Raw genomic sequence first — 144,179 nt, forward strand, 5'->3', positions numbered from 1 at the left:
TGCCTTTTCTGACAGCTTTGGTGAAAAATGTGTCTTCTGGGCTTTTCCATGGGGCAAAATTAACTGGAGACACCTTTAGCCTTACATAGTAAATGCATTGCTGTCTGTACGTTTTTCTCACATTCCTCATTCCTTACTTTATCATTTGTTATAGCTATTTATTTATCTATGCTTAGTTCATCTTGGGCTACCCCTTTCTTTGCACATTTAGGAATCATCAAGCAGTGAGTTTGCCCCATCCCCCGAAGTCTTTGCCAAGGTGTCCCAGTACAGTGATGTGAAGTCACTAAGTTGTTCTTATCAGTCTCCTTATTGGCCTCATTGATCAACCACCCTCAAAATTTAGCTCACTGTTACCCCATGGCTCTTGTAAGCTCAGGGTTAATGGGTTTCACAGCTCCCTTGGGATATGCCCCTCCCCCATTAGACCCAGAATATCCTCATCTGAGTGACATTAGAATAAATCCTTTCTACTAACATATATCAGTTGTGCAAAGTACTACATAAGCTCTTAATGGTGGGGAGTAGGCAAACTGCAGATTCTTTGTTCATAGGAGCTCAGAAAGCCAGGCTTCAGCATCACATGTGTCCTGGCCTCATCTTTCAAAGTCCAAGATTTTTCCAGAACTCTGACCTTGGTAGACTACAGTGACTCAACTGAGCCTTTAAACGCCTTTGAAGGACAGTGAATATGACAATTGAATAATGAGTTTTGTTCTCAGATTTTTCCGTCCTCCCACTGAAGAAGGTAAGTGCCATTTTGTAAACTACCAAAGAGGCCTCTGGCCTTCACATTTGCTTTTCAATTGTTCATTAACTACTCCTAGTTTTCATTATCTCTCTAGAGTGTCTTTGAAACATAGTGCAGCCAAGCAATTCCATTGTTCTTCTGTGCATTGTGATTATTCCACCAAAGCCTTTCAAGTCCTTGCACCAGTCAGAACATCCCCCCTCCAGCAGAACTTTCCACTGAACCACCACCAGTGGAAGTTTTAGCCATGACACTAGATCATTAGACCATGGGCCCTTCTACAACCAAGGATGGGGTCCTCATTGCCAGTTACATAGTGGTTAACGTAATCGCAGTTCTTCATCTTTCCTCTTGATTCCTCAGACCACTTTCATTATTATATTAGTTTAGATCTCCTGGGAAGCAAATGGTGAGACAGAATAGGTAGTGCAAAAAATTGAGGGGTTTAGCACCTGTGAGAAAGGACAGGGAGGAAGAATCAGCAGAGAAGGCCTTCAAATAGTGATGCACACCCGGCAGCTCTAAAAGAAAAGAGCAAGGGAAGAAGTAGAATTGGGCAGAGAGCTTCTTCAGACTGCAATACAGATCTCACAATGTTTGCTAACCCAATGGGCAAAGATTGTCTACTGCCTAACACACATTAGGCAGAAATTGCCTTGAAAGAAGAGGGCTTCACAGTTACAATTACATGCTGAGGCAGATCCTAAGGACATTGCAGTTGGAGTTTATCAGCTAACTCTTATCTGTAGCTGGTAAGTAAGTTATTTCTGGAAGAAGGATGCAAGTGGCATTGTTGTCATGTTTTCCACAGCAGGCAAAAACAACAGCTGTCCATCTTTTCTGTCAGTAATATGAATGAATACCTTTTATAGTACTTGTCGTAGGTTCTTTTATTCTGGCCTGGCTCTTTTTTAAAGTAAGCTGCCTCACCTCTAACCTGCACTGAGAGAAAACAAGACAAAAAGGATAATCACCACTACTCTCTTAAGCACCTGTCATCTTTAGATACTAAACAAAGGGCCAACATAAATTATATCTAGATTTTCTACTATAAATTGTCCAGAGTAGCTTCAAGGATATGCCATCACACACTATTGGCAAAGCTGAATAGCACAAAGGCTGTGACAGTCCATGAAAATTATGAAACTCAGATGGGGATTCACTCTTACCTTTTTACTCCATTGCTTCATTTGAGGTCCAGATTTGTGTGAGCCTTTGGCTGAAACATGTTCCTGTATTTATCTCTGGATTTCTTCTCCTTTTGACTCCTGATTACATTTTCTGCCCTTTTTTCACCTGACTTTCCTTCTAGACTTCACATCCTCTAAGTAAAATAACCAGGATGCAGTCCATTTTTTGACCCCGCCCCAACCCAATACCCTCAGGTCTCTAGGACTAGTCATGGATGTCAATTGTACTTAACTCCATCTACTACCAGTCCAAGCATTATTTCTACTTTGTCTCCATTTGTTGAGGAGATGCTGCTGCTGCTGCTGCTGCTGATGATGATGATGATGTCAAGGAATAACCTTTGTCCCATATTTACAGAATATCCAAGAATTAAGATAATTGTTGGAAAGCTAATGTATGGCATAGTAATGTGTCTTGTCTGAGGTTAATATACATTATCTAAAACATAGGAATGAGGGGGATAGTGAGCTATATGTTTTCCAGTACTTCACTATAATGATGACAGGATCACCCAAGCATCATTTAATTATCTAAAGGTGTAGATAGTATGCAACTGTACCATAAACTATTAACTAAGGGCTCAAACTCTGCATTTGTATGGTAGTTTTACTGTCAAGTAAAAAATATAACCCAAAGTAATTTACAGTTTCACTGCCCTTTGGACATTAGCCAGTTTTGTTTCTTACATTGTAAGCTTATTTGAAGTACCATTCTAGGAGTATTATAAATACACTCCTGCTCAAAATTTAGACCACCTTTTCCAGATTGTTGAAATTTTATTTTGTGGGAATTTCAGACATGAGTATAAAGCACTTTGATCATATTTACGACTTCCACCTTTGACTCCAACTCCTCCCATGCCCCCATACCAAATTCATGTCCTCTTCTTCATATATGTATGTATACATATATAACCTACTGAATTCAGTTCGTGTTGCCCATATGCACAAGATTATAAAGCTTACCACTGGGACATGGGCGATCTATCACAGAGCTCATCAACAATAGAAACCAAGTCTTTCTCCTTCAGCAGCTGCCAAGTGCCTGTAGCTCTTCAACTTGGGTTTGAGGCCTTATGAGCCCTTCCCCCATCCATACTGGAATGTTGACTGGTGTAGTCTTGTACAGATCTTGTGCAGGCAGCCATATTGTTTTGAGTTCATGGGTACAACATCACTTTCATAGCAGAAGGCACTCTCTCAGAGCAGTCTTCTTCCCCTGTGTCCTCTTGCTCTTACACTCTTTCTGTCCCCTCTTCTTAGATGTTTCCTGAAACTTGAATGTAGAAATCGTGTTATAGATATCCCATCTGAGGACTGGAACTCCATGGTCATTGCTCTCTGCACTTTGACCAGTTGTGGTTCTCTGCTGGTGGGGGGAAAGAGTTTCTCTGATGCAGAGTGAGAGATGCACTCATCTATGGATATAAGGAAGCCTTTTTCCTGACAGCTAGTTCTTTTAGAGTCAAAAAGTGATGTGCAGTGGATCTCCCTGGGAAGGGGAAAGAGAAGAGATCTCCTGGGTGGATGGGGGGGTCTAGTGAGGATGGGAACTTGGATCAGGTTGAGAGGTGGATGGAGGGGGAGAATACTGAAAGAGATGACTGGAAAGGGGGCATTTGGGGATCAGGTAGAAACCTGATGCAAGGGAATCTCCCATGAATCTACAAGGATGACCCCAGCTAAGAATCCTAGCAATAGGGGATACATAGCCTGAACCGGCCATCTCCTGTGATCAGATTGATGACTACCCCAATTGTCAATGGATCTCTGCATCTGCTTCCATCAGTCACTGGATGAGAGTTCTTTCATGACAGTTAAGGTGTTCGGCCATCCGATCACCAGAATAGGTCAGCTCAGTCACTCTTTTGACCATTGCCAGTAGTCTATAGTGGAGGTATCTTTGTGGATTTCTGGGGACCTCTCTAGCACTCTGCTTCTTCCTATTCCCATGGGGTCTTCATTTATCATGGTATCTCTTTCCTCGTTCTCCCACTCAAGTACCATGCAGGCTTCCAGGGGAGAAAAATTATCAAAGGCTCTGCACTACTGTAAATCTTGCTAGTTATGAAATAACAACTGGCCTGACAAGATAGTCCAACAGTGTACTAATAACTTGGTATAAATAACAGCTGTCTGATTGGACTTAAGGTCTGCTCAATAGGAGGGAACTCATGCTTAGTACTGTAAACCTAGCCAAGAACCCATGACTGGAGACTATGGTGATATTTTATTTGTACTAAAATGTTATTTGTATGTTAATAAATAAAGTTGCCCGGGGGTCAGAGCTATTAGCAAGCCATAGGAAAGCCAGGCGGTGGTGGAGCATGCCTTTAATCCCAGCACTTGGTAGGCAGAGCTAGGTAAGTCTCTGTGTGTTCAGGGATATAGCCAGCATTGGATACACATGCCTTTAATCTCAATACCAACCATAGAAGACCTGGAGGTCTGTACAGACAGGCAGTGAAGGAGGCGGTCATGTGGTTGGGTTTACAACCAATGAGAAGGCAGAACAGGAACTCTATATAAAGACTTTAACACAGGGGTAGCTCTGGTTCGGAGAGGTAGGACCACCGCAGGAGGAAGAGTAAGGTTTTAGCTCTTAGCTCTGACCTCTTGGCTTTCTTCTTTGCATTGGTTCTGTGTTTCTTATTTAATAAGATGGTTGGTTACATCTACAGGAGACCATAGAGGAGAACCTGTTCCTACCATTCTGCTGAACTGATATATTTTCATATTGAACTATCTTCATATTATTGGTATTTCTCATTCATGAATTGAATGATAAATGTGGTAGTATGCATATGCAAAGTTCATATTTCTTCAACTCTTGATAATTATCATTATCTGACAAGGTTCTGGAATCCATTCTATTCTTAACATATGAATGCTAGGTAAGAGATTCAGCTTATGGCTACATTCTTGTTGCCTAGCTCTTGCCTACTGCTCTAACACAAAGCTATATCCTCAACCCTGAAACCATATTTTTAATTCCCAGTTAAGCTAAAGAACAAACCCCCATGTGCCAACAAACAAATAAAAGCCAGTTTTTGGACTACTGGACACAGATACACATCTCCAGGGCTGAGCTAGTGGCATAAAACCATCCCTATGATCCAAGATGAAGAATCAAATCAAGTCCAAAAACTGGACATAGTCCCTTTAAAGAAAGGTAACCACTAGGAAGGGGATTCCTGTCCTTTGTCAAAAAGTGAAAATTGAATGTACAAAATTAGGTTACCACATTGAACCATCAATATAAATAGAACTACCTACCTTTAATAAACTGGAACTCCTAGGTCTGATCTTTCCCTAGGGATGGGAAAAATGTTTCTAGCACATTGGAATATGAACATTCTTTAGTGAGAAACTTACTTAAAACTGATCTTAACCCTGAAATTTACAAGGCCAAATCAGAAGGAAATGTTAAACTCTCTACTTTTAAAATCTACTTGATCTAGGGTATATGGAAGAATCTTATGAAAGATAATGTTCACTGAAGATGAGCTTACAGAATAATAAAGCTAGCATACAGGGGCATTCTGTGCCCTATATGTTTGATGCTATTAATGAAATTATCCATTGCAAAGAACGACAGTGCAATCAAACATGTATATAAGGAACCATCATTTCTCTTCTCTTGCCCTTCCCTTTCCTCTTTTTGAGCTAATTAAAAAATATTTACACCTTAAGTTTTACTTATTTTTATTGTTTGAGAAATTCATACATGCATATGGTATATTTTGATCGAACCCATCTCCCATTTCCTTGCCTCTACCAACTCCCCTCTCCCCACCGTGACCTTTCCTTCACAATCTCATGTGTTCATTTGTCTAACCCACTGAGTCTACTAAGTGCTACTTATATGTGCATGAGCTTAGGCCCATCTACATGGGCAGCCTCTCAGGGACCACATCCCTGAAGAAAACTGACTATCAGCCAGCAACCATTAGTTGCCAATATCTCCTCAGCTGTGGGTGGAACTTCATGAGCCCCTCGTGTAGCTAGAGTTTTCCTGCCTGGCCCACAGTCAGGACAAATCTCTCTCACCTGCCAATCCCACAGATGCTCAGATCCAACCAAGTAAACACAGAGACTTATATTGCTTACAAACTGTATGGCCATGGCAGGCTTCTTGCTAACTGTTCTTACAGCTTAAATTAATCCATTTCTATAAATCTATACCTTGCCACGTGGCTCGTGGCTTACCGGCATCTTCACATGCTGTTTGTCATCATGGAGGCTGGCAGTGACTCCTTCCGCCTTCCTGTTCTCTCAATTCTCCTCTCTGTTAGTCCCGCCTATACTTCCTGCCTGGCCACTAGCCAATCAGTGATTTATTTATTGACTAATCAGCAACACATTTGACATACAGAACATCCCACAGCACTTCCCCTTTTCTCTTTTTTTCAAAAAGGAAGGTTTTAACCTTAACAAAGTAAAATTACATACAATTTGGGAATTTGGGCATACCTTCTCTTACTACTTCCTGCTGGAGGGGGGCACTGTATCTTATGGGGAAACAAAGAAAATTTTAGAATTATGGAATAGTCCATGAGGGTGTATTGTCTGAGCCAGTTGCCTTCAAACCATTCTGGATGTTGGATCATCTGGGCCATGGTGTCATCGGAGACGTTTCGGGGGGTCTTGGCTGGTCAAACCTGATGTATCTTAATCTGGAACAAATCCATAGCCTTTGGCTTTCTGTGGGAACAAAAGCAGAGACTCTTTTCCAAAGCAACATATCCTTATATCCAAATTTTGAAGTCAAGGTACCTTTAAAATATATATTTTGGCATAACTCAACAGCTTTTACATCAAATGTTTTTCTGCAGTTAAAAATCCCAAAGACAACACAATCCAGATTCTCTGTGTAATATTCATCTTCACGTGGCTTATTTTTTATATTAATTTTACTGTCTCTTTAAAGACTTTATTTTTTAAAACTATGTATTTGTTTTTATAACTGTATATATCACCTTTTTTTGTCTCTTTTAAGCCTACGTATATTTTACACACATTGTAAACTATTACATCTGAATCTGTCTTGTGAATCTATTGCTTTAAACTGCAGCAATTGTGACTGCTGGCTCCACCCACCTCAGCTTCCCAACATGGTGGTGTTACCTTCACCACCAGCTCTGGGAGCTATCGTGGGTCTATGCTTTTATCCAAGCAGCGTGTAGCCCAAAAACCTCTTTTTTGTTTTGTACTAGCAAAGGCTAAATCCACCACGCAGCTTAATGTGCCACTTGCAGAGGCCTCATTCCCGCCATACTGCAGATGGAGCATGCACACTAGGAACCCGCCAGTAGCTCAAACCATCAGCTCATTTGAGAGAGACAATTAGGAAGCTGTTTTTAGCTCCATTTTAGAATCTTTTTTCTCAATTTTTAGGTGGAAACTCTTGCCACCATGTTGGACGCCATTTGTAGCTAGAGTTTTCCTGCCTGGTCCACAGTCAGGACAAATCTCTCTCACCTGCCAGTCCCACAGCCGCTCAGACCCAACCAAGTAAACACAGAGACTTATATTGGTTACACACTGTATGGCTGTGGCAGGCTTCTTGCTAACTGTTCTTACAGCTTAAATTAATCCATTTCTATAAATCTATACCTTGCCACATGGCTCGTGGCTTACCGGCATCTTCACATGCTGTTTCTCATCATGGCGGCTGGCAGTGTCTCTCTTCCGCCTTTCTGTTCTCTCAATTCTCTCTGTTAGTCCCGCCTATACTTCCTGCCTGGCCACTGGCCAATCAGTGATTTATTTATTGACCAATCAGCAACACATTTGACATACAGACCATTCCACAGCACCCTTCCTCTCCACCCTGGTATTTTTGTCTAGATTGGTCCACTGCAGGTCTTATGTGTGCAGTCACAGGCACTGTGAGTGGATTTGTACAATTATCTTATCATATCTAGAGGATAGTTTCACTGCAGTTGTCCACTACCTCTGGCTCTTCCCGTCATTTCTCCACTTCTGTAGCAACAATTCCTGAACTTTTGAAATGTCCCATTTAGGGTTAAGCATTTCCTAGTCTTTTATTCTCTACAAATCACCATCTGCTACAAAAAGTTTCTTTGATGAAGGTTGAGTGATGTGCCTATCTGTGTGTATAAAGATAAGAATTTAGCTGGGCATGGTAGCACAAGCCTTTAATCCCAGCACTCATAAGGCAGAGGCAGGTAGATCTCAGTGAGTTCAGTTCACCTGGTCTACAAAGTGAGTTGCAATTCATGACTGTTACACAGAGAAACCCTGTCTCAACCTCCCCACAGGCACACAAAGAATTTAGAGGGCGGTTAATTACTATGTCCATTTAGCAGAATAATAGTATTAGGAGCTCTCCTATGGCCTAGCTATCCACAGGTTTCTGTACTCGTTAACAGTATCACTCATGAGATCTGTCTTGTGGAGCAGGCTTTAAATCCAATCAGTAAGCAATTGGTTATTCCCATAACATTACATCTGTGGGGGTATCTTGCCAGGCCAGCTGTTATTGTAGCTTGCAGAGTTCACAGTTGGGTAAGACTGTTGATTACTTTTCTTCCCCTGTATCATTCACAGAACCTTCCAGTACTATGAAAACTAGCCAGTAGTGATGAAGCTTCCAGATCAATACCAGCTTGATTTCTTCAGGTTCTATGACTCAAGTATGTACCTTTAGTAATAGAGTCTCACCATCAAGTTCTGGAGGGTAATCAAGAATAATGAAAATAACCTGTAATGTTGGGGAGGTCTATGGAACCCCACTAACAAACGACTCAAAAACAGGTAACCATTGTTTGGCACTGGGCTTTTTAGTTGCTAGACTATAGTGTCTGTGGGAGATATGGTCCCCTTATATAGAGTAACTTTCTTTAAAGGCTTTTCATATAAATGCTTATATAAATGTTGCAGGAAGCTTCCACAGTAGTAGGTTTCCATATGGCATGTTCAGAGGTCTTTAGTCTTAGTGATTCCTACCCATACTCCCTGTTTTACCCTGTCCTTCCACTCCTACCCAATTTAAACTTTCTGGTTCCATTGTTCACTTTTCCCCTTTGTATTGACATAACGATGTAAGAACTGTGTGACACAAGCCACTTGTGCTAACCAAAATGACCAACAGTGTGATGGGGTGTGGGGGTTAGAGATTCCATTCAGTTTTATCAAGTCATACTTATATAATACAATCCCAATAGAAATTTTGGTCACCAAAGTTCAGAAAATAGTCTTGAGCTGACAATTGGCACATAATATTATTGGCAATACTCTGATTACTTTTTGACATCAATGTGTGCTGACAACTATGGGAACTTCATGTTTGAAAGTATTTTGGACATTCTCACACTGCCTTATTTGGTTGATTATACTATGTCCTTTTCTTATAACAAATGAGGCTAAATATGATCAATTTCAGTGAGTTCTGTGTATGAGGATGTGTGTTTGATGAATGTGATACAAGTTTAATTGTCATGAACTGAAGCCATACAAACTCTCTGCTTATCATCCTGCCCACTCTTTAGTAAGTGAGAAAAGGTACAATATTTAGCCACCCATTACATGGATACTTGGGGCTTAGCACCATGGGGCAGCTCTGGAGGAAAAGCATAAAACACATATTTCAGAATTATCCCACAAAGGGTACAAAGTTATAGGATTTTAGTAAAGCCATATAATTTCTAATGGGAGTATAATTATAATAAGATTTTCATAAGGCTGATCTCATATTTGATTGCTGGCACGTCTGACCTCTGCATCAGACAGAATTATTGTTGGTGGTGGGGAGGTGGCAGGATCTTAAGATTTGTAGATGAAGGTATAGGACAGTGGAGAGAACACACTGAAAAGATGAAACTTAAAGGTCACAAGAAGTGGTACTGCGAGTCTCAGCTATATAAACACTCTGAACTGCGCCTCTGCCCTTTCATTCTCTTTGCCTATGCGGGGGTAGAGTGTGTTTAGGGACTAGAAATCTGTCTCAGGAACACATTTTTATATTTCATTTTCCCTCTTGACTCTTCTCTTTGCTAGTCCTAGTGAGCCTTTGCTACCTTTAGTCAGCACTGATTGGTCTGTTCTTCTAGATCTTTCTCTGTCTAGGATGAAACTTTCAGGGCTTTGGTTTTGATATCCAAACACCTACTAAAAAAAGAAAATATTTTCTCTCATAAACAACATCTCTACAAAAGGCTTCAGAAGCCTTTTTGTAGCACAGAATAATTCTCATCTGTATTTCTGTTCATTTTAGTAAGGAAAGAGCTGTAGGTTAAAAAGAGGTTACTACTAATGAAAGCATACTGATTTATATTGCAAAATATTGTCCTGATGTTTCATATATTCGAGCATTGTGTTTCACAAATCAATTTTAATTCTGCTTTGAGTCTCCATAACCACTGAAGAGATCATTTCAATCATTACTGCAATAACTCCTTTCTTACTGTTTTATGAGAATCCAGGCACCTTATCAGAAAGTGTAGAAGGGCCCTATGTAGCTAAGAATTTGACTTTTCCAAAGGAGTAGCCTGCTTTTGTCCTGACTTCTAGAGGTAAAATAAATGCTTGGAATTTCTGGAGTGACTGGAGTGTTTTTGTTGTCTATGATGGTCCGTATGGGCTGTAACTGATAATCTGCACTAAGGATATAAGTTCAGAATGTGGCATGCCACATCAGATAGTCTTTCTTTGGAGGCTGACCTAACAGAAATGACCAACAGTGTGATGGGATGTGGGGGTTAGAGATTTCATTCAACTTTATAAAGTCATACTTACATAATACAATCCCAATAGAAATTTTGGTCACCAAAGTTCTGAAAATAGTCTTGAGTTGACAATTGGCACATAATATTATTGGCAATACTCTGTGATTATTTTTTGACACCAGTGTGTGCTGACAACTATGGGAGCTTCATGTTTGAAAGTATTTTGGACATTCTCACACTGCCTTATTTGGTATATTATACTATGTCCTTTTCTTATAACAAATGAGGCTAAATATGATCAATTTCAGTGAGTTCTGTGACTTTTTTTTTAAATTAGTGAATTATGGAACCCAAGGGTGGTTTGGTGAAAAATCTGGAACTTGTAGTTGATACTAGAGTAGAACTTTGGGAAGATTTGGCAATCTGGAAGTCTGTGCCCTTAGCCTCACTGTTTGAGTAACTGTGTGCAACCCTTTGCCTTCAGTTATTCATGGATGATTGGTCTGTTGTTAAAATATGAATTTTCTTTGACATACGACAATTCTTTGCTTTCATCTTCTGCTCGGGTCACAGAATTCAGAGGTGAAACTTCATAACTGGGGTTTATTCTTTCTATATATACTTTGTGCTGACTCCCTTGAATATTTCTGTGTCCTTTAGACTCTGCCAAATACCCACCCCCTCTTTCCTTATCATCAAAAATTATTCATAGAATATGCATATTCAGTAGCACAGTTCACAATAGCCTCAAAATGGAAACAATCCAAATGTCCATCAAAAATAGAATAGATAAATTGTGGTATAGTTATAGAATGGGATATTATACAGCAACATGAATGAACAAACTAAATAATACCAATGACACAGATGAATTTTATAAACATGTTAAATGAAAGAAACTAGAAATAAGAGTATTAATTGTATGGTTTCATACAAGCCAAACTAATCTGAAGTATTCTAAGTCAGGATAATGGTTATTCAAAAGTACAATACATGTAAGGAAGCCTCTGAGATTCAAGAAACATTCTCTTTCTTGATGTAGATATGTCTTATATGTATGTGATCACTTGGAGAAGGTTAATAGAGCTGTAAATGTAGGATTTGTGAATTTTTTTGTATTAGTGTTATACTCAAACAAATATATATAATCATAGCACCCCTCTATCCTTTTGCCTTTAAGGATACTTGTTTTTAGTGAACTCAGAGTTTAGAAAAAATTTCAGGATGAGAGGTATCACGTATGAGTCCTGCCTAAAGTGATCAACATGTCCAGGCTTGCCAGGGAATTTCCTGATTTTATCACTGAGAGTTCCATGTGTTAAGAGCTATTCCCACACTTAAAATACTAAGCAAAGTAGAATAGTTGGTGGTGTGGTTTGAATATGCTCCTCAGAGTTCTTGTGTTAGAAATTTACTCACCAGTTTTCTATATTGACAGTATATAGAAGTGGGCCTTCGGGAGGTTACTACGGTTAGAAGTTATAAGAGTTGGGTCTCCATTACAGAATGAGTGGCCTTATAAGAAGAGGAACAGAGGCTTGAGCTTACCCAGTCTCTTTCACCATGTGATACATTCTCCAATGCTATAACATAGCCAAAAGACCCTCACCAAATGGCTGATCTTGATATCTGACTTTTTATTGTGAATTGTCCAGTTTGTGGTATTTTATGATAACAGCAAAAAGGTGGAGTAAAGCAGTTAGTCAGTCACCTTAGTTGTTTCCACAAATAAACTGTAAGTCTCCTCTGGAAAGGTATGTAAAACAACTGATTAACCTGAAATGGGGATGGGAAAAAATGGAATGGAAGAATATACATGATGATCTCAATATTAACAACTATTTGTAGTTCACTCATCACAAGCAGCAAAATCTCGCTCTGGGAAATTAGAGGCTTAGTGTATCACTTTAAAGAGTCAGAATCCACATTAGCATAAAAGCTTGAGTCACGTGCACACACACACCTACACACATACAGCCATTGTCTGAAGCTAGATCCAGAGGGAGATGTTGAGTCTGAAAGTTTACTTTTAAAAAGGTCAAGTTATTCTCCCTGAAGTTCTTACAGACAAGTGATTTTAGAGATAGAGTTCCCTTGAGCTCTAAAGGAAATGCTGTTATAATACAAATAAACCTTCATGCAACTGAGCTGTGACATTTGATACCAGAGAGAATATGACTGAAAATACATAACACCGTTCTGGCTTTTCTCAAATGAAAAGGGAATTGTCAGAGGCAACTATAACTTGCAAAGACAAAACCCAAATCATGTGAATTTCCACTTATAGTTCAAAATAATGATGATGGTGGTGACAGGATAGTAGCAGTGGGCTGCAGAATAATTGCCACAAACAGAAATATTATGTTTAATTGCCAAACGTTTCCAAAGTGGAAAACTAAAGATAAAAAGGAGAAAGAGGACTCAGTTTAAATTAACTTTAGCTAATGTCTCTTAAAGTGTTATTTCTTTAAAGTCTTCTATTACACAATGATTAAATGTGCTCCCACATAGCTCTGATTAAAAACACTTTGTGGGACTCAGCTTTCCAATTCCAGTTCTATTGCACTTAACGTCCCCTCCAAAATTGCTTTGGGGAAAGCAATCTCGTATCAAGGAAATGAATTCAAAAGTGTTTCCCTACAAGGGCTGAGGGAAATTCTCACCTTCAGTCCACACCTTGGCAAATAGCAGGCTTCAAATTGCTTTGGAAATTTTGCAAAATAAATTCAAGAATCTTGATACTGAATAAGGTAATCTTTAGATAGTTCATATAGATACATAATCTTACAACTATTATTACTAATATTCTTTAGCAAAATACACCTATAACCAAGGAAAACTCTCTGAACAGGGTGCTTTGTGTTTACTTTATTAAAAAAATAGCATTCATTAATTCATTGAGAATTTCATACAATGTATTTTGATCATATTTACTGCCCTCCAAATCCTCTCAGATGCGCCCCCACCTCCCCACCCACTCAACTTTGGATTGTTTCTCTTTTCTTAAGCTTATGGAGTTCAATTTGTGTTGCCCATATACTCCTGGGTGAGGCCCTGCTCTAGAGAGTAGTCAACCTACCAGGGATCACACTCTCAAAGAAAACTGACTGTCCTTCTCCCATCAGCTATCAAACGCCAATAGCTGCCCATCTAGGAGTAGAACTCCACGATTCCCTCCGGGTTATAATTTTGTCTGGCTTGAGTTTACACAGGTTTTGTGCATGCTGTTAGAATCACTGTGAGTTCATATGTTCATATGTGAATCTGTGTCTGAAAACCAGTTTCCTTGAAGTCTTCCACCACCTCTGACTCTTACAATCATTCCATTCCTCTTCCATGATGATCCTTGAGCATTGCTGGGTGAGGTGAGATATAGATGTCCTGTTTATGACTTAGCACTCCGCAGTTTCTTATTCTGCATGTTGACAAGTTGTAAGCATTTTCTTTTATAAAAATACCCCTTTCAGAGGTCATACTTGAAATTTTTGCCTTCAGAACATCTAAATATTGAGCATACATAAGTTAGTATTCAGCCACAGACCAAAAACAATTCTCTAAAAGTTCCTGGATCTTTTCTATCTTGTCCATTCTCCCCCAGTACTTTGGTCATTACGCACAGCACCCTCCACTAGCCAATCTTTCTGGACTTATGGGCAATGATGTGTATTGGTGCAGCTTTCTTGGCTATGTAACTACTGGGGAATAGAACCCACATAACTTCTTTTACAGGTGGCTGCATTATTCTTTTCTCTAAATGGATTGTCTTACAAAAACCATAGTTCAGCATAATTCCATGGAACATGATTCATCTATATGACACAAGAAGTGCTACTCACTTGAGTTGGTTTGGTGTCTGGGTCCTGTCTCACCCTCGATCCTGTTTGCTGAAAGAAAGACCAGCCACCTGTTCATATTTTCCTAAAACCACAGCACCTATGATTTTTTAGGTTTGCCCATCAATAAAAATGGTTTTGGTTCATACCTTGAATGCATCTTTATTTATAGAATGCATATGTATCCATGTACATATACATATACCCCATACACAGACTCAATAACCTTTAAAAGTTTGAGCCAATGAAAGATGCATAGGTTACCACATTGGAAAAAAAGGCTGAAGTTTGCATCAAAAAGAAACTATCTTGAATTTAAATATACAAATAAGATCACACAATTCAAATTTAAGAATACCTCCAAGATTATATATAAGAATGGAAATGTGTTATGCTGCAGATTTTAAATGGAGAAGAATAAAAAAGCATAGACTACATGAATACTAGTCAAAGTGAGGCTGGAGCAATTATTCATTCTAATTTCATAATGTTGTTAGCGACAACTATCATTAAAACAACTTAGGGGAGGAAATAGTATATATCATCTTATAGGTTGCATACAGTTCAGAAATTCAGGGCAGGAGCTCAAGTAGGAACTTAAAGCAGAAACCATGGAGGAATACTGCTTGATGGCTGGGCTTGTGGCAGGCTCATGCTTAGTTAATTTTATTATATACCCAGGACCACGCATCTAGGGAATGGTGTTGCCCGCAGTGGGCTAGGCCCTCCTCCATCAATTAATTATCAAGAAAATCTACTACAGGCGTGCCCAAAAGGCAAACTGATCTACACAATCCCTCAATTGAGACCTCCTTCTCAGGTGATGCTAGGCTGTATCACATTGACAGATAAAGCTAAGTAGGACACTATTAATAACAAAGATTAGTATCAGGGATAAAGAGGGTCATTTTACAATGCTAAAAGTCAATTCTTGAAGTGTAAAATTATCATGAAAGTTTATTAACTTAAAAGAGTTTCAAATTATGTGAAGGAAAAATAAAACCTAATAGAATTGATAGGTAAAATGGATAATTCTCCTGTATGATTAGCAATTTAAATACTACTTTTTCAGTAACAAATAGAATAAATAAGCATAAAACCAGAAAATATATAGGAAATTTGAACACTACTAACATGATCTAATTAATATTCATCAAATTTTTTCATCAACTAAGAACAGAATACATATAGAACATATTATAACATATACAACATTTACCAGGGTTGAACATATTCTGGGCCATAGTCAAGTCTCCATATATTTTAAAAAGTACAAGTTATACGCTATGTTCTATGACCAAAATGGAAATGAGTTAGAAAACAATGAGAAAAAAAAAGACCTCTGAAAAGTCACTAAATAGCATAACTCCAAGTAATACATACATAGATCAAAGAAGTCAAAGGATAAATTGGAAAGTATTTTGGACTCTAAAGTGAAAGTATGGCAAATTAAAATTTATGGCATGCACCTAAAGCCATGCCTGGGAGAAAATAAGTTACAATACAATATCAGAAAAGACATCTCAGATCAATAGCACTAGTTATCTTCCATGGCAGGCTAGAAAGTTATTGACTCTATGTATGACATAGGAATTCTTCTTTGTGTTCACTTCTTGGAGATTCTTGCTCAGATTCTGACTATTGACCTCTTTCTCTAACTGCCAATGAAAAATAGACCATATCCCTTTATTTCTTCATTCCCTCTCAACTATAATGTAAGGTCCTATACCCAAGTAACTTCCTGCTAGAGACTTGAGTAGAAACCAGGTTCAGGCTTAGTAGAAAGGACACACAGAGAAGACCATTGAAACCAGAAAAAACAGTGTTCATTATTTGCTATCCACTAATGACACAATCCACCTCTATTGGGTTCAGATGTCCACTTTGAGGAGGCCAAAGCAGTTTAGAGTACATCTTTATCACTTTATGCTATAATAAAAGTTCCACATATTGAGAGAGTTAACAACAGAGGTATGTTTTTTCACAGTTTCAGGGCTAGAAAGTTGAAGATCAATGTGCCAGCCTTTTTAGTTCCTGGCCAGGACTTTCTCCATGGATTTTAGATAGCCACCTTTTCATCATGTTCTCACATGGGCTTTACTCAGTGTGTGGATGGAAAGGAATGATCTCTTCTTCACCTCCTCCCCCTTCTTCTCTTCATTCTGCTCTTCCTGCTTGCCCAACTTTCTCTTCTTCCTTCTCTTCCTCTTTCCTCTCTTCTTCCTCTTTCTCCTCTTAACACTGTCACCATTATACCCTCACTTTCATGATCTCATCCAAAGCCCCATCATCAAATACCATCATATTGGAAGTTGTGTCTTCAACATATGGCCTCTAGTGGTATACCAATATTTGGTGCACAAGCATTCACTCCTAGTAAATAGCTTTCCCAGAAATTATATGCTGCTGGTGGAAAATTCTGGATTTGGTACCAACATACTAAGGCTAATGCAACAAAACCTAACTACAACTTTCCTTTTTTTTTATTTTTAGTAGTACTTGTGCTCAAAACCAAATCCTTGCTTACAGTAAGCACTATCCACAGAAGATGACTTTCTAAAAACTAAACACATCCTTACTGCTAAATTCTTTCAAGTCTTGCCTTTACGAACCAACAGCTAATGACTTTAGACAAGTTATGTCTCTGAATCTCAGTATCTACATTTGTAAAATGAAAATAACAACAGCATCCTGGTTAGCCCTGGTTGTCAACTTGACACAGTTTAGTGTCATCCTAGAGAGGAAGTGACAATTGAGGAATTGCCTACATTAGTTCCATCTGTGGCCATGTCTGCAAAGAATTGTCTTTATTGTTGATTCATATAGGAGGGTACAACCCATGGTGTCCAGAAACATTCCTCCAACAGGTGGTCCTAAGCAGTCTAAAAGCAGCTGGCTAAGCATGAATAAGTCAGAAAGTGAGCCAGCAAGCAACATTCCTCCACGGGATCTGATTCAAGTTTTTGTTTAAGTTCCTGCTCTGATGTCCCTCAGTGATGGATTGTGACCTAAAAGTATAAGCCAAATAAACACTTTCCTCCCCAGGTTACTTTTGGTCAGAATATTTTATCACAGGAACAGAATGAAACTAGAACAAATAGAAACCACTTATCAAGCTTTTTGTGGAACTAAAAGACTCTGTATCTAAGGAACACTTGAAAATGCTTATTTTGGTACTGTTTCCAGTCATCTGGATCAGTGTCTCCTTGACCATCTTCTATCAGGGACAGCCTATCACATAACTATGCTCTCACAATTTATGCTCTGACTCTTTTCCTCGGTTATGGCTATTTGGAGACACTAAATGGGGTTAAATATCTTTTAATCTAGTATAGAGGCTTTCATGAGTTTAAAGTTCAAATTATATAATCCTATTATGTCTTCTTGTTAGCCTTGAAAAAAATCTAACATTTTTTAAAATTTCTTTTGCTGAATGTTTCTTAGTGCATTTAAGAATTATTAAAAAGAAAATCCAGGCATGATGGTTCATGGCTGTAATCCCAGGGAGCAAGGGTGTGCTTTTGAGGTCACAGTGAAAATTTTTTTCAAAAATCTTGGACTTGCCTCTACTGAATGTACCTCCACATGGGAGGCCTTGCCTTCTTTGGGGGGGAAGGGGTGGGAGTAGATTGGGGAGGGAGAGGCTGGGGGATGGGAGGAGGGAAGAGGGGGATCTTTGATTGGTGTGTAAAATGAATGAAAAATTTTTATTAATAATAATAATAAAAAGAAAACCCACCAACCAAACAACAGTGGCAATACAAAACAAAGAAAAACAAAAACCAATCAAACAATCAAAGAGTGCCAAAGAAAGTAAATTTTAGAAATATAGTAAATATCTATTGAGTCTAGGTACCAGGTATGTAGCAGTGAGCAAAGCAAACAACCTCTCCCTATATTTCATAGTAGTATAGTAACTATATAGTTGTATAGATAACTATATGACATATATGCCTTAAAGTCTGTTGCTTTGTTCCAGGACTTCTGCTTAGGATGGTCCCTGTTTCCCTTCCTAACTACAAATTGCTACTTAGTTTGTATTTTGACAGTGCAGACCAGTGAGGGTATCTTTAGCACTTGAGTCAAGTTAATCTGGAGTACATCTATGAGAAGAAATGAACATCAAGGAAATTACATATAACAAAGCAAAGGAGCATGCTGAGAAGAGAGAAGATAATATTTGTAACAATCATGAATTTTTCATGTTCTTTAAAGGATTTTCTCGTAATGTAATAGTAATAAGAAACATCATGCAGAATTTGGAAAATTATAAACTCCAAATACACATTTAATATATCTAAAAGAAGATAAAATGATTTCAGAAGTATCTTCAATAACCTGCAAGCACACTGGCAAGTCATAACGGTGCATAGGTTTGATCATTTTGTATGTTTTAAAGTAAGCATATGTTTTGCTTGACTTTCAAAAATCAAGTTCTTCATTTGTTTTTTGACAGGACCCATAAATTCAGTTCCATTGCTAGTTACAATATATTCTTTAGGCATCCAAATGAGTCATGCAAAACTAGCAAACATTTAGCTATAATTTTTTCATGTGGAGGAGGCTGTCTGGATTTCCTTTTTACAGTGAGTTCTTTCATACCGTACAATATGGCAATCTGAGGGTGCCAGTTTTCCATTTCACTGGCCCCATGCCTTCTACAAGTTGCTGACTCACTGGATGGAGTAGAATAAAGAATCAGATGATTTGTGGCAGAGACTGCTAGTTTTCCTCCAATATTCATTTTATCCTTTCCCCAAGGAATTAGAAGTTTTCTCTCTGCATAGCGTCAAAAAGTTAGCAATGTCTTCAAAGAAAGCTCACAGATATTGGAAGCCACAGCACTGGGACAAGTTAAATAGATAAAAAATTTGGGGGGAATATATGCTGGATCTTGCCAGTTCCGGCAATATCCTATAGAAGAATATACTCTGCTCCCTTCTAGCCAGACCAACCTCAATGAAAGAGAATATAGCTCGGTCAGGAGTACATCCTTCGCCTGTGGCCTGCAATGTCAGAGCCCCAAGTAATTGCAAAAGCCAACTACTTGCTACTGCTTGCTGTGCCTCCACAGTGAATCAATTTATAAAGGCTTCAAAACAGGGGGCCTTAGCAAATGATAATGGTACTCCTCAAGCCACTTTCCTTCTTGACCAGTAAATGAGAGTAAAGGTTAGAAAAGGCCATCTAGAGATTTGAACTTCTCAGCCAGACTCATTAAGGAAGACCTTCAGGAAGTAGCAATTAAGTTGAAGAAAAGAAAGTAAGTGACACAGAGATGGCGACATAGCAAGAGAATTTGCCTCCGAGAGATCTTGGGTCGGGATTACTTCTATATGAAACTGACAAGCAGCAAATAGACTAGAATTCTATTATGTTAGAAGGGATCCAAAAGGCAAAGAAACCAAAAGTTGGCCTACAAATTTTTGTGATGATTAGAGCCCCCCACAAATATTATTAGCTCCCTATAAGTGCTCAGCAAGAAATAACTTGTCAAAGCTGTGCAATCACCAAAGAAAGCCCAGTGCAGATGTGACCTTAGTAATCAATGGCAGTGAACTATCTGGAGGGCAGAAAACAAAGCAAAGGACTGTCAGAAGAGATGTATAACTAAGGAACTTAACACAATACTAGACAAGGGGCTTTTGTGCTTCCAAGTCAATCAGGCCTTACTAATTATTATAAGTCAATGACTTCTGAGTCATTCTACTTCTCTCTTTTCACCATCATTGTTTTGTTCTTTCTACCTTATTCTTACACCAACATTATGTTGTGGATGGGACATAGGCATGTGTTTGCTTCCTTAAAAAAATTAAAATTCAGTATCACTAAGAAACACATCTGACTATCATATAGGGAATCCTGCCTTACTCAGAGGTCCCGTATTGAGAAGCATGCAGTAACAGGATTGTACTTTGGAGTTCTTCCCCTTAGTGACTCTGTGTGTTCAAGGTATAGGAAGAAGGATATGTATAGCTGTTAGCATGGTCATAACAGCCGAATAGCAGGGGCCAATAGTTCTTTCCAAGTATATGCTTGCCTCTTCCATACCCACTGACTTTTGAGCTGCATATCTATCCACCTAAACTTAAACTTCATTTCCAAGTTTGCTTTGTAATTATAGCTTCTCATCAGGATAAATTCTAGTCAATGGGATATCACAAAGTTACACAAAAACACGTGTAACTTCACTGCTGTATTCCTAGCTTTCGGCATAAGACCACATAGTCACAGAGTCCCCTTATTTATTTTTTTTTTGATTGAAGAAATTAGGAAAGAAGGAAAGTAGATATATTACAATGGCATAACTATAGATAATTTGTTTTAACATCTCAAATACTTATCAACATAATTTTACTATCCATCAATGTTTTATTCACAATTTTCTAACCAATTATGTAGTTTTTATTTGTTTTGAAATAGATCCTCATTATGTAGCCCTGGTTAACCTGGAAATTGCCTGTAGATCAGGCTAGCATCAAATTTGCACGAATTCTTCTGCCTTTGCTTCTGCTTCTAATTCCCAAGATTACAGGTATACACCAGAACTAAATAGGCGGAGTATTATAAACTGGGTTTGCTTAAGCCCTTCTTATAGGATTGAAGGTTGCTTTGACTTTTTAATTTTCTTTAGCTGTAACTGTCCAGTGTAAAACAGGAAAAAGAGATATACTCTATGCTCCCATTTGTTTGATGTTTTGAAACAAAGTTTTTGCTGTGTAGCCCTGGTTGACATAAACCTTGAGGTCTTCCTGCCTCGGTTTCCCAAGTTATGGAATTATAGGTATATGCTGTAGTGACTGGTTTTGATACGCTTTCTAATAAATTGTATTTACTGCCTCTTTTCTTTTAGTGTCCCATAATTTTAAATGAAGGTATGCAAAAGAGGTCACAGAATGAAAACATTTATAAGCTTACCAGAATCTCAATCTGTGTATTTTCATTATTGTTTCCAACTAAAATCTTGGCTTATTTAGGAAAGATAGTGTGTTTGAAATACTTGAAAATGATCGTGATTAAATTCAAATATGCACAACACCCCAAATAAACTATAAACATCCAAAAGATCATATGGCTATGTACCATATAACAAGAAGTATGTTTGCCTGTGAGATGCTCAGAAGTCATCTAAGGGAAGCAGATCTATCAAGACATATGCCCATTTAATAGGAAAAACTCAGAAATATGGCCAAGGTCACAGAGATAGTCAAAGAATTGGGGATAGGTTTACGTATCTGATTCCTGATCCAGTGTGAAACTAATACTTAGCCCCACCATAGTTCAAAAGAACTATGTGTGCAGTTTATTAGTTGTCCCTAAGGAATATAGCTATTCTTGCACACAGGATAAAGTCACAGTCCAAGGAACCCGATTTCAAGTGGAAACTATTATGTCAAAGTATATTTAACTATACCTAATCTCTTACAGCACAGGACCCTATAGAGTATCAGCCTTTTCCACCCTTCATATTATGGCTGGCGGGACTTATATGCATTGCTGCTGCCCAGCATGACTAGAGAACATAAGAACCTATGGTTCTAGTACAGGAAAAAAAATCAACATTCAAACATAAAGTACACATTCTCCTGAACAAATACTGCTTTCACAACATCATTACATCAAAAAATTGTAAATTCATAATTGTAAATTCATAATTCAGGTGTTTTATGTCCTCAAAAACCCACTCTCATGCATGTGATTGTAGCAGGAATCTTAAACAGTCTTATTAATAAAAATCAAACCCGGGGCCAGGTATTGGGGTGAACTCTGGAAGATCAGAGAAGCAGAACAAGCCACAGCCACCTCGCCTTGCCAGTTCCTCAGCTGATCCTGTTTCCTCAGACTGGAAGCCTTTGAGTCCTCATCCAGAATGGGTCTCAGCTGAACTCTGCTAAAAGCCTAAAAGCTTAACCAGCCTAGTTCCTGGTTTTCACTCCTTATATACCTTTCTGCTTTCTGCCATCACTTTCTGGGATTAAAGGCGTGTGTCACCATGCCTGTCTGTTTCCAATGTGGCCTTGAACTCACAGAGATCCAAACGGATTTCTGCCTCTGGAATGCTAGGATTAAAGGCGTGAGTGCCACCATTTTCTAGCCTCTGTATCTAGTGGCTATTCTCTTTTCTGACCCCAGATAAGTTTATTAGGGTGCACAATATCTTGGGGAACACAATACCACCACATGTGATGTGTTATTTCTTAACTGTTCTTTCTCATCTCTCTAGGCTTTAATATGAGTCCAAAGACTAAAATGAAAATTTCAAAATAGTTCTTCTGCCATCATGAGTTTCTGATGAGGAGCACAAGAACTAGTCATCAATATAGGATCTTCGTAAGTGCTAAAAGGGAGTATTACTTTGAATGCTTTATATTGTTTATTTCTTTTTTTATTAAGAGATGTTCTATTTATTCTACTTGTCAACCACAGATTCCCCTGTCCTCCCTCCTCCCACCCCCAGCCCTCCCCCTCCAACCCCCATTCCCACCTCCTCCAAGGCAAGGTCTCCCATGGGGAGTCAGCAGAGCCTGGCACACTCAGCTGAGGCAGGTCCAAGGCCCTCCTCTCTGCACCAAGGCTGAGCAAAGTGTCCCAGCATAGGCCCTAGGTTCCAAAAAGCCAGCTCATGCACTAAGGACAGGTCCCGGTCCTGCTGCCTGGGGGCCCCCCAAACAGTTCAAGCTAATCAACTGTCTCACTTATCCAGAGGGCCTGGTCCAGTACCATGGGGGCTCCTCAGCTATTGGTCCACAGTTGATGTGTCTCCACTAGTTTGGCTAATTGTCTCTGTACTTTTTCCAATAGTGGTCTCGATCTCTCTTACTCATAGAATCCCTCCTCTCTCTCGTCGATTGGACTCTTGGAGCTCCGCCTGGGACCCGGCCACGGATCTCTGCATCTGCCTCTATCAGTCACTGGATGAGGGTTCTATGATGTCAGTTAGGGTATTCAGCCATCTGATCACCAGAGTAGGCCAGCTCCGGCACCCTCTCAACCATTGCCAGTAGTCTTATACTTTTTTCTTGATTAAATTGGAATACTGATAAACTTTAAATTTAAAGAATGAAGTGATTATTGTGACTAATGGTTTGAGAGAGTAGAGTACTCATGGCAGGAAAATCATGGTGGAGTTTATGGCAGGAATGTAGCTGAGACTCCTCTCATCTGGACAGACAAGGAAACAGAAAGCAGGTAATTCTGGAGCTAGCTCACTTTATTTTTTATTCAACTCAGGATTACAACCCAGGGAATGGTCTAATTTTATTATTTTTATTTCTTATTTGTTATTTCATGTATAACAATGTGATTTGCAATCACTCTTTCTTTTAATCTTCTTTTAAGACATGGTCTTACTATGTTGCCTACTTGGTCGCAAACTCCTGATTCTCTTGCCTTGTTACTCATTTGTGTGTGTGTGTGTGTGTGTGTGTGTGTGTGTGTGTGTGTGTGTGTGTGTGTGTGTGTGTGTTTTGGGGGGCAGGGTTTCTCTGTGTAGCCTTGCTGTTCTGAAAGTCACTTTGTAGACCAGGCTGGCTTCAAACTCACAGAGATCTGCCTGCCTCTGCCTCCCAAGTGCTGGAATTAAAGGCGTGTGCCACCACCACTCGGCTCATCATTCATTTTTTTTATCATAACTTTCTTGGGGAAAAACTCCTCAGAGAACTCTATCCATCTTAAAACTTTTTCTAACCTGCACTCTCTCAAACCCATCCTCTAGACTCATAGGTTCTACAACACCAAATGCTTGAACTATAGCTTCATTTTCAACATTCTTTGTGCTTACTTGTTTATGTGACATTTTCCTCTAATAGACTGGAAATACCTTGAAGCCAGGGATTTTGTCCTATTTGTCTGTGTATCCTCAGAGCCTGGCTCATGAATGTTTGTTGAACAATGAATGAATCCCTAAGGCTATGAGTAAATGATTCTCGCTGTTTCTGGTATTCCTGGCAGAGAGCTCATTACACTGGGGGAAGAAAGAGCCAAATTCCCTTCTACGCTGGACCAGTTACCTATTACCTTGGGCAATTCTCTTAACCTCAATTTTCATCTGTCAAATGCCTCTTTGTACTGTTACATGTTTACTATGAAAAGGAAACTGTGCTTCACAAAAGCCTAAAGACCATCTGGAAAAGAAAGCAGCTTAAACAAACCAGTTTTATACATATTAAAGAGTTTAGCCAGAGTCTAGCCCAAAATAAAGAATGTGAGGCTGGGGAGATAGTTTCCTGGGTAAAGTGCGTCCTTTACACATTTATATCTCCATCACGCATATACAAAGTAGGCCCAAGAGTAGTGTGCACCCGTAACCCTTGAACTTGTGGGAGGGGTCAGATAGTCAGATCCCAAGGCTCACTGGCCAGCTAGTCTGGCCAAACCTTTGAGCTTCACCTTTAGTGCGAGGGCCTGTCTCAAATAAAGTAGAGCATGATAGGGGACAAAACCTAATGTGAACAACTGGCCTCTATGTTCACACAGGACCAAGCACATGTGTCACACACACATACACATACACACACACACACACTAACACAGAGAGACAGAGTCAGAGAGACAGAGACAGGGAGCTTTCAGCTACAATATTTTGAAAGCAATACTGATACTTAAATCATTGATTTAAGTGATATTTGAGGGGAGAGGTTCAAATCTTACCTGTGTCAAAATTCACTGTATCCTCTTAGGTTTGTCAATTTTATTTATTTTTGTATAATTACTATTAATTTGATTGAGACTTTTTGAGCTCCGCCATCTTGAGAACTTATTGTATGGTGAGCCTTAAGCTCTAGGCACAAATTGGATTCCTTCTTCAATTTTTTAATATAGTGCCTTATTCAAATTCATGTTCTTCAAAGCTCAATTCATTCATTTTTATATTTATCAATTAGTTTTATATTAGTTTGAACTCTCTTATTTACAAATGGTAGAAGTTTATCCCTTGGTACATAAAAGGGAACTGTATTAGTTCATGTAACTGGAAGGGTCAGGGAGATAAGGCTGGTTTTAGGTGTTTCATCACATGGAAGTTCAAATGTTATCCTCCAAATCTTGTTGGTCTGTTAGTCCTTTGATCTCCATCTTTTCAGTTGACTTGTTTGGGTTGAGTCTTTATACAATGTTCCCATTGTGGTGCTGAAATGATTGCAGCCAGTTCCAAATAAATATTACAACCTTTCAGAAAAATGAGAACAAGCTCTTATATGTCCAAACAGAGGTCTCATTGCAACTGCGTCTAAGTTTTGTGCCCACTCTTGAGCCACTTACAGTAGCCTAAAGGATTGGGAGGCTCTGTGTGACCAGGACTAAGTTGGAAACTACTTCATCACAGATGCACATATACCTAGAGATGGTAGTGGTCTTCTCCAACTCTACTTTAGGGAAATTGCTATACAAATACAAATCTGGGGAAATGGTTAGAAAGGCTAGTATATAATAGACAATAAAACATCTTAGTCTGCAATACAACCTTCTTTAGTCTTTGTCCATTTTGTACTACTTAAACAAAATATCTAAAAATGGTTAATTTATAAAGAATAGAAATTTAGGGCTGGTAGGATGGCTCTGAGGGTAAAGGAGCTTGCTGCCAATCCTGACAAGGCCAGTTTGATTCCAGAGAAACACAGTGGAAGGAGAGAACCAACTCTTGCAAGTTGGCCCCCAATAAATAAGTAAGTGTAATAAAAAGAACAGAATTTTATTTCTTATCACTCTGGATGCTATAAATGCTAACATTGAAGAGCCAGTACCTCATGAGGGTTTCTTGCATCCTTACCATGTACAGGAAGTTGTGAAAAGGGGGAGAAATTAGGTCCCACCCTTTTTTGAGACAGAACCTCGATATGCTTTCTAGGCTGGCAGTGAACTCAATATATAGACAAGGCTGCCCTCAAATTTGGGGTGACTCTTTTGCTTTTGCCTCCCAAGTGCTGGGATTAAAGACATGTACCAGGATGTTCCATTTCCAGCTGCCCTTTGTCAAACGAACTATTCCCACATTAGTGACATAAAGGTGAAGCTTTCATGGCCTCATCTCTTAAAGATCCAATCTCTTAATACTGTTAAGATGATAAAGCTCCACATGAGTTTGGCAGGGCATTTTAAAATCATAGCATTCACTGTAAGTATATTTTAGATTGAATTCTCTGGTAGTAGATTTGAGATATAAGAATGCACCCTAGATGCCACTCAACAGAAAAATGGATAAAGAAAATGTGGTACATATACACAATGGATATTACTCAGCTGTAAAAAAACAATGACATCATGAAATATGCAGGCAAATGGATGGAACTAGAAAATACAATCCTGAATGAGGTAACCCAGACTCAGAAACACAAACATGGTATGTACCCACTCATAAGTGGCTTCTAGAAGTAAAGCAAGTGATAATCAGACTATAACCCACAACTCCAGAGAAGCTAGGAAACAAGGAGGACCCCAAGAGTGATGTATGGATCACCTTGGGAAGGGGAAACAGAGGAGATCCTGATGAGCAAACTGGGGATAAGGGGGGCAATAGAGGGTAGGGGATGGGGGATGAGAACATGAGGGAATTGGATGGTTGAGCTGGGGGAGCGATGGAGTGAGAGAGCAATGAAAGATATCTTGATAGAGGGAGACATTATGGGGTTAAGGAGAAACCTGGTACTAGGGAAATTCCCAAGAATCCACAAGGACGACCCCAGATTAGACTACAAGCAATAGTGGAGAGGGTGTCTGACCTAGCCTACCCCAGTAATCAGATGGGTGAATAACCTAACTGTCATCATAGAGCCTTCATTCAGTAACTGATGGAAGCAGATACAGAGATCCACAACCAAGCACCAGGCCGAGCTCTGAGAGTCCAGTCGAAAAGAGGGAAGAGGGATTACATGAGCAAGGGGTGTCAAGATCATGATGGGTAAATCTACAGTGTAGCTGGAGTTTTCTCCAGTCCCACTCAGACCCGCAGCCACTCAGACCCAAATAAACACACAGACGCTTATATTATTTAAACTGTTTGGCCTAATGGCTCAGGCTTCTTGCTATCTAGTTTTTATATCTTAAATTAACCCATTTCTATTAATCTATAAGTTGCCACATGGCTTGTGGCTTACTGGCACTTCACATCTTGCTTCTCATGGTGGCGGCAGTGGCTGGCAGCATCTCCTGACTCAGCCTTCCACCTCCCAGAATTCTCCTCTCTCTTTTTCCTGCCTACACTATACTTCCTGCCTGGCTACTGGCCAATCAGCATTCTATTTATCAATCAATCAGAGCAACACATTCACAGCATCCCTAGCACTACAGAGACAACTGAACCAAGCTCAAAAGAACTCATGAGCTTTAGACTGACAGCTGTGGAACCTGCATGGGACCAGACTAGACCTTCTACATAAGGGAGACAGTTGTCTATTTGATGGGCCCCTGGCAGCGTGATCAGGATCTATCCCTCATGCATAGGCTGGCTTTCTGGACCCCATAACCTATGGTGGGACACCTTGATCACCCCTGATAAAGGGGGAGGGACTTGGTCCTACCTCAACTGAATGTACAGGGCTTAGTTGTACCCCATGGGAGAAAGGGAAGGAGGGGTGGGGGAAACGGGGGGGGGGGAGGAGTCAGTGGAAGGATGAGAGGGGGATCTGTGGTTGGCATGTAAAATAAATTAATAAAAGAATGCAGAGGGTTTATTGAGATATTTTCTTGGGAAATGTACCTGTAAAGTGGTAGGGAAGACATGATTGGACAAAAGACTAAGCCATGATGTGGTTGCAAACAGAAACAATGGACTCTACTGCATCGAGCTTGAAGATGAATGGCACTTCAGAGCTATCCCACATTAAGGCAAAGGTTCCTGGATTTTTTTTTTATTTCCACATCAGCTAGTCATTGGCCATGGGCCACCCACTGTGACAGTGCATATCCATTGTGAGGAAGTTCCTTGAAGGCAAAAGCATTTCTTAGTGAGAGACAAAGATGTAAACTTTCAGGAACCAGTTGTTAAGGACAGTGGCATTGCCCAGAGGCAAGGATTCTGGAAGAGCACCACAGTGTACACTGCACATGTCATTTAGTGTTAGATATAGATGTAGTGAGTTACTCCACAGGAACCCTTTCTAATTCACCTACCTAATCATTAGCTCTTTCTTGCCTTGCCCAAACCAGTGTTTTTTTTTCCTAATCCCATTATTCACCCACTGACTCAAAAGCAAGTCTACCTTGCTGTCCCATTAGAGTAAAACTTGCCTTAAGAAATTTGTGAATCTTTCATCTTAGAAATTAAAGAAAGTAGAAAACTGTTGGCCTATGTATGAAGATTAGTCTAGAACACTGTTGAACTTATCTAGCATTAAGGAGAAAAACAGCACTGCAATGAATGTATTTAAAAGAGATTGAGATGTGTTCTATCTGAAATGTGTGTTTAGAAAAAGAAATTAGGGCTTCAACCTGCCTCAACTGAATGTACCAGGCTTTGCTGACTCCTCATGGGAGGCCTTACTGTTTTGGAAGAGGGGATGGGGCTCGGTTGGGGGGGAAAGCTGGGAGGGTGAGCGGGAGGAGAGATGAGAGGGGGATCTGTGGTTGGTATGTAATATGAATAAAAAATTTCCTAACAAAGAAAAATTTAAAAAAATAGACAATGCTCCTGTTCAAAGCAGTAAGTGGGACATTCTTACCATGCCATATGAAGTACCAACATGGGTTAAACATTTAGGGATGGCATGCCTAGGAACTGCAATTAAAAAAGAAGCATTTTTATGATTTTAAAAATGGCCTTATAGCTATTATCTGATTATTTCCAAGTTCACAATGTTACGATTCAAAGTGGAATGGTAATTCTCAAAGCCCGACATCTTCTTTCACACCTCCCAATGTGAATATTAATGCGGTGTTCAATAAACAGATTGTCTTGTCAAAAAAAAAAAAAAGAAAGAAATCAGGAACTACTTTGTTCTGTTGAAGAGAACTGCCCCTCAAATGGTTTTGTTCCTAATACTAGTTAAACTTTGAATTCATACAAGAAAAAGAAGTTGAACCAACTTAAACAAGAAAAGGAATTTGAACTTTAGTCAAACTTTTCTCAGAGATGGATTCCCACTTCTGATGTGATGGCTTTGATATCAATAAGACAGTGTGGGAACTGATCTTTACCCCATGAATGGGAACATATATAGCTAGAGTGATAGTTGTAGCATTGACAGGGAGGGATGTCAAAGGTGTTATCATGTTTTATAACTGGAATTACTGAAATCTGTGTCTTTTGTCCATCCAGTTTGGGCAGGGGCCTGAAACTATCTCAACTTTTTGGCTTATTCCAAAAACAGCCATTGTAAATGTAAGTGATTTCATATGTCAAGAGGAACATTAATCCATTACCTATCAACAGGTATATGACTCCTAAGTCAGAGAATGAAATGTGATATAATGTTTGTATCCTACTATGAGCCCCCAAGTGAAAAGGGTAGAGTGATACAAAATTGCTGTTTCTCCCTTATCTATCCTTTTTATCTATTTACTAATAATATATTCCTTCCTTTAGTGTCGTAGGCAGATCTACTTTCATGATTTCAGTCAGTTCAGATATAGCCTATTCTAATATGTTCTATTTCATTTTTCTATCAAGCTGAGAAGAAATTTTGATTCTCTCTTTCTCTCCCTCCCATCTTTCATTTGTTAGTTTTTATGGGTTTGTTTTTTGTTTTATTGAGGTATATTCTCACTACGTAACACAGGCTGGCCTTGATCTCATTATCCTCCTGCATCTGCCTGCCAAATCCTGTTGTTACAGGTCTGTACCACAATTATTTCTGCTAAGATGTACTAGGTGAATGTTAGGTGGGAAGCAAAGTAGTTCATTGAATATGTGCAAAGCTTTGTACTATGGGGGTCTCTGTTCTCTTTTGAACATTACTAAATCACAGAGTAAAGATCTATCAATTAAATTGTGCATGTAATATAAAGTTAACATAATAAAACAGGATATTTTAACATAAAGAAATCTATCTGAATGAGACCCTGAGAACTTAAGCTGGGTTGCAGGCAAAAAACAAATAACAAACAAACAAAAAAAACAAACTTGCTAGAAAGAAGATTCGGCCTTCTCTTAGAAAAAGGGGATATACACCCAAGTTCACCTTCCCATGGGCTTTTCTCCTTACAGAGGTTTACAATATCCTACAAACCCTAAAGTCTCAGAAGAGACCTATTAACAACTGTCGTCACAAATTCAAATTTGTAACATCAAACAGCCTGACAAGGACAGGCATCATGACAAGGCTCCTTTTAGGCTTACACAAGATGATCACAGAATAAATGGCTAAGTGATCTTTTAAATGGGATCCAGTCATTCGGTGGGTCCAGGATGGGTTCATTCTCACCAAGGTTCAGTGAAGTGCTTACTAGCATCAGAGACCAATAGTGAGTCTACAACCTAGCACCATTCTCAGGGAGACAAGCCATCCAGTTTGGCAAAGTCATTACTTTGGATCCCTTCCACAGGGTGTGTATGTCTATTGGACAGCAATTCATTCTTTCCAGAACTGATTCATAATGTCAATAAGGGTTGTCCTTCTATATCCACAGTTTCCCCACCATCGAAATAGTTCAAAAGTTTACAATACAGTCACATATTGACATGATATGCTGCACACTGTTGCCTAAAATGAAGGGATTTGTTAGACTACAGAATTGCACGTGACAATGAGAACCACAGCTCTTACCACATACCTCATCACTAAGAAGCAGACAGCTTAATGAAATGGCCCATTCAAAAGACACAGCTATATTTTTTATCTTTTATATAATATCTCATAGAGTTGTTGAGGACACCAAATATTGTGGGCCTCATAAATAGACTTCATTCTTGTCACCATGTGAAATCCTAACTGAGACCAGAAAGATAAATGCTAAGCTGAATCCACTCCAAGTTGCTGCCCACTGCATAATCGACAAATGAAATGATTATTTTAAAGTATTATGTCTTGAAGTGGTTTGTTACATAAGAATAGGTTCTCAATACAACAGGTGTGGCAAACAGTACCCCAAAATAAGATGTGTCTGATATAGACAAAGAAAATACACCATAAATTCTTTCCTATTTTAAAGAGGGATTCTAGGCACTTTTTCACAGGACTCGGGGAGAGGTGGCAAAACCGGTTGTGTGACTGTCACTCATACACTTCCTCCAGCCTAAATAAGAGAAGGCTACAAGGGAAATATTTGTTAACTCTCACATTTGAAGGACTGTTCCAGATTTTCTTTGTGGGGAAGGGAAGGCCACACAAGGTGGCCTCTGAGCTGAATTAGAGCTGTCTTCAAGATGTATCACCCACCAGCTGCTTCATTACTGAACTATAGATATCTGTAGGTCATACCTGATGGGCTTTAGGGAGACCTTGCCACATGTCTTTGGAATTTGGAGGCCTGAACCAATATAGACACAGCTGTTTGCATCATGAGAATCATGAAGGTAGGAATCTTAATGGAACAACAACAGGGCAACCATGGATCAGAGGAGTGTTTTAGAAGGAAAACAAATAAAAATCTTAAGGCTTTGGCTTGTGTCATGCTTTAGGACCTATTAATGGCTAAGGGCTTCCTGGCAGCAGGAAGCTGTAGATATTCTATAGGAAATGGGGGCAGCGGCAGAACTAGAAGCCCAAGTGAGTTCATGTCTAAGAACTGTGTGGTGACAAGGGTCCTGAAGAGCTATGCTTGTCAGCGAGAGCACCAGCACTTGCCTTACAGTTACACCCAAAGCACTGCCGATTAGGAGAGGACTCCGAGCAGCAGAGGAAAGTCCAGGAGACTAGGAGCTGAGAAGAGAGGCCTGGCAGAGAACAAAAGCACCACTTGTGTCCTGGGAAGCGCCAATGAAGCTTCCTAGTGAAAGGCTATGAAGAAATAAAAAGAAATAAATCAGAAAGAAAGGACATGTTTTAAGCATCTTCCATGTCCAGAGGACAAGGCCATCTTAAGACAGTATCAGTGAAGTGAGAACTTGGTCAACTCCATTCTCACCCTCTTTGCTCCTGAAGAAGCAGCTACAATTAGCAAGATTGGGGGAATGAAATAGAAACACAAGGGACAGAAAGAAAGAAAGAAACAAAGAAAGAAAAAAAGAAAGAAAGAAACAAAGAAAGAAAGAAAGAAAGAAAGAAAGAAAGAAAGAAAGAAAGAAAGAAAGAAAGAAAGAGAAAGAAAAGAAAGAAAGAAAGAAAGGGTTTCCCCTGTTTTCTTGAGTTCAAGCTTCTCATTGGTGGCAAGATCCCACTGGGAAAGTGGGTAAGATACAACTTTAAAGATTTAGTTTGTCATCAATGTGTGTGTGTGTGTGTGTGTGTGTGTGTGTGTGTGTGTGTGTGTGTGTGTGTGTGTAAATATATGTCATGTGTGTGGCGTGTCCATGGAGGCCAGAAGAGGATCTCCTGGAGTTAAAGCCATAGTTGATTCTGTAATGCCTGATGTGGATGGTGGGAATTAAACTTGGGGTCCTCTGCGATAGCAGCAGAAGTATCTCGAACAAGCCATCTCTCTTGTTTCAAGATACAACTTTAAATCACCTTCTGGGTTGATTGTTTTAGGTAGATGACAGCTATTTCTCCCTCCCCCCACCACACTTTCTGACATCACACAAGTTTTAGTTAAGTACAGGATTACTTGGTAGAGTTTAGTCCCCTTGTCTCTTGCAGCTAGATGTAGCAATATGAGTAAATTCTGAGCTGTGGATGTAAATGGTGTTCACAACTTCTCGGTCATGTTTTTAACAGAAACGAGTAGTTTTCACATTCCTGGTGACTAAACTGTAATATAGTGCCGAGCTGGTTTTGATAACACTCTAGGGATGGTAGAGCAAGAAGATAGAGAGGCACCCCTCAGTTTCCATTGGAGCAGAGCTGCTGTATTAGTACACCCTTGATATGCAAAAGGAAAAGTCTTAGTACCATACCACTGTAAACATTTATTTCTCACCCAGTGGTGGTGGTGCACACCTTTAATCTCAGCACTTGGGAGGCAGAGGCAGGCGGATCTCTGTGACTTCGAGGACAGCCTGGTCTACAGAGCGAGATCCAGGACAGGCACCAAAACAACAGAGAAACCCTGTCTTGAAAATACAAAACAAAAACACAAAAAAAACCCATTTATTTCTCACTCACAGATTTGTAAGTTGTCATGAAACTCAAATCTTGAAGCAGGTTTTCTACACATGTATTTAGCATGGCAGTCTTCTCTACGTGCACTATGTGATAGAGGTGTATGACTCCTTCCTTTTCTGAACACATAGCTTCCAAAACAAGTGGCTCTGGATGCTGGAAGCTATGGATCAAGTTCAGCTATAGTCCACACCTCGTTTTCATCAGCCTGAAGGGAACTTGGAAGCTCTTAGCAGGACAGAAAGAGTTGTGCTTCCTTTCCCTAGCAGCAGTTGGATCTAGTTTGCAGTTTTCAGCACATGCAAATCCAGTGTCAGATGTTTTCCTCAGAGGCTGCATCACCAAGGAAAGCTGTCCTCCCCTCAAAGCTTTGCATTTTGCTTCTACAAGCCTTCTTCTAAATGTCTAAACTGGACGATCTCCTTTTCCCTTTCTCCCGATTCACTCTATACACTGGAGCCACTTCCTGCAGTTCCTACCCATGTTAGGTAGTTTTCTTGGAACTGCGACAACATATCTTGACAAAAGCAACTTAAAATAGGCAGGGTTTGTTGTAGCTCACAGTTTCAGGGCACAGTCCGTCACCATCAGGAAGGCATGGTATCAAGAGCAATTTTAGTTGTGGGAGTATGAATGTGAGGTAGTTAGTATTGTTACATCCACAGACAGGAAGCAAAGAGAGAAATGCTGATGCTTACCTTGTTTTGTACTGGAAATGTTTAAATAATATATTTTTATTAATTCTTTGAGAATTTCACACAATGTTTATCTTCTTGTATCATATTCACTGTCTCCTACTCCTCAACACTCTTCCCAGACTGACCCCTTCTCCAACCCTCCCCCCAACTTTGTGCCCCCTTTTTAGAAGATGCTATCTTCCAACAGATGTCCTTCCAATAGATGTCCTGATCCTCTGGCTTCTTACAATATTTTCACCCCTTCTTCCTGGATGTTGATGTTTCCTGAGCCTTAAGTGTAGGGGTGTGTTGTAAAGGTATTAATTAGGGATGGGCAGCCCACAGTCAGTTGACTTCTGCATTTGGACCAGTCATTTTCTACTTTTTATTCTGTCCAGGAGCCCTGTCCATGGAATGGTGCCATCTACATTCAGGGTGACTCTCCCCTCTTCAGTTAAACCATTCTGTAATATTCCACTCAGATGTGCTTATAGATTTGTTAGATAGGTAATGCTAAGTCCTATCAAGATAGGAATCAAGATTGACTATCATACTACTTTGTGGAACACTGAGTCCCACTGCCTTTTCAGCTGCCTAATAATAACTTCGTATATTAAAGCTTTGGTTGAAATAACCAGGATGGTTTGTTTCTTGATATCACCACAACTAGTTCCCTGGACTAACTTCTATATAATGACCCTGAAGAATTTCCTGCATGAGATTATTTTCTTGTAACTTTATTAATTTTTTAGTGAGCATGAAACAGTGGGGTTTTAATGATATTTTATATATGTAAACCATTGTTCTTTATTGATATCTGCCCCCTTCTTCCAAATGAATAGCTCTCCTTTTGCTTTCATGTCATATACATATAGACACATACGTCTACATATATAGATGTATGTATAAAATTGAATATTGGTTCTGTATATGAGATGGAAAACATATTTGTCTTTATTTTTTCTTTACAATTATCTTCTCCCTCATTGTTCCCTTAGACCCCTTTCTCACCTCACATAGTCCTTCATCTATTGTCATGTCATATATAGATATATAATGTATGTACATTATACACACACACACACACATATATATATATACTTAAATCTAGCTTCTGTATATGAGAACATGTAATATTCATCTTTCTTTTTCCTTACAATTATCTTCCACCTCCTGCTCCCTTTAGAATTAGACCCCCTTCACCTTATAGTTTTTCTATTTTCATGTTATGTACAGTATGCACATATACACCCTGTAAAATCTGGATTCTGCATATGAGAGAAAATACACCCTGTCGTCTTTCTGAACTGCTCATTTCAATTAACATGATCTCCAGTTTTATCCATTTTCCTGAAAATTACATAATTAATTTTTTTCTTTGTAGCAGAATAAAATTCCACATTTCTACATGCCACACTTTTATCCATTCATCTGTCAATGGACATCTTGGTTGATACCACATCTTGGCTATTGTGAATAGTACTCCAGTAAATGTTAATGTGTAAGTATGTCTCTGGTATGCTTAGAGTCCTTGGGTATATACTCAAGAGGGATATATCTAGGTCATATGGAAGTTCTATTTCTAGTTCTTTTTTTCTTAGATATATAACAAGTCTCCATATCTATGAATCCTATGTCTGCTTATTTATAACACAAAACTTTTCCCCCTGTTCTCAATCTCAGACCAAGGTTTTTTTGTTTTTGTTTTTGTTTTTTAATTTTTTCCGTGGTCAGACCATTTTGTTTCCTCAGTAGTGGGTGTATAGAAAACCAAACAATACTTATTTGACTAAATGAAAGACAAGAAAAAATAAAACTAGAAAAAGGAGTTATTTGGGTGGAAAACCCGACAACAGTTGTTACCTGGAAGCGCATAGTAATGTGACCCAACACAGTGAAGGAGCATCTGCGAATTTATAAAGAACGCTGTCGCAGCAGAGATGGGGAGGAGCAAAGGGCTGGGGGACTCCTGGGAGCGTCTGTGTTTAACCTTGGGAGCTTAGGTGGGATGCCAAGCCTTAAGAGATAGATGTCACTTTGGCAACTGATTGTGCCAAGCCTTTTACCGGGTTTCACTCCCACTAACTCCGCCCCACACCTCTAGAGAAAACAGGTAAAACTCAGACTGGATCTCACTTCAGGGGCAGTTCTGGGAAGCGTCAGCCCACGGTCTCGCGCAGGCGCAGTCAATTTTCCACGTAACATACGGCCCATTTCCGACGTGGGCGAGCATTCGCTGGGGCTCATTTATCACCTTTCCTGTGGGGGACCCCGCCCTCCCTCCGGTTCTTGTGGGGAAAGCCTCGCGAGATCGCTTAGGGCCGGCCTCCCCAGCGGTGCCATCTTTGTGCCTGGCGAGCGAAGGCGCCCGACGGAAGCCCTGAAGCCCGCAGCTCTCCTGGCAAGCTCTCCCCGAGACCGGATCCAGGAAATACAAGGCGGGCCTCAGTGGGAGGGACTCCGTGAGGGAGGAGGGAGGCAAGGGGGCGGCGGCAGCGGCGGCTCACACCGGATCTGCCCTCGGCGCAGCGCGCACCGGAGGGGGTTCGGCCGGGGAAGCAGTGCCGCCCGGACCCCCCGTGAAAGTCGGCCAAGGGTGTGCGTGCCAGGCGGTGGGGCTTGGAGCGACTGCTGGGGTTCGGTGAGTGGTGGCGAGAGGCCCGGCACCTGCCCGAGGCCAGGACTTTGGGGGTGCCCGGGGTCGTCCTAGTGACCCCACGCCCACGACGTTGGGCGTGGGCGAGACTGCGGGTGTCCAGGGGGTTTGGCTCGGCCTCTGGCAGTTAGCAGGCACGGGGAATTACGGGGCTGCGGGAGGTCTGCGCAGGGCCTGTCGTGGCGGCTGCGCCCGCCTGGACGCCCCAAACGCCCCGAGGCCGAGGGGAGAGGGAGTGGCTGCGGAGGGGGGGGGGGCGGAGCGGGGGCTTGATTGCCATCAGCCCTCGGGTGAAGGGGGCTGATGCTCTTCCTTTTGCGTTCCTGGACATCATGCAGAGTGAACCTCCGTGTACAGGTTTCAAGTCTCAGTAAGGTGTTTGCGGATTGGGGCTCGGAGAACTGAGGCTGGTTCTCTGGAAGGTGTTGGGACATGTGCACAAGGTTAGTAGTAATAGTAATGATTGTTGTGGAGGAGGTTTGCAAATAATTGTAGAGGAAAGCGACCGCATTGCCTGTTTTTGAAGATGACATTAAACAGCCCTCTGAGATCCAACAACGGATTAGAGTTGTTCCTACTTGGAGTTTTATACTTTAGTACTGTGTATCTGCTTATAAAGTGCACTAAGTAGGATGGGTGTAGGTGAGATACAGACAAGGTGAAGTAGAAAGTAAGCTGCACGATAAGGAACCAAAAGTTTAGATGAGTCGGAATATAAAGCATTGTCTGTACTGAACATAACATTTAGATTTTTTTTTTCTTTTGAGAAAAATTCCTGACAAGGCAAGGCTCTTCAGTTGTGTTCTTTAGCAACATTTGTCAATTTTTACCGTCTAATATATTTACTTATGAATTCGTAAAAGGAAAGGAATGAGCAGTATAAAAGAACAGCTTGATGACCTGAGCTGGCTGTGTACTCTTTCAGGGGGTGAGGAAGGGGGAGAAAGTTTCCTTTTTGCTTTAAGAATGATTTGTAGGACTATAAAAGAACATGCATAAAAAGAAAACACGATCAAGAAGATTTGTTTTTTTTTTTAAATGCAAGGTTAACTGTATAATGTTGAATTACAAAGTACATCATCTCTTACGGTAATTCCCCCCCACTTCCCTGCAGTGGACACTGGAGAAATGCAAGTACTCCCTAAATTCTACACATACATAGTTTTAAATCAGTGTATTATATGAATTTTTACAAATCTAAAAGTCTCCCTCCCCTTTGGCCTAGAACTGGCTTAATCAAGGCAAAGTTGACTTTGGTGAAGGTAGATATTAAATATACAATTACCATGGTTACATCTGACAGCATAGTGAATGTTCAATCACCCTGAATTTTCTTCTGTTTATTTGACACATTCTTTTCTTTAACTGTAGACCACCCTGTACAGTTTGTGTTGGAGCACACTGAGTGAGCATTGAGTATATACAGTTACTGGACTTGGTGGGCAGTGTGCATTTTAATTTAATCCTTACAGTTTCTCTATGCTAAAGAAAGTGTCCAGCCGGGCGGTGGTGGTGCACGCCTTTAATCCCAGCACTTGGGAGGCAGAGCCAATCGAATCTCTGTGAGTTCGGGGCCAGCCTGGGCTACCAAGTGAGTTCCAGGAAAGGCGCAAAGCTACACAGAGAAACCCTGCCTCGAAAACCCCCCCCAAAAAAATAAATAAATGAATAAATAAATAAGTAAAGTGTCCCTATTACACAGATAACGACATACACTTCCAGTATTCTTCTGTAGTGTACATATCTGAGATCACATAGTGAGTGAACTGCAAAGCTGGAACTCAGATTCATGTGTGTCTGATTTTAGAGACTGTGTTCTTTCTATACTTTCTGTATGTGTTTATGTGCAGACACAAATTTATTAAAAATGGAAACTTTTGTTTTAAAGAAACCATTCAATTCTCTTGAAGACCCTCATGTGTCCTTAATACAAGATAATCTCAGGTATTTTTTTCATTTGAGATGTATTCATTTGCTAGACAGAGGTATGGTTTGAGCTGATATGTAAAGATTCCAAATAGCTAGTAGTGACCTATACCTGAAATACATGGTAACTCCGCCTTCTGTTTCAGCATACCCAGGATACTTCAAGGAGTAAATGTTTTATTTACTCTGATCTTGAATCATATTTAAAATTGCAGGACTAAAGTAAAATAGGAGCTATTTATAGGGGCCTCAATTTGCCTTACAGGAGTTTTATGGTAATATGCACACACAGTTACTTTCTTAGACCTCAGTACAGTACTTGTTAGGCAGTTTTGCTTTTCTTCTTTTCATGTAGTTTGAAAGTTTTAGAGTTAGATCATGTTTTGCAGAAAATAGGACCACTAATTAAGGCAAGCAACATCATCTGTTATGGGCCTAGGGGTGGACAGATTTTAGATGTTCCGGAGCAGTGAGTGTCCGAGCTGTTGGTGGAATCACGGGGCCATTTTGCAGAGATGTCAGGTCAGTGAAGGCATTACTTTTGGCTCCTACTGGTCTCCGCTGTTGGGTGGCTGATGTGCTGTTGAGCTCGTCGTCCTAGCTCTTATCTCTGTTCGAGAGAGAGAGGCCCCACGTCTGGGTAGAGTTGAACTGGAAGAACAGCCAGGCAAGTTGGGGGGTGGGGTAGGGAGGAAGATGACACCTAAGTGGTGCTCATCCTCCAGCAGGTCAGTTGGTCAGAGTTCAGTGTGTAGTTAGTTATCTTTGACTGGAAATTCTAGCAGTGGTATGCAGTTCAGGGTTTGCCGCTCCGTTTTTCAAGATGTGAATTGTTTTAAGAGTGGAACAGCACTGTCTCATGGATACGGAAACAGGATTTCTGTGTTACTCAGTATATATCTGGATGTGTGTTCTATGGAGTGTGGGGCTGTTGTAAATAACACCTTGCAATCCGGATGGATAATCTTTGGGCTGAAGGAGCAAGTTTTTAATTATAGTTGTACTCTCAAGAAAGAGTTAAATATACTTTACTTGGGGAGGGACTACTGGTATTTGGCCTATTAGAGTGGAAAATATTGATAAATGATAAAACCTACCAAATAAACAGAAAGCCGTCCTGACATGATTTATATGGTCACTATGTTAAAAAGTACACCAAGAAATTGTTTGTACCTGGAAGGTGATTTTCATACCTTTGGCATAGCCTCATGTTAATATCATAACCATAACATAAACATTTGTTTGTCTAAAAGTGAAATAGATGGAATGAAATACTTGGAACTGTCAAATTGAGTCCTAAATATTTAAGAGCATTTTTATAGTTTGAGACCTCTATTAGCTTCCTATTCAGCTCCCCAAAATTTCACTTTTCTCCCTGCTTAAAATCTCTCAGCTTACATTCCTTGATGCTGTTCCTGCCCCAAGCTGGATCTTTCCTTTAGTTCTCAGTTGGCCCTGGAGTCTTTTGCTGGGTGTGTGAAGAGTGAAGAGGGCTTCAGAGCCTTTAAGTCCATCCCCCTGCTCTCGGTTCTTTTGCCCTAGCAGATGAAGAGGAATGCAGTAAAGACCCCATGGCCCACCAGATTGTGTCTTCAAAAGGAGAATGAGGATCAGAGGGAGGGAGGCCTTGTCCAGATTCTTGCTATGGTTTCTCCTCTCCCTCTTATGAGTCAAGAAGGGAAGTTTGTAGAAGCCAGTGTGCTGTAGAAGTCGGCACTGTTCCCTCATCCTCTTCATTAGCCACCCCACTCTGACACATCACCGTCCTTCCTCTCAGCTGGCGTCTCAACTTCTTCATCTCTGATCTCTCCTCTGCCCCCCAGTTCTGACTTCTGTCCCTTTTCATGCCCTTTCTCCTGCTCTGCTTTGATCACATCTTAAGGAAGCTCAGACTCTTTTCTTAGTGAGGGAAGATTTTCTTCTACTTCCAGAACTTAATAGGGCAGTGTTAGTTGGTTTGGTACTGAGTTGGAATGCTAAATGGTTTTCCCATAGAACCATTGCCCACAGAGCTTGGTGTTTTGTGTACTTCTATTACCTTATGGATGTTTAGGCTTTCATGGATTGGTAGAAATGTAGCATATTAATCTTTGTTTCCTGGGAAGCCCATGTCTGAAGTTCAGATAGGTGATTTTAAAAACACAGCAAGGCAGCTGTTCATATGAACTTACAGTGGTTGTGACAGCATGTGCAAGACTTGTACAAGCCCAAGACAGATCAAATCCCAGTTTAGGAGGGAAATTGGGCATCAAAGTTATTGGCAGCTAGTAGCTGTTTGGGAAAGGAGAGTTAGTTTTCTCTAACAGTGTGGACCCTGGTAAGATGATCACACCAGTGGAAAGCCACACAGCCAAGAATATTTGTTTTATTTTTTATTTTTTTGGTTTTTCTGAGACAGGGCTTCTCTCTGTACTTTTGGTGCCTGTCCTAGGTCTTGCTCTGTAGACCAGGCTGGCCTCGAACTCACAGAGATCCACTTGGCTCTGCCTCCCAAGTACTGGGATTAAAGGCGTGTGCCTCCACCACCTGGCCTTTTTTTAAAATTAATTAATGTATGTATGTATGTATGTATGTATATATGTATGTATGTATGTATGTATGTATTTTGGTCGGCCAAGAATATTTGAGCAGCACTAATTTGTTCTGATTTTTTTTTTAAGAACATGAAGTTGGGAAGGATGGGAAATCTGGGAAGAGTTGGTGAAAGGAAAACGAATATGATTCAAACACATTGTATGAAAATCTTGAAAAACTAATAAAACTTTAGTTCCGGAAACTGATGGAGGCTACCTGATTTTTGTTACTTAGTGAGAATAGTAGGTAGCCCACCTTTGGCTGTCCAGGTTATTCTAGGTATGCAGATGAGGTGGCCCTTCCAGGAAATAAACTGATCAAGAGGTTTTTGAACTTTTATTATGTGGATTGGTGTTTTGCCTGCCTATATCTGTGCATCACATGCATGAGTTACAGATACCATGTGGATGCTAGGAATTAGACCTGGGTCCTCTGGAAGACCCAGCAGTCAGTGCTCTCAACCATCAGGCAGATAGTTCAGCCATGGAAGGATTTTTTAATTCTGTAGTCTTTAAAAATACTCATTTATGCATGAGTGTTTTGCCAGCATGTATGTTTGTTCACCACCTGCCCAAGTTGACAGGAAGAGGACATCAGATCCCCTGGGACTGGAGTTACAGAAAGTTACGTGCCATGTAGGTGCTAGGGATTGAACTTGGGTCCCTGGAAGAGCAGCTTAAGCACGGAGCCATCTTTCTAGCCTCTTGATAGGGTCTTTTAGGTTGTCAATGAAAATTTGCTGAATTTTGGTACACATTTTGAAATAGAATGTATATTTGTTCCACCTCAGGTTAATTGTCATTAAAGCAGATCTTATGGCCGGGCGGCGGTGGCGCACACCTTTAATCCCAGCACTCAGGAGGCAGAGCCAGGTGAATCTCTGAGTTCGAGGCCAGTCTGGTCTACAGAGCAAGATCCAGGACAGGCACAAAAGCTACACAGAGAAACCCTGTCTTGAAAAACCAAAAAAAAAAAAAAAAAGCAGATTTTATGGTGGTGTAAGAACAACAGAGTTCTAGTTTATCATGAAAAGAATATCTTGTTCACGCTATTTCTTGCTGATGTTTTGAAACTGTCTGAAGGTACTGGCTATCTTGCAGTTTTTTACTCTAGTTTACTTAGTGGTAAATGTGGGCAGGGTGTTTTACCTGAAGATTTAAAATAAAAGTTTACTAATCTGTTGTTATATATGCTATAATTGGTTGTGATATTCAGATAATTCAGTGAGAGCGTTCAAAGTAAGAAAAGCAAAGCCAAATTTATTTTGTACTTGTTCTCCATAATTGTATTTAATCTTAGCTTGCTTGAAGGAAATAGTCCCAATAAATGGCAAGATAAGGCTTTAAGGGTTGCTTCAGGCCATTCTTGTTTGAAAACTGAATTTCAGTTTGTACCCTCTGTTCATTTTAAGTTTACCACATTCTCTAATTACATAGAGCATGATAGTTTGGAAAAAATAGCTGCTCTACAGGCAAATTTCTCAAACAGCTAGATCTTTTGACACAGGCTAGCTCAGTGTTTTGGGGCAAATTGCTTAATCTCTGACCTGTTTTCTTCAATTTTGAAATGAGGATGATGTGGTATTTACCTCGTGAGGATTAAATGGGCCAGAGGATATATTATATTTAAAGCACGACTAGCAATGGTAAATGCACAAAAGAATTGTTTTTGTTACTAATATTATCATGGCCGTTAATACTTGAGCTTCCTTCTGAGATGATAACCTTTTTATTACGGTGGGAGTAGCTGTAAAAGGTGTCTTCACTTCCTTGATAGTAACATTTAAAGCCAAAGCATATTGAGGGGGCCCAGGCTAGATGTATAATAACTGCCAGATCCACCCACAATTGGTCGTAGTTCAGAAAACCCATAGAATATTAAGATTTTTTTTTCCTGTAGCTCTGTTTCTATCATGGTAAGTATAAAGAACTAGGCCTCCTTGATGTATGAGTAAAATAGGATTGAGTCACTGTAGTTTGTTTATTAAAATTTAGTGATATTGGCATCTACAAAGCTAGAGTCTGTAGAGAGGGAGCCTAAATTTCTATAAGATCTATAAAGACTTTTTTTAAAAATTGAAACATACACCACTTTCCCACAGGAAAAAACTGTGTATGGTGTTCTGCTTCTCAGAGCAGTTCAGTGTATCTGAATTTGAGTATTGGTAGTACTGTAAAAAGTAACTTTGTCTGTGACAGTGTATCAGTAAAACCATGCAGGCAGAACAGCGTGTACTGAACGGTTATGGATATAGCCTTGCTGGAGAGATAGTGGGCTACTCCTTCTGCATGAGCAGCAGAGACTCCCCATGCCCTGAGGAAAAGCTTGCTTTTCTGGTGCAGCTTGGAGATAGGGTAAGTAGTGGCAAGAGCCATTTTTGTGGCTTGTGTTCTCTAAAGACTGTACTGCCTAGTGAAGTGTTTATGACCGTGGTCTGTGCATCCAGAGTGCCTGCCTTCAAATCTCTGTTCCTCTACTACCAGAGCTTCTCATCTGTACAGTAGACGTAAAGGAACTCTCATAAGGTTTGTGGAAAGATGAAGTGCATTGGTAATGGGTGAATGCACGAAGCCTTACCTTGCTTGAAGGTGGCTTTGTAAGAAATGTTATATACTCATCTTTATTAAGCTTTACTGTTTTATGATATCTAGAATACCCTGCTCTACTTGGTTGTCTGTTACCTATCTCTGGGGTATCTTAAATAGGATTCTTCTCTCCCACCTAAAAAGGATTCTTTTCTCTCACCTAAAAGTAGGATTCTTGTCTTCTTTCCATGGAGGAATAGTTTTAGAGTTTTTATTTTTATTTCTATCCAATTGGGATGAGTTTTGTTTTGCTATGGCCTTTTGGGTTTGATTGTACAATGTTAGGAAAATAACTAGCATTTTAATAGTCCTTTCTGGGAGCTTGCTGTTCGTTCGATTTCCACCTTATTGCCACCCCACCCCATTGCCCGTGACTGGTTTTATACAGGACCAGATCGCCTCAACTGCATCTCAGCACCTGTCTATAGCAAAGCAGTGCTTTATATATCCTTTGCCGTCCTTATCTAATAGCCAGGAATCTCATGGCAATATTTTAAATGTTTTAGGGTACACATGGAAAGGTATGGCTTTCCCTATTGCACAAATAAAAAAGAGATTCTCTTTGAGTCCCAGGCCAGCCTGGACTAGAGGGAGATTCTGTTTAAAACAAAAACAAACAAACAGTATGGACTGGAAAGGTGGCCCAGTAAGTGAAGCATTTGCCATGCCAGTGTGAGTTCAGATTTCAAAGGCACATGAAACTGGGTCCCAAACTAACAAGGTGGCCCAGTTGGTAAAAGCTCTTGCCGTGCAAGCCTGACCATCAGAGTTCGGTCCTTCAGACCCATAAAAGGTGGAAGGAAAGAACCAGTTACACAAAGTGGTTTTCTAACCTTCACAAGTATGCTCCGGCATGCACACTCCCCCAATGATAGATAAATAAATGGAAATATTTTTAAAAGTCTGTGTTCACCCTCTGTTGAAGCCTCAAGTGAATGTGGAAAGCTGCTTGTGTCAATTGAAGTATATGTTTCTCAGTTTCTAGTACCTTTTACAACGCCATTTTTTGCTTTGAAACAACTTTAGACTTAAAATTGCAGAAATAATGGATAACCAGACTACAGTCCACAGCTGGGTAACAAGGAAGACACTAAGAGGGACAATGGATTTCCCTGGGAAGGGGAAATAGATGAGATCTCCTGGATAAAATGGGGTTGGGGGTGGAGGGTAGGGGACAGGGGATGGGAACATGAGGGATCTGGTTGGTTAAAAGAAACATACAAAGTTTAATTTTTATCATTTATTCCCTGCTACCACCCTTTTTCTCTTCCAAGATATGTTGTATTTAGTCATTAAATCGGTTAATTTTTTTTACATGCATTTATTTCTTTCGGTTTTTTTTTTTTGTGTGTGTGTGTGTGTGTGTGTGTGTGTGTGTGTGTGTGTGCCCACGCGCGCCAGCCACAGCATTTGTGTAGAGATTGAGAACAACAAATGGGACTTCTTACTCTCCTTCCATATGTGAGTCCCTGGAATGGAATTCATATCATCAGGCATAGTGGAAGAAGTACTTTTATCCACTGAACCATTTCACTGGCCCCATTTTTAATTATTTGCATTTATATCATTGGTATCTTCATTTTGTTAGTTAAAAAAATTCTGTTGCCATAAAACCGTTTTCTGATTGATTCTTCAGTTTTTTGCAGGTCCTGAAAGGTCAGGTGTTTCCTCTCTGGCTAGCAGAGCCAGAGAGTCATCTTGGCACTGAACTTTATGGTTTGAAATAAAAGGTGAGGGTCCTGTGATAGTGAAAAGAACCTCTTTGGGTTTGTAGTTGAAAATAAGCACTTTTATAATTTAAAATTATTTCCACAAGATCAATAGGGCTATTTATATTGTTGATATTTGATCATTGTAGCTTCAGAGTGACAAGACATTATTTTAAAATCATAAGCATGCTTAGTTGTAAACATAGGTGCAAATTGAGATGAACTGGAGAATTTAGCTTTTTAGAAGTCATGATTTAATAAGAACTAGTATAATCATTTAATGTCGGAAAGGTAACACATTTGATTGTTTATATGAACTTAGAGAAAACTCTTGGTTTCAATTTGTGGCCATTGTAGTTGGTTGTTTTTGCTCTTTGGTCTTTGGTCTTTTAAGGGCCCACCACCCAGCTCCCAAATAAATCACACATGGAGGCTTATTCTTAATTATTAATGTTTGGCCTTAGCTTAGCTTGTTTCTAGCCAGCTTTTCTTAACTTTAAATTATCCCGTCTATCTTTTGCCCCTGGGCTTTTATCTTTCTCTATTTCTGTGTATCTTACTTTTACTATTACTCCGTGGTGGCTAGCTGTGTGGCTGGCCCCTAGCATCCCCCTTGCCTTGTTTTCTTACTCTTTCTTCTTTTGCTCTTTTTCTCCTTCTGTTTATTCTCTCTGCCTGCCAGCCCTACCTATCATTTCTCCTGCCTCGCTATTGACCATTCAGCTCTTTATTAGACCATCAGATGTTTTAGACAGGCAAGTAACAGCTTCACAGAGTTAAACAAATGCAACATAAAAGAATGCAGCACATCCTTGCAACATTAAACAAATATTCCACAGCACAAACTAGTGTAACAATTAGGTGGGCAAGGTGGCTCACACCTTTAATCCCAGCACTCGGAGGCAGAGCCAGGTGGATCTCTGTGAGTACGAGGCCAGCCTGGTCTACAGAGAGTTCCAGAACAGGCACCAAAACTACAACAGAGAGCCGGGCGGTGGTGGCGCACGCCTTTAATCCCAGCACTCGGGAGGCAGAACCAGGCGGATCGCTGTGAGTTCGAGGCCAACCTGGGCTACCAAGTGAGTTCCAGGAAAGGCGCAAAGCTGCACAGAGAAACCCTGTCTCGAAAAAACCAAAAAAAAAAAAAAAAAAAAAAAAAAAAAAACTACAACAGAGAAACCCTGTCTCAAAAAAACAAAACAAAAAAAATGTAACACATCTTAAAATAATATTCTACAGGCCATGATTGATTTTTTTTTTTAACTTTTATTTTCAAGGATGTGATATGTGGAGATTCCATTATTCTGAATTTTCATACATGCTTTAAGCTTGATGTCAAAGTCGTCATAGTGTAAACAGAAAGTTATCTGGTAGGCTGCACATCACGGACTTTACTTTAGAAAGTCTTATCTTTTCTGCCACAGAAATAACTTTTGGCTGTTAGTCATGGATGGCAATGAAAGTAATTTTGGGTTGGTTGGATGAAATTGTTTCCAGTGAGTATGGTTTATATTGAGAGATACTCCTGGTATATCCTCTTAGTATGTACAAATCCCATAAACCATAGCTAATTGGGTAGGGGGTGAATGTAATTCAGTAATTTCAGTTTTATACTTACTCAGATCTTTTCATCGCCTTGGACAAATTATCTAACTTTAAATGACCTTGGTTTCTTTATTTGTAAAATTAGGGGATTTAGCTAGCTGTGTCAATCTATAAAGTTCCAAGATTTAAAAAAATGCTCTTAACAGAAAACTACAAGGTAGTTCTAGATCTTTATGAGTCAATACTTGTCACTGTAACTAGAAAGAAGTCAGTTTATCCGATTGGATTCCAGCTAACACCAAGAGTCCCTAATTTTGACACCTGTGTAAATATTTTTGGTTATTAGCATATTACTCTTGAAATGATAGTTATTAGAATTTTGTACTTTGATCTGAAGCACTCGACTTCAAGATTTTTTGCTTTCATGATTTTTGAATAATTTTGAAAAATGTATTCCTTCAGCACTTAAAAAGAATTAAAAGACTTTTTACCCAGCTTTAATAGAAAGTACACACTATCCATAGTGAACAACTCAGTGAATTTCCATCAGCTAAACACACGTTTGTGTATCAGCCCCTATCTAGTATCATAAACAACTGTGAAGTCTTGCCTTGCCTACCTTAGCATACCACCTGCCATTTTCTTGACTGTCACCACTACAGACCAGTTTTGCCGACTTTTGTACTTTATATGAATGGAATCAGGTTGTACTCTTTCTGATGGCTTTGGTGTAAAATAGTAAATGTAAAAGGAATCCGTGTATAGTTGTAGACTAGTCTCATTACTGTATATTTCCTTGTATGAATATATCACTATTTATTACTGATGGAGATTGTTGAAGTACCAGTGTTTGAGAGTCTTGACATAGGCAGGTTTCTTAAAGTAGATTGTTTCTTTAAGATCATCATTGATGATGGTTTCTCTTAGTGCTAAGATTACAGGAGGAGTGAGAGCTGTTTTCTTGAACTATGAGCATTTAATTATTTTGTTGCTTTTGAGACAGGGTCTTCCTTTGTAGCTCTGGCTGGCCAGGAACTCAGAGATCCACTTCGCTCTGTCTCCCCAGTACTGGGATTATAGGTGAGCACCACCACTCCCAGCTTAACACACTTTTAAAAGATATTAAAAAGCTTTTTATTACGCAATCACAGGGAGAGTATCAGTGTTTTAGTTAAATGTTCTAGTTAGAGGTTTATACTTTTATAACTCTCGGGTAGAATTCCTTCCAAAAGTGTCATATACACCTTGTCTCTTGTCACTTGCTCATTTGTAGGAGTTCATTACATGTTGGAAAGGAGCCCTTGCTGTTTACAAATACATTCTGCCACTGTGTGATATGCACTTCCATTTTTCATGGGTCTTTTCAGAAATGAAAGTTCTCATTTGTAATATAACAAGTATTTCCCCTTATGTTTAAAGTAGACACAGATTTCAGTTTAAACCATCTTTTCCTATCCCATGATTAAAAGGATATTTTCTCTCATCTGGAAGCTTTGCAGCTTTGGTGTTCACACAAAGATCCAGTGATTACGTGAAATTGATTGTTGTCTGTCCTTTTCTCCATATGGATAGCAAGATGTCCTAGCACAGGGATTTCCATACTACTGAGAAGTATTAAATGTGCATCTGTATTATGGTTCGGTTTCTATGCTCTGTTCTGTTTGTATCACCCTGTTCTGGCACCACATTGTCTTGTTTATGATAACTTCATAGTAAGTCTCAATAGTCAGTAGAACAAGTTCTTCCACCTTGTCCTCAGAACATCTTGGCTGTTCTCAGCCCTTTGCACATTTATATGAATTTTAGTATCATGTTACATAGACACACATATGCATACACAGTCTGCTAGTGCTTTGATTGTGATTGTGTGGACCCTAAAGAACATTTTGTAGAGAAATGACATCTTGGTTTTTAACTACATGAACATAGAACATTACTCAATTCTTTTTTCTCCGTGGTATTTATAATATTCTACAAAACCTTTTATTCTTAGATATTTGATATTTTTATGTTACTGTGTGTAAGTCCTTGTAGACTTTTTTGTTTATATATTTATGTTGACCTTATATATAACCATTGTGTTAAACTTTCATCACCTTTGGTACTTAGCTTTGGAATCTTTTACTAGGTAGTTAATCATCTCCCAATAAAGAAAATTTTCTTTCTTTCTTTCTTTCAAATTGTTTTATAAGATTTTTGTGTTACTGCACTGGCTAGTTCTCTAATATTAAACAGAAGTAGTATTAGTGGGTACTGGTTTGGTTTCATTTCTTAAAGAAAAGCATTTACCATTTCTACACTAAGATACTTGCTTTTAGTGTTTTCCTAGCTTTTTTAAGAATAAGGAAGTTTTGGTCTGTTCTTAGATCGGTAAGCATTTATTTTATGAGTGATTGGATCTTATCAGGTGTTCTTCATAGTAAAATAACCGTATCATTTTGTTCTTCAAATCAAGTTTATTGATTACCAGTGGCTAAATCAGCTTTACAATGCAGCCAGGTCAACAAAACATTTTTCTTTTATATTACTTGGAAATTTTAGACCTTTGTTCATGAGCAAGATTGCCTTGAATTAACAAGGTTTCTTTTTTTTGTATTCTGGTCAGATTTTGATACTTTTATAAGATGAATTAAGGAGTACACTTTTTAAAAATTCTCCATAAGAGTCTTACAATTGGTTCTACTTATTTATTTGTTTGTTTGTTTATTAGTGCATGCTAAATTCAATAGTCAAGCCATTTAGATAATGGAGTTTTCTTTATGGGAAACTTTAGTCACAGGTTCAGCTTTTAAAAACTATATTGGTGGGAATTGGGAACCTTGCTTGGTAGAGTGCTTGAGTAATATGCATGAAGTCCTCCATTCAGTCTCCAGTAGTACATAACTAAGAATGGTACTTCATGCCTGGAATCCCTCATTTAGGAAGTGGAGGCAGGGGGATTGCTGGAATTTAAGGCCATTCTGGCTACATAATGAGTGAGTGCCAAGTGAGCCAGGGCTACATATCACAATTCTTTTTGAAAGAAAAGAAAGAATGAATAAATATAACTTTTAATAATTTTAGTATTCTTCAGGCTCATTTCTTACCACTGTTTTGGCAAATTATTTTGATAAGCTTTTCAATTTCATCTGGATTTGCATATGTATTGGCATTACATTTAATTTGTAAAAAAGAACAACAATCTTTTTAAAAGATGTATTATGTGAGTATTTGCTTACTTAGATATGCACTTACCATTTCCATGCCTGATACCCATCGAGTGTAGCTGGCAATTTCTTTAGGGTTGCCAACCAGCTCCCAAATAAAGATACAGAGACTTATTAATTATGAATGCATGGCCTTAACTTAGGCTTGTCCCACTAGTTCTTTTAGTTTAATTTAACCTGTTTCTATTCATCTACATTTTGCTTCGGAGATTGTTACCTTTCTTTCATTCTGTATGTCCTACTTTCCTGATTCGTGTGTCTGGCTAGCTGGCCCCTGGCATCTCCCTGTATGTAGTCTCTTTTTCTTTCTTTCTGAGCCTAAATTCCTCCTCCTCCTTACTCTCCCTGCCCAGAAGTTCTGCCTATACCTCCTACCTCGCTGTTGGCCATTCACTTTTTTATTAGACCAGGCAGGTGCCTTAGGCAGGCAAGGTAAAACCGCAACACATCTTTACATAATTAAACAAATGCAACATATCTTTGCAAATATTCTGCAACAACAGAGGCCAAAAGATGTTGACTTCCCTGGAACTGGAGTTACAGATATGCCAAGTGGGTGCTAGAAATTAAACCAGGGTTCTCTGCAAAAGCAGCAAGTGCTCTTAACCACCGAGCAGTCTCTCAAGCCCCTTGCATTGTATTTAGAACCTCATTGGGAAGCTGATCTGGAGGTTGAAACAAATGCACTGGTAATTCAAAAGCAGCCTGGGCTATATAGGTAGATTCTGTCCTCAGAAAGTAAAAAGATATCCCTCCTCAGAAAATTTCATGTAAATGATGTTCAGTAATGTGTAGCCTTTCATTACTGGCCTCTCACTAAGTGATATCAGGTCACATGTAGTCTTTTGTTACTGGCCTCTTTGACTTAGCATAATGTCCTCAAGGTTCACTCACATTATAACGTGTGTCAACATTTCATTTGTTTTTATTGCCAAGTAATTACCATTATATACATACACTATGTTTTATTTATTCACCAGTTAATAGACATGGGATATTTTCCTTTTAGACTTTTATGAATAATCTTGCTGTGAACTGCACACTTCTATTTAAACATTTATTTCTCTTGGGTCTTCATTCTTGAAACTGGGTATATGTTTTTTCAATATTTTTATTTAAAAATAGTATTATTTGTGTTGGGGGGTGTTGGGGGATGGCTGTGCATGTGCCATGATATATGTGTGTCAGGACAACTTGAAGGAGTTGGATTTTTCCTTCTACTCTGTGGATCTTGGGATTGAACTCAGGTTAGCAGGTATGGCAGCAAGGCGAGCCATCTCAATCAACCACATTCTTTTTACTAATTTTTGAACTTAGCATACAAAGTAATGGATTTTATTGTGACTTTTTAGTAACGGTATGCCACCATACTTTATTCTTAGCCCTCTTCCCCACTGCCCTTCCTACCCCTCTTCTGCACCTTTCCTGTTGGCTCCTTTCCTCCCCTCTTGTCACATGTAGTCCATTATTATCTTTTCTTGTCTTACTTTCCGTTCCTCCTCCTATACAGTCTTTTCTGTGCTTTTTCTGAAAAGCACTCTATGTATGCCCATTGATAAGTTCACTAATTGTGCGGTATTATTACTAATTTCTTTAGTTTTTTTCTTTCAACCACTGAGAAACATACCTGATAATCTGCCAATGTGATGTTATATAACTGTTTGACCTAGTCAACTTTGTTCTTTTTGTATGTGACTTGAAACCTTATTATTGTAAGGTTTCTGTAAATTTAGTTTGTTATATTTTGATTAATTAGCTGGACGTGGTGGCACACAGTTTAAGCCCAGCACTTGGTAGGCATAAGCAGGTGGATCCCTGTGAGTTCAAGGCCTCCCTGGTCTACAGAGTGAGCTCCAGAACAGCTAAGGCTACACAGAGACACCTTCCTTTGAAAAAAAAACAAAGAAAAGTATTGTATGAATATATGGGCTGTGGGTGCGTGCACACACATGCACTTCATAACTTTCTGGTTCTTTCCTTTCACCGATGGGTGGGCTTCAGGAATCAAAGCAAACCCAGACTGTCAGGCTTATACTGTAAGCACTTTTGCCCAGTTGAACCACCTGTGCACTGGCTCTGAAATCCATTCTTTTTTTTAAATTTCATATGTGAGTACTGTATGTACAACCACTGAGATTCATTCTTTTTAATTTTTTAAAAATTCGACATATGGATACTGTATTTACAGTCCGAGAGTTTATTCCTGATGGGTATTTTATTCAGAGTAGAATTCTAAGCTTGTAGTTACTGTCTGCTCTTTGGAGATAAGTTTTTAAGGTGCTTTTTTTTCCCTCCAGAACAAAGCCTTCGTTTGGCATACCATTGGTTTCTTTGAAAGCAGCCTCTTACCCTTAAGGATGCTTTTAAAATTTCTTTGTGGGTTTTTCAACCAACCAGTACTTTATTGAAATTATTAATTATGAGGTTTGACGTCTTTCATCGTTTTTGGAAACTTCTCAGTCATGCACATAATGCTTCTACTTCATTCTGTCCTTTCTGGGATTTTAGTGAACTCTAGCCTACTAGATCATTTTATTTATTACTCACCTTTTTTCATTCTGATACCCTTCCCTGAGTCTTTTAATTCACACTTATATAGTATCCATCACCCATTAAATGGTTTCATGAGTTCATTTCAATTTTTTTTTCAAGACAGGGTTTCTCTGTGTAGCTTTGTGCCTTTCCTGGAACTCACTCTGTAGCCCAGGCTGGCCTCAAACTCAGAGATCCACCTGCCTCTGCTTCCCGAGTGCTGGGATTATAAAGGCGTGTGCCACCACCGCCGCTCGGCTTAATTTCAGTTTTTTCATGCTTAGTAACAGTTGCTTTTCTTTTAAAAATCTATAGTCATTTGGTGCATATTATTGTTTGTGGAAACCATGCTCTATCCGTGTATACAGTGGGTATCCTCTAAAATTATGTTTATAGTAATGCCATAGACTTGTTACCTTCTCAATATGATGTCTGCACAGTGATTCCATTCTTAAAACCTCTGTGTCTTTAGGTGTAACATAAAGGCCATACTTTGCTACTTTTTATGGCTCCAGATTTGTTGCTGAGATTTTTTTTCTTGAACATAGCAAGCATATTTTAAAACCTGTAGCCCGATATTGCTAATAACTGTATCCCCTGTGAATATGTTCTAGACTGTTTTTGTTGTTGCAGTGGTGGTGATAGTAGTTGGTATTTCTGTGGTTTTGGCCATTTCCTATGCTTGGTTTTCTTTAAATTTATTTTGGACATTGTATTTGAAAATTATTGGAGAAATCATTTGAAACCAAAGGTGATATATTTCAGAAAAGCTTGCATGCGTGCCTGTGTGCATGCATGTCTGTATGTGAATTTGCTTTATCAAATCCAGATACTGCTTAATCAAATTTCAGGTGGTGGTGTTTCTTTTTTGTTTGATGGTAGTGGTAGTATTAGGGGTTGAAACCAAGGCCTATACATTCTAGGCAAGCATTCTAGTGCTGTATCAGTCAGATGGCTCAAGACCACATTATAGTCAGTGTGGGGCATTTACCCACCAACCCCACAGCTCCCCAGAGTTTTCTTGAGTGCGAGCAGCAGGAAATATTAGATAGAAGGATTTAGATTGCGGAGATAAACAGATAGAAAATAAAGGATAGCCTCGAGAGGGCCTGGAACCTTTTCCAAAGGGCCCTGACTGTCTCTGTTCCAGGGTACTTATAGAGACACCAATTGGTGGAGCAAAAGACCTCCTCCCCCAGCACAGCCAAGTGCAGACCATCTCAGACACCTGCACTCAGGCCTGATCATCCTCTCCATATGGACCTGCTGGGTAAAGCCACGAGGAACCTGAAAACGGGCTCCCACAGGTCCCCCTTTCTTAATATATATATAAAAAAAATAACTCATTATTAATGGCTTACAGCAATCTCCATAGCTGTTACAACTCCCAGTATGGGAGTAGAGGATGATATAGATGGCATTTCTTTTTTGACTTAGGTCCAAGGTGACTCCAGCAGTCTTTAGCTGCATCAAGCCCTCTTTAAACCAAAAACTCTTAAGGCGACTACAAACTTAAAGAATCCCTTAGATTTATTATTACCATTAACAGGTTAACATAAATATTGCTATACACAGTACAACTTTAACTCTTAATAGAATCATTTGAATTTTCTTGCTAACAGAACATAGGAAAAACTTCTGATATACTCACAAACTTAAATATTTCCTTAACTCCACAAAACTAGGGTGCATTAATACCAATAGGTTAAACATAATTTCTGCAAACATACATTCAACCTTAATTCACTCATAACTCCTTTTCTTTATGATTTTTTAAACAAAATCTCAAACCTAGTTAGAGGAACCCAAACTTACACAATTCCTATAAACCCATATTGAAATGCAGTATTGTCAATCTAACCATTAACACTTTGAAAACTTAGCAAAACATCCAAAAGCAGTTTCTTAATAAAACTCTTTACACTTTAAAAGTAGTCTCTTAGTATACCCCATGTGCATTTCTAACTAACAAAACATGACATTAATCCACTCAAACAACAATTTTTTAAATTAAGTAGACTAAGGAATATTAACTCTCCCTTTTCTTTATAATTTTTTAAACAAAATCTCAAGCCTAGTTAGAAAACCCAAACTTTTCCATTTAAACAGTTCCATTTGTAACACAAATCCAGTTCTCTACGTGATTCCATTTTTACATAAACAGTTCCACAAAACAATTGCATTTTTAACACAGAATACATGAACCACCAGCATATATGCATACACAAACTGCATCTTTAGTCAAGGTAGAAACAATAAATTTCTTCATTTAACAGTTCCATTTTTAACCCAATTCCAGAAAACAGTTCCTAGGTCATTACTATAAGTAAACTCAAAATTGTCCCATTGCATTGAAATCTCTATTGTTTATTTCATTTCTTAAGTCCCAAAATTCAAATGATAAATTCTGGTACTAGCCTTCCAAATATGAAGAAATCCATAACCAAAATCTTTCTGTAGTTTTATCTCATTTTAAGTTCAAAAAGTTCAAACAAGAAATAAATTCTGGTATTAGGCTTTCACTTCCAAATATGAAGAGACATTTTACAACCAAAACTTTTTGCAGTTAAGAATTTTAGTTCAAACAAGCGTCTCTGCAACTTTTATTCTCAAGCCAGAGACCTTTTTAAGTACAGTAGTATTCTAAACCGCACCGTTTTTGATGTTAGCTCAGGTTTTTCTGTGTTGCGTTGATTTTCCACGGATCTCAGCTGCGGATGCCTTGTTGTGGTTCTGGTGTCCGCCATTCTTAGCGGCTTCTGGAGCTTTTGAAACCGCTCAGACTGCCTACTTTGCAGTCTACTAGGACACTACCTCTGTGTCTCGGGTTCTTTCACCATATACATTAAGAATAGACTCACACTTAACATTTACACTTTTTTTTTTTTACAAACTCACATACAATGTATTAACATCTACTTATTTATACTCCTTAAGGAAACTATAGAACTACTTTAGCAAATATATTTCTTACTAATTCTTATATACTTCTTATATTCATTCCATCTTATTCTTATTTAAACTTACATTTACAACTAGCATCTTTACTTCTTACAAGCTTATTACTACATGTCTTAAGACTACCTTAGATACTTCTTGCAAGCTTATATTCTTTTTTTTTTTGTTTTTTTTTTTTTTTGTTTTTTTGTTTTTCGAGACAGGGTTTCTCTGTGTAGCTTTGCGCCTTTTCCTGGAACTCACTTGGTAGCCCAGGCTGGCCTCGAACTCACAGAGATCCGCCTGGCTCTGCCTCCCGAGTGCTGGGATTAAAGGCGTGCGCCAGCAAGCTTATATTCTTAAAGGAACTCTATGGATCTATTTTACAAACTTATATAGGGCTACCATTAGCATATATTTAACTTAGCAAACACCTAAAGATTTCTTAACACAGATCTAACAAGACAGAATTTTTACAAACTCACATATCTTATTTTCATCTTTTTCTACTTCTTACTCTTAGTTATCATCACCATCTCTATTAGAAAGATTCTCTTAACTGGACAGGAAGTACGTACATTATTTCTAAAGTTTAGAGTTTATAGTCAGCTTTGCTATACAACACTGGGATTTAAGTGTTGTCGTTATAGAGTTGTGATACTTGTTGCTAGGGGACTGTAACATCTTCAGGATGAAGCCACACTCCAAAGTTGCCAGTTCTCTCAGCCCTTGGGGAACTGGCAGAGATGCACTGTCAGCGGTAGACGGTGTTTAACTAGAGGCTGTCCCTTCACCCAAATTCATAATAGCTCCCCTAAGTGCTTCAGTTCAGACAAACGTTTCTATTACAGCAGTACTTTTGGTTTGTTCTTCTGGAAAACTTCACTTCACACTGAGGGTGAAATTATCGTATTTAGCTGCTGTAAAGCTCTTCACCAAATACTGCACAGCTATTAGGTGATACAAAGTATTTTTCTAAAGGAGCTAGTAAAGCCAAAAGCTGCACAGCACCGAACTCTATTTCCTCACTGTTTGCGTTAACCAGTGACAAAACCTCAGAAACACTAATCGAGCCACTTTCATTCTGGTTCCTTTATAGGAACGTCATTGGAGCTGACCTTTAGTTCCACGCTCCTTACCAAACACTCAGGTAACCACCGAGCTTCATTCTCCTCTTGTGAAAAAACGCAAACATATCCTCGACCCCATATTAACACAGGATCAGGACCCTTCCATAATCCCGAGCAGGGATCTTTCCATTTCAAGCAAAAGTCGCTTGGGTGCCACTGTGCCAAAATCTATCTGCGGCAGACTGCTCACGGACATCCATATTCAAAAAGTTCAGGGGAAAAAAAAAGAGCATGATTTAATGCATTATGTGGTGCCTGAGGGTAAATTTTTTTCTTTTTATTTTTTGAAGTTGTATTTTAAGACTGCTATGAGCCCTTTCTACAATACCTTGTCCCTGAGGATTATAAGGAATAGTTGTTTTATGTACGATTTCCCATTGGGTACAAAATTGTTGAAATGCCTTACTACTATATCCAGAACCATTATCAGTTTTAATAATTTTTTGGTATACCCATATATGAAGGACACTTCAAGCAGTGCATAATTACATGTTTTGTAGCTTCCCCAGGTTGTGCACTGGCCATTAAAAATCCTGAATAAGTGTCAATGGTCACATGTACATATTTTAATTTGCCAAATTCTGCAATATTCGTAACATCCATTTGCCATAGATGATTAGGAAGAAGACCTTGAGGGTTTACCCCTAAGTGGGTAACAGGAAAATATTTTGGACATACCCCACATCGTTTAACTATTTTGATGAGGAGCGTGTGACCGTTGAGCCATTTCCACTTGGGATAATGCTACTATCTTTGTTAACTTATCAGCCATTGCATTACCCTCAGCTAAAGGACCAGGAAGATTGGAGTGGGCTCTAATATGGCCCACAAAGCATGGCAGCTTTCTTTTGTGAATAGCGTCTTGGATTTCTTGAAACATTTTGACTTGATTGTTGTTAGTTCCAATATTTCCAAAACTGTTACTATTCAAAGGAGTCAAGAACATAGATGTTCTTTCATGAAACATATTCTTCATTAGCTTATTCTGAGAAAAAACATTTTCAGGATTTAGTATTTTCACTTCATTAGCTTTTAACTCCTGATATTATTAGCACCTATAATATTTAGCATTATTTCTTATAAGGAACTTTCAGGTGAAGCTTTTTAAAAGATATTTTTCTGAAGTTTGTTTCCCATCTGTAAAGCAGTCGTTTCTTTTTGAATGCCTGTTTCCTTGTCTCCTTATTAGATTTGCAAAGGAATTACTCATTGCAGGCAGTTTGTTCAAAAGGCAAAGAACTTTAATTTCAACATAAGTTTTTTCATATCTAAGACAACGTTCAGTGTATAAACTGCTTTCTCTTGTAAGGATTTTAAAGTGGCTTGTTTGCTCTTATAGGTAGCTTTTTGTCATCCAACTACCGTAAAAACTTTGCACAGCTATTAGGGTAAATAAGGCATTTTACCAATGGAGCCCCAAACTGCGAAGTACCTAGTTCCCTGTCCTTTCAATTTTTCATTGGAACTGACACTTAAACTCTTAGACGATTTTCCTCCTTATTCTTTTAAAAGTTGTATTTTAAGTTTACCATGAACGTATTTTTGAGCTGACAAAAGTGTTTCAGGGCAATTTCGCCATCTTTAGCGGAAAAACTACCTTTCCCAGGATGCATTTCCCTTATATCAGCCCCTTATTGCAAGCTAGCTTTTGGACTTCATTTCCCATAGTTCTTTTCGGGTCTGGGAGTCAACTGGTTCTCTTTTACCAGACTTGCTTACAAATTCTTGCCCTGGAGGTTTGAACAAAGTTTTTTGCTTTTGCAACGGGAGATTTGAACAAGCATTTTACATTTTCAGCTATGGCACATTGGGAGATTTCTATTCTCTCGTCAACTGGCTTTAACAGGTGTCTCTCCTCCATTTGCCACTGGCCCCAGTTCAGAACTGCACCTGCCTCCTTAGCGCGCATTGAGGTGGGCAATTTCTGATAGCAACTTTCCTCGGGGCTTGTGTTTGCCTTAGCCAGTCAGTGAAAAACAAAAGCATTTACAACAGCTTTTCCATAGCTCCTTCAGAGACATTTTCTCCCACTGATTTTATTCTCATTTTGCTTGTTCCTTTCCCCCCAGATGCAGAGCTTCAGATATCCCAGGCTGCTCTGTTCCTCTGCTAGCTGCCTTTGGAGGTAGGGGCTTTTTTCTCCCCCCTGATTCTGCCACAAATTCTAGCAGCTTTTTCAGGTCATGTATTTTCTGTGGAGGATTATGTCCCTTCTGTTTCTTCAGAGTCTTTTTCCCAGACTGTACCCAGTTTGGTCTCAGTTTATTCCCTCTACCCCAGAAACAATTTCCGACACTACAGTGGCGGCTTTCCCTTCTACTGAAGATAGGGGTTTTTTGTCTGTTTCTGTTTTCGGGGTCTGTGTGGTTTGCGTACAGACTGAAAATCTAACAAGGGAGGTTTTTGCCATTTCTAAACTCCCATTTAGGACAGGTGTTTTGCCTCATCAGGCCTTCACCTGGCCCAGTCCCCCAGTGGGTTGTGTTTGCTTGTCTGGGTGCTAAAGGACAGAGCTTATGCCAGAGGCAATCACCCCTTAGGGTTATACTCCCTCATCTCACCGGGAGGCAGTTAAGACAAAGCTTTTCTCAAAAAGATGCTTTCTCTGATAGAAAAGAAAGCTTTACTCCTGGATAGTTCTGTTCTGCCCTGGCTGGGCTCTTTCCCCAGACAGCGTTCTGACTCAGCAGCACAACTGCTACAGACACAGTTCAGCTTTACTGTTTTCCCAGAAAGGTCCTTTCTCTGATAGGAAAGCTTTTCTCAGATTTCTTTTTGCAGCTGTGGACCTATCAACCCGGGACTTGTAGGAAAGTGGACAACTGTGCTGTTCCCACCAGCTTTAGTTTTGTTTGTTCATTAGCAATCTTCCCCTGGGTCCTGCACCTTCCTGCCTCAGCTCTGTGCTCCAGGAAGTTTACAACTGCAGGAACCCTAGTATCCCTGAAATGCATTCCAACTCAGAGACGCTGGCCAGTGGCCTCTGGGTTTTTGCTCAGAAGAGAGGATACAATGCTAACAGTTTGCATTGCTTCAGGGGATCTTTGCATTAGGACGATTAAGAGCACCTTTTCATTCTGAAACGCTCACTCAGAAACAAAACCCTTGATGCCTCAGCTCGGCTGTAACCAAAAAGCTTGGCTTTTTTGCTTTTCTTAGGTAAAGTTTCCTGCCCTTTTGGACTCTCTGTAGCTCTTTACCCACACTCTCCCAAGCGTTTCCCTCAGGGTACTCTGACCCACTGTCTTTTACTAGCTTGAAGAGACAGAGCTTAGAAGAGGTTTTTAGGAACTTGTCCCTACCTCCTGCATTGCAGGGAGGATTTTTAAAGCTTGAAAGAGAAGTTAGAGAGGTTTTGCAGTCTTAAGAGGTTTGTTGTTTTCCCTTAGAACTAATCACAGGTGGTCCCCATACTATTATCTTCAGGTGATTCTAATTTGTCCTTCTGAGAAAGTTCTGAAAGGCTTGAGTTTTTAAGTTTGAGAGCTTTTGAGAAAGATTAAAGCTTTTCAGAGAGTTTTCCCAAGAGAGAAATACCAACTTTTCCCAAAACTTCCCAACTTTAAACTTTTTGGCTTTTTACACCCCCATTGTTGCCTCGGAGAAAACACTTTCTCCTGCCACTTGGACTTAGCATTTCAGGTGTCCCCAGGTCAAAAGTTTCCATAGGAAACTTTTTCCCCATAAGTTCAGAGAAGAGCTTTTTTACTACCCATAAAACCCAAAGAAAGATTTTTTTCCCCAGTTTGTGTTCATAACCCCCAAAGTTAGAAAATTGAAGAGTTTGTCTAGTTGCCTTATCTTTTTCTACATGATCTTACACTTCTAAGTTTTTCCTACACTATATTACTATGCTATACCTTATACTTATTTTTCACAGATAGAAATTGAGAAAGGGATAGAAGATAGAAAATTTTGACAGAAGAGAATTGCGCTGCAGCATCGGACATCCTTCTAGTCCGTTTTCCTTTTTCTCTTGAGGATAAAACCCCTGCCCCTCATATATATATCTATATATATAGATCTATTTTATATATATATATATCATAAATAAAACACACTGGCATGCCACTTTCCACTGGCAGCGCTCACTCAGCACTTTCACCAAAAACTCTGTAATAAAACTACTGTTTTCCTTTTTCTTTAGCCCCTATTACTTTGTCTTTAGTCCCCCCTTTTTTGTCTTTAGTCTCCTTTTTTTAGTCCCCCCTCCTTTTTTTTCTTTAGTCCCTTTTTTTCTTTTTTCTTTAGTCCCTGTTTATAGCGCCATTCTGTGGGGCGTTTACCCACCAACCCCACAGCTCCCCAGAGTTTTCTTGAGTGCGAGCAGCAGGAAATATTAGATAGAAGGATTTAGATTGTGGAGATAAACAGAAAATAAAAGGATAGCCTCGAGAGGGCCTGGAACCTTTTCCAAAGGGCCCTGACTGTCTCGGTCCCAGGGTTTTTATAGAGACGCCAAGGAGTGGAGCAAAAGACCTCCTCCCCCAGCACAGCCAAGTGCAGACCATCTCAGACACCTGCACTCAGGCCCGTGGTCTAATCATCCTCTATGCGGACCTGCTGGGTAAAGCCACGAGGAACCTGAGAACGGGCTCCTACAGGTCAGTGATTAACTTCTGATTCACACTTATTTCTAGAGTACTGGTTGCAAGCTGAAGGTGAGGAAAGAGCACCTACCACTTTCGTGCATGTGGCCTTATGTGACAATAAGTTTATTTTCAGGCTGTCAGGTAAAGTTTAACTTCTAACTTTATCTTCTGTATTTTCCTAGTTCTCAAAGTACTCTCCTGATAGGTCTTTGAACCTTTAAAAAAGCCATTTTTAAATGTGTTGTCTAACTCTGTTACTTGTCTGTGGTGGGAGGGTTGATTGAAATAACCCGGTATCTTATAGATGAAAGGCTTTGGTTGGGTCTTCATGGGCACAGTTTACTTATGAATAGCAATGACTTTCTCTTCTCCAAGACCTCAGGCTATTTTACTAGTAGTGTGTAAGCTTTGTTTTAAATAGCTGTAATTCACATATATAATTATGTAATTTTTTATTCAAAGATTACCGTATTCTACCTATGTATAAATAGAAATATAATTATTTCCTGACCAGCAGCAGTTTTAAGTCCTTTTAACCCTGGCAGTTCCTAGTCCCTGGCAATAGATGAGTTTATTGTATTAACATTTTAGCTAAACATAGTATCTGGAATGATTATCAGAATGTGAAATTCCTCTTGATTGCTATTGAAATTGGGATCCTAATAGCAACTAATTTTCATTACTCTCATGGAAAAGAATACTATCCTAGTTTCCCTTTTCCCATGACTTGTTAGTGTACCTGTATGTGGGCATAGTATACATCTGCTTGGGAGATACAAAAAGAGAAGGAAGTTCTGGGAGTCTTAGGTTTGCTACCATATGAGCACTCAACACAGTGAATAAATGTGGCACATTACCAGTGACAACCCCTTTTCTTTTATGTATATTAATTCCCACAGTAGCTTTTGAGGTTAGTTGTAGCAGGAATCTTAAAAGTTCTTATTAATAAAATCAAACCTAGAGCCAGATATTGGGGTGAACGCTGAGGATCAGAGAAGCAGAACAAGCCACAGCTACCTCACCTTGCCAATTCCTCAGCTGATCCTGTTTCCTCAGACTGGAAGCCTCTGAGTCCTCATTCCAAATGGATCTCAGCTGAACTGCTGCTAAAAGCCTAAAAGCTTAACTCGCTCTAGTTCATGGTTTTCACGCCTTATATACCTTTCTGCTTTCTGCCATCACTTCCTGGGATTAAAGGCGTGAGTCACCATGCCTGGCTGTTTCCAGTGTGGCCTTGAACTCACAGAAATCCAGATGGATCTCTGCCTTTGGAATGCAAGATTAAAGGTGTGTGTGCCACAATTTTCTGGCCTCTGTATCTAGTGGCTGTTCTGTTCTCTGACCCCAGATAAGTTTATTAGTATGCACAATATATTGGGGAACACAATATCACCACAGTTAGTATCTAATTCGGTGTGGTATTAAGTAAAAGATTGGGAAACTGCTGCCTGAGAGAGCTTAAGGTAACTTGTCTGTGGCCCTACACCTGGAAAATGATGCATGTTGTCTTTTTTTAGTACACATTTTATTTCAACTATTATGGCCTAGAGATGCACATTGACTTCAAAGTTTTATCATTTTATGCTTTTTTCCTGTAAACCCTAAAATCAAGACCCTGTGACTCATGTCCTAAACTAGAGATAGTCAAGAGATAACTCTGCTATCCTGTCCTCACTGACCCTCATACTTCCCTATTTCTAGAACATCATTTTACTAGTTCTGAGATTTACCAGTCTTTGTGCTCTGTTAGAAAGCTTGCTATAGTACTCTTCTTCTCTCATCCTGCCTACAGCACCCCCTTCCCTTGTCCAGTTCTAAAGAAGCTTCTCGGCTTTCAGTTAGTTACATTTGTCACCTTTATTGTTAAACTCAGACTTCCCTACTAACTGTCTTCATGAACATCTTCTGTGAGGCTAACTTGTTTGCTTCTTCAGTTACTCTTGATGGAATCTTAGTCAAAATCCTGTTGCTCTATCCTTCTGAATGTTAACAGCCAAAAGCTGACCTGCTTCAGCGCTCTATCCTAGCAGTAGTCAGTACTGCTCTCTCTATTTGTGGTGCTTCTTCCACTTCTGAGTGCCCCTCACATCTCATTTTCGCCTCCTGTGCTATGATAGCCTTGAAAAGCTATCATTATTACCCCTGTGAACATCGAGTGCTTTTATTTATTTGTAGCCTATTCAACCACATGACTTTCAGTCCCTGCAGCTTGGAGTATGCTTTCTCCTCCAATTCTGTGTTTTGCTTTTCTTTCATGAAACATTTTTTCTCTGTCCCTGTTAAGGGATTCTCTTTGGGGGGGGGGGATTCCCATTCATTAGTTTTCTCCCATGTTCCACTTACAAGTAACATGTTTAAAAGTATTGGAAGAACTCTGACTTGTACCAAATCCCTTTGAATATACTGCTTCAGTGCTTTTACATGTCCTCCTTTTTTTCTTTTAATCGTGCATGTTTTCTGTGATCTAGTTTGGTTATTTTTCTTCAGCAAACTTACTTTACTGAATTTATTTCTCTCTTCTATAAACTTCTTTCTCAGTGGCATACAAAGTGTACGCATTTCACCAGCTCAAGAGAATCAGGGTATGGAGTTTGTACTTGGGTGGCTCATTGCTTACTGCAAGTTTGAGACTTTCATGCATGAGTATACTGTACTTGTATCATTCCCACCCTTCCTTCTGCCCCTCCAACTCCTCCATCAAATTCATGACCTCTTTTATAAATATTGTTGTGTTTTATACACACACATATGCACACATATCTAAATACTTGAATGTGAATGAGTTTGGGGCTGAACACTTAGGATTGGGTGCTCATTCCTGAAGAAATCTCATTAATTTCATTCTTCTTTCAGCAGCCATGGACTGCCTGTAGCACTTCATCTAGGGGTGGTGCTTCATGGAATTTTCCTCTATCCATTTTTGTATGTCACCTGGTGTGGTCTTTGCAGATTTATCTAGGCAACCGTATTGCTGAGAGTTTGTAGGTGCCAGCACAACCCTGTCCTGTCCAAAAGACACTTACCTTACAGCAGTCCTTCTGGTCCCCAGACTCTTACAGTCTCCCCCCCCCCCACCCCTTGTCAATGTTCTCTGAGGTGTAGGGATTGTTATCAGTGTCCCATTTGAGGCTGGGTGTCCCATGATCACTTACTCTTGTCATTTTGATCAGTTGTAGATCACTGTCATAGCCTCTGCCTGCTTTAAAAAAGAAAAAAAAAAGATTGTTTGGTGGGTTACCAATGAGAGCTGTACTTACCTAGGAGTAAGGAGAAATATTTAGAAGACAGTTAAAAACTATATTACTTAAGTAGCATGGTAGTAGTAGGTTCTCCTCTAGGGCCTGCAAACTATCCAGCCACAGATTTGGCTAGGTTAACAATACCATACTTGAGTTTCTTCCAGTTGAGTGGGTTTTAGGTACAATTAGACAGTTGTTAATTACTCCCAAAAGACAAGTGACTTATTGCAGTTTTAATAAATATTTAAATATACTGGTTTGTGTTTTCTACTTTTGCCTTTTTTTCTATATTCTATATGAGATAATTAAAATCATCCTTTTTCTTTCTACATTTTTTCTTTTCTTATATTGAGTCAAGGTCTTTCTATGTGGCTGGCCTTGAGCTTGATATTGTCCCTTCCTTAACTTCCCAAGTCTTCGGTGATAAGTGTGGACCACCATACTCAGTTAAAATCATTATCTTTTAGGTATTACTTGGAATGTGTTACATTTTTTTCTTGAACATCTATAGTGACTCTTAGTCATTTTTAGATTAATGACTATTTCCAAATATACACAAATAAAAAGATCATCAAACTTCTAATTGCTATATCTGACAACATATTACCATATTTGTTTTTTCCCCATTGCTTTTCTTTTTTCTAAGGAAAGCATAAACAAGACATAATTGCACTCCAAAGTTAATGTGCCTCTTAACACATTTTCTTACATAACTGCAATGGCATTATCATGGAACACACCTAATAATAAATAATACCTTAGCAGCATAGGCAGCACTGAGTCCATATGCATATTTCCCCAGTTAAGTCTCTTCATCCGTTTTTGGTGATCTGTATCAACTTTGCTGGTTTTAAAAAGTCCCATTCTGGTGGAGGTTAGTTTGTTCTTTTATCCTTTGTATTTCAAATGGGCTGGAAATTATCTGTCTGCTCAGTTAGATTCGGCTTATTTAAACTTTTGGAGGTAAGGCCAGGAGCACTTGCTGTCATTTCATTGAATATTCTACCTGGGAGTACATAATGTGTAATTTGGTTACTTCTGTCATTATTGGCTATTTCTTCCCTCTGTGGAAGAACACTACCCTCCTTTACTAGTGCTGTTTGCTTAACCTGAAATTTCTTGTCAGTTATGGGGTGCTAAAATCCTAGGTTGAGAACTGAATACTCTGCTTTCATCTTTAATGCTTTGCATTATTTCACTAGAGTTTATTATAAAATAATTTTCTTCCTTCTGACGGAAGTCAAAAGTCCTTCCCAAAATGGTAGGCTAGTGATTTTGTGGGTTACGCAGAAGCATCTAGTCTCCTAGTTCTGAATGAGTTACCCCGTTGTACTGAGATTGAGTGGTAAAATGAAAAAGAGAAAGAAAAGACCTTGTACCTACTTCATGCTGCTGTCTTGCAGTTAGGGTATAGTGCTCACTTGAGCTATGGCAATGCATAAAGTCCTGTCATTTACTGGAGACTAACTCAGGCTCACTATGGAGTCATTTAAATTTTAAAGACCCATGGCCTTAAAAGGGCCCCAGCACAGTTTTGTAATCAAATGCATTAATTTTAATGACTACTTTATCTTGGGAAGCTGCAGGGTTCCCCCGCTGGTTTACTCTTCTTGCTAGCTTTCTCTGAAGCCAGACTCTCAGCAAAGCTTTGTGCCTTTGCTGTTTGGACCTGTGCCTTAGGCCCTAGAGGTGACTGTTGGGAGCAACCTATCTCAGGCAGCCTAGAGAACTTTTTCCTCAGTGTTGATTAAACATAAACTTTATTCAGTGAAATTTCATGTAGTCACATACCCTAAGCAGCTACTACTGCCTGTTTAGCAGTAGAAAGTGTACAATTCATTTAGTGTTAGATACTGATCTGGCCCATGGCTCAGATCTCTATTGGTTGGAGCTAATGGAATATATAAGACCTACCCCAAGCAATAACTAGATATATATGGATATGTAGATCTTCTCGATTCTCACATCATTTTCTATAACAAAATTGAACAAATAATAATGCTAGTATCATTAACAATCAAAGGTATCAATTTTTAGTGGTATTATATCCATAATTCTGGCTTTGAGGCTTACAGGTCTGAATCAAGGTTGTGTAACCATATCAACTTTGATTGCTACATAGCTTATCTTTGTACCTTGGAAAATGTTCCTACTCTTTTTACCATGTTTCCTAATATAATTTATGTATCTGTTGTAAATGAAACACTAGACAAGAAGCTCTGAAGCCTACTTAATTTATCCTGCCTTTTAGCTAGTTTTTAAACCCCTTTTCCCTTTAGTTACTCTGAGTAAACCAAGAGTTTATATTGGGCTTGAGCTCGGGGATTCTCAGTTTCAGTATTATGATATTGAGGTGGATAATTCTTGTTTATCAGGGGTTGTCCTGTGCACTGTGAGATGTTTAGAATCACTCCTGGCTTCTGCCTGACAGATTCTAGTACACTCCTCATTATGACAACTAAAAGTAATTAATTCTAAACATCACATGTCTCTTTTATAGTAAAAGTATTGTGTGTGTGTGTGTGTGTGTGTGTGTGTGTGTGTGTGTGTGTGTGTGTGTGTGTGTGTGAGTCTGTTCTCTCAATCTACCGTGTGGGTCCTAGGGATTGAACTCAGGTCGTCAGGTTTGATGCCAAGCAGCTTTGATCCCTGAACCAATCGCACTGGTCCAAAGAGGTTTTTTAATCAAATAGAAATCTTGTAGTTATTTTTTAAAAAGTAAACAGGGATAGCAGTAAATATTTTTCTTAAGTAACCTGAAGATCTTACCATATTCTAAGTCAGTTATCAAATCCTCTGACAATAAGAAACACAATTATATCTAATATATACACATATACTTGAAACTGAGTTTTCATTTAGTATTTAGCAATATGTGTTGCACTTTGTTATTTTTCTGTTATCTTTGTTGTTGTTTTTTTTTTTAAAGAATAGCCATTGCCTAGTACATATGTCTAATACAGTTATTGGTCATGACCCTATCGTTTGAAAAACAAAGTAATAAAATATGGAGATTATCTGCCCCAAGAGTATGTCGCTCATAAGTTGTCTTTCTTTTGAAATATGTCATTTAGAAAATGAGGCAACAAAGACATTAGGACACCGTAACCAAAGCATATTAAATTTCCAACTATTTTAAAGTCCTATATTTTGACATTTCTACCAAGTATTTAGTATGTATAACCAAAAGAGATTGTCTTGCCCTTGTTCAAGATTTGTATTGATAAAACCTAGAAGGGACTAAACTTTAGTAGATATACCATTTGAGATTCTGAAAGTGTAACAAACACTCAGTGGGACCAGATCTTGTGCTCATTGCATGAGTTGGCTGTTTGAAACCTGGGGCCTATGCAGGATTGTTTGGCTCGGCCTGGGAGGAGGGGACTAGACCTACCTGGACTGAGTCTACCAGGTTGACCTCAGTCTGTGGGGAAGGCTTTGCCCTGGAGGAGATGGGAATGGGGGGGGGGGGGGGTTGGGGGGAAGGTGAGGGGGACGGGAGGGGGGGAGAACAAGGGAATCCGTGGCTGATATGTAGAACTGAATTGTATTGCAAAATAAATTAATAAAAAAAAAAAATGGGAAAAAAGCTGTGTTTATTCAAGTTCATGGTAGAGCAACATGATGTGGGGTGGATTTTATGTTATATCAGAGGTTATTGCACATGATAGAAATAGTAAGTTGGATGATCAGTACTTGTATCTCATACTTAAAGATCATTTTTATTCAAGATAAAGTAAGAAATTTTAAAAATATACTAAATTCTGTAAGCCTGTTATAAACAGGATATGGTATTTCAGTTCTGTGTTTATAAATTAAACACACTCAGGAGATGAGTTACAAACTGTATGTATGATAGCTCTGATCTATAGAGCCTGATATTTACTCTAACATGATGATTAACCTTGAATTACTAGGTTTACCAAGACTGCAGATAATCTCTAAATTGCAGAAAGTGTTCACTGTCAAAATAAGTGAATAAAGTTACTGTTCTTTATATAGATCCTTTTTTTGTGGAACAGAAACATGTAATAGCATTTTAAAATTAAATATTTTATTTATGCAATTAAAAACTCTATCATAGACCCAGGCTTAATCCTTGTCTAAATAGAATGGGAGCTCAAGATGGTATAAGTTGTTACAATCAGGTGCCACAAAACCTCAAGGAAAGAAGCAATAGACTATGCTCTTGTCTTTTTGAAATGCAACTTTCTTCTATGGAATAATGTAGAATTTGATTACTATAGAAAAATGTTTTATCTAGAAAGATGAGTCAGCTTGTGATGATAATTGGCAGAGAGCCACATGCCCTAAAAGAGCAGAGTCTTGTCTGCCATTCCTTTAAGTCACTAGAAGTTTCATAGTTGTCATTGTAAATTTTGAGCGGGGAAATTAGCAAAAGGGTAATGATCTGTACATTTTCTCAGATCCTAGACTACTGAAAAGAAGGTCATTTCAGAGCTGGAGATGTGAATGAAAAACCTCCTGTTCCAGGACTCGTAGACCATATTGAGGTATGTTTTTTTTCTCCAATTTTAAATAGACTCTAATTTTTAAGAATAGATTTATTTTGCAGAAGAATTGAGAATATAGTACAGAGTTTCCATATACCCTGTACTCAGTTTCTCCTGTTACTGACAGCATATATTAGCATGGTGCCTTTGTTATAATTAATGAATCGTTATCAATTATCACCTGTAGTCTGCACTTTATTCCTATTTCCTTACTTTTTAACCAGGTGTGATTTTTTTTCTTTCTATTTTAAGCTTCCATACAGGAAACTATATAATGTTTGGTTGTTATGTCTCCTTGGGTTCTTCTTTCCTATGACACCTTTTCAGACTATCCTTTTTCTTTTTGAGACTCTGACAGTTTTGAAGGGAACGTACTGATCAGGTACTTTGTAGAGCATTCCTCAGATGTTTTGCTAATGGTTAGACAGGGGTTATGGATTATTTTAGAGGAAGGCTATAAAGATAAAGTACCATTTGATGTTCTTTTCTAATCCTATCCAGAGTGTATGCTATCAGTATAGCTTATCACTGCTAATATTGACTTTGATTCTCCTGACTGGGAGAGTGTTTGTCATGTTTCTCTGCTGTAAAACCAACCTTTTGTCTTCACCTGTCAATGTAACCAACCTTCTTATTAAATAAGAAACACAGAACCAATGCAAAGAAGAAAGCCAAGAGGTCAGAGCTAAGAGCTAAAACCTTACCCTTCCTCCTGCGGTGGTCCTACCTCTCCGAACCAGAGCTACCCCTGTGTTAAAGTCTTTATATAGAGTTCCTGTCCTGCCTTCTCATTGGTTGTAAACCCAACCACATGACCGCCTCCTCACGGCCTGTCTGTATAGGCCTCCAGGTTTTCCATGATTGGTATTGAGATTAAAGGCATGTGTATCCAATAATGGCTGTATCCCTGAATACACAGAGACTTACCCAGCTCTGCCTACCAAGTGCTGGGATTACAAGCGTATGCCACCACTGCCCTGCTTTCCTATGGCTTGCTAATAGCTCTGACCCCCGGGCAACTTTTATTTATTAACATACAAATAACATTTTAATACAAATAAAATATCACCATATTCACCTTTTTCTGTATTTTGCTCTTTGGAAAGAAAGCAGTGTACACACCACAATTAAGCTCTTTTTAAGTTATGTTCCATCTACTTTGAAGGTAAATGATCTGTATGAACTATGTGGAATTGTTAGGCATGATAGATCTATTCCCTCCCCCCCCCCCCCAGTTATTTTAGCATGTTCTTTTATCAGTGTGGACTTATACAGATTTAGTTTATACTGTGGGTCATAATCTAATACTAGTTTATTTTGATGTTCTAGTTCTTTTAGCTGTGGTCATTGGGAGTTCTTTCAGTTGTCTCCTGTGTTATTTTGACATGAGCCTATCATCATGGGAGTTTTGTTTGATTTTGAGTGCTTCTTTACTTCCTGGCATTACAAGATGCTTCAAGCTCATCATGTATACTTCCCAACCTAGTTCTAGAATCAGCTATTTCTCCATGGGGTTGTGATTCTTTTTGTTAGAGAATGCTGCTAGAAACTTACCTTGTTGCTAGATATGCTCATTCATTCTAGAGCAGTGGTTCTCAACCTTCGTCATGCTGCAACCTTTTAATACAGTTCCTCATGGTGTGCTGACCCCCACCACTACTTCAGAACTGTCATTTGCTACTGTTATGAACCATAATGTAAATGTCTGTTTTCCAATGGTCTTAAGCAGCCCCTGTGAAAGGGTAATTTGACCCCACCAGAGGGGTCATGACCCACAGGTTGAGAATCACTTTTCAGGATTCTTCTGGCTGGAATATAAGTATATGTGTAAATATTTCAACATACAGGTTACAGATAACAAACACATAATCATGAGACTGTTTTATGATTAAATTTAACATGAGTATGCTTTTATTTGTTTCTAGGGCTATATTTAACTTGAACATGTTTTTGTTGATCATTTTAACGAAAATGTTATTTTGGTTTCATTTATTTTGAGAATACAATGAAAGATGGGCTATGTGCCACAAATCTGTGACTATCTGAAATTTGTTTTCACTAGAATGAAAATCCTATAGGATGCTTATTTGGGAAAATATTGTGGCATCATTTTAGGAGAAGAAACAACAATCGTGTTCCTGTCTCTTTTTACATACATGTGCAAAAAGTCCTGAAATTGGAACTATGACCTTGAAAGAACTATGTCCTTGAAAGGTCTTTTTTGTTGTTAAATCCTCCAGTATTGGACACTTCCTGTTGCCATTTAATGTAAAAAGTTCAGTCTAGTACAAATATTCCTGTTTTCAAAGAAAGATTTGTTTCAAATTTTCCTTAAGAGTTAAGACATCATCAGACACATACCAGATAGCAGGACAGGAAACCAATAGCTAAGAACATAGACTTCAACTTACATCCTTTGTAACTTATTAACACTATGTATTCGCCTCTACACCTCAATTTTCCCCATGTGTAAGGGGTGAATATTATTACCTCCCTCATGAGAGGGAATTAAATGAGGTAAAGGACAGCACAGTATTTGGTGTGTAGATACGATTTAATAACTGTTATTTAAAATCAAAACCTCCAGTGTGGCATGAAAATGGATGAAAGTTCCAAGGCATTATGCTAGTATATGTACTTTGTTTTTATCCAGTAGTTATTACTTGGCCGGCCCATCTGTCAGAAAAATGAAGGAATCTTAGCTGGACTTATTGTACACCTTTGATACCAGGATTTAGGAGATGGAGGCTGGAGCATTAGTTCAAGGCTTGCCAGAGAAGCATAATGAATTCAGCACCAACCTGGGCTACATAAAAACCTGCCTCACCAAAAAAGAAAAAAAAAAAGAAAAATGAGGGATTCATTCATTAAAAAATCTTTAAAGTCCTCTCACAACAAAGCATAGTTTCCTTCAAACCTAGGAAATTCTTGCCTCACCAGTCAAGATTGTCAGCCAGGGTTTTCCGTAGTGGTCATTTGATGCTACTGAGATTTCTGATGGGAATGACCAGTGTGCTGAATAGCTCTCCTGTCCTGGGACAGTCTTGATAGAATGAATTACTGCTTCTCAAATTATTGCATCAATATTACAGTGTACCGTTAGACATGCTAACCTGATTTTGTCTTTGTAATGCATTTCAGGTACCACAAATCCAGACGGTATATAAATAGGTGAAACAAGGACACAACTCTGTATATGTAGCTTCTGGGGAGTAGATCTGGGAGTGGATTTGGTCTTTCTGATTGAGTGCTGGAGTATACTTCAGCTTCGGCCAGTTATCTGCCTATAGTTGCTAGATACTCTGACTTTAAAAAGTTGAATGTTGTCATGCGGCGGTGGTGCACACCTTTAATCCCAGCACCCAGGAGGCAGATGCAGGTCAATCTCTTGAGTTTGAGACCAGCCTGGGCTACAAAGCAAATTCCAGGATAGCCAGGGCTGTTACACAGAGAGGCTCTGTCTTGAAGCAAAAAAGGTTGAATGTTAACCTTTTTTATGTGAAGTCATCCATTTTAAAATGTAGCTCACTTTTTTTAAACACTAAAGGCCGAACCCAGCAGATCTATAGGCTAGATTTGGCTCCCAGATCGTTCATTGGTTTGCAGCCTCTGGTGTAATTATTTTAGGAAGTGAACTAAGGTTCTGGCAGAGGTAGAACACTGAGCCATAATGACACCATCCTGTATCTTTGCTGAGCTTATAAAAGGCTATAGAAACAAAACACTTAGGTATCCACATTATTTTCTAGACTATAGGGAATTGTGGTTCAGCAGAGCTCTGGGAGAGCTTCCTCTGGTTGGGAGGAGGGATTCTTTAAGGAGAAATCCCAGCAGCAGTGGCTTGTTCAGTAACAGAACCCATTGTGCCTTGTGGGGCTGGGCCAGTACTCCTGATTTAGGTAGATAGCTTTGCAATCAAAGGAACTCTCTTTATGATGATGCCACTATTGAGCGTAATTTCTGTGCCTCTAGTCTTTGTCTTGCCATCAAAAACTAGGAATCCCAGTCATGTATTGCATATGCTTCAAATCCCAGCACTTGAGAATTTTAGACAGGGAGACCACTGAAGTCATAGGCCAGCTTGGGCTAAGGTGTGTAATCTGTCTTTAAAGAAAAAGGAGGGCTGAAGAGATGCCTCCATGCCTCAGAAGTGTGATGACAGAAGTTTGGATTTCTAGAACCCATATAAAAGCTGCTTGTAATTCCAACACTGAGGAGACAGAGATGGGATTCGTGAGGCAAGCTAGCAAGTTAGACTAGCTGGAATGGGTGAGTTTGGGTTCAGCAAGAGATCCTGCCAGCAAATAAAGAGAACACAATCAAGGAAGATATCTGAGATGAGATTTAGGCCTCCATACACATGTGTACATGTACACACCACACCCATTTAGGAATACACACAAAGTGACAGGAAATAAGGCCTCAGCCCTCTTCTGGTTCATGTGATCCTATCTGTTGGCTTAACTTTTTAGTGAACTAAAGGAAATTAAAGTGTTTGAACATTATATAGTCTTCAGGAGATATTACATTTGAATGTTTTGTTCTACTATAAAATACTAAACAGCTATCCATATCAGTGCTATGTAAGAGAATGTCTAAGGCAGAAGAGCAAGCATTATTAAGAATACATGAGATAATGGTTGAACAAGACACTTAACCTATGAGTATAACAGAACATTGTTAGGAGTCATTTTATTTCTATGTTTCGTTAGCAGAACAGTAGTATTTGGTTTTCTCTAAGCCCCTGGCCTGTCTAGTCTCAGGTTCTTGGCCACCCGGGCAGTGGCAGACATGGGTTCATCTCATGGAGTGGGCCTAAAATCCAATCAGATAGTGATTGCTTACTCCTACAGCTTTCGTGCCACTATCGCACCAGTGCGTTGTGCAAACAGTTCACCATTGCTGAAGGAAGGGGTTGTCGCTGCTTTGGTGTTTACCTTTCTCCTCTGGAAGCATGCAGAGTACCCTTTAGTACCATGAACACTAATCAGTAGGAGTGAAGGCTCTAGGTAGACACTAGCTCAGCTTTTCTGTAGTCAATGAGTTATGTAGGTTTTGTCTTCAACAATAATGCCTTTTTATAAATTTGTAGAGAGCAACCAATAGCCTTGGTAGTAGCCTGAGTTGTTTGGGGGTTTCCCTTGGGCCTTGGAGGCAGGATTATAAGAGCCAGGGGGGATGGAAGACACCAAGGAAACAAGGCCTTCTGGACACAACAGGGCTGATGCACATATGAAATCACAGAGACTATGCAGCATGCACAGGGCATGTACAAGTAAGCCAGATGGAGTCTCAGCACTGAGGGGACAGAAGCCCCCATCCCTAATGAAGAAACTATCTCCAATTGACAACCACTCACAAAGGAAAAATTTGTTTTCTCCAGCGGAGTCTCATATTTAAGTACAGGCTCAGTGCCCAGCAATAGATGGCCAACATAAAATGAACTCAGTGGAATGCTTGGCATTTTGTTGTTGCTGTTGTTTTGTTTTATTATAATAATTTTTTTCGAGGTATTTTTTTACCCTTACAGGTCTCTTGCTCATATATTATGGTTTCTGATTTTCTGTTTTTATGGAATTGCTATATGTGTAAGTGTATGTGTTTCTTGTCCTTTTTCTTTGGCTCTTTTTTCTTCCTGCTTTTTTTTTCAGTTGCCTGTTTTCTAATGAGGGAGAGAAAGAAAGGGTTGTAGATTTCGTGGGTAAGGAGGTGGGAAGGAGTTGGGTAAAGGGAAACTGATCAGAATATATTGTACAGAAAAGTCTATTTTCAATAGAAAGAAATTGAATAGAATTATTAGTGAAAAATAAAATAAAAATGAAGAGTACATGAATAATTACATTACAAAAGGCATCTTCTCTAGCTCTGCACTTTTGTATACCCTAATTTAACTAATTTGTACAAGAACTCTTTCCTTTGCTCCCAGCTCTCTCTCCATCTCCCCACATACACAGAACTTTCTAGTTAGATAACAAACCACTGAGAGCTCACTTTTTTTTTCCAGCCAGTGAAAGAAAGGAAGTCAGTTATCTTTGAGTATTTATACTGGAATTGTTAATGATACCTACCAGTGACAGTGTGTAAAACCACAGAGAATGCAGGTTTGGGATTTGAGTTACGATTTTGCCATAAGTGTGTTCTCTGAATTCATTTTCTTATTTACAAAATGGAGCTTATTACAGGTACCCTTGAGGACATAGTTGTTTAGTAAATGAGAGCTAATAATAGTGGTAAATTAAATGGAAAGTTTGTGCTGACAGAGCACTCAGAACTACATGGATGGAGCCTTGCTTTAGCACTCGAAACCAATTCTAGTTTACTCTCATCTTTTCTTCTGTCTTGTAGTAACTGTATTGGCTTTGTGTTGTAAAATCTTCTAAGTATGGTCAGGAAATTTTTACAAAGATTTTTTTTTTTTAGTTACTATGAAATCTTGAGCGTTTGAATACTTCAGAGTTCTTCGTTAAAATTTCAGTTAAGTAGTCATGGGTTGTTTTGAATATAGCAGTCCCTCAGTGGTAGGAAAGCTGTTACCATTTATTTCTAATTATTCACTAAAGTATAAACTAACAAAAGAAATTAAATACAAAATTTTGAAGCCTATTTATAATAAAGAAGATTGTGGGATGGCTTAGTGATTCAGTGTGTAGAGGTATTTACTACAGAACCTAAGGATCTGAGTTTGATCCCCAGGACCCATATGGTGAGAGGAAAGAACCATTTCCCTGGAGTTATCATCTGGAGCCTCTCCACATTCACTAGGTCATGTGTGTACACACACACACACACACACACACACACACACACACACACACACACACGCGCGCGCGCGCGCGCACGCACAAATACACGAAAAGAGAGAAAGAGAGCTAGAGAGGTGGCTCAGAGGTTAAGAGTACCTATTGCTCTTGCAGAGGACCTAGATCCAGTTCCCAGCACCTACATAGTAGTTAACAATCATCTGTAACTCCAGTTCTTGGGACTATGTTGTCGTCTTCTCACTTTGGCAGGCACTAGGCACACATGTGGTACATATACATACATACATACATGCAGGCAAAATGTTCAAATTCATAAAAATAAATCTCTAAAAAAAGAAATAGAATATTGATATATGTATGGCTTAGGCCTGTGTCTTAAAGTTTTGGCTTCTACATGTTCTATGCAGATGTTTATTTTCAGTCTTCCTTGACTATCAAGTGGCTGAACACAACAAAAATATGAAATTGTACAGTATCCACTGTGTACTTTTCTAGTTTATAAAAAATGATAATAATATAAAGAAATATGTTGGTTCATTGACCTTTGATGCCACCATTTGATTTAGAAGGCATTTGTTTCAGTAGTTACCTTATTATTAGGTGCTTAATTTGAGTAGTTCTAGGGAAGATTGGGGAACAGTTTGATTTTCCAGACACTAGTCATACAACCTACATCATTAGTACTTGTTTCATTGGTACCACAACTATGCAAAAGCCTCAGCAGTCAGGTCTAGCTAATAATGAGTCTCCACCATCACTTTGAAAGCAAAGTTGATACATTTCTGTTTGTCTGCTCAGTTTGTTTCATTAGATACGAGGTTTCCTTGACATGAATTTCAAATTCAAATCTTTTGTCTTCAGAGTACAGGGAGAATATAAATCATGCAAGTATTCTTAATGGTATGATTGTCAAGTCTTTATGTCTCGATTTCATTATTCTAGGTATCAGAAAAATGACTATGCCTTAGAGGAGTGATATTATAGACCTTGGAAAAACATGAGTGATTGTACATAAGTAGAATTTCTCAAGGTTAAAAAAGTCTTGTTGCATAATAATAGTAATAATAATAATAATAACAATGTAATATACTGTATGCTTTTAGTCTGGCTGCTGCTTTACTTTTTCCAGAATTAAAGTGAAACTCTGTTTTGGTTGTTGTTGTGTTTTTTAAACACTAATTTGATTGGCTGTACTACATCAAAAGAAATAAATTGTATTTGTCCATTTTGTAACATGGGGCCTGGGTATAATTATTTTAGTTTTCTTGATTTTAATAAATTGATGGTGTCTGAATAAAGTAAAATATGGAATTAGACTTAACCAAACTTTTATTTCTTTTAGTAGAAAATGACAGAGGTGTTGGAAGATCTTTACTTTTGGAAGTCCTGTTAATACCCATTTCCTAAGAGACAGTTGACCAACATTTACTCTGGCATGGCGCAAAGCAGTCCACAGCTTGATATTCAGGTTCTCCATGATCTCCGACAACGTTTTCCCGAAATTCCAGAGGGTGTGGTATCTCAGTGCATGTTACAGGTACATTTCCTGCCAATGATGGTACAGTAATGGTACAGTTTTCCTTGTTAGAGTTGGCATTGTGTTGTGGAGTGCTGTTGATATTGTGGGGTAGATAATTCTGTGTTGAGGAGCGGGGCTACCTTGTGACTGATAAGCACTCCTCCATTCAGAAAGGGGCAGGCCTCCCATGGGAGTCAACAAAGCATGGCATATCAAGTAGAGGTAGGACCAAGCTCCTCCCCCTGCATCAAGGTTGGCAAGGCATTCCAGCATGGAGAATAGGTTCCAAAAAGCTGACTTCTGCACCAGGGACAGGTCCTGATCCCACTGTTAGGGCCCCCACAAACAGACCAAGCTACACAATTGTTACCCACATACAGAGGGCCTAGGTCAGTCCCATGCAGGCTTCCTAGCTGTTGGTCCACAGTCCATGAGCTCAGGTCAGCTGTCTCTGTGGATTCCCTGTCTTGATCATGAGCCCCTTTGCTCCCACAGTCCCTCCCCCCTCTCTTCATCTGAACTCCTGGAGCATGGCAGAGTGCTTGGATCCACAGTGTGGATCTCTGCATCTGCTTCCATGAGTTACTGGATGAAGGTTCTCTGATGACAATTAGGGTAGTCACCAATATGATTACAGGAGAAGGCCAGTTCAGGTACCCTCTCCACTGTTGCTAGGAGTCTTAGCTGGAGCTACCCTTGTGGATTCCTGGGAGTTTCCCTGGCACCAGGTTTCTCCCTAACCCCAAACTGGCCCCCACTATCAAGATCATTACTTTCCCCCTCTGTCCCGCCCCCAACTCGACCAACCAGATCCCTCATATTCCTATACCCCACCCCACCCCACCCAGTTTACCCTAGGAGATCTCATCTATTTCTCCTTCCCAGGGTGATCCATGTGTCCCTCTTAGGTTCCTCCTTGATACTTAGCTTCTCTGGGGCTGTGGATTGTAGCCTGGTTATCCTTTGCTTTACATCTAATATCCACTTATAAGTGAGTACATACCATGTTTGTCCTTCTGAGTCTGGGTTACCTCACTCAGGATGATTTTTTTTTTCTAGTTTCATCCATTTGTCTGCAAATTTCATGATGTCATTGTTTTTCTCTGCTGAGTAGTACTCCATTGTGTAAATATACCACATTTTCTTTATCCATTCTTCGGTTGAGGGGCATCTAGGTTGTTTCCAGATTCTGGCTATTATGAATAACGCTGCTATGAACATAGTTGAGCAAGTGTCTTTGTGGTATGATTGAGTATCCTTTGGGTATATGCCCAAGATTGGTATAACTGAGTCTTGAGGTAGATTGACTCCTAATTTTCTGAGAAACTGCCGTACTGATTTCCAGAGTGGCTGTACAAGTTTGCACTCCCACCAACAGTGGAGGAGTGTTCCCCTTTGCTCCACATCCTCTCCAACATAGGCTGTCATTAGCATTTTTTATCTTAGCCATTCTGACAGGTGTAAGATGATATCTCAGAGTTGTTTTGATTTGCATTTCCCTGATAGCTAAGGATGTTGAACAGATCTTTAAGTGTTTCTCAGACATTTGAGATTCTTTTGTTGAGAATTCTGTTTAAATTTGTACCCTGTTTTTTATTTGGATTGTTCAGTATTTTGATGTCTAGTTTCTTGAGTTCTTTATATATTTTAGAGATTAGCCCTCTGTCAGATGTGGGGTTGGTGAAAATCTTTTCCCATTCTGTAGGCTGCCGTTTTGTTTTATTGACAGTGTCCTTTGCCTTACAGAAGCTTTTCAGTTTCAGGTGGTCACATTTATTAATTGTTGATCTCAGTGTCTGTGCTACTGGTGTTATATTCAGGAAGCTGTCTCCTGTGCCAATATGTTCAAGGCTACTTTCCACTTTCTCTTCTATCACGTTCAGTGTAAGTGGATTTATGTTAAGGTCTTTGATCCACTTGGACTTGAGTTTTCAGATTTGATTTAAATAGTAGCTTCTCACTCTTGCTCAGCATGATTTTCAGGCAGGACAAGAAAATAACATTTTGCAGTCTAATTATTCCTAAACTTCAATTAGTACTTCTTTCTGTAGTACTTTTCAAGTACTTTGTATAAGGAAAATAAAGTTACTTACGGTTTTTTTTTTTCAAGGAAGCAAATTCTTTAAATTCCTTAGATTTCATTTTGCAAATGTTTGCTTGACTATGGGTTTGGTGGTTATTAACTTCTTAAAGCTCTAACTTAATAATGTCTTTTGCCCACACATCTTTCCCTGTGAAATGGCTATGTAGAAAGAGCACTGGGACTTGAGACCAGGGACCTGAAAGTGTTGTCCAGTGGACTAGTTCAGTGCCTTTTATGAAGCCATGCCACTTGCCAGTCTTCTTTTTCTGCCTCTGGAAATGTTGGTGGGACTGTAGATGAACTCTAAATTTGTCTCAACACTACCATCACTGCATTGCATGTCCTGTGGTAGACTTAATGTTTTAATTGATTCTCTGAAGAAGTGAAGTATTTCCTTTCATTTTCATGTAAAATGCACTTATGTATAATAACGTGTATTTTTGAGTTACAGAGAAATTCATGTTCCTTAAGAATTTTGTAATTATTTCAAAGGCAATAAATAATGTTTCTTTTATTCTAATCAAATAGTTGAGAGTTCTGTATTTTAATGGAAACTGCTTTACAATATCCCTTAAGATGTTTTAAGCATTTGATTACTGTCTGTTGGAACTTCTCAAGAACAGTTGTTATCTGTGCATAACTAAAAAGCTATTCCAAGTATCTTAAATTGCTGTTCAGCTGGTACAAACTTGGTATAGTGCATGTCATTAATATAATCTGGATATGGTTATTAAATTCTCATTAACTCTGACAAAATCATGAAGGCATGGGTCAAACTATGGAATTTTGCCTGTTCCTCATTTTACTTATTTTGCTTAAATCTTTAAAGGTATTTGGGGATAAATTTGGATAAAAGAAAAGTAAAGGCTGTGGCATTTTTATTGTTTAAAATCTTCAGGAATTTTTTTCCTTTTGTGGTTCTGGTGCTTTTTGAAAACTAAAGAATGGTTATTTTCATTTTTATCAGGTTAAACATTAATGATGGATGTTACAGCAATTGTGATGAATCCGAGAGTAGCACATTTTAAGTTGTTGAGCTGCAACAAGTGTAAAATGAGTCCTGCATTTGGAATGAGAACACTTGGGGTTGAGTCACAGTGTTCATTAGTAGGTGCTTTACATTTCTGTAGTAGTAGTGGTAGTTCTAGTAATGTGAGCTCAATGCTTATAATTTGAATTGTTTAAGATTTCTTTTGTAGGACAGATGACTGTAATGGTTTTGATAATGAAAATACTCCTCTCCTTTGAATCTATGACAGTATTTGTGTCACTGACTTGCACTCTTAAACTTGGTTAATTTTGCCAATGTTGTTTGTACCATTGTCTCCCATAGAATAACAACAATCTAGAAGCCTGTTGCCGAGCCCTTTCACAGGAGAGCAGCAAATACTTGTATATGGAATACCATAGTCCAGAAGACAATAGGATGAATAGAAATCGCCTTTTGCATATTAACCTGGGCATCCATTCTCCTAGTAGCTACCACCCAGGAGATGGAGCTCACCTTAATGGTGGTCGAACACTGGTACATAGCTCAAGTGATGGACATATTGATCCTCAGCATACAGCAGGTAAACAGCTGATATGTTTAGTTCAGGAACCACACTCAGCTCCAGCTGTTGTGGCTGCTACTCCCAACTATAATCCATTTTTTATGAATGAACAGAACAGAAGTGCAGCTACTCCTCCTTCACAGCCACCTCAGCAGCCATCTTCCATGCAAACAGGAATGAATCCATCTGCTATGCAAGGGCCTTCACCACCGCCACCTCCGTCCTACATGCACATACCTCGGTATAGTACAAATCCAATTACTGTTACAGTGTCCCAAAACCTCCCTTCTGGACAGACTGTACCAAGAGCTTTACAGATTCTTCCACAAATTCCAAGCAATCTCTATGGATCTCCTGGCTCTATTTATATTAGACAGACATCTCAGAGTTCATCAGGAAGACAGACGCCTCAGAATTCTCCATGGCAGTCCTCAACACAAGGCCCAGTGCCTCATTACAGCCAACGTCCTTTACCTGTTTATCCACATCAACAGAACTATCAACCTTCTCAGTATTCTCCCAAACAACAGCAGATTCCTCAGTCAGCTTACCATTCACCACCCCCTTCTCAGTGTCCTTCACCCTTTAGCTCTCCACAGCATCAAGTACAGCCCTCGCAGCTGGGCCATCCAAGCTCTCATGTGTTTATGCCACCTAGTCCTTCAACTACTCCACCCCACCTATATCAACAAGGACCTCCTAGTTATCAGACACAGGGGAGTCATTCAGTAGCTTATCTCCCTTACCCAGCATCTAGCTTACCCAAAGGTTCCATGAAGAAGATAGAAATTACAGTTGAACCTTCTCAAAGACATGGGACAGCAATAACTAGGAGTCCTTCGCCCATCAGTAATCAACCATCTCCAAGGAACCAGCACTCACTGTATACAGCCACCACGCCACCTTCCAGTTCCCCTTCAAGAGGGATATCTAGTCAACCAAAACCTCCATTTAGTGTTAATCCTGTGTATATTACATATACACAGCCAACTGGACCCTCATGTGCTCCATCACCATCTCCTCGGGTGATACCAAACCCAACTACAGTTTTTAAAATTACTGTAGGCCGAGCAACAACTGAAAACCTTTTAAATTTAGTGGACCAAGAAGAACGTTCTGCAGCACCAGAACCTATTCAGCCCATTTCAGTGATACCAGGCTCCGGGGGAGAAAAGGGAAACCACAAGTATCAGCGGAGTTCTAGTTCTGGATCAGATGACTATGCCTATACACAAGGTAAACTTTAGACTGATGAAATTGAATGCTTATAGTCAATATGTGGTAATTGATTGGAAATAAAGCACTATTCGCTATTTACTTTCAATTAAATGCTTAGTATGTAGTAAACGTCAAGTAGTAGCATTACCTAGAGTAAAATTACTGTTTCAGAGTCATCTATTGGCTGTTTTAAAATAGGAAACTGCAAGTATGATCATTGTAACCTTGTAACCTAATAAGACTTTATTGGGGATATCATTTTTTGGGGAAAATATAGACAAATACAATGAATATTGTGAAAAAGTTGAATACATCTTTGGACTATGGTTTATCAAATCAGAGAATTTGAGTCTTATAAACAGACTTGGAAAAGGGCATAATGATATTTATAAGTGATGATATAAGAAGTGGAATAATGAAGAAAATGTGTATTGTCTAGGGAAATTGAAGTTAAAAAGTCTATTCAGAGTCTTTCAGATTGTATCAGAATAAATGAGAGTTTAGCTTTCTTTCAATATTTGAGAAGGGAACTCATAATTGTGATTCAGAATGCCTGATATTGAGAGAGAGAGAGAGAGAGAGAGAGAGAGAGAGAGAGAGAGTATGTATGTATGTATGTATATGTGTGTGTGTGTGTGCGCGCGCGCAAGTGCAAGCAAGCAAGCAAATGTGGGCCTGCTGTGTGGAGGTCAGAGGACCATTCTTAGCATTCCGTTCTCTCCTGCCACCTTGTGGAATCTGGAGATGAAACTCATGGCTGCATGAAAGTGTGTTTACCTGCTTAGCCATTTTGCTGGTCCTTAAGCATTTTAACACACATACAAGTATAGATTAAAAGGCTCTCAGGAAAACAAAATGTGACAGAACAAGAGGTATGAACAGATGATGCCATTTTTTGGTGGTAGCTTAGAGCTAAATTAAGCAGAAATGGATATAACACAGGATTACTAAGACCTTAAGAGTAAATGTTGATGCCCAGGTCAAATGAGTCTTCTCTGTCCATTAACAGTGTATTTAGAAATTCTCCTGTTACTTGTTTGGTGTTATTTTCTGCATTGACTTTATCTGTAATGCTATAGCCTTGCTGTTACATCAGCGAGCAAGGATGGAGAGGTTAGCAAAACAATTGAAACTTGAAAAAGAGGAGCTAGACCGGTTGAAGGCTGAAGTTAACAGTATGGAGCATGACCTGATGCAGAGACGGCTCAGAAGGGTCAGTTGTACTACTGCGATCCCCACGGTAAGTGATCTGTTACAATATATAATGATAGGAGGAGAGGGACATTCTCTGTTCAAGCCATTTGTTTCTCTTTCAAGTTCTATTTCTGGCTGAATTAAAAAAACAAAAAAAGACAACAACAAAAAAATGAATGCAAGAGATTTGCCCCCAGCAGCTCTTGTTAGAATAATTAAATGCTTTTTCACACTTGCACTTGCTCATGATTATTTTCAAAGACTAACACTTACAATTAGAGTATAGAATTTATTGCAAGAATATATGATAACAAAAGGATTCATAAATTACTCTTCTCAGCATAGGCAGTCTATTTTTCTAAGTGTTTCAAATGAGTTTAAATAAACACTAATTTTGAGGAAGTATTAGTGTTAGAATATCTGAAGGCATGGTCGTTTCATTGTGTGTAACTGTAGAAACTGAGATGTTCAGTGTGGACCATTAATGGTCTTAATGAAATTAGTAAAGAGTTTTTATATTTTTAGCCTGTTGCATAATGTATTTGAGTTCTAATGACGTTACATAACTTTGAAAACTGAAATATATGTCCTTCATCGTGTCACCTTTTCTGTAATTCAGTTATCTTTTCACTATTCAATATTCATATATTCTGTATATTTTTATGAATATGGTACTATGTTAGGTGCTTCTGTATATATTTATGAGTATGGTACTATGTTAGGCGCTCAGTAATCTTCAAGTGAAAAGAAGTAGACTTCTGTGGTAATTGCTGTATTTGCTCATAGGTAATGAAAGCAATTGCACATTAACTAGTTTATGAATATAATCAGTATATATCTCCACTTTCTTACCTCATCCTAGAATGATCTTCCAAAGCTTCATGTGTGTAAATCCTTTCTCTTCAAGGGTATTCATTTTCTTCCCATCTCTAAACCTGGGGTAATCTGGCTCTTGAATATATATGTGAGGCTTCTTGTCCTCAAGATGGCTGCAACTGCTTTCTTGGAGAGTTTGCCCTGCATTATATAGACAGAGAGGAAAGGGGAAGTTACTCTTGAAGGAAAATAATATAAGGTACTTAAAGCTTGAAGTGAAGACAGTCTTACTTTCAAGACAAAGTAAGTCAAGTTTCCTTGCTTAGGCCTGAAATTTCTAACAAGTTTATGGAAGTTAATGTGTATAAAGGTAGAATGGAGTGGAGAGCTTGAACACTGGGTCAAGGTGCTTGAACTTAATTCTGCTGTTAAGAGGGAACTAGTAGAAGCTTTTTGGGGAAGAAGATTCTTGAGAAAGGCATACTCAATAAATTAATGACTTTCTACTATTAACTACATTCCTCAGTTTAGGCAATGTTAGCAGGGAGAGCTTTAATTACAAAAAGCACTAGAAGAATTGCAAAGCTAACTAAAATGAGTGATGTTAGTGTAAATCAAGTATCTTTCTGATAACCTTTATTTGAAATCTTCTTTGACTCATTTGTTGAGAGAAGGTAGCAAAGAGTAGTTAGGCAACTTGTAATCATTTAGGTATCTGTAGAGTAGTTATTTCTTGTTAAAGCTTTGCTTTGAAACACCTAGTTTTTAACTCCAGCTAAATAAATCCCTGTTTTTAATTGGAAGTAGAAAACTTTTTGGCATGGCATTAATTACTGCTTCAAATAAAAACACCCACATTTTATATTGGATTTTTTTATTGGTGGGTCATTTTTTTTTAGAAAGGAAAAATTGGTAGACCCTCCCTGGGCTGTAGTTTATGGTTTATAATTTAAAACATAAAAATGAAATAAATCAAGTGTAGCCATCTCTCACCTACAGAAATTATAGTTCATTTGAGTGCTTGTATTTCGCCAGCACACTTAGAATAAGTTGGACGACAGTAGGAGTTGGTTGAGGGCTAGTTACTATGTACATGAAGGTTAAGACAGCACACTTAGAATAAGTTGGACGACAGTAGGAGTTGGTTGAGGGCTAGTTACTATGTACATGAAGGTTAAGACAGCAAGTAGGTTTTCAAGTGCAAATTTTCAGATTCCACTACCTGTGTCAGTGACTTCTCCTTGGATAAGTAATGTCTGTCCTTATGTTCTCATCTCTAAAACACATACAGTAGAATACCCATGTTATGAAATTTTCTTTAGAATTATATCAGGTATGTTAATTTATACAATGTTCAACAAATAGCAAGTGTCTTTATAAACTAGCTTGGTAACAAATGCTGAAACATTTTGCTTGAAATAGAGACACACACAAATCTGAAGCATTTTATAGAACCAAGTTTCTTTTAAGATAGCAATAAGGTACAGTTAGGTGGAAAAAGGAATGAAAAAAACCAATCATTTAGTCAGAATTTCCAGTTAGTTCATTGAGTCTCATTTGAAGTAATACTCACATGAGTATTGGGAATCAGAATACCTCTGGCACTTACTGGCTGAATTGACTTCTCATTAAAGGGAGTTATTATAAGAATATTATAATATTGTCCACATAAGGAGACAATGCATGTACTGTGTGCCTTGGGTGGCATTAAGTACTCAGCAAGTTGCTTTCTTTATGATCATCACACTTGTGTATATGGATACCAGAGAACTGACACTTTTGTTAATATGCACACATTGTTACTTTCAGGTTTCCAAACAATTTCTTACCAAGTTGTGCATTAAAAATAGGAGAAAAGTGCTTGGCTAATGAGACTAGAATGTGCATTTCTGACCAGCAATATGTATAGTTGCAGAAATTTTGAGTAGCAGTGAAATAATTTTTCAAATGATAGCAAAAATATACTGATGGTGTCCTTTTTCTTTGGATTGCTGTTTATCATATTTTATTAAATGGTTCATAATATGTCATCTCTCAAAGAGATTCATGTGAAAAAGAAATGTTAGTCTTTTTCTAATAATGTTCATAGAGGAGGCAGAGTTTTAAATTTTACTTTGAAAAATAAATAAGATTTTAATATGGAGAGAGCTGCCAGTTGTCCCCTCCCCCAAAGTCATTTATCCAAATTCATCCTCTTCTAATTTAATTTTGGGGATACTCCATTGCTTTGTGTCTTGGTTATATAATTGGGGCCAAGGAACCAAAAACCCATCAGTGATCTTCAATATTGGTGTCTATGAAACTAAATTTTAAAGTTCCAAAACAATTGACTTAAGAGATTTCTACTACCTTTTCAAAATAGCATTGAATCTTTTATTTGGAAATGTCAGCTACAAACATTCTTTTGGCCTACATGTAAGTCTAAATTATTATAATTTATGGTGAGTCTGAATCTTCCGTGGAAACACTGTACTTTTGATAAATGACCCTTCTCAGAAATAGCTACTCATCTCCCCCTGTTTAATCAGAAGAAAAACAGATAAACCCTAATGAATTCAAATGGTCCTGTGTCTTAGAATTGATGAGAATGATTTTGGTTAAAAGCAAATGTGTAGTAGCCTTTTGACTATAACATGTGTTACTAATATTTTCATGCTAAGTTTACAAAGCGTCACTACTCAGGGCTACTATGGCTAAAAGTTGTTTTTTCCTGTTGCAAAACATATAGGAAGGATAAGCCCAAGGTACTGAACTCACAAAGTAAGGGTTCACTTAAGTGTTCCTAGGAGGAAGAAATCATCCATGTTCATGCTCAAGCATGTGTTTTACACTGTTTTCATATTACTTGGCATAAGCATTTTCCTCATTAATATCACACACTTTGCCCATTGAGATGAAGAAAGAAAAGCAGTTCTTGTTGTTGAATAGCATTCTGAGGTCTTAGAGCTGTTTTTAAGTTAAAACGCAGTTTGATATTTGAGACTAAATAATGATAGTCACAAGGTCATGAGATAAGTAGGCACAAAACATGTGTAAAATTAACAGTCATCAAATGCTCTTAAATAAGTAGGTCATATACAAACAATATCCAGAAATTGCTCGTAAGCCTTTTTACATCACTGCATTGAACTTTTGGTCCCTGCTGGTTTCTGGGCATTCCCACTTACTCTATTGCAATCCCAACAGCACACAGTATCCTTTCTGCTCTTTTTTAGTTTACTATTAACCTGTTTAGTCTTTGACAAAATACACACTTTAACAATAAATTCCTCCCCCCCCCCCCGCTCTCTTTCTCTCTCGCTCTCTCTCTCTGTTAGTAGATAATTTAGCATACTTTATGCAATTGAAATTACTCTAGTAATTGAGCTAATACCTGAGCTGTGTGGAGAAAGCTTCAGTATCCATGCCACTAGAGTCCAAGCACAGAAAGTGTAAAGAAATTAAGAATGGTATGGGAATTGACGGCTTATTAAAAAAGTTTGTTTCAGTGACTGAAAGACCCTCAGGGGTGGAATGAACTGGACAGGCCAAAGAAGAAACAGAGGAGTCCATTGGTACCTGATATTTCTCTGTGTTAAAGTGTTTCTGCTGATCTAGAAAAAAAAGAAATATGTCTGCACATACACACACACATACACACACATTTGTCTAAGTCCTTGCTCTACCAGTTGCTCGCTTTATACTTTTGGGAAACTTAACCTCTCTATACTGTTTTATCATTAGTAATTCCATGTAATGTAACACTACCTACCTCAAAAGCTCCTTTAGCAGAAGAAATGAGAGAATTCTGTGAACCAAGTACCTGAAGCTAAGTAAGCACTATTTTTTTTTACCAGGTTAGACAAGACTAAAATCATGAACATTGCTAATTTAAAAAGTTGTTTGTTGCACTTTCCCTTACTGCAAAAACATAAATAAAATATTTGCTGTGCTCTAGTGTTACAGTGATTGTAGCGGTGTATGGTACTACAGTGTATGGTAGAACATAGTTTAGTTTGTACCTGGCCACAATGCATAGTTTTTGCTAATATGTGGCCATGTTGATGTCCTCAATATACTTTTTACTTTTTAAAAACATAGGCATGCTCTCTTATAGGCAAGGCCATATTCTTGGTAATACCCAATCAGATTAATTAACGTGAAACACAGTTCTTAAATGTTGGGCTTGATAATGACTTTCCCACAATTGCTATTTTGGGTGCTTTCTTACTAGCCTGAGGAAATGACAAGATTGAGAAGCATGAACAGACAACTCCAGATAAATGTTGACTGTACACTGAAAGAAGTTGACCTCCTTCAATCTAGAGGTATAGACTTGATTGTTTGGTAAACCATAAGTCATAGAATGCTATTTTAAACTGCTTAAATGGCAATCATTTGGGTTTCATAGATTTAGGGACAGCTTTTATTCATTATAAGAATGACTGTTTAAAGAGATTCCCACACTCCGTGAATCAGACTCTGTCAAGAACTAATATCACTTCGGCAGCTGCATCATTTGTTCTCATTGTTTTATACTGTTACATTGCATTGCATTGAATTGATCCTTTTAGGCATTTAACATGAGTGTTTCATACATTAATGGATATTATTTCTGATATAGTTTATATAATGTGATAGCCTTCCAAAATATTGTGACAAAAAAAGAGAGCTCAAAGTAAAATATCTGAGTTCTTGATTTTAAAAGAAATTCTGTTACAGTAGAAGCTCTCTTATCTTTGAGTTAGCCAACTCGTCAAGTTAGAGAAGGACTTTCTTTCCCATATACTGCCTCTCCCATTGATTACATGTACTGCTTATACTAGTGAACTATACTGCTGCAGTTAAAATTAATGTTTCATAACTAACAGGAATTCATGAGAATACTTCTCTTTTAAAAACTGTCTTTGGCTTTTATATAGTCAAGCATAAAATTATAGGAACCATTAATTAGATTTAATTAAAAACAAGTGGAAAAGGAAGGAATTTGTAAGAAAGTGTCCTTGGTATATCATGTGCTGGATTCTGAAGAAACAAAAACACAAAATTATAAATGAATGTTCAGCAGATTAGGGCCCTACTGCCTGTTTTTATAAATAGAAGTTTTAGTGAAACAGACATGCTCATTTGTTTATCTAGTGTCTGTGACTTCCTTTGTGTTTCAAGGACAGAGTTGAATACTTGTAACAGATAGTATTGCAAGTCTACAAACTCTAAGTTACTGTCTGGCTTTTGACAGAAAGTTTGCAGACACTTGACTTTAGGTTAGCATGAACATGGTTTATGTAAGACAGTATGAAGTAGTCCTTATTCAGTATTAAAATACTGCTGTATTGAGGATGCAGTGCAGTGATAGAATATTTACATAGCATATACAATCCCTGGGGATTTTAGTCCTCGACACTTCCATAAGAACAATAGAAGAAAACCCTGCTATATTTATGTTACATTAAAGGTGTTGTGTAATTTTTCTTAACAGTCCTTTGTTTGAATCAGCCTTCTCCCAAACCTTGATATTCTTAATTATGGCAGCTAAGAGAGCTTCTACAGTACTTTAAGAGTAGTGTACAAATATGGTGTCAAGCAGTTGAACTAAAGCTATGGAGCCATCTGAACGTGAAAGTTGAGCTATCAAGCCAGGTTCTCATTTTCAAAAGCCTCATTACTCTATGTAGCCTACTAGCTTTAAGCAGTGAAAGAATCACTATGCATAATATGTAGGGTATATCAACCATTGCTATTATGTGATTACATCAACTTTTTTACTGATGTGGTCTTTGGAGCAAAACAAAAATCAATAACATTTGATTAGGATGTTTCTAGTAAGCTTTCTGTGAACTGCATAGTAGATCATCAACTGTAACTTAAGTGACTGAAAAAATGCATATGCAGCAGCAGTTAATATATCAAGTAGTAGTGTGGCTTTCATGAGCTATAGGAATTTTTTAAATTCTCTTTAAAATAGCCTATTTAACTGGATGAAACTTTGATAGTAGGACCTATTAAAGTTTTTTAAGGAAGGAGCTGTGGTTTTGGTATGTATTGACCAAATGAGATCTCTTTTTGTACTTAAGATTTAGAAATGTTTGAGGGGTCCACATATGGTATACTTTCTTCTAAATTGTTTTTGGCAGTGGGGAGGTGCATTTTCAAGCAAATAAATCATTGCATGACTTGATGAAAAGCAGCTTAATATTTGATTTGTAGTAAGGAACTTTTTCACTGGGAAAAAAACCCCAATACTCAAAAACAGCAGGAGACTCGGTACAGTAGACCATCCTGTGTGTCCCAGCTGAGGTGGATTTCAGTACAGTAGTAGGCAGAGTACAGGAGGGAAGGGGAGAGCCAGAACTGACACCTACTGCAATCTGCTCTGGAAGGAGTCAGTCACAATAGGCTACGTCACTGATAGAGACATAGTAAGCCAGTGGACACATCCAAGAAAACTTGGTGTCAGCAAGTCTCGGGGTTAGTTTACTCTGAAATTTGCACAGTATCATCACTAATAAGTCCACAGGGTTATGTAACTTATGCATTTTTCCTTAGATGGCTTTATGATAAATTATGAAAATAAGTGTCAAATCTTCTTTCAAATTTTTTTTCATTAGACCAAACAGGTCCACCATTATTGTTTTTTTTTCTTGCTTTACACTCTTTAAATGTCCCATATGCTGAATTCTGCTTCTTAAAGGTGCTAGCCTTATAAAAATATTCCTTTAGGTAATACATTGTAGACACACACAGTGGTTTACTGGTCTGCTTGGATATTTTCTCACAATCATAAAGAGGATAGGATAATGTAATGACATTTGAAACACTGGAAAACATTTTCTCTTCCCACATGTTTCATTAATATATTTTCTTTTAAAAAGATCAAATGATAAAAGAAAAACTCCTAAACACCTGTGGTTTTCTTCTTTTCTTTGAAGGAAACTTTGATCCAAAAGCCATGAATAATTTTTATGACCACATAGAACCTGGCCCAGTAGTACCACCGAAGCCATCTAAAAAAGGTTAGTAGAATCATAGCATGGATACTGTAGAAGTTAAATAAGTTTCTGGAGAAATTTTTATTTAAACTATTCATTAGAATGTGTTCCTCATAAAAATGTTATCCATATTAATGTGGCAATAATGAAATAGTCCCCAAACTTTATTTTTTACAAAACATTAAAATTGTTGTAAGGCATAATGATGATTTCTTTAGCATAATGAAACTATACTCTTGAATGAAAATTCTGCTAGAACAATAAGGATCTTGGAAAACTTTCAGTAGAGTTTGTACATAAGAATTCTTTTGCTGCTTGATAAACAGAAGGTAAGTCTGATAGGGATATGATTGTTTTTTCATCAAGAACAAAGCAAGTCCTAAATTGTTTTCCGTATCTTACAATAAATGATTAAATGTAGATTGATCACTCATTTTCTATCTTATTCTTAACAGGCTATGTTGTTTTATAGGTCTCAATATACAACTAATATCCAGAGTTCATATTTTAATCCTTTTGGATTAAGCAATTCAAGACAGTTTGATTATGAAGGCATATTGAATAGTAAGAGTGCATAATTTCTAGTTCATTTATGGATTGCATCTTAGGAGCTGGTCTCTTTATTGTTTACTACTACTGTAAATGTTTTATCTGGTCTACATATGAAATAGTGTAGTGATTTCTAAAAATGGCTCAAAATGAATATTAGTGGATGACTGCCAAATACTAAATTTGTCACTGTGGCAACGTTATATGTATGTAGTTTCAAGCTGAAAGCCGTTGGGTTATAAATCATTAATCACTTTAGCCTTTTAGGTTCATAAAATATGCATCTTTAAACTTGATTTTGCCTCAGTACCTTCTAAAGTGTTATCTCTTACAGGTAGGCTAGCAGATGGACTATAGTTAAATGATTCGATGGCTGTCATAGAAGAAATGACCAAAAATCCAAGCAGTCCATCACATTTAAAATGTTGAAATTTCTTGAATATTATCATCTCCAAGGAGCTAGATACAAAGCCATACCTTTCCCTGTGCAAGGCCAGTGAACTATTGTTATTGTCTTGGTGCTAGGCATGAGGTCAGGGCTTCAGATGTACCAAGAAGATCCTTATAACTGAATCTTTCTGCTAGCCCTCAATTGTTAAGTACTTTGAAGGAAATTTGATGTTTGGTTTTTTTGTTTGTTGATTTTTGTGGTTTTTTTGGTTTTGGGTTTTTTTTTTGTTTGTTTGTTTGTTTGTTTTTGTTGTTTTGTTTTGTTTTCCCTGAGACAGGGTTTCTCCGTGTTATTTTGGTGCCTGTCCTGGATCTCGCTCTGTAGACCAGGCTGGCCTCGAACTCACAGAGATTCACCTGGCTCTGCCTCCCAAATGCTGGGATTAAAGGCGTGCACCACCGCCCTGGCTACATTTACTCTTCTTGCTCTGCTAATAGAGTTTTTGCTTTTAGTGTATAACCACCATTCTTAGAATTCTGAGGCGGTACTTTCAAAGGTGAATTGTACTGAGGGATTACATATGGGATCAGGAGTGATTAGAAAATGCAAGGTCTTTATTTGCTCTTAAAGGCAAATAATAGATAGTGTGCTAGTTGGCATTTTAATGCAGCGGTTGCTTACTAATAACTTGTACATTCATAACATATAGGAACAGTATTCTGGCATGAAATTGAAATCCCTGAAATGAGTTGGGAGCCCATGTTTGTCACTACATAGTATTCTTTGGAGTTGCTTCCATTTTTCAAGGATCAGTATTCTCTGTGCATTCCCGTCTGGTCTCTGCCTCCTCAGTGCTCAGATTACAAGAATGAAGCATTACATTTATCATTTAACCTCAGACACAAATGCACGGTGATGTGAAACTGAGTGAGTGCAGGAACAGTCCTTGTGAACCCGTTTACTCTTGCTGAGGAATGATTTCACCCCTCAGTACCTTTGCTTTTTTTTATGCAGACTCCTCAGATCCCTGCACGATTGAGAGAAAAGCCCGAAGAATTAGTGTGACTTCCAAAGTACAGGCAGATGTCCATGAATCCCAGGCAGCAGCTGCAGACGGTTTGTACCCATGTCTCCGGATTATGTTAATTTACATAGAGTATCGTAACTAGAACATGTCTTTAGATTTACCTTTGAAAATTACAGTCCAAATGCAGAATGCTAAATGCTATAGTAGATCCTTGGTGTTTGCTAAAAATGGTTTTAAAAGATACTTTTTTCTTAATTTATGCATGATTTATATGTACATCTCAATTTGGACTGGCCACATTTCACATATTCAGTAGTCACCTATGGATACCTTATTTGACAGGCCAACTCTCTAGAAAGCAAGGCAAAATAATTTTCAAATCTGTTGCAAGTTCTGGGTTTGATATGATTTTCACACAATAGGACTTTTCCTAGAGACTGAAATGATCCATTCTGAAGGGAAGCTGGTTAAGGCAGGAAATACACCACTCAAAAAAGCTTCAAGAAATCCCTGAAACTGACAGGATTCAGGATGCTTTACTGAAACGAACTCACCCAAAATAATGCAACTTAGAACAGGATTTTTCAGACTGGGCTCCCTAAATAGGATGTTCTTTAATCTGTACCTATGCTTACAGGTGTGCAGTGTACTCCAGGTGTCCAATATTCACAAGCTGTATCACATGCTCATTTCAAGTTTGAGGATAGCAACTATCATTCTGTCCCTTGTGCTCTGATAAGCAACTCTCCCCATATTCCTGTAACTCCAATAAAGCTCATTGGTTTAACAAGTAAAAATATTCTCCCACAAATGTCTAATACTTCTTCAGCTTTATGTGCTGACATCCAATTGAAAGCAGGTCTCTAAAAATATTAATATATCTTCGTAGTGGAATACTTACACATTCCACATTATATATGCTAAATCACCTTAATTTGCAAATGAAAAAGTAACGTAAGAAGGAGCAAGATACATTGAAAGTACCTTGTTCATATTTTCCTTTACCATTAGGATATGTTAGGAAAAGTAACTTGTTCATTTCTCATTGAAACACTATTTACTTGTTTTTTGTTTGGTTTGGTTTTGGTTTTTCAAAGCAATGTTTCTCAGTGTAACAGCCCTGGCTGTTCTGGAGCTAGCTTTGTAGACCAGGCTGGCCTGGAACTCAAAGAGAACCCCTGCCTCTGCCTTCTGATGGGATTAAAGGTGTGTGCCATCACTGCCTGACTTCTATTTCCTATTTTTAATTACGTGCCTTTGAGCAATTTGTCTTCTATATTATAAACACTATACAAGCAATATTGATTGAAGTATTTGCGAGGCTCTTCATTTTTATGAAAATATAGACTGTTGTGTAACTCAGAACTTACTCGGGCTCTTTATACAGTTTTTATTGTATGTTGTACAAAATTCTTTCATACATGTCCTTCGATCATACTCTCTGTTCCTCCTTAGTTCTGACTTGTACATAAATATTTTTTAATAAATACTTTCTACAAGGTAGTCTACAAACTGCTTTTAAATATGCCAGAAAGATGATTGTTCATGTAAATCAAATTGAACATTCTAAAATGCTACTTTTTTTAAAATGAATTGTATAGTTTCATAGAACCAAAAATAGCTTTTTTTGGCCAGTTACCTTATAGTGATTCATGATTTCAAATTAAGTTAGCGTGATACTAAACAGGTAAGATAGACTGAGTTGATGAGGTTAAAGAGGCCTTTTGGTTGTTTACATAGTTTTGAATACTATTTTCAAAGGCTGCATTTGGAAATGACATAAAAACAATATAACAACTAAGAATTTGATTTGTTAACCTTTTTTACTCCGTGATACTCATAGAATTAAAAAGTCACCTGTCCTAAGGCTAAATTGGGAATTTTAGAACCTGTCTATAAAAACCTCTATGGCAGTAGTTTATTCCTAGCAAGGCAACTTAAGGTAGCACTGAAACATGCCCAGCTCCTGTTTGTGCTCACGAGAATAGGCTGAAGAGCCCAGTGAATTGATTCTAACAAAAGATCACCTTTCTGATCAAGGCTTAGAGTCTCCTTATAGAACAAAGTTTAGGGTTTAAACCTGCTTATTTGACCTCATGAAGTCACAAAAGAAAGATAATTTGGTAAGCTGGAAGTTACCTACTTGGTTTTCAGTGAAAAATAGGCTTAGCCCAAAACAACTGCCAAAGCCTCACCAAATCTCCATTTCCTGGCCTTTCTAAATGGATATTAAGTATTACCTTAGATCTTAATTTCATTGCCACTTAATAGGAACGGTTTCCAATGTTCTCTAGGTGAGTTCTCTGAGCCTCCCTACCTTGCCTTCAGCTCCTAGGGCTAATCCATCAGCTCTGTGGCTCTCTATCCAGTGATCTCTCAATAGAGGGAGTGTCCAACAAGGCAGACTTGCCAAATGAACTCTAGGAGCACAGCCCTTTTGAGCCTAAGGCCAGAGAAAATCAAGACTTAAAAGGAATACAAGTTTTGAGTTTTTATGAAATCCTAAAGATCAACCTAAATTTACTATCATTTGATATTGCCAGGTATAGACATTTTTCAAAAAGTAATATATGAATAACCTTTTTTTGGCAAAGAGGAACAATTCTGAGAACAAAAGAATCATGTATATAGAATAAATTTTCGTTTTATAAATAGCTGTGAAGGCTTGTTCCCTTTTCACTATTCTGGGAACAACTTTTATTAGGAATTTTACCTGCCATTGATGAAGCATTAATATAAGACACATGTGTATTCCTGGAAGCAAATGTCTCATGAAATAAGGTATCCATTTTCTCAGCCATTTACTGTTCTGTGGACAGTACTTGAAGACAGGAAAGTCATAGAGAAGACAGAATTCACTGAATATGCTGTCAAATATTTCTCAAATTTTCTTTTCATTCAGCTGGAACACAGCTTAATTAATGGGTAACAAACTAGGAAGGCCGTCTTATTGGTGAAATTATTAAGGCCACTCCACGTAGTTAAAGGGAGATTTATTTAATGGCGTAACTTACAAATTAAGGAATAGGTAGGTCGCGGAGTCTGGGGAAGGTGTATCACAGTCCAGCGGTGTTCTCTGGAGCTCTGCTCAGTCCACCTCTCCAGTCCAGGGTCCCGCAACAGAGAGAGCGCCCGCCGATCCAGATCTCGGGTCCCCTGGCGCCTCCCTTGGCCCCGCCTTGTAGGCGTGACAGTTGCCGAAGTCTCAATGGGGGTTGGAACTTCCAGATCAAAGCTGGAATGGCTACCCACTACACCGTCTATTCTGGCCTTCTCCACATCCTTGTCTTAGAGCACAAAAATGAGTGTGTTTAGAACAAAGTGGAACCTGTATCCAGCTTTGTGTACTTTCGGTTTTCCAGTAGTGTGGTTACTGATTAGCTTACACACTGGGTAAGGTAGAAAGTTCTTCCCTTTTGTCTTTGTGGTAGTTTATCATTTTAGTTTGGTCAGTTTGGGTGATGCTTGGAAAAAACAACTTGATCTAGCTCCATTTCTCTTGAATCCCCTTTCCTTAGAACATATAAGTGGCTGCAGACAGAGTCCTCGGACACAACCTCGAGATGAGGATTATGAAGGGGCTCCATGGAATTGTGACAGCTGTACCTTTCTCAACCACCCTGCACTGAACCGCTGTGAACAGTGTGAGATGCCGCGGTACACTTGAGTTCAGAAGAATTGTCACCGAGTTGAGGGTGAAAAGTCACCACTTTGAGCACTCACTGGAAGAAAAGGAAACCTCGGGATTGTGTTCATCTGCCCAGCCTTTTCATTTCTTGATTGCACGGGGGGAGGAGGAGTGTGGCCACTGGGCTCACAAAGGAAAAATGGGGAGGTCTTTCTTTTTTTCCTTTCTTAACTCATTACAGAGTGAGAGGTGGAAGGGGATACTTGAAACTGGGAAAGGATTCACTCCTGAAAGAATGTACACAGAGAAGTTAAGGGCTTCTGCGGAGTCCCATTGTTAAAGTTCCTGCTGAGTGGCTCTTACTTTCTAAAGGGGAATTCTGAATTATGGTAGGACTTGTTACAGTTTATGCAGAAAAACTGTGAATTCCAGGGCAGACTTACTTGGTTACAGCTTTCTGGAAACCAAGGCTCCCTGTGCCTCTTCCTGCTGCTTCCTGTGAAGAGATGAACAGGAAATAGCACCTGGGATATGCTTTATTTTCTTTTTTGCAAAATAATGAGTTTATTTGTAATTGCTGCTTTTTTCAGGGGTAATTTCAAACACACATTCATACGCAAACAGGATACTTTAAAATGTGATTTGTAGTAGTCAGGAATTAGGCATATCATGCCCTTTGTGAGGAAGTACAATCAGAGGTAATAATATCTCTTTTGCTGCGTCGACACTGGTAACTAAGACCTCCTTATGCCACATAAATTATTGTATACTTTTCTTAGGTTATTGATTTTAAAAGTAATGAAGTATGGTTTTATAAAATGACATTCTCAAAAAACCATGCTTTGCCAGTAGCACAGTGAATGTATGCCAAATGAAAGTCACTCAAAAACCCATTTGGAAATCCTGAGCTCAGCTGTGGTTCTTAAGAAATACTTGCAGTATATAGGGTCCCCCACTTCTGGTTTGTGATGAATACATGATGTTTACAGCACTAAAAATACTTTGTACCATAGTCTGATTTAGCTGAAAAAATCAATATGAGCTATTTATTTGCACATGTGTTAACCAGCCAATGAGAGGGAAATTGAAGTTGACCAACATCATAAAGTTGCATTATTTGAGTTGTAAGAGAAGACTACTCACAAAATCTGATTGGGCTGGGGATACAGCTCAGTGGAAGTGCACTAGCCTAGCATACACAAGGTGCTCTAGGTTTGAAAAGAAAAAGAAAAAATACTATCAAAACAATAATGTATACAGGGGGTTTTGAATTTTTTTTTAAGTTGAATAGACATCATACTGAATTCTGGCAGTTCAGGGAATACTAAAGCACTACTTATGAGACAGAATGCAGGTGTGGATACACTGAAGAAGATAATAAGTCAGGCCACTTGCCATGATGTATCATGAGAAAATTAATAATATTATATTTAAGTAAGTTCTCTGCCTTAAATTTTATTCTTGGCTCAGAATTGAATTTTGGAATCTCTCCCCATTTTGGTGAAGATAGACAGCAATAAAGTTGGTAGGTTTCTCCATCCTGAAGAATTGTACCTGAAGAACTACTAGGTCCGCCCCCCTGCTCCTGTTACACACTTTGTACTGTCACTGTATTCTAATTTAGCATTAGTCTCTGGCAGACCTGGAGAAACAAGCTGCGCTCCCAGCATAATGAAACCAAAGGCATAACTCACTGTAGTTTTCTATCAGAACCATGATTTTGCACACTGCATATAGCCTTCATCTGTGGAGAATGCCCCAAGTACATCCATTTGTCTCACGAAGAGCATGATTCTGTAATTACTAGTAAATCTCTCTCCGCCAACTGTGGCAAAACTGTGAAAATAGCAATGATGGAAAAGCAGACAGGCGCAGAACCATGGATTTGGAAAGGGTGAAGGACTTGTAACATGGCTAGTCTCTTCTTGTCAATCCCCAATACCAGTCTAGCAGTCCTACTGTTCTTTAAGGTGCCCTTGCCGTTGTATGGTTTCTTGTCTCCCTTAGTGATGGACAACTCCACTTGCTGTTAACCAAACAAGTTAGGGGAACATATATACTACTTGGTATTCTACCTAAAAGATGTACAAGTATCCATAGTGAGATGCTGAAATACCAACAGTTAGTGTGGCACTTGTTAGTTGAAAATGAAAGTAGCATGTGTGAAAAGTCTGATGCTTTATTAAAACCATGTAGATGATATTAAAACTATTGCATGAAAACACGCCAAGGTCAATAAGCTGTTAACATACAGTAGATGCATGGTTTCAGTCCTTTGATGATATATCTAGTCAGTCATAGCTTTCACCTGACAAAAAAAATGAGGCAACAGTTGATTTGCTTGGTTTAAAAGGTGGTTATGAGACATCAGAAGGACTTTAAGAAAGTTTTGTACATGTTAAGTTTTAGTTGTTCACAAGTTTCATATGCCTACATAGGCTGTATTCAGTTCCTAAAAATGAACAGAATAACTTGACACTGGTTAATTTGATACATTTAACTGTTCCATATATAGACTGCTCCTTACCTATGACCAGTTCGAATAAGAATTCATTGAACCTTCCAGTTCTTTTTTTTTCCAGAATGTTCTCCTGGTCAGATTGGTATGCATAAGTGGGTGGAATATAGTGGTAAGGTAGAACTTGGGTGATAACCGGCTGCTGAGTTGTCCGTGCCCTTTGGATCAGTTGGTGCACTCTTGTTTCGTGTGAGAGGCTTGCTTTCATAAAATACTAGTTTAATGTATCTGGTAACACAGACCTGACTCTACAGTTTTCATTATTTCACTGTTGTTGTAAACTGGGTTTTTAGGAAGCATGGTTGCCATTGTGTTAAAAGAGCATTGCCCCCTTCAGTTTTGGAGTTCTTCAAGTTTAAAGTGAAAATAGAAGAGCCAGAAACCTGTAAGCACTGTAAAATGTTTTGAATTGATACTGAGCTAGTTTGGGAGAAAGTAGAGGCAGGGGATATTAAAGAAACAAAAGAAATGTGTTGTACAGATTTGTAGTTTTAGAACAGATTAATGATGGTGGAGGAGAGTGTTGCTAATGTGTTCATTTCCCAGGAAGAAATGGGAAGAGTAATATGCAGTTTAATGTTTAAGGAGCTGGTCTCAATGTTAGTACTTTCTAATTATAAAAGAAATCAATGTTTCCTTAAATTTTGTCATTGGTTTGTCACAGATATCTAAGGGTTCATTTCCAACTCTCTGTGGCAACTCAGTTTTATATAGTCTTTTAAAGAGGTTAATTGTTTATGTATTTCTGACAGTATGAAGAGAAAGAATATGAGGCATAGAAGAACTGTCTTTTAGAAATATCAGTGATGTATCCTGGAATGTGAAGATGTCCCTTTAAGATTACAAATTGAATTATTTTAATATTGTACCACTGTTAGACCTTGAATGAATCCATGTTGCAGTGTGTGTGTCCATATATCTCTAGAGAAAAGGAAATGACAGTTGAAATGTTACTTAAAAACTCAGAATTGGGCACTGTCTGTATTGCGCCACTACTGTGTCTTTTTTAAAGAATTAACAGTATTTCCCTCTTGTGAAAGTTAATTCTGATGATGTTTCATATTCACCAGATTTTTTCTGTATTATCTGCATCCCCAAATATTTCAAGTAGAATTGTGCATGGCTTGGGCATTCAGAGATAACAGAATGAGTCCATTTTAATTTCTAAAGCCATAAAAAGTTGCTTTGAGACTGAATAGTTCTGAGTTCTTATTTATAACTACACCGTTGTCCATGTTTCTTTCCCTACTGTAAAAGAATTGATCATTTTCTTCATTAAAGCAGCAAGAAATTAATTAAACCTTGTACATACCATGTCTCTTAGATTTCTGTGTACGTTGTGAAGGACATTATTTTGAGAAAAAATTGTACAAAGGCATATTAAAAGGCTATGCATGCACCGTACCTCCAAGCAGTACATCTTCAGAAAGTCAAAGATTCCTGCGAAATAAATTAATAAACTAAAAACAAGCTCTACATTCTGCATTTTTTCTGTGAACTAGTTCTGCTTCTAAACACTCAGGTTTCTGCATTGCAGAGCTAGTTGGCATATTCCCCATATTTTAATGCATGCAGTGACTTTAGGCTTGAGTTATCATTAGGTACCCATTACCCCTGACTTGAATGTTTGGCCAAATCATGGATAAATAGGTTTTATAGAAAGTTTGGAAAAAGTTAGAAACTCAAATGCTTCATTTCATTCAACATTATTTACAAAAGAATGAGTAATTTGCTTTTGTAAAGTATCATTTATAACTAGTTTTTCAAAGACAAAAGAATCACAGAGGCCCTAACGAATTTGCCTGCAGTCTACTGAGCTTTTCTACCTTCTGCAGAGAAATCACCACAGGTGGATTATAACCTTGTCTTTGAATAGGACTTTCTACATGACTGATAGATAAAAATTACAAGCAGAAACAATTCTATGATACCCCACTTACTCATTGGTCACCTGCCAAAAATTATATGTAAGCAGTCTTCATCCTTGGCATTACCTCTGGATTAGTTTGAAAGAATTCTCAGTCTATTCATTTGTAAATACACTAGGCTAAGCACATTGTACTCATGGCATCTTAATTATTGAATACCCAATGTTGAATTCCCCTAATAGGTATCAGACTTTTAAAGTAAACTTTCCTAAATTAAAATATAAACAGAACACTTGAAATACATAGCCCTTAAATCTTTTTACATATACACACACAAATGAATTTGCATATTTTTCCTCTTTACTGTTGTAAGCCATTAATGAGAATGTGTTCATAAGGACACTTAAACCATTTCGTTAGGCTGTATAACATCATACAGGTTTTGTAAGGGGAAAACATGGCATGCTATCCCTAAAGAAAATTGTGAGTCCAGGACAGCCTGGGTTATAATGGTGAGACACACCCCCGTGGGGATTATATGAATACCTTCTTCCATCTTCCATATCCCAGGTTGTCATTTAAATGATTGATTCTGAAGTAGTTATTTCAGATATTTGTTAACTACGCTGGTGGTTTTCTGTGGTGCTCGTTCTTGTAGTTAACATTTGTGAGGAGTGTGTTACCCAGATTGGTTTGTCTTCAACTACTGGCCAGGGCCTAGGGATGTAGCTCAATAGTAAGACACATATGCCATGTGTGAGGCCATGGTTTTGATGCTCAGCACCACACCATCACCAAAAAAGAAAATGAGATTCTGACCAGCTTAATTTCCATAAGGAAGACTATGGGATAGTTGGGGGATGTTTGTGTGTTTTGGGGGCTGCCCAGTGTTTGTTTCCCAACTGCACTTCCCCCAAAAAAAACTTCACTAGACTACCCTGTTCATGTGACATTACCCAGGTAATGTTTTGTGGTGGATATTTCAAAGACAGTAGTATAATAAGCTGGATGTGGAGAATCATGCCTCCACTTAGGGGGACTAAGGCAGGGTGATCATGAGCTTTAAGGCCACAAACCTTAAACATGCTAAACAGATGTTCCATTGCTGAGCTACATACCCAACCTGTGAATAAAACTAAGTTTTGCATGTTTCAGATTCTCAGAAACTAATTGCATCTCTTGTCCTGCCTTTTGAACATTGATTGGTAAACTAGGCAAATACATACTGCAAGAGGTGTGATGAAGCCTAGCTTTGTAGACCTGACTTGTGATTTGGGAATTGAGTGCTACTTACTGCTTTAAGTTAGTGTATCCTTTTGACTTTCTGGTGCATTACTTTCTGGGTTCTAGACAGTTTTCAGGTAATTCTATTCCCTTGATAAGAACTGGTGTCTGCAAAGGGAGAGACAGTGTCTTCTGAACATACAGGACTGCTGCACTAACGAACTCAAAGCAATTGTGGTTCCTGTGCAACATCAAACCAGTCAGCATTCCAGCATGGCGGGAGGAAGGGCTCACAAGCTCCCACCCTTAGCTGAGGAGTACTGGTGGTGGTGGTTGCTAGGGCGAGTGAAGTCAATTTTCTTTTAAGTATGTGGCCTCTGGTAAGCTGACCATCATCCAAGGATGGTCCTACACCTGTATGTATATGGACAGCACAAATGGTACTTGGTGGGATTTGAGTGTGAGTGTGAGTGTGTGTGTGTGTGTGTGTGTGTGTGTGTGTGTGTGTGTGTGTGTGTGTGTAAAAAGGGTGGCATGAAGTTGGGAAAGGGGTGAAATCTAGGAACTGCTAATGTGCGCTTTGTTCTCTTCTCCCTCCTGGTCCCTATTCTTCCCTTCCTCTCTGTTCCCATCTCCATCTCTCCTCTCTTCCCTCTCCTCTTGTCTCTCTCCTCTTCCTCCCCACCCACTGTTCAACTACCTATGGGTCTGGAGCCAACACCATTTGATGGAGAGACTCCTATAATAAAAAAGAATACGAAATTTCAAAATGAAATTTTCAGTGCAGGGGTTTGAAAGACACCGGGTAGGTGAAGGACATGAGCTTCCGCTTCATAAGCTTTGTGACAAATCTGCCTTTTTACATTAGATGTGGTTCTTAACACCCGGAGGGGTTTCCTTTCACTTTTTTTTTTTTTTTTTTTTTTTTTTTTTTTTTTTGGTTTTTCGAGACAGGGTTTCTCTGTGTAGCTTTGCGCCTTTCCTGGAACTCACTTGGTAGTCCAGGCTGGCCTCGAACTCACAGAGATCCGCCTGGCTCTGCCTCCCGAGTGCTGGGATTAAAGGCGTGCGCCACCACCGCCCGGCTCCTTTCACTTTTGAAAAGTATATACAATTAATGATAATTACGTATTGTTTTCTATACTTTAACATTTATGTGAATGATGCTCTCCATGAAAAGTTTATGCAACTCATTTTTCCCATCAGCATTTTAATTGGGAAATTTATCCTTTCAGATATACTTACATATTCTAGTTCTTCAAATTGCCATATAGGATTCAATTATGTGACTATCAGAATTTATCTATTCCCTTATTGCAGTTTTCCCATTTAAAAAAAAAAAAAAAACAACAGTAGTTTGTAAAATAAAACCAAAAATCCCAAAATATATTGTATGAAATTCTCAACAAATGAATGAAAATCTTTTAAGGAAAAAACTGACTGTTGGATATAGTAGCTCAGACTTGTTATCTCGGCACTCAGGAGAGGATCTTAAGTTTGTAACCAGCCTTGTCTACAGAGTGAGAGACCCTGCCTCAGAGAAACAAAGCACAACTGCAAGTGGCTGGCCATGTTGGTATGCAGGCATAGTGTGGTTAACGCATGTCTAAGATATTAATAGTACATATAATAAGCTGGACATGGAGGATCATGCTTATAATGCCATCCCTCAGGAGGCTGGAGCAGAACCAAGATTTCAAGGCTAGCCTATGCATACCAAGAACCTGTCTGAAAAAACCTTCCTGTCACTTCTGGCCATTTCTAAATGCCAGCCACCAGTTCTGTTTTCTTTTAAATCAGTAGGTGTAGTATAGTCATCTGATTTAAGTGTGGGTGATTCAGGAAATAAATATTTCAAGGTATTGGAGAAGAGGAGCAAACAGCACATTGCCCTACACTCTATTTGACAAGGAATCAGAAAGATTGCAGTTTTCCCATTTAAAAAAAAAAACAACAACAGTAGTTTGTAAAATAAAACCACCCATGACAAAAAGATGGATTTCAAGATCATGATTTCACTTTTTCTTCCCGAATTCCCCATTATAACTAATAAAAATATTTTTCAGGGTTGGAAATAGGGAAGAGTGCCCTCAGAGGATCAGATGGGGGTATATTGAGGACATTCGCTGCCAGTGTCAGACAGGGCTCATGAACAGCCCAACGCTGAGCAGCAAGCCAATGAAATGGTTGAGAACTGGACAAGAAGAAGTAGATTACAGCATTTGCCTTCTGTCTCATTTGGCATCAGCACTCACAAAAGAGAGGCACTTAGGAAAACTTGTTTCTCAACTTGTTGAGGGGCATAAGGCACCAGGTAATTGTAAACCGCCACCATGAACATAGAAACCATGCATGGCTGCCCGAGTGTTCCGGGGAGTGCTGTCTTAATGCTAATAAATTGTGAAAACACTCCCCATCTTTGCTGCTTACTGAGAGACAAAGAAAAAAACTGGCACTTAGCAAAACAGTGAACTTCCCAATCTTTCTAATACTTCATATCAAATGATTTGCAACCAAGAAAAATAAAAACTATCGAAGAAGGGTAGCACTTTTCATTTCTATTAGACTTTAAAGGATCCAACCAGTGTGAGCTACATGGCATTTGCAATTTTCTTTTATGAGACAGTGTCTTGTATAGGTCACACTATCCTCATACTTACTATGTAGCCAAAGATGGCCTTGAACACTCCATTCTCTTGCTTAGATGCCCCAGTGCTGAAATGACAGACGTTCACCTCATTCCACCTATGCATTGCTCGGTGTGGAACCCAGGACTTCTTGCATGTTAGCCAAGCACTCTTCCACTGAACTGTGTTCCTAGCACTTGGAAAAACTGTTACAGTCAGCAAATGGGGGAAAAGAAGGAACAAAACTTAAGTACGGTCTTAATTCCAAACAACTTGAATCAATATTGTGTTTCTCTAAAAGAAAAAGATCAGAAAAGGTAGCATTCAAGTAAAAAAAATGATTTTTTCTAACTAACTTGTACAATGCAAGTACAAAAGAAGTGAACCAATGGAGAAACCAGAGGAAATGGCTAAAGAGATGAAGAGCTTACATAAAATTATAGGACTGGGGAGACTGCTCAGTGGGTAAAGGGGGACCGTAGTTTGGATGCCCAGCAATTATGTACAAAGCCTGGTATGGTAGCATGCAACTGTAACCCCAGCTCTAGCAGACAGAAACAGGCAAATGACGGGGTTTACTAGCCTGACAGTCTAGCTGAAATGGTTACCAGACACTGAGAGACCCTGTCTCCAAAATGTAAACTGGAGAGCAATCAATCTCTGTCATACACATGGATCCATGTATAACACATGTACACACGGGGGGGTGGGTGGATGTACACACATGACATGTATGTAATTCTATGTCCAGGAAATTAATAAGGAGTACCAGAAGGAAGAAAGCAACATAAAATAGAGAAACTCAAATATACAGCTATCCCTCAAATAACAAGGTCGCAGTCAATGGAATAATGCATATATGATAGTGATCTGATAAAATAATGGAGCAGCTGAAAAATTGCTATTGCTTTACGATGTGATAGGCATTATAGCACAATACATTTTTCACATGGTTGTGGTAATAGTAAATGTAAAGAAATCTGTGGGACTACTATAAAAAGTATAGTACATGCAGTTGTTTACAGTTCATACTTGATAATAAATCCTTATGTAACTGATCCATTATTTACTAAGCTATATTTTAAATCATTTTTGCAAGTTCTCCAACTTATAAAAATGTGTTTAAAGTAGCGTTCTGTGTTATGCCTTCAGTGTCTTCATTCATAGTATTGAATACATTTCTTGATTGCCTCGGAGTTTGGGTGTGTATTCTCTATCCTATTTACAATAATGAAATTTTCTAACCTGTATCTTAGAATATATCCCCTTCTGTAAGAGATGCATGACTAAGAAAACTGAGGGCCTGAAGACTGAACAAACATCTCCCACAAAGCTATGTAACAAAAGTGACAGGTCTGCCTAACTTGTAGAATACTCAAACACACCTCTCACATTTTGACATAAAAATAGACTAAATTGTGAATATTGTGAACGTTTTTGGTTAATCTCCATGCCTTATACTTCATAGCAACTATTTTAAATTTTTCTTCAGATTCTGATTCCCTCATTTCCCCTTCCATTTCCTGTCTTGAAACTCTCCCATATAATCCTCCTTGTTCTCTCAGCCTCGTGGCCTCTTGTTTTTTCATTACATACATGTCATGAATGTGTACTGTGTGAATATGTACATATCCTACTCAGTCTCTATGATGTTGATTGTATGTATGCTTTCAGGGAGCAATTCTTTTTTAAATTTCCATTATTTACCAAAATCCATTAAGAACACCTCGATTTCTGAAACAATTATATAAGCCACACTTTTTTTTCCTGATTGTCAGGCATTCAAATGTAAAAACTACTAAAAATAAATAAAACTACTTCAAAACCTACAGAGCTCTTAAGAATGCTTGATTCATACACATAATAAAAGAAAAAGTCATTTTGTTAAGGCAAATCCACAAAGATGATTTTAACAAAGACATCATCTCAAACTACAAAAAGAACTTTCTACTGTCAGAAAACAGGGCATAACAAAAACACCATGTCATATAGTTCAGAGACTTCAAATGTTGCATTATTGCTAGATACAAATAAGCTCTCCACAGACCAAATTGCACAAATAAATAATTCAGAACTCAAGGTGGTGTCTCTAGTGAGCGACACATTTCCAGCAGAAGATGTTTCTGCAAATTGTGAGAAGGCAATGGGAAAAACCATGGCTCAACTGGATGTTGAGCTAACACTGGATTATGTGTCCAGGGTCAAGAATCTTCACAGGCTGGAGAGTTCCACATGAATAAAACAAGTGCCTGGGCTGGCTTGCGGCTCACTCGGTAGCCACATTGGCTTCAAACTCTCCATCCTCCTGCCTCACTCTCCAAACTGACTTTATTTTCTTTGGATATGTACCTAGTTGCTGTGGATGATTGATTGATAAATAAAGTGCTGATTGACCAGTAGCCAGGCAGGAAGTATAAGTGGGACAAGGAGAGAGGAGAATTCTGGGAAGTGGAAGGCTGAGGCAGGAGATGCTGCCAGCTGCAGTGATGAGAAGCAAGATGTAAATTACCGGTAAGCTACAAGCCATGTGGCAAGGTAAAGATTTATAGAAATGGGTTAATTTAAGATATAAGAACTAGATAGCAAGAAGCCTGCCATGGCCATACAGTTTATAAGTAATATAAGTCTCTGTGTGTTTGCTTGAGTCTGAGCTGCTGCGGGACTGGCGGGTGAGAGAGATTTGTCCTGACCGTGGGCCAGGCAGGACCAGGAAAACTTCAGCTACACCTACTAGTGGGATAGCATGATGAGATGGTAGTTATATATTTAATCCACCATGACTCTACTTAAATTTCTACCAACAATGTGCAGGGCTTTTCTTTTTTCAACACTTCCCTAACATTAGTAAGAAAGATGGCTGCCTTCACCACTACCATTCGACATGTCACAGGAAATGCCAGCTAAAAGAATTGTGAAATAAAAAGTACCTATATTGGAAAAGGAGTAAAAATACCTTTCAGGTGTAAGATGGCAGAGTAAGATGTTCCAGCAACTAGCTTCCCATAGAAAAACCCATAGAAACGGCTGAAAGTACAAACTGTCATCCCAGGAGCTCAGAAAAGGTATAGTACCCGCTCTTCTATACTATAAGAAGAAAAGCCCAGTGATGAAGGCAGAAAGCAAAGACATCCCGTTACCCCTTCCTCAGCTCCAAGCTGTGCCATGCAGTGAGAGATGTCTCCTGTTTGGAGGAGAAGGAACAGGGATTAAGTCCATCCCTTAGGCAGGAAAACCAACACCAGGCCTTCTGTGGTGAAACTGCACACAAGACCATCCACTGGGATCTGTGGCCAGATCCTCTGGATTCTCCTTACATAGCCAAGGGACTAGTACCATCATCCCTCTCCTCAAGATCAGGCAGTAGAAGAGGGAATAAGAAGCTGCTGCCAAATAAGGCAGGAATTTGACCTCAGGAATTTGCCTTGCAGCTCAGTGACGGGTTTTCTGCAGTGAGGCCCAGCAATAGGCTAAGCCCAAACACGTGACCTGTATGTGGACCAGGCAGAAATATGTATTCTAGTAGAATGGCCTCTTGCTGTAGCATGCATCACTGCCAGTCATTGCTTGAACAATCGTTTGGAGCTACACAGATGGGGGTGGTACCAGCTATGTAGAAGCCTGGGATTGTTACCAGCAAGAAGAGGCCTTAGCATAGGCATGACTGTGGATGAGGTATCTGGGTCTGCCCTGGACTGAGGTGTAGGCCAACAGAGATGAACTAACCACTTCAGGTACTCCTTCTAGCCCGTGTTGAATTACTCACCAACTGCAGATTTGGAATGAATTACGACTTGCTGCTCCCTCTGGTGCTGAAACAGTAACACAGGGAGAGCTGGTAGAAGGTGAACTTGGTCTTAGGGCGCCATCTAGTGCTGAAAAGGAAATGTCCATCTACTCAGCGAAAATGAGCTGAAGGCTTGGAATTTCTAGGACAGATAAAAAAAACCTCATTACAAACATTAGAATAAATAATGATTTGTTCTTTGTGCAGATAATGATGCATGCAAATAAGCATTAAGCTTTCAGAAATTCAGTGTCAGTTATGTACAAAATAAAGCACCAGAAGCAGATCATAAAATGACCAATATCTGCAAAATCAAAATAGCATTTTTAATTATTTTTTTTATTTCTTTTACGTACCAACCGCAGTTTCCCCTCCCTTCTTTCCTCCAGTTCCCTCCTCCCACCTCCTTTCTACCTGTCCCCCCATCCACTCCTCAAACAGGGTAAGGCCTCCCATAGGAGTCAACAAAGCATGGCATATCAAGTTGCAGCAGGACCAAGCCCCTCACCCCCTCACCTGGGCATCAAGACTAAGTGAGGCATGCCACCATAGGAAATAGGTTCCAAAAAGCGTGATCATGCACCAGGAACACATCCTGGTCCCACTGCTATGAGCCCCACAAATATACCAAGCTATACAACTGTCACCCATGTGCAGAGGGCCTAAGTCAGTCCTGTGCAGGCTCCCTAGCTGTTGGTCCACAGTCCATGAGCTCAGGTCAGCTGTCTCTGTGGATTCCCTGTCTTGATCATGAGCCCCTTTGCTCCCACAGTCCCTCCCCCCTCTCTTCACCTGGACTCCTGGAGCATGGCACAGTGCTTGGATCCACAGTGTGGATCTCTGCATCTGCTTCCATGAGTTACTGGATGAAGGTTCTCTGATGACAATTAGGGTAGTCACCAATATGATTACAGGAGAATCCCAGTTCAGGTACCCTCTCCACTGTTGCTAGCAGTCTTAGCTGAAGCCAAAATTGTACAATGGAAAAAAGAAAGCATCTTCACCACATGGTGCTGGCATAACTGGATGTCAACATGTACAAAAATGTAAATAGATCCATATCTATCACCGTGCACAAAACTTGAGTCCAAGCGGATCAAAGACCTCAACATAAATCCAGCTGCACTGAACCTGATAGAAGACAAAATGGGAAGTAGCCTTGAATGCACCGGCACAGGAGATCACTTCCTGAATAGAACACCAGTAGCACAGACACTGAGAGCGACGATTAATAAATGGGACCTCTTGAAACTGAAAAGCTTCTCTAGCTTCAATAAGACAAAATGGCAGCCTAAAAAGTGGGTAAAAGTCTTCACAAACCCCACATCAGACAGAGGGCTGGTTTCCAAAATATATAAAGAACTCAGAAACTAGACATCAAAGTACCAAATGACCCAATTAAGAAACAGGGTACAGATCTAAATGGAATTCTCAACAGAAGAATCTCAAATGGCCAAAAGATATTTAAGGAATTGCTCAACAAGTCATCAGGGAAATGCAAATCAAAACGACTCTGAGATACCATTTTACACCTGCCACAATGGCTAAGATAAAAAAAACACTGATGACAGCTTATGTTGGAGAGGATGAGGAGTAAAGGGAACACTCCTCTACTGTTGGTGGGAGTGCAAACTTGTACAGCCACTCTGGAAATCAGTATGGCGGTTTCTCAGAAAATTAGGAGTCAATCTACCTCAAGATTCAGCTATACCAATCTTGGGCATATACCCAAAGGATGCTCAATCATACCACAAGGACACTTGCTCAACTATGTTCATAGCAGTGTTATTCATAATAGCCAGAACCTGGAAACAACCTAGATGCCCCTCAACCGAAGAATGGACAAAGAAAAATATGGTACATCTACACAATGGAGTACTACTCAGCTGTAATAAACAATGACCTCATGAAATTTGCAGGCAAATGGATGGAACTAGAAAAAATCATCCTGAGTGAGGTAACCTAGACTCAGAAGGACAAACATGATATGTTCTCACTCATAATGGCTACTAGATGTAAAGCAAAGGATAACCAGACTACAACCCACAGCTCCAGAGGAGGTAGTTAACAAGGAGGACCCTAAGAGGGACACGTTGATCACCTTGGGAAGGGGAAATAGATGAGATCTCCTGGGTAAACTGGGGGGGGGCTGTAAAGGGGAGGGGATGGGGGATGAGAACATGAGGGAAAGGGATGGTCGAGCTGGAGGAGGGATGGAGTGGGAGAGCAATGAAAGAGGTAACTTGATAGCAGGAGCCATTATGGGGTTAGGGAGAAACCTGGTGCTAAGAAAATTCCCAGGAATCCAGAAGGATGACCCCAGCTTAAACTACTAGCAATAGTGAAGAGGCTGCCTGAACAGGCCTTCCTCTGTAATGAGATTGGTGAATACCCTAACTGTCATCATAGAGCCTTCATCCAGTAACTCATGGAAACAGATGCAGAGATCCACAGCCAAGTACCAAGCAGAGCTCCAGGAGTCCAGTCAAAGAGAGGGAAGAGGGATTCTATGAGCAAGGGGGGGAGGTCAAGATCATGATGGGGAAATCTACAGAGACAACTGAACCAAGCTCATAGAAACTCATGAACTCTAGACAGACAGCTGTGGAGTCTGCCTGGGACCAAACTGGGCCCTTTGCATGTGGGAGACAGTTGTGTGGCTTGGTCTGTTTGAGGGGCCCCTGGCAGTGGGACCAAGATCTATCCCTGGTGCATGAGCTGGCCTTTTGGAGCCCATTCCCTATGGTGGGATGCCTTGCTCAGCCTTGTTGCAGGGTGAGGGGCTTGGTCCTGCCTCAACTGAATGTGCCATGCTTTGTTGACTCCCCATGGGAGGCCTTACCCTTTTGGAGGAGTGGATGTGGGTGGGTTGGGGGGAGAGGGGGGCAGAGTGGGAGGAGGGATGGGAGGGGAAACTGTGGTTGGTATGTAAAACAAATAAAAATTTTAAAAATTAGCAACAACAAAAGACCCAGCTGTACCACTCTTGGGCACATACTCAAGGAATGGTCAATCATACCACAAGGACACTTGCTCAGTTATGTTCATAGCAGTATTATTCATAATAGCCATAACCTGGAAACAACCTAGATGCCCCTCAACTGAAGAATGTATAAAGAAAATGTGGTACATTTACACAGTGGAGTATTACTGGGCGGGGGGGCAATGATATCATGACATTTGAAGGCAAATGAATGGATCTATAAAAAGTCATCCTGAGTGAGGTAACCCAGACCCAGAAAGACAAATATGGTATGTACTCACTTATAAGTGGGTACTAGATGTAAAGCAAAGTTGTAAATCAGACTACAACCCACAGCTCCCGAGAAGCTAGGTAACAAGGAGGATCCTAAGAAGGATGCATGGATCATCCAAGGAACAAGAAATAGATGAGATATCCTGGGTAAACTGGGGGCAGGAGGGGGCAGAGGGGAGAGGATAGGAGATGGGAACATGAGGGTTCAGATTGGTTGAGTTGGTGGAGGGACAGAGAGGTAGAGCAATGAAAGAGATATCTTGATAGATGGGGCCATTACGGGGTTAGGGAGAAATCTGGTGCCAGGAAAACTACCAAGAATCCCAAATAACTCTTTTAAGGAAACTCAGTGAGGGGGGTAGGGGTGGATGGATGGATGGATGGAGGCAGGGAGGGAGGGAATTTGCCATGATGGTTCATTTTTTTATTATTTCCTATCTCAAACCCATATCCCTTCCCTCCAACCCTTTCCACACACCTCTTACTCTCTCTGGCCTCTCCTTTATTATTGGTACACACACACACACACACACACACACACACACACACTCACACACACACACACACTCACACACACACACACACACACACACACACACACACACGCTCATGTAGAAATACTAGTTTCCTAAATGGACATAGTCTTAAAATGACTTATTGTGGGAGCCCACAGAGGTTTCCTAGTGAGATCTGAACTGGCTTTGCCCAGCAGGACTGCATAAGAGGATGATTGGACCACGGGCCTGGGTACTAAGTGTTTGGAAGAGTCTACACTTGGCTGTATCTAGCAAGGGGGAGGTCTTTTGCCTCGCCCCTTGACATTGTTGCTGGGCTGTTGGGTATTGACCCAGGTCCTCCCGAACCTATCCTGTGTATCCATATTTCTACCTAATATCTCTTATCCCTCTCTCCTCAAGAGTATCCTGGGAAAAGTGGGAGCAGGTCCCCCACAACTTATAACAACTTTTAGCTAGACCCATAGGTCTAATGCATTTCTTAACCTTCATCAGAGAAGTTTCTGTTTAAAGTAGGTGGTAACTAACACCAGATTAACCAGAGACCCACAACCGGTCAAGGTACATAGAATAAGAGTACAGAATGCTCAGCCTGAAATGCAATATCTGTTTTGCATACCTTCCTTTAAAGGCTCATGGATCATTGTGCAAGGGCATTTTCAGAAAAACTGTAAGAGCCAGGGGTAGTGGATGACTACCAGAAACAGTGATTGAACTCACAGCGGTTATGACATCATACACAAAACAGCATACATCAAGTACAAGCAAAACAGAATTCCAGCATGGAGAGGGGAGGTAAGCATGAAATTCCACCCCTAGCTGAGAAAGTGTTGTCAACTTATAGCTGCTGAGAGAGGGAGGCTCCATCTTCTCCAAGAAGGTACCCCCTTGGTAGAACAACCACTCTCCAGTTGAAGGTCACTGACCCAAGGATATGGGCAGTACAAATCAGATTTGGTGGATTTAACAAACAAAAATAGGACACAAAGTTGGGTGGGTAAGGAAAGGGGTGAATCCAGGAGGAGTTGAGGAAGGGGATGAGTATGATCAAAAAACATTGTATGAAATTCTCAAAGAACTAAATTTTTAATTACAATAATGAAGATGAATCTTTGATTTCATAGTATACAGTTCTAAGCATCTATAATTGTATGTTTACTATATCATTATTGTCAGTAGCGAAGATATGTGATCAACTCTCCAATAATGGACAAATAGAGATGTTGTGATACACATACATACACGATGAACTCTTATTCAATTGTAATAAGAAGAAAATCCTACCTTGTATGACAACATAGTGCATGATATTACTTATACACAGAATTGTAAAGGGTTTAGACATGGAGTTCTTACATACTGTGCACAAGGTCCTGGGTTGGATTGACAGCACCAAAAGGAAAAAAGTCAAACCCAAGCCCTAGCCAACAGTAGTGTGTTGATTATCAGGGGCTAATGGAATAAGGAAACAGAACTGATGGTTCAAAGGTACAAAATATCAAGAGATGTGCTGCAGAGTTTAGTTTCAGCAAGGAGTTTATAGCTCACAATTCTCTTAGAGACATAATATTTAAGAGATGGGAAGACTTTGGATGAGATGAATATATGGATGGCTTTGACGCTAATGATGATTTTACAAGTGCATATTCACCCCCAAACTCTCAAGATTAAATATATATAGCTTTTTATGTATCATTCACATGCCATTAGAGTGGTTTACAAAGTAAGATACCAGAAAACTTAGTTCTGGAGGACACTCTAACCAGGGCAACAGGTACGCTAACTGCATATCTTCATGTTTCCCTCACCTCCTCCAAATAGAAACCTCCCAGTCTCATCCGAAGCTCTGTAGCAGACCATTGGCTGTGGCCTCTCCTCACTCTCTGCCCCCATTCCTAGGGGACTAAGCAGACCCTGATAGAAGATCTTCATGTGAATTCCCTCAACTCCCTAAGCCCATCCCCATTCTTATACCCAGATACACATTTTACCTGGAACCCCCAGTGGCCACATGACCCCAGAAAAATTTTCCACCAGGCAACACACAGCCACCACACTCTCCTACGAACCAGAGAGGACATTAAAAACCAGAGAATGAACACCCACCCAACAAAGACAAAGCCAGATATCAGCACCTAGAATTATAGTCTTCCCAATGCCATCTGCCTAGATGCCAGTATAAAAACACAATCAATAGGCTGGATGGTCATGGCACATGCCTTTAATCCCAACACTCAGGAGGCAGAGGCAGGTGGATTTCTGGTAGTTCGAGGCCATCATGGTCTACAGAGCAAGTTTCAGGTCAGCCAGGACTACACCAAGAAACCCTGTCTCAGAAAAAAAAATCAGTAACAAGGACAATATGTCTCCACTAGAGCCCAACAACCCCTACCACAATAGGCCCTGAGAATCGCAACATAGCTTAATTACAAGACAAAGACCTTAAAATGGCCTTTATGACTATTGTAGAGGTCTTTAAAGAGGAAATGAATAATTTCTTAAAGAAATCTATGAAAACACAAACAGTGGAGGGAAATGAATGAAACAGTTCAAGACCAGAAAGCAGAAATAGAACAATAATAGTTGGAGACAACCTAGATGTCCCTCAACAGAAGAATGGATAAAGAAAATGTGGTATATTACTCAGCCATTAAAAAAAAAATGAAATCATGGTGTTCACATGTAAATAGATGGAACTAGAAAAAAATCATCCTGAGTGAGGTATCCAAGACCTAGAAATAGAAATATGATACGTATTTGCTTATAAGTGTTAAGTGTTAAGTCAATGATAACCAAGCTGCAATCTATAGAACCACAGAGGTTAGGTAAAGAGTAAAGGACTGGACGGCAGGGTGGGGTGGGGGGCACACAGATAGATCATGTTAGGAAAGGGAAATAGAATAAAGAGCTATGGATGGATGGAGGGGGGCCTGGAATGGGAGGATCAAGTGGGAAGGCGGTGGGAGGAGGGGGATGAGTGAAAGAACATGGAGAGACGGCTACAATTAAGGGCCATTTCTGAAGTAGTAGAGGAACCTAATACAGTAGAAGCTTCATAATAGATATGTGAAATGAGGGAGACAGAGCCCCAACTGGCCATCTCTTGTTACCAAATGAAGTTTCCAGTACTGGGATGAGGTTATATCTAATTGTGTTGTTAGCCAAAGGGGTTGAATGGGAACCCCCAACCAACCCAGGCTGTTGCTGAGACTAGAGGTTTTTCTCCACACACTGAAGTCAAGGTCCCTTTGCTGAAAACAACATGTACACAACTCGTTGAACATGGAGAAGTTGAGCTGGTGCTTAACTAGAGCCTTGACCCCTACAGTGTAGTAAATTTGGTACAGGACAGTAATCTGCATGCTACCAAAAGGAGAAACATAACCATCAACCCAGCCACAAGCCCTTTGATCTACAATGCTGTCCTGCCTGCAAGATATGGAAGTGCAATCATGGCACAAAGCTTGGGGGGGGGGGGAGTAACAAACCAATATCTGATTTGTCGTAGGCTCACTCCACAAGATGGAACCCACATCCAGCACTGCTAGGGTGCCTTCTTTATTTTTATCTCAGTCTTATTTTATTTTGTTATTGAAGCCTGTTTGTTTTCTAATGAGAAACAGAAAGAGAGTGGACCTGGATGGGAGGGGAGGTGGGAAGGAACTTGAAGGAGTAGAGGTAGAGGAAATCATAATCAGGATATGAGAACGAAAAGCTATTTTCAGTAAAAGAAAAAACACAAGCTAGGACTCAGAGATCTCTGCGCCTCTGTTTTTGTAGTGTTACTAACCATAGCCAAAACCTAGAATTAACCACCAACAGATGAATAGAAAACCAAACTGTGGTGCATAGGAATAATGGATACCATTTGGCCTCCAAGAGGGAAATTCTCACACATATTGTAATGTGGACAGACATTGAGGAATGTGTGCTAAGTAACATAAGCTAGTCACAAAAAGGCAACAAATCACATGAAGGGCCCAGTCAAATTTACCATGGAGGAAGTAGAACAGATACAGGGTTTCTGTTTTGCAAGATGAAAAAGTTCTGGAGACTGGTTACAAAATGATGTTAGTATACTTAATATTTATGTTGTATTTTAACAGAAAACAAAAAAATCTGTGGGACTGCTTTTCTAAGACTTTAAAAAAAAAACTTCTTGAAAATAAAGCCAAGCAAACTTTTGGGGAATCGTGAGAGAGGCTCCAGGAAAAAAGGCACAGAGCCTTTTCCCTCAGGTGTATTTTGTTCACAGTGGAAATAGTCAGCTGTTTTTATTATAATTGAGAAGAAAGCTAGAAGGTCTCAAGTAAAAATTCTGTCCATTAACAACAGGTCATATGTTTCTACTAGTTCCAATAATTGTTTCCTAAAAAGCAAGATAGAGTTCTAAAGTTAGAAAAGCAAGCAGATATGTAGGGGAAAGAAAGAGATCTTTTCTTGTAATAAACATGTTTTTTTCATTGTTGGCAAGGAGACTTTATAATTTAATGTTACTTAAAACCCAATATACTTTGATGAACATGAGACTCAACCAAGTCTGAGTCGCTTTTAGCACATATGTCCCTGAAAACCTTGTTTTGAACTCCACTTTCTATGGAAATAGCAGTCACATTGCATGACAGTCACTCTTTCCTTTAGGATCTAGAGTACTTCACTGAAGTAGGGAGTGTATCACACTAAGATCCTGGTGCTCACACGTAGCCCAGTAGTCCCTTTTGGGGTGCAGAAATGGGGAAAGACACAGTTTATTTGACTTACACTTCAGGACACAATCCATCATTGAAGGAAGTCAGGGTAAAAACTGTGGAGGAACACTACTTATTGGCTTGTTTTGTGGCTCATGGTCAGTTGCCTTTCTTATACAGCCCTGCCTAGGGATAGTACCATTCCTAGTGGGCTGGGCTCTCTTCACACACACACACACACACACACACACACACACACACACACACACACACACACACACACACACGATGTATTTGAAAATATCCATGTGCAAATAACTATTAAATTATGTAAAAATACAAAAAGCAAAAGTTTATGTAATGATAGAATACTTCCTGATTTGTTAGTGATATCACAAAAAAATGATGCCAATACTAAACATGTAGCAAGAACATCTCACATAACCATCCATGCACCCACTAAGTAGATTAAACTACGAAACATTTCAGAGACTTCAAACAGCTTTTTTATGATACGTGTAAGTTATTTCTCTATAGAAAAGTAACTTATCTAACTTATCATCATAAATCAGTTTTGCTCATTTTGAGTTTCAAACATACTGTGTGTATATTGAAGTTGGAGAGTACTTGGCTATCATGCATGAGACTGGTGTGTGTAGAGGGGTGGAGACTAGCAAAGAAAAGAAAGTTAGCCAGGCTAGCAAGATCAAGCAGGCCTGTAATCTCAACACACCTCAGACTGAAGCAGGGCTATCATGAGTTAAAGGTCAGGCTTATGTGGAGACCCTTTCTCAAAACAAAAAAAAATGAAGGGAGGACGGAGAGGAAGAGGGAGGGAGAAGAAGAAAAAAATGAAAGGAAAAGCTGGGGTGTGTGAGTGTGTGTATGTGTCTGTGTGTGTTCTAAAAGATTTCTATAGCTCATGGAGTGCTTAATGGTAAAGTGTAGGGAACACTACAGAATCTAGATAATCCCTTACTAAATCCTAGTCATTCTAGACACTCTCTTCTCCTGCCCCCAAAATAAAATGAACCATAAACCACTTCTCATGGAAGCTCAGGAAAACACTGATTTGTTTTCAGAGAGAGAGAGAGAGAGAGAGAGAGAGAGAGAGAGAGAGAGAGAGAGAGAGATTTAGTAATGAGTGTTACTGCACGGAGAAGAGTGTATGTCTTAACACTTGAGCATCACATGGGTATTAATGCAAACAAGAGCAGTACATACTAGAGTAATTTAGTCAGTTGCTGCATTGGTGAGTGGAGGGGGAGAACTCTCTTCAGTCGGAATGCCCATTCTGCACTGATGAGTCCCACTATTCAATCGGAATGCCCATTCTGCACTGATGAGTCCCACTGGCTAAAGCGTGTTGTAGGAACTCAGAAAACATCTATTGAAAGATTGTTCAATTAGATGAATAGAATAAATTTGAAGGAAGATTTCTAATGCCCAGAAAGTGAAATAAACCGAAGAATAATTGTAGCTGTGGTGTGAACCTTTGATACTAAAAAATGTTCCAGTTCTAATTGCTTCCAGCAAACATCCACAACACAATACAGGCACAATTCCATAAGCGGTTTTGAAAGAGCTAATAGCTCTTCAGTTTATTGGTGTGTTTGGGTTTTTTCCCCTTCTTGGTCCTGGGTATATTTTCTTGGAACAATAGCCCGAATTACTTATTAAATTGCAGGATTAGGATAGTACATTCACATGAAAGTATTTTAGATAAGAAATTAGTATTGTTCTATAATTTTTGTCCTTTACAAACACTGGATAAATTCAGGGAATTAAGAGTGCTATATCAAATTTAAGATTGAAATCAAGGCTATTCTGCACTTTCCCCTCTATCAGGTTCAGTGTATCTGGTTTTATGTTGAGGTCTTTGATCCACCTGGACTTGAGTTTTGTACAGGGTGACAGATATGACTCTATTTGCGTTCTTCTACATGCTGACATCCACTTACATACACCAGCACCATTTGTTGAAGATGCTTTTTTATTGTATAATTTTTGTCAAAAAAATTTGGCTTCTTTGTCAAAAATCAGGTGTCCATATTTGTGTGGATTTATGACAGGGTTTGATTTGATTCCATTGATCCACCTGTCTTTTTTTGGGGCGGGAGGCAAGGGTTTATTTGGCTTATAGGTTACAGTCCATCATTAGGGGAAATCAAGGCAGGAACTCAGGAAAGAAACTTGGAGGCAGGAACTGATGGAGAGGCCATGGAGGAGTGCTTCTTCCCAGCTTGCACTTCCTAGTTTGTTCATTTGGCATTCTTTCTTTTTTTTACTTTCTTTTTATTTAATCTTTGTGTTTTTCACATCATGCATCTAGATATCATTCATTTCCTGTCCCTGGGTATCTGCCCTCTGCCCTTGCAGCCTCACGACAAAATAAAATTTAAGAGAAAAAAGAAAAGAAAGGGGGGAATCTTGCCATGGAAGCTGTAGTGTGACATGGTGAGTCACACAGTACACTCTTTTGTCCATATCACTTTATTTGCAAGTGTTCATTACAAAGAGTCGCTGCTCTGGTTCGAGACCTCTGGTTTCTGCTACACTATGGATGCTGGGCCCTCACTGGAACTCCTCTTGGTTATCCTGCTGTTGCTTCGTATCATGGAGACCCTGCAGCTTTGGGTCTGCAGGACTGGTCCCTTCCACATGCTCCAGCAGATCATAGATGGAGTGGATACTGGGGTGGGCCAAGACATAACACCGTTTCTGGGCTTGGGTAATTGCATGGTTGGTCAGCCCACCAGCTCTGCCTTGGCCTCACCACCAGGCTGAACTCTCCAGCATGGTCTTGGCAAGATCACCCATCACAGTGATGAACAAAGGGATGGGGGCAGTTATCCTGCTTTCATGTCCTCAGGGTTGGACCTACACCTACACCTTCAGGGCTGTGTTGCCTAGATGTGGCATATGGGCCACTCTCCTGAGTGCTGTAACAGATGAGGGGCAGATCTACTGGTCTTCTAACATCAGGGCCAGCTCTCCCACCTGCCTCAGGTGTTGATGGGGTGGGGGGTGGGAATCTCTCTCCATGCTGCCCTATGATACCACCTGTCTGTTTTTATGCCAATACCATGTGATTTTTTTTCACCCAAGCGTCAATTTCCTGAACAGGAAACCAATAGCACAGGCACTAAGATCAACAATTAATAAATGAGACCTTATGAAACTGAAAAGCTTCTGTAAGACAAAGGACACCATCAGTAGGACAAAACGCCAGCCTACAGAAGGGGAAGAGATCTTCACCAACCCCACATCTGATGGAGAGCTGATTGCCACAATATATAAATAATTCAAGAAAGTAAACATCAACAAACCAAATAATCAGATTTAAAAATGGAGTACAGATTTAAACAGAGAATTCTCAACAGAGGAATCTCAAATGGCTGAGATACACTTAAAGAAATATTCAACATCCTTACCCATCAGATCAAATGCAAATCAAAATGACTCTGAGATTCCATCTTACACCAGTCAGAATGGCTAATATCAAAAACACAAGTGACAGCTTGTGCTGGTAAGGATGTGGAAGAAGAGGAACACTCCTCCATTGCTGGTGGGAATGCAAACTTGTACAGCCACTTTGGAAATCAATAGCCAGTTTCTCGGAAAACTGGGAATTGACAGCTCATGCTGGTGAGGATGTGGAAAAAGAGGGACACTCCACTATTGCTGGTGGGAGTGCAAACTTGTACAGCCACTTTGGAAATTAATATTCAGTTTCTCAGAAAACTGGGAATCAATCAACCACATGACTCAGCTATACCACTCTTGGGCATATACCCAAAGGATGCTCAATCATACCACAAGGACATTTGCTCAACTATGTTCATAGCAGCTTTATTTGTAATAGCCAGAACCTGGAAACAGCCTAGATGTCCCTTTACTGAAGAATAGATAAAGAAAATGTTGTACATTTACACAATGGAATATTACTCAGCTGTTAAAAACAATAACATCCTAAAATTTTCAGGCAAATAAGTGGAACTAAAAAGAATCATCCTGAGTGAGGCAACCAAGACCCAGAAAGACAAACACGGTATGTACTCATAAGTGGATACTAGATATAAAGCAAAGGATAACCAGACTGCAACTCACAACTCCAGGGCGGCTACCTAGTAAAGAGGACCCTAAGAAAGACACAGGAATCGCCCAACAACAGAGAAATGGAGAGATCTACATGAGCAACCTGGACAAGGGAGGGGTGGTAATGGAGGGCAAGGGTCGGGGGAAAGAGAGCTTAGGGGAGCGGGAGGTCCCAGCTGGATCAGGAACAGAGTGGGAGAACAAGGAAAGAGACACCATGATAAATGAAGACCCCATGGAATAGGAAGAAGCAGAATGCTAGAGAGGTCCCCAGAAATCCACAAAGATACCTCCACCATAGACTACTGGTAATGGTCGAGAGAGTGCTTGAGCTGACCTACTCTGGTGATCGGATGGCCAAACACCCTAACTGTCATGATAGAACTCTCATCCAGTGACTGATGGAAGCGGATGCAGAGACCCACGGCCAAGCCCCAGGTGGAACTCCAGGAGTCCAATTGGCAAGAGAGAGGAGGGATTATATGAGCAAGAGATATTGAGACCATGATTGGAAAAAGCACAGGGACAAATAGCCAAACTAGTGGAAACACATGAACTATGACCCAATAGCTGAGGAGCCCCCATGGAACTGGATCAGGCCCTCTGGATAAGTGAGGCAGTTGATTAGCTTAAACTGTTTAGGAGGCCCCCAGGCAGTGGGACCGGGACCTGTCCTTGGTACATGGGCTGACTTTTTGGAACCTAGGGCCTATGCTGGGACACTTTGCTCAGCCTTGGTGTAGGGAGGAGGGGACTGGACCTGCTTCAACTGAATCTACCAGGCTGGGCTGACTCCCCATGGGAGACCTTGCCTTGGAGGAGGTGGGAAAGGGGGATGGACTGGGAGGAAGGCTGGGGGGTGGGAGGAGGGAGGAGAGGGGAATCTGTGGCTGATATGTAAAGTTAAATTAATTAGGTTCTGGCTATTACAAACAATGCTGATATGAACATAGCTGAACAAGTGCTCTTGTGGTATGATTGAGCATTCCTTGGGAATATGCCCAAGAGTGGTATAGCTGGGTCTTGAGGAAGATTGATTCCCAATTTTCTAAGAAAGTACCGTATTGATTTCCAAAGTGACTTTATTTTTTAAAACTATTTCTTTATATAACTGTCTATATTCATTTTCTTCTCTCTTCCAAGCATATATATGTTTTTACACATACTGTAAACCATTTAAAGTCGTATTCCACCTGAATCTGCCTTATTGTGAATTTATTGCTTTAAACTGTAGTGGCTAGTACTGAAGCAGCAGCCTTGGCTGCTGACTGCACCCACCTGAGCTTCCCAATATGGTAGAGGAGCCATGCTCTCTATTGACTCTGCATCCAACATTCAGGGTCCTACCAGCCCGCACCCCCCACACACACACCTGCATCTACACACAGTACTCTTTGTAGCACATACATTACCCAGCTCCATACTCGGATATCTAGAGACCTCCTCCATGGTTGAACCTGGTGAGTACTCCCTCACAAACAGTTGTTTTTCTGCATCCCTCTAAAACTATGGTGGTTCTGACAGTCAATAATCTGGCCTAGTCTGATCAACTGAGCCTTGCAGTAGCAACATCATGACTTCTGCATGTTCCCAGATCCCATACCCTGGCCTAGTCTCATCAATTACATATATGCTCTAGCCAACATACAGGATCCAGAAAAGGTGCTACCTGTACCCACGCAAAGGACCCTTTGTGCCACCTCCACCCACCCACTTCACACACTTCTGATGTCCTCCTCCAGAGTCTAGCTTGGTATATAAGCCCAAACCTGATACTTGTTTTGCACATCCATCTGGAACTAGCCTGAGTTCTACAGCCAGTACCCCTGACTATTCTGGTTCCCTGCCCCTTACATTAGGGATCTCTATGCAGTAGGGTCACAAATTCTTTAGCTCAGAGTAATCTCACAAATCCTCCTGAATTGTAGCTAACATCAAAGCTTCTGATAGGAGCTGCCCTACCAGAATCCATCCCTGGACACTTTGTTTATTCAATAGTACTTTCCTTATTCAGACTTTCTATATCTTCCTGAGTGTCTAACTTGTTGAGTAAACCCCCTAAATCAATACTTGTTTTTGCATATAGGGCACGATTTACCCCAGGACCCATAGCCTATGTCCAGGCCTTCCCTAGTCCCCTCCACCAGCAACCTCTAGGATTCCTAGTCCCATCAACTCCTCCTGTACTGGAAACATTACCTAGATTCCCACCAAGACCACCCCTCCCTCATCAAACCACAGGAGTTTTGGTTGCTTACATCCCTGTCTCTATGCCCAGACTGTCTAAATCCTCCTATGGTGTCTAGACAAGTGAGTACCCCTCTGAACCAGATACTTGTTTTCCAAATCCAATGGAGTCCAGACTAGAAGATACATTACATCCAGTGACATCTCTAGAAAAGCTTCTTACTCTCACTGGTAGTAACTTCTATCTTGGCATTGTCCCAAATACTTTGCTCCAACAGAGTCCCAACATGCCCTCCTGTGCTATAGGCAACATCTAGCTTCCTGCAATACCCACTGTAACAACAGCCACAGAACCCTTTGTGTTACCCACACAACCCAACTCCATACCCAGATTACCCACATCCTCTTTAGGGTCAAGCCTGCTTAGAAACCCCAAACATATTCTTGATACATGTTTTTCCACATCCTCCATAATCTAACCCAGTAATCCAGTAATCCAGACAGACAACCTACAAAACATAGTATGGGACTCTAGGCTTCAATAGGTTCCCAAATCCCACACCCCAGCCTAGTCACACCACCTATTGCTGTGCTATAGATAACATTTATGTTCCCTCCATTACTTGCCATATCCACATTCACACATAGGGCATGGTGTTGCCTATACCACCTCTCTCTATACCCAAACTTCCCATGTTCTCCTCTGCAGTCTATCCTATTCAATACTCCACACACCAATACTACTGTTTTCCTGTCTTGCAGGATCTAATTCATGTGTCTCAGGCAGTGCCCCATAGCTGTCTGGACTCGTTGCCTTGCAGTAATAATCTCTAAGCTTCAAGAGGGCCCTGAATCCTAGGCCCCAGCCTATTCCTAACATTTCATCCTTTGCTAAAGCCAACATCTCTCCTCTCACTAGGACTTACCCTACCCACATCTATCCTCATCTACCTTCAGCAATCCTCGTGCCACTTAAACCACACCACTCCATGCCCAGACTTCATGTGGCCTCCTCCTGTGTTAGCCTGGTGAGCACATCACTATCTGATACTTGCTTTCCACGATTCTTTCAGTATAGATTAGGACTATCCCACAACCAGTGCCCATGCCTATTATGGCCACCACGTCCTTGCCATAGACAGCTCTTGGCTCCTGCAGACTCTAATCCCTCCAACTTGCCTGGTCCTATAATATTCACATGTTTTGTAGTAATCATCTGTACTCCCAACTGGAATTATCCTACCTGCCTCCATTCACTAGACACACTTAGATGATTGAACCACCTTACAATATACCTACACTCACCACATTTCCCAGCCCCCAGGGATTAACTTAGTGAGTAACCCCCAACACAACAATGATTACTTGTTTTTATACATGATGAATGACCTACTCTGGTGACCAGTGCTTTGCATTTGCAACCTATAGGCTTCTACAGGTTTCCAAATCCCCCAACAAGCCTGGTCCAAGCAATTCATACTGTGGTATAGCCAATATCTACGGTCCTTTACCACTTACTCTACCTCACCCACACAGTGAACATTTGTTCTTCATCCACAACCCCTCTCCTTATCCAGAATTCCCATGTCCTCTCCAAAGTTCAAATCTGGTGAATGTTTCTACTACCAGATAGTGTTTCTCCACATCCCACCAAACATAGCTCATACCTCATTACTAATGTCCCAGCATAGTCTTGTCACTTAAATTCTTGCATATTACAGTAATGACCACAAGTTTTCAACAGACTCCCAAATCCAGGAGCCTGCTCCTGTTCTATAGCAAACATACAGGGCACTACCAGGACCTGCCTACCTGCATCTACACCCAGTACACTTTGTACCACCTACAGTACCCCGCTGGATACCCAGACTTGCTGAGGCCTCCTCCATGGCATAGCCTGCTAAGCACCCCCCTCACAACCAGATACTTCATTTTATCTATCTGTCTGCATCTATCCTGGTTCCCACAGTCAGTACTGTGGCCTAGTCTGATCAACTGAGTCTTGCAGTAGCACCACATTGGCTTCCACAGGTTCCCAAATCCCATGCCTCAGTCTAGTCCCATCAATTCCAAGTGTGCTGTGGCCAACATACAGGCTCCAGACAAGGTGCAACCTGAACCCAAACACAGGACCCTTCTTGCTACCTCCACCACCCCATTCCATACCCACACTTCTGATGTCCTCCTCCAAGACTTGGCTTGGTATATAAGCCCCTACATGATACTTGTTCTGCACATCATCTGCATCTAGTCTGAGTTCAATATCCAGTGCTCGTGGCTATTCTGCATGTCTGTCCTGTGCAGTATGGACATCTAAGCAGGAGAGTCTCAAATCCTACAGCTCAGACTAGACTCACAAATCCTCCTGTACTATAGCTAACATCGAGGCTATGCTAGGACCTGCCCTACCAGAATCCATCCACTATAGTATAGTAGACTATACTACATTACTATTTATTCAGACTTTCCATGTCTTCCCATGGGTCTAAACTGGTGAGTACAATCCCCCCAAATCCATACTTGCTGGATCTAGGACAGGTCCCATAGCCAGTGTCCAGGCCTTCCCCAGATAACTCCACTAGCAACCTCTAGGGTTCCTAGTGCCATCAACCTCTCCTGTGCTGGAGTCACCATCTAGAGTTCCACCAAGACCACCCCTCTGTCATCAAGCCACAGGTTCTTTGGTTGCATACATCATTCTCTCCATTCCTAGACTTTCCAAATCCTCCTCCAGAGTCTAGACAGTTAAGTACCCTGCTGTAACTGATAATAGTCTTTCCAATCCAGTGGAGTCAAGACTGGATGGAATAGCCAATGACATCCCTATATTAGCTGCGTCCTCTCACTAGTAGTAACTTCTAGCTTTTGTCAGGCTCCAGATTTCTTTGCTCCAGCCTAGTCCTTCCATGCCGTCCTGTGCTATAGGCAATATCTATGTTCCTGTCAGTATCCACTGTAACAAGACTTACCCACAGGACAGTTCATGCTACCTAAGCAATCCAGTTCCATCCCCAGATTCCACAAGTCCTCTCCAGGGTCAAGCCTGTTCAGTAAACCTAAATTACTCTTGATACATGTTTTTCCACATCCTGATGAATCTATCTCAGTACCCAAGCCAAGTCTGACAACATACAACACATAGTAGGGGCCTCTAGGCTTCAGGAGGGTCCAAAATTCTACACCCCTGCCTAGTCCCACCACCTATTCCCATGCTACAGCTAACATATACTTCATTCATTACTTACCTTAACCACATCCACACACGGTATATAGTATTGCCTATACTACCTCTCTCTATATCCGGACTTCCCATGTTCTCCTCCAGAGTCTAGCCTATTGAATATTCAACAATCAACCCAATACTTCTGTTTCATATCCTGCATGATCTAACTCATATCCCTCAGGCAGTACACCATGGTGGCCTGGTCTCCTTGCCTTGCAATAATGCTCTCTAGGCTTCAACGGGGTCCCAAATCCTAGACCCCAGCCTATTCCCAACATTGCAGCCTTTGCTATAGACAACATCTCTGGTCCTTCTAGGAATTACTCTACCCACATCTACCTTGAAGAGACCTTGTGCCACTTAATCAACCCCACTCCATAACCAGAATTCATATGTTCTCCTCCTTGGTTAGCCAGGTGAGAACCTCCCTATCTGATACTTGTTTTCACCATTCTGCAATATCTACATTGGTCCCACAACCAGTGCCCATGCATAGTCTGGGCACCAGCTCCATGTGGTAGATTGCTCTAGGCTTCTGCAAAATCTAATTCTCCAACTGGCCTGGTCCTACCACATTCCACTGTGCTGTAACCAACATCTATACTCCCAACAGGAACTATCATACCTGCATCCATCACAAAGACACATTTAGATGATTAAACCTCCTCACTACATAAACAGACTTATCACCCAGGGTTTTCCTAGTGAATAACCCTTACCACACAAATGAATTCTTGATTTTCCACAGGCTGCGTGACCTACTCTGGACTCGTGTGCCTTGCTTTTGCAAGCTTCAGGCTTCTACAGGTTTCCAAGTCCTTCACTAAATCCTAGTCCCATCAACTCCTTCTGTGCTATAGCCAGCATCTAGATTCCCTCAGCACTTCACACACCTGCACACACCCATTGAACATTTGCTCTTCATTCACAAACCTACTCCTTATCCAGATTTCCCATGTCCTCCCCAAAGTTGAACTCTAGTGAATATTTCCCCTACCAGACAGTGTTTATCCTCATCCCCCAAAACATAGCTCTTTTCTCTCTGCCAGTGTCCCAGCCTAGTCTTGCTACTTATATTCCTACATGTTGCTGTAGAGATCACTAGGCTACAGCATAGTACCAAATCCAGGGCCTACTCCCACTACATACTCCTCCTCTGTATCCAACGTACATGGTCCTACCAGGACCTGCCTACCTGCATCTACACACAGTATGCTTTGTTCCACCTGCAGTACCCCACTCCATACCCAGATTTCCCGAGGCCTCTTCTATGAATAGCCTGGTGAGTACTCCCTCAACCAGATACTTGTTTTTCTTTGTCCTTCTGAATCTGTCCTGGTTCCCACAGACCAAACTCGGAACTAGTCTGATCAACTAAGCCTTTGCAGTAGCAACATCTAGGCTTTAGCAGATTCCCCATGCCCTGGCCCAGTCCCATCAATTCCAGATATGCTCTAGCCAACATACAGGCTCCAGACAAGGTGCTACCTGTACCCAACCACAGGACCCTTTGTGCTTCCATCACTACCCCACTCCATACCCACACTTCTGATATCCTCATCCAGGGTGTAACTTGGTATATAAGCCCCTCCCTGGTACTTGTTTTGCACATTCATCTGCATCTAGCCTGAATTTAATAGCCAGCACCCCTGGCTATTCTAGCTTCCTGCCCCTTGCATTAAGAACTTCTAGGCAGTAGAGGCCCAATCCTACAGCTCAGACTAGACTCACAAATCCTCCTGTACAGTAGCTAACATCGCAGCTTTTGCTAGAACCTGACTACCAGAATCCAACCAAAGGATACTCCGTGTATACTATACTTACATTACTCCTTATTCAGAATTCAGACTTTCCATGTCTTCTCAAGGGTCTCACTTGTTGAGTAAAACCCTCCCTCAAACTTGTTTTTATGTAGAGGACTGTTTCAGCCAGATCACATATCCAGTGTCCAAACCTCCCCTAGTCACCTCCCCCTAGCAACCTCTAGGATTCCTAGTCCCATCAACACCCCCTGTACTGGAGAAAAGTATCTCGATTCCCACCAAGACCACCCCTCCCTTATCAAACCACTGGAACTTTGGCTGCCTACATCCCCCTTTCCATGCCCAGGATGTCCATATCCTCCAGATTCTAGACAGGTCAGTTGTGGTGATGTACTGTGCACCTCAATAAAACTTATCTGGGGATCAGAGGATGGAGCCAGCCACTAGATTAGCCATAGAGGCCAGACAGTGATGGCACACACTCTTAATACTATTCCTTGGGAGACAGAGATCCCTGTGGATCTCTGTGAGTTCAAGGCCACACTGGGAACAGAGCCAGGCATGGTGGCATACACCTTTAATCCTAAGACTTGAGATCTCATGCCTTTGCTTGGGAAGCACGCATGCCTTTAATCCCAGCAAGTAAGATGACAGGGCAGAAAAAGGTATATAAAGCATGAGGAAATAAGAACTCACTCTCTTGAGACTGAGGATTTCCTAGAAGTAAGAACTTGTGGCTGGCTCCTTCTGCTTCTCTGTTCTTTCAGCTTTCACCCCAATATCTGGCTCCGGGTTTTTTATTATAAGACCTTTTAAGATTCGTGTTACAGTGAGTACCCTCTGCACCAGATAATTGTTTTCCAAATGCTCTGGAGTGTAAACTGCTTGGAACATCATCAGGTCACCGTAGAATAGCTGCTTGCTCTTACTAGTAGTGACTTGTAGTTTTTCACAGGGTCCCAAATCTTTGCTCCAGCCTAGTCCTACCATGTGCTCTTGTGCTAGGCAACATCTAGGTTCCTGCAATGACCTACCACTGTAACAAGACTCACAGGACCATTTGTATACCTCTACAACCCAACTCTATACCCAGATTTCCCTTGTCCTTTCCAGGGTCGAGCCTGTGAAGCAACCCCAAGCATAATATTGACACTTTTTTTCCACTTCCTGCTGAATTATCTCAGTACCCCCAGCCTAGTCAGACAACCTGCAAAACATAGTAGGGGCCTCTAGTCTTCAAAGGGGTCCCAAATCCAAGGCGCCAGCCTAGTCCCAGAATTTCATCTTTTGTTACAGCCCAAATCAATGCTCACACCAGGACTTATCCCACCTATATCTTCCCACATCTACCTTTAGGACACCTTGCTCCACCTAAAGAACACCACTCCATACCCAGACTTCCTGTGTTCTCCTCCTTGGTTAGCCTGCTGAGTACATCTCTCTCTGATACTTGTTTTTCACAATTCTGCCATGTCTAGATTGGTCCCACAACCAGTGCCTATGCCTAGTATTGCCACCAGCTCATTGTCATAGATAGCTCTAGGCTTCTGCAGACTCAAATCCCTCCAACTAGCCTGGTCCTGACACATTCCATTGTGCTTTAGACAGCATCGAAACTCCCAAAAGGATTCATCCTACCTGCATCCATCCACAGGACACATTTAGATATTTAATCCACTTCACTATATAACCACCAGACTTATCACAATCCCCAGCTCTCAGAATTTAGCCTGGTGAGTAATCCCCAACATACAAATGAATACTTGTGTTTCCAGATACTGACTAACCTACTCTGGCCACCTGAACCTTGCAGTTGCAGGCTGTAGTCTTCAAGGTTACAGAAGATATAGGAGCAGCAGTTAGGTCTGGATTCTAAAAGAAAGGAACAGAAAATCCTATAATCTGAACCCAGGGGAGAGGAGTCCATGTTTTACCATTATGAAAGTGGAGGAAATCCAATCATAACTAGATTGAAATAAACGGTTTTAGTACAATCTCCTTTGGCCTCCACTTGCATCTCTGATTCTCATGATCTCCACTGAACGAATTCGGAGGAGGCACACAGTATGAAATAGATAAAATAAACAGACATTGTTGCATAGTAAAGTTGTATATTCTTAAGGTGAGAATATGGGAAGTGGACATTGGCAGGGGAAGAAAGCATTTGAAGGGGCACGCTACCAGGGATGATAGTAGACATTGGCCAGAGAAACCAATGTGTAGTTCTACACGTTTTAGACAGGCTTTATACTATTTCTAAAGTCTCTGAAATGGATGTCTTTTTTCAGGGTCATATTTCCATTCAAAGTTGAGGCTAGAAGGCCCATTTGGAGTGACTCTTGTTTTTTCCTAACTAATCATACCCCTAACCCTAACTTGGTTTGACTCTTAATGGGGTTCTTTACTGAAAGCTGCTTACTAGATTTCTTCTAAATTTCCTGAAAGATCACACTGTTATGTGTCTACCCAGGGCCAGAGTTAGACTCAGAGCCCATTCCTTTGACCTATGATGATATTCATTAGCTTCATTTCCTAGTTTTATAACCGATTAACTGATCAAGAAAGAAAGGTCAATCCTCATGAGAAAAATGTTGTAGAGGGAAGAATTACTAACTCTAAGGATATATTTTAAAAGCCACATGGAAAACACCTATTCTATTATCTACTATCCCATAAGTTTAATTTAACCCTACACAATGGCTAATACTTGAACCAGAAGCCATAAGTTGCTAAATAAAAAGCCTGGTGCCAGCTATGGAAGATGTGGAATTCCTCTCCTGGAGCTGTTGGTCAGGAATGCCCCAGAACTACCTTTAAACAATACAGGCTATTGGCATTGCTCTCTATTGCCCACCAGAACTACATGGTAAGATCCTATTACTGAACACACCATATACTTTTCATTCCAAGACATGGAGAAATCAAGTTGTTACTAACCATGTAACTTCTTTCCAGCTGGCTAGTTTTTGTACTACCAGAAAGTGCTGTGTAGGCTGGTATGTGTGTATGGATGGGAAGATCATTGGTAGTCTTACCTAGCTAAGAATCTTGCAAGTTATATTAATGAACAACATAGCAAAATATGTCCATGAATGCAAGAGTGGAACAAACTTTATGGGGATAGCCAACTGCTTAAGAGTGAACTTAAGACCTGCTCCATAGAAAGCAACACATGCCTGCTGCTGTAACCCTTGCTGAGAACACATGGCTATGGAGGTCACAGGACCCAGGATTGAACCTAATACTATTATTTTGCTAAATGAATGAAGTATCAAACTGCACTCTAAATTCATATTTCTGTAACTACAGATCAGTGCACTTCTTAGACCTCCTCAGAGAACTTCATGCAGTAGATTGTAGTTTTAAAAAGGCATTCAGAAGTGGTCATCCTACAAAAAATAATGGATGTGGAATGCTCAGCTGCAAAATGGACATTATGCACCCCTCTCCCCAAGGTTCAGAGACCATTGCAGAGAGCACTTAAAAAGATTTTAAGAGTCAAAGGTGACAGAAGACAAGAGTGACATAGTGTCCTCCAGATATGACAGGGTCATTGTTCCAGTGAATTCACAGCAGTTGTGGTTGCATGCATAAGGCCTGTATAAGATTAAGCCAGTTAATATTCCAGGATGCACTGGGGGAGGGCTCAGGACTCTCCGTGTCTAACTGGAACACTACTGACAGTTGGTGGCTTCTAGAGAATTATGACCGTTAGAATGAGAATGAAATCCATAATATCAGTTAGTCACTAGTTCCTTTTTAAACTTGATTTTTAAGAGGTTCTTTTATATCATTTAAATGCAAAAATTAGGAATAAAAATATGAATGCTTAGTCACCAAGGAGTGCAACTATTTGAGAAAGATTAGGAGGTGTGGCCTTGTTGGAGTGGGTATGGCCATGTTGGATCAATAGACTAGTAACTAAGGCAGGGAACAGGAGTCAGTTAGTTTTAAGAATGTCATCTGTGGTAAGTCAAGTGGATTTCCTACACCCATGTTTATATGAGGAGCTTGGACTGAGTAGGTTACTATAAGAGAAAAAGACATGAGGTGGGTAGGAAGGTTGGGCTTGGATCTGGGAGGGATTAGTTAGAGGAATGGAAAGACAGTGCAGTCAAAATATATTGCATGCATGTACGAAATTTTCAAAGAATTAAGAAACATTATATTAAACATATATGACTAGGCACCTAAATATAAAAAAAAACAGAAAATAGTAAAGTAAAATAATTTTATTTAAATTTTGGCTAAGTGTGTGTGTGTGTGTGTGTGTGTGTGTGTGTGTGTGTGTGTGTGTGTGTGTGTGGTGTGTGTGTGTGTGTGTGTGTGTGTGTGTGTGTGTGTGTGTGTGAAATTTAAAGCCCATAATACCTGTGGCTATCTTCCAATTTACAGAAATCAGTGAGACAAAGTTTCAAGTACATGAGTGAGACACGTTGGCCCATCCATGGAGACCTTGGGCACATGTTGCCTCTGTTCTCAGCTGTGGTATCAGTTCTGGATAAGAGACATACAAGGACTTAATGATTTTCCATTTTGAAAATGAGAGTGGTTCTTCCTGGGATGAATAGTCCCACTCATTAGGCAGGAGTCATTGGTCCATAAGCTCATTCCTGTGGTAGGCATAGAGCAGAAATCTTTGTTCCTTTTTCTTTGGAATCAAACTTCAGCTCCCCATTCCTGTACTCCTGATAATCACATGATTTTATCATATGAAAAAGAAGGTGCTAGCCTTTTAGTATAACTAAAGTGGAGGAACATGACTATACCTATTTAAAATATTTTTCCCTTATGAGAGCTTTTGAATAGGAACAAAGTTATACTAATATGTATCATACATTTTCATTTCCTACAAGTTGAGGATCTGATAATATATATGTACTCTTTAATGTAAAACCTACAGATCTTGCCTCTTGTTACATTTATATTCTAGTTTTATTAATTGCATTCATATTTTCATTCATAATTTTTACATTTAAATGATCTAAAAGCACCTCTTTTTAAAAAAATCAAGTTTAGAAAGGAATTATTGACTAGCTGATATTATGGATGAGGATATCACAGCATTTATGATTACTTTTTTCCCATTTTCCCCTTCCCATCTTGTTACTAAATTATTCATATCAAAAACATTCTCAACACATCTTTTCTATAAAGGCATGTTTTTTTCCTCTACTGTATATGCTGGCCAGTTTAATGTCACAAGACATAGTCACTTGGGAAGAGGGAACCTCAACTGAGAAAATTACCTCATCCAAGGTTGACCTGTGAGCAACCTTGTGTGGCATTTTCTTGATTGATAATTGATGTTGAAGGTCCCATCTCACTGTAGGTGGTACCACTCTTGACCTAGTGGTCTTGAGACCAATAAGAAAACAGGTTGAGCAAGTCACAAAGAACAGGCCAGTAAGCAACACTCCTCTATGGCCTCTGCCTTAAGATCCTGCCTCTAGGATCCTGCCCTATTTGAGTTCCTACACTGACTTTCTTCCATGATGGACTGTGATGTGGAAGTATAAACAAAATAAACCCTATCCTCCCGAAGTTACATTTGCTCATGATATTTTATCACAGCAATAAAAACTGCAACCAAGACACTTTTATGCTTGTTACATAAATATAAGTAAGTTTAGAACATAGAAATAGATTATATTTTCAGACAATATTTATTGACAACATTGGAGGTGTTAACAAATTTTGTGTAACACTCTATATACCCTAAGAAGTTGAGTTCAACCACCTATCCTCAGTAAGCCATTTAAAAGATCCAAATTAACAGTAGAAAGAAGAAAAAGAGAGACTTATTCAATGTGGCCACATTGGAAAGAGGGATAAGGAGATCCAGAGACCCTTCGAAGTCTCTGGTGTACATCTGAGGTTTTGAAGTGAGATTAAAGTTGAACTAGAGGGCCAGGGATGTTCATATCTAAGCAGTTGTGGTCAAGATGTGGCTTCTACCCACCATCAACTCACCCATCACTGTCTGATCTTTAGTCTGATCTGACAAGGTGATTTGGCAGTTAGAATTGCGTGAAAACTCTTTAAGGAGGTAAGTTCTGATTCTGTATGGAAACCTTTCCTTCACCCAGCATGAGATAACTGTAGAAATTCCCATTACTTTGAAGTCCATTGTTTCACTGGTCTGATAGACTGAGAGACACAAGTGTCTCTTTAGTATACTCTCATGTCTGCTAGGCCTGTTATGGAAGCAGCCAACTCTGAAGGCCCTACTAAACCCCAAATTTCTTATAAAGGATGATGAAGGTTATACTTGTCACTTCCAATTCCATTACTTTCTCTGAGATGTGATTAATATATTCTAATATGCTGAGTGTTTGGTGCTCCTGAAGGACTTTACTTACATTATAGGGTGAGATATAAAAGCAGCAGTTGTCTAAAAGGTAATGTGTCTTCTATTTGGGGGGATAGTACTATCACTCACACACATCACCTCAGATAGGTTGTGGCAATCCACACCATTAAGTTTTGCCCTGCTCTTGCAAAACGTATAGGTAGAGGTACCCAGTCTTCTTCATCCATCTCTGTGAGATAAGGTAAAAGGAGGACATTTGTTTTCAATGCCCCATCCATTATGTCAATGTGTCTGACAGTGCATTTGTGGTCTGGCCCTCAACTCTGTGGGTCCTGAAGTCCCTTCTTTGTCATATGCATACGCAAATTCCCTTCTTTGTTATATACCCAGCCAAATTCCTTGTCTGGCCTGCATCCCTATAGACCCTAAATACCTGCCTTGCCATATACCCACTCTAAGTCCCCTCTGTGTCATACACCCACTTAAGTCACTTGTCTGGCCCCTGACAATTTGAGACCAAGGTCTGATTCTTCTCATATACCCATCCAAAGTCCCTCCTTTATCATGGGCCTACCCAAGTTTCTTGTCTGCCCCCAAACCTTGTGAGACCAAAATCCTCTCTTTTCATATACCCACCCAAACTCATTCTCTTGCTGTGTATCCATTTCTCTTCCTCTTTACCACTTCGACCATTAGTGCCTAATGCTTTGTGGAGCAAAAAGTCCCTTCGTTGTCCTATGCTTATCCAAATACTCTTCTTTGTCATATACCCAACCAAATTGCTTGTCTGGCCTACATCCCTGTAGCACCCTAAATACGTGCCTTGCTATATACCCACCCAAAGGCTCCTCTGTGTCATACACCCACCTAAGTCACTTGTGTGGTCCCTAACCACTTGATACCAAGGTCTGTTTCTTCTCATATACCCATCCCCAAGTTCCTCCTTTATCATGTACCCCCTCCAAGGTTCTTGTCTACCCCAACATTGTGAGTCCCAAATCCTTCCCTTGTCATATACCCACCCAAACTTCCTCTCTTGCCGTACATCCACCATTTCTCTTGCCCTTTACCAGTTCCAACATTAGTGACTCACAAAGACACATAAATTTTCAAATTGGAATGCATTTATTTTTAAAAATATAATTTTGAATTTTATTGTTTATAGGAATGGGAATTTCCCATCTTCGAGATAGCCATCTATTGGCTATCCACCTTGAGACTCATGGAGCTTGCCTCAGAGGGGCAGGGTTGATCCTCAGCAGTCTTTGAGGGTTGCTCTTCAGCTGGCTTTGCAGGTTGCTCCACCAGAGGCTGTCGCTGTTCCATCAATGGTGAATCATTACCTTTCTTCTGAAAAGGTGGACTTACTTCTTCAGCATCAGTTGAGGAGCTTGCTTCAGAGGTATTGGGTTGATCCTCAACAGGCATTGCAGGGTGTTCCAACAGAGGCTGTGGCTCCTCCATCAATGTTGAATCTTTGCCCTTCTTTGGCGTGGGTGGAGTTACATCTTCAGCATCAGTGATGGAGCTTGCTTCACTAGTAGTGGGTCGATCCTCTGCAGGTTGTGCTGGTTGATCCTCAGCAGACTCTTCAGGTTTCTCTGCCAGAGGTTGTGGCTCCTCCATCAATGGTGAATCTCTGCTTTTCTTTGGAGGGGGTGGAATTATTTCTTCAGTATCAGTCATGTAGCTTGTTTCACAGGTAGTGGGTCGATCCTCAGCCAGTTTTGTGGGTTGATCCTCAGCAGGCTTTGCATATTGCTCCACCAGACGCTGTGGCTCCTGCATTAATGGTGAATCTTTGCCTATCTTTGGCATGGGTGGAGCTGTTTCTTCAGCATCTGTCATGGAGCTTGCTTCACATGTAGTGGGTCGAACTTTAGCAGGCTTTGCAGGTTGCCACACCAGAGGCCGTGTCTCCTCCATCGGTGGTGAATCTTCACCTTTCTTTTGCACTGGTAGATTTAGTTCTTCGGGATCAGTCATGGTGCTTGCTTCACAGGTAGTGGGTTTATCCTTAGCAGGCTTTGCAGGTTGCTCCATCAGAGGCTGTGACTCCTCCATTGGTGGTGAATCTTCACCTTTCTTTTGCACTGGTAGATTTAGTTCTTCGGGATCAGTCATGGTGCTTGCTTCACAGGTAGTGGGTTTACCCTTAGCAGGCTTTGCAGGTTGCTCCATCAGAGGCTGTGACTCCTCCATTGGTGGTGAAACCTTGCCCTTCTTTTTCATGGGTGGAGTTACTTCTTTGACATCCTTCTTGGTGGAACTCCTTTTCAGGGCACGTTTCCCACGTTTGTTGTTCTTTAGGCCCTGGAATGGCAAGAGGGAGGACACAAGAGTTAAATTAGGGCAAGGGTCTTGATAAGCATGTGAAGGGTTCTTTGTTGGAACAGGTGAGGATAGGTAAGGGGATTTAGGCCAGGCCAGAGAAAGGTAGTTACTTTAGTCAAGAGTGAATCAGTGGAGGAGGGTCTTGGGTAGTGTGCGTCATCTCACCGTTCCATTAAGAATGCTTGGGGGATAAAGTTTGTAGGCCGCCTTGGTCTTTATCGGTGTGACAGGATTAGCCACTGCTTGAGTATTCATCGAAAAAGCCGAAAGATCCGCTCCGGACGCGGATTTCTTGGTCACATTCGCCATTATCAGGATTTAGTTGTGTTACCTTCAGGAGGTCTCATCAACTGACAGAGCAGAGCAGGCCACACCCCTCAAGCCTGATTGGTCATCAAGGTCTCAACCAATAGTGGGCGAGATCGAGCTCTGACATCACAAAGCATGGCTCTGATCCTGGTGAAGGAAAGAACAGCAGGATGTACCACTGGGGACACGTCTGTTGATGGGAGGAAGATACTGAGAAGGTGAAAAGTCTCCAGTCTTAGAAGGAGACTTCCCTTTAACAACTCTAAGGCAATTTTCCATGCCATCTGTCTTCTATATCCTCTTTAGTTGTGGCAGAACACACAACAGAGCATTTCCGTCTCCAACTTCTTCCCCAAGACTCCCCCTGCTCAATGGTTTATTCCAATGTCTTCCTTAATCTTGGGCTAATATCTTGAATACCTTTCCTAAAATCATTCCCAAGTAGCATTTTTATGTTTGAATATCATTATATATGCCAAGCATCCTATCAACCCTTATATAGCTAACATCTGGGCTCCTACCAGGACCTAGAACTCTACTCACAGCCAGCTACAGGACACTTTGCTCTGCCTACTCCTCTTTACTTCATATACAGATTTCCCATGCCCCCCTCCCTGTTCAAGGCTGTATTGTACCCTATCTCCCTATACTTGTTTTTCTGCGTATCTCAGTATCTCACCTGGGTCCCACAGACTAGTCCTGTAGCAATCATCTTTCAGTAGCTACCTCCAGGCTTCCTCAGGGTCCAATTCTATCACCCCACCTAGTCTCACCACTAAGTCCTATAGCCAACAACTAGGCTCAGTCCTGGACTGGCCCCATCCACATCCACTCACAGGACCCTTTACAACATCAATACCACCAGACTCCATACATAGACTTCACAGATCCTCCTTTATGGTCTAGCTTGTTGAGTGGGCATGTGTATGAGTGCACATGCACGTGAGCACAGGTGCACCCTCCCACACTCCACAAACACCACACACACATACACACACACACACACACACACACACACACACACACACACACACACACCCTTGAATATTTCTATTTCCATATTCCTCTGGACCTAGTGAGTGTGACAAAGCCAGTACCCAGGCCTACTTTGGCTGTGTAGCTTTACAGTAGTGATCTCTAGGCTTCCACATTTTCCCAAGTCAGGCTCCCCAGCCTAGTCTCAACACCTCCTCCTTTGCTGTGGCCAACACTTAGGTTCCTATAGTACCCTCATTCACCCACAGGACCCTTCCCACCACATGTACCAGCCCAGTCCATAACCAGTCTCCTCACATCATCCAGTGTCCAGCTTACTGACAATGCCACACACTATCAAATACTTGTTTTTCAACATACTGCGAGATATAACTTGGAAACCATAAGCAATGCCCAATCTTTGTGCATTGAAGTAGTGACTTCTAGGCTTCAGCAGGGTCCGCAGACACACATAGGCTAGTCAGAACAACTCTCCATATAGTATAGCCAACTTCTGGGCTACCACCAGATATTACCCTCTACATCAACCAACAGGGCCCTCTGTTTTGCCCATAACTCTCCACAACTTACCCAGACTTCCTACATCCCCCTTCAAGGTCTAGTCATGTGGGCACATCCACACTCGGTGCTTGCTTTTCCACATTCAGTGGAATCTGTCCTAGATAGAATAGCCCCTGTCCCATTGTAGAATGGCTTCCTGCACCTTGCAGTAGTGATTTAGAGCCTTCTTCGGGGTCCCAAATCTTAAACCACAGCATGATCCCACCACCCATGGCTCTTCTATATCAAAATCTAGTATCCCTTGACACTTAACATACGCGCATCCACCTGTGGAACACTTTCTTTGCATACACAATCCCACTATATATCCAGACTTCCTATGTCCTCCCCAAAGTTCAAACCTGGTGAATATTTTCCCTACCACATACTGTTTTTCAACATTCCACAAAACATAGATCATATCCCACTGCCAGTGTCCCAGCCTAGTCTTGGCACTTATATTCTTGCCTGTTGCAGGAGTGACCAATAGATTTCAATGGAGTCCCAAAACCAGGAGCATGCTCTAACCACCTACTGCTATTCTGCAGCAAGCATACAGGATCCTATCAGGACCTGCCCTCCATGCATCTACACACAATACACTTTGTGCCACCTACATTACCCCACTGCATACCCAGAGTTCTCCAGGAGCCTCCTTCATGTTATAGACTTATGAGTACTCCTTCCCAACCAGATACTTGTTTTTCAATATCCGTCTGGATCTATCTTGGTTCCCACATCAATATTATGGCCTACCCTGATCAACTGAGCCTTGCAGTAGCAACATCTTGGGTTCTACAGGTTTTCAAATCCCATGCCCTGGCTTAGTCCCATCACATTCAGATGTTCCCTAGACAACATACAGGCTCCAGAGAAGGTGCTACTTGTACCCACCCAAAGACCTTTTGTGCTACCTCCACCAGCACTCTCCACACCCACACTTCTGATATCCTCCTCCAGGATCTAGCTTGGTATATAATCCCCAACCTGATACTTTTTTTTGCATATCTATAAGGATTTAGCCTGAGTTCAATAGCCAGCAACCCTGGCTAGTCCGGCTGCCTGTCCCTTGCTGTTGGACCTCTAAGCAGTAAATCCTGCAGCACAGACTAGTCTCACAAATCCTCCTGTACTGTAGCTAACATCTAGGCTCCTGCTAGGACCTGCCTTACCACAATCCCTCTATATGTCAATTTGTGTACACTTTACTATGTTACTCCTTATTCAGAATTTCTGTGTCTTCCTAAGGGTTGAATTTGTGAATGTACTGCCCCCAAATAATACTTGTTTTTCTATATAGGGCAGGATCTACCCCAGGTCCCAGACATTTTGTCAGGTCTATCCCAGCCACTAGCACCCTCTAGGATTCCTAGTCCCATCTACTCCTCCTATCTCCTATGCCAGAGACAGCATCTAGATTCCCACCAGACCACTCCTCCCTCATCAAACCACAGGAGCTTTGGCTACCTACATCACCATACTCCATGCCTAGACTGTCCAAATTCTCCTCCAGAGTCTGAACAGGTGAGTACCTCTCTTCACCAGATAATTGTTTTCCAAATCCAGTGGAGTCCAGACTAGATGGCATATCCAGTGACATCCCTAGAACAGCTGCTTTCTCTTACGAGTAGTGAAGTCTAGCTTTTGGCAGAGACTGAAATCCTTTGCTCCAGCCAAGTCCCACCATGTCCTCCTGTACTATATGCAACTTCTAGCTTCCTGCAAGACCCAAAGTAACAACCCTTACACAGGGGACCATTTGTACTACCTGAACAACCCAACTCTACCCAGATTTCCGATGAACTCTCCAGGGTCAAGCCTGTTGAATAACCACAAATGTACTCTTGATACATGTTTTTCAACATTCAACATTGCTGAATATGTCCCAGAACCCCAGCCTAGTCTGACAACCTACAACACATAGTATGGGCTTCTAAGCTTCAGAAGTCTCCCAAATCCCAAACCCCTTCCTAGTCCCACCACCTATTCCTGTTATATAGCTAACATTTAGGTTCTTTCCAGTACTCGCCCTATCCATATCCGCACACAGGACTTGATGTTGCATGTACCAGCCCTCTCTATACCCAAACTTCCCATGGTATCCTCCGAAGTCTAGCCTATTGAATACTCCACACATATACCAATACTTTTGTTTTTATATCCTGAAGGATGTAATTCGTGTGCCTCATACATTGCCCCATAGTAGTCTGGACTCCTTGCCTTGCAGTAATGATCTCTAGACTTCAATAGGGTCCCAAAAACCTAGGCCCCAGCCTAGTTCAAACATTCCATCCTTTGCTATAGCCAACATCTATGCTCCCACCAAGACTTACCCTACCCACATCTACTTTCAGGACACCATGTTCCACCTAAATAACTGCACTCCATACCCAGAATTTTTGTGGTTTCCTCCTGTGTTGGACTGGGGAATACTTCCCAACCTGATACTTGTTTTTTCCGCAATTCTGCCATATCTAGATTGGTCCCACAACAAGTGAACATGACTTTTCTGGCCACTAGCTCCTTGCCATATATAGCTCTGTGCTTCTTCAGGCTCTAATTCCTCCAACTGGCCTGGTCCTACCACATTCTGTTGTGCTGTAGACAACATCTATACACCAAAAGGTATACCTGCATCCATCCACAAGACACATTTAAAAGATTAATCCACTTCACTATATATCCAGCCTTTCTACAACCCCAGCTCCCAGGATTTAGCCTAATGAATAATCCCCAACAAATCCCCAGGCAAATTAATACTTGTGTTTCTACATGCTGACTAACCTACTCTGGCCACCTTGTTGCAAGCTGTAGTCTTTTACAGGTCTCCAATTCGTTCAGCTTAGCCTAGTCCCAGCAACTCCTTCAGTGCTATAGCCAACATCTAGTCTCCCTCTGCACTTAATATATCTGCACACACCCATGGAACCTTTGCTCTGCATTCACAACTTCACTCCTTATCCAGACTTCCCATTCCTGCCTAAAGTCCAAACCTGGTGAATATTTCTCTTACCAGAATGTGTTTCTCCACATCCCACCAAACATAGCTCATATCTCACTGCCAATGTCCCAGCATAGTCTTGGCACTTACATTCTTGTATGTTGCAGGAGTGTCCACTAGGTTTTTACAGAGTCCCAAATCCAGGGACCTAGTCACATCACCTACTCCTGTTCTGTAGCCAACATACATTGTCTTACCATGACCTGTCCTCCCTGCATCCCACTCCATACTCAGACTTCCCGAGACCTCCTCCACGGTATACCCTGGTGAGTACTTGCTCACAACCAGATACTTATTTTTCTACATCCATTTGGATCTATTCTGGCTCCCACTATTAATACTCTGGTGTAGTCTGCTCACCTAAGCCTTGCAGTAGCACCATCTATTCTTCCACAGGTTCCCAAAACCCATGCCCTGGACGAGTCCCATCACTTCCTGGTGTGCTCTAGACAGTATACAGGCTCCAGACAAGGTGCTACCTGCCCCCACACATGGGACACTTTGTGCTACCTCCACAACCCCTCTCCATACCCACACTTCTGATGTCCTCCTCCAGGGACTTGCTTCATATATAAGCCCCTACCTGATACTTATTTTGCACATCCATAAGGATCTAGCCTGAGTTCAATAGCCAGCATCCCTGACTAACCTTGCTGCCTGTCCCTTGCTGTAGGGACCTCTAGGGAGTAGAGTCACAAATCAGTCAGCTCAGACTAGACTCATAAATCTTCCTGTACTGTAGCTAACATTTAGGCTCCTTCTAGGACCTACACTACCAGAATCCATCAATAGAACACTACTCCTCTTTCAGATTTCCATGAGGGTCTAACACGTTTAGAACACCATTCCAACTATCAATACTTGTTTTTGCATATGAAGCTGTATCTACCCCTGGTCGAAATGTCTAGGCCTTCCCCAGCCTCCTCTGGTAGCAAACTCTGGGATTCCTAGACCCAATAACTCCTCCTGTGCTTGGTTCAGCATCTAGATTCCCACCAAGACCACCCCTCCCTCATCAAACTGCAGGTACTTTCGGTTGCCTACATCACCCACTCCATGCCCAGACTATACAAATCCTCCTCCAGAGTCTAGACAGGTGAGTACCACTCTGCACCAGATAATTGTTTTCTAAATTCAGCAGAGTCCAGACTGTATGGAAGATACAGTAGCATCCCTAGAATAGCTGTTTGCTCTCACCAGAATTGACTTCTAGCTTTTGCCAGGGTCCTAAATACTCTGCTCCATCCTAGTGCTATAGGAAACATTGATGTTCCTGCGTGGACCCACTGTAACAACAGCCACAGGACCCTCCCTTTTTGCTCCCTATATAACCCAACTCCATAGCCAGATTTCCCACAACCTCTCCAGGGTTAAGACTGTTGTTAGAGCCCAAATATACCCTTGATACATGTCTTTCCACACTCTTCTGATTCTATCTCAGCAACCAGTCTAATCAGACAATGTCCAACTCATAGTAGGGGACTCTAGGCTTCAGTAGGGTCACAAATCCCACAGCTGGGCCTAATCACATGATCTATTCCTGTGTTATAGCTATCATTTAAGTTCCCTCTAGTACTCACCCTATCCACATCCACACATAGGGCATAGTGTTGCCTATACCATGTCTTACTGTACCCAAACTTCCCATATTCTCCTCCAGTGGCTAGCCTATTCAATACTCCACACACAGTCCAATACTTTTGTTTTCATATCCTGCAGGATCCAATTCATGTACCTCAGGCATTGCCCCATAGTAGTCTAGAATCCTTGTCTTGCAATAATGATCTCTAGGCTTCAAGAGAGCCCCGAATC

General features: G+C 40.0%; 1 protein-coding gene across 6 annotated transcripts; it reads left to right on the forward strand.

Annotated features, from left to right (window-relative positions):
- Positions 1-36,739: 36,739 nt before the first annotated feature.
- On the forward strand, positions 36,740-100,948 carry Tab3 (TGF-beta activated kinase 1 (MAP3K7) binding protein 3). Of its 6 annotated transcripts, none has more exons than XM_052732345.1 (9): positions 36,740-36,912; positions 69,330-69,416; positions 77,520-77,714; positions 81,113-82,568; positions 83,630-83,790; positions 88,774-88,867; positions 91,469-91,552; positions 93,483-93,584; positions 97,014-100,948. In XM_052732345.1, exons 3-9 carry the CDS (start codon positions 77,613-77,615, stop codon positions 97,160-97,162), a joined length of 2,148 nt encoding a protein of 715 aa, XP_052588305.1. In that variant the 5' UTR covers positions 36,740-36,912; positions 69,330-69,416; positions 77,520-77,612; the 3' UTR covers positions 97,163-100,948. The 6 variants fall into 6 exon arrangements, with proteins under 6 accessions (XP_052588305.1, XP_052588311.1, XP_052588314.1 ...); XM_052732351.1 differs by having other exon boundaries at positions 77,523-77,714; XM_052732354.1 differs by lacking the exon at positions 36,740-36,912 and adding an exon at positions 37,253-37,370.
- Positions 100,949-144,179: the final 43,231 nt, after the last annotated feature.

The sequence above is a fragment of the Peromyscus californicus genome, unplaced genomic scaffold, assembly GCF_007827085.1.
Source record: "Peromyscus californicus insignis strain IS unplaced genomic scaffold, ASM782708v3 Scaffold_10__1_contigs__length_136768540, whole genome shotgun sequence".
In the NCBI taxonomy this organism is placed as follows: Eukaryota; Metazoa; Chordata; class Mammalia; order Rodentia; family Cricetidae; genus Peromyscus; species Peromyscus californicus.

Coding starts and splice junctions, on each gene's coding strand:
- Tab3 (XM_052732334.1), top strand. CDS start 79,209: ATGTTGAACAGATCTTTAAGTGTTTCTCAGACATTTGAGATTCTTTTG. Junction 79,581..81,112: donor TCTCTTCTATCACGTTCAGT/GTAAGTGGATTT, acceptor TGTCTCCCATAG/AATAACAACAATCTAGAAGC. Junction 82,569..83,629: donor TGACTATGCCTATACACAAG/GTAAACTTTAGA, acceptor GTAATGCTATAG/CCTTGCTGTTACATCAGCGA.